We start from the raw sequence: 114,836 nt of genomic DNA on the forward strand, positions 1-114,836 counted from the left end.
ATTTATCCAGTAGCAAGTTGGCATCCCGGAATGTGGCATGCACAACTGGAAAAACTGTGCAAGGTGCCTGTGATACCTGGCAGACTTCCTCATCAAAGGTACCCACTGACTGATTGAGGGGGCCCACTATCAAGAAGCGAGGGTGGGGTGATGGGACAGATGAGAGCCGACCGTGACACATTACCAACAGTCCCAACCCCACTCCCCGTGACTCTCACCCTGTGAAACCCCTGTCATGACTTGACCAGGGTCACTCATCATTCCTCAGCTCTGGTGATTGCAGCAGCCATTTCATTCACACCTGCACACACACCAGACAGAAATATTTCAGATGGGGAAGATGTTAGATATAGATCTGGTACCAGACCAGATTCCAGGTATCGTTGAGATGTTTTCCTTCAATTTCCTTTTGGTTCCTTTCAACTCAACATGGGGTTGAGAACACCATTATTTTCAACTTGCCGTTAAGGATTTACCCTTTCAGAATCCCTGAAGGTTTTTTTCCCCTTTTGCTTTCAAGAGGCTAATTTGTAATGAAAACAAGATTAGCTACCTGCTTGGAATGTTTTTTTTTTCACTTCTCCACTCAGAGAAAAGAAAGGATTCTGGGTAATCCAAGATGGAGGACCGGAAAATATTTTGGCTGTAACAGCTGCTCCTTTTTTGAGGTATTTTAGGTGCTGGAGGTGATTTCCTCGAATTCCAGGAGCAGCAATTACTGTTTTATATGCTGTTGCATTGTTTTGGAACTTCGGAAAAAAAAAGTCAAAACAACAGCAATTTTAAAAGGGAGAAGAACAGACAAAGGAAGCACATGGTTAGGTCAGTGCAGGAGAGAGAGAAAGAAAGAAAGAAACTGACACGGCCTTTGCTGTTTGAATTCACATATCGCTGGACATCGGAGTGCGTCTGGGAAAATTAACAAACAGTGAAATTCACAACTGATCTTGGAGGAACCGTTGGGTGAAGTTCACAGCACAGAAGCAGATAAGTGTATTATTGTTTTAAGTGTGACCTACGGAAAGTCTGCAGTAGTGAGTAGACTAGGTTCTTTCTTGATTATATGTTTTTGGAGATATGTCTCTTGATTAAACTTAAAATATAAGCCATAACTATTAATTTAAACTGGGGCAGTGTTTGTAGATGAATAAGCAATATTATTTTCTGGGTCTGTAGATTGTAAAAAAGTAAAAATGGCCTTTAGTAGAGTGATATGCACTTCTTGTCAGATGTGGGAGTTTAAAGAGAGTTTAAGGGTTGCAGTGGATTATATCTGCCATAAATGATGTTGGTTCCAAATATTATCAGATCGAATGGATCAGTTGGAGAGACAGTTAGAAGCAATGAGGAATTTGCAACAGCAACAGTATGTGATGGATAGCAGTTACACGGAAGGGGGAAGTCTCAGATACAGTCACATAGATGGGTTAACTTCAGGAAAGTGAGGTAGGCAGCTAGTGCAGGAGTCTTTTGTGGATATACCCATTTCAAACAAGTATGCTGCTTTGGAAAATGTAGGGGTGATGGATTCGTAGGGGAACGTAGCACAAACAGCCAAGTTTCTGGTATTGAGACTGGCTCTAATGCAACGAGGGGCACGTTGGGTTCAAAGAGATCAATTGTGTTAGGGGATTCTCTAGTCTGAGGTATAGACAGACGTTTCTGTGGCCAGCAGCGAAAAAGCAGAATGGTGTGTTGCTTCCCTGGTGCCAGGATCAAGGATGTCTCAGAGGATGCAGAATGTTCTCATGGGGGAGAGGGGCCAGCAGGAGGTCATTGTCCACATTGGAACCAATGACATTGGAAAGGAAAAGGTTGAGAGTCTGAAGGGAGATTACAGAGAGTTAGGCAGGAATTTAAAAAGGAGGTCCTCAAGGGTAGTAATATCTGGATTACTTCCGGTGCTACGAGCTAGTGAGGGCAGGAATAGGAGGATAGAGCAGATGAATGCGTGGCTGAAGAGCTGGAGTATGGGAGAAGGCTTCATATTTTTTGGATATTTGGAATCTCTTCTGGGGTAGAAGTGCACCTAAATTAAGGGGACTGATATATTGGCAGGGAAATTTACTAGAGCTGCTTAGGAGGATTTAAACTAGTAAGGTTTGGGGGGGGGGGGGGGGGGGGGGTAAGGAAAGAGGTCAATCTGAGACTAATACAGTTAAGAACAGAAGCGAGTCAAACAGTCAGAGCAGGCAGGGACAAGGTAGGACTAATAAATTAAACTGCATTTATTTCAATGCAAGGTGCCGAACAGGGAAGGCAGATGAACTCAGGGCATGGTTAGGAACATGGGACTGGGATATCATAGCAATTATGGAAACATGGTTCAGGGATAGGCAGGACTGGCAGTTTAATGTTCCAGAATACAACTGCTATAGAAAGGATAGAAAGGGAGGCAAGAGAGGAGAGGGAATGGCATTTTTGATAAGGGATAGCATTACAGCTGTGCTGAGGGAGGATACTCTTGGAAATACATCCAGGGAAGTTATTTGGGTGGAGTTGAGAAATAAGAAAGGGATGATCATCTTATTGGGATTGTATTATAGACCTCCTAATAGTCAGAGGGAAATTGAGAAACAAATTTGTAAGGAGATCTCAGTTATCTGTAAGAATAGGGTGATTATGGTAGGGGATTTTAACTTTCCAAACACACTGGGATTGCCTTAGTGTTAAGGGTTTAGATGGAAAGGAATTTGTTAAGTGTGTACAAAAAAATTTTCTGATTCAGTATGTGGATGTACCTACTAGAGAGGATGCAAAACTTGACCTATTCTTGGGAAATAAGGCAGGGCAGGGGACTGAGGTGTCAGTGGGGGAGCACTTTGGGGCCAGCGATCATAATTCCATTAGATTTAAAATAGAGATGGAAAAGGATAGACCAGATCTAAAAGTTGAAGTTCTAAATTGGAGAAAGGCCAATTAGGCAAGAACTTTCAAAAGCTGATTGGGGGCAAATGTTTGCAGGTAAAGGGACAGCTGGAAATGGGAAGCCTTCAGAAACGAGATAACGAGAATGCAGAGAAAATATATTCCTGTCAGGGTGAAAGGGAAGGCTGGTAGGTATAGGGAATGCTGGGTGACTAAAGAAATTGAGGGTTTGGTTAAGAAAAAGAAGGAAGTATACGTAAGGTATAGACAGGATGAATCGAGTGAATCCTTAGAGTATAAAGGAAGTAGGAGTATACTGAAGAGGGAAATCAGGAGGGCAAAAAAGGGACATGAGATAGCTTTGGCAAACAGAATTAAGGAGAATTCAAAGGGTTTTTACAAATACATTAAGGACAAAAGGGTAACTAGGGAGAGAATAGGACTCCTCAAAGATCAGCAAGGCAGCCTCTGTGTGGAGCCACAGAAAATGGGGAAGATACTAAATGAGTATTTTGCATCAGTATTTACTGTGGAAAAAGATATGGAAGATATAGACTGCAGGGAAATAGATGGCGACATCTTGCAAAATGCACAAATTACAGAGGAGGAAGTGCTAGGTGTCTTGAAATGCATAAAGTTGGATAAATCTCCAGGACCTGATCAGGTGTACCCAAGAACTCTGTGGGAAACTAGAGAAGTGATTGCTGGGCCTCTTGCTGAGATATGTGTATCATCGATAGTCACAGGTGAAGTGCCAGAAGACTGGAGGTTGGCAAACGTGGTGCCACTGTTTAAGAAGGGTTAGAGGGACAAGCCAGGGAACTATAGACCAGTGAGCCTGACGTCGGTGGTGGGCAAGTTGTTGGAGGGAATCCTGAGGGACAGGATGTACATGTATTTGGAAAGGCAAAGACTGATTCGGGATAGTCAAAATGGCTTTGTGCATGGGAAATCATGTCTCACAAACTTGACTGAATTTTTTGAAGAAGTAACAAAGAGGATTGATAAGGACAGAGTGGTAGATGTAATCTATATGGACTTCAGTAAGGCGTTCGACAAGGTTCCTTATGGGAGACTGATTAGCAAGGTTAGATCTCATGGAATACAGGGAGAACTAGCCATTTGGATACAGAACTGGCTCAAAGGTAGAAGACAGTGGGTGGTGGTGGAGGGTTGTTTTTCAGACTGGAGGCCTGTGACCAGTGGAGTGCCACAAGGATCGGTGCAGGGTCCTCTACTTTTTGTCATTTACATAAATGATTTGGATGCGGGCATAAGAGGTACAGTTAGTAAGTTTGCTGATGACACCAAAATTGGAGGTGTAGTGGACAGCGAAGGGGGTTACCTCAGATTACAACAGGATCTTGATCAGATGAGCCATTGGGCTGAGAAGTGGCAGATGGAGTTTAATTTAGATAAATGTGAGGTGTTGCATTTTGGGAAAGCAAATCTTAGCAGGACGTATACACTGAATGGTAAGGTCCAAGGGAGTGCTGCTGAACAAAGAGACCTTGGAGTGCAGGTTCATCGCTCCTTGAAAGTGGAGTCGCAGGTAGTTAGGATAGTGAGGAAGGCGTTTGGTATGCTTTCTTTTATTGGTCAGAGTATTGAGTACAGGAGTTGGGAGGTCATGTTGCAGCTATACAGGACATTGGTTAGGCCACTGTTGGAATAGTGCGTGCAATTCTGGTCTCCTTCCTATCGGAAAGATGTTGTGCAACTTGAAAGGATTCAGAAAAGATTTACAAGGATGTTGCCAGGGTGGGAGGATTTGAGCTGTAGGGAGAGGCTGAACAGGCTGGGGCTGTTTTCCCTGGAGTGTCGGAGGCTGAGGGGTGACCTTATAGAAGTTTACAAAATTATGAGGGGCATGGATAGGATAAATAGACAAAGTCTTTTCCCTGGGGTGAGGATGTCCAGAACTAGGGGGTTTAGAGTGAGAGGGGAAAGATATAAAAGAGACCTAAAGGCCAACATTTTCTCACAGAGGGTGGTATGTGTATGGAATGAACTGCCAGAGGATGTGGTGGAGGCTGGTAGAACTGCAACATTTAAGAGGCATTTGGATGAGTTAATGAATAGGAAGGGTTTGGAGGGATATGGGCCGGGTGCAGGCAGGTGGGAGTAGATTGGGTTGGGATACCTGGTCGGCATTGATGGGTTGGACCGAATGGCCTGTTTCCATGCTGACATCTCTATGACTCTAAAGGGAGACAGAGAGATGCTTTCTGCATCGTGGGCTGGCTATTACTGCTGTATTGTCCAAACACAAAATAATAGCCATTTGCCCAGGAGCCAATCAAGAAATTTTCACTATGCTGAGTTCTCCTGAGTATGCACAACTAAATACTGGCAGAGAAGCCAATCAAATGTCTCGATCTGTGCAAATGTCCCCTGACATGCACCCATGGTGCTGAGGTGTTGTGGTGAAACGGTTAAAAATTATGTCCCAATACATGTGTGAATCTAACCGGAATGGAGGTGTTGCTTAGTCCCGTGTGAATCTTATTACACACCTCCCCGTGTGAATCTTCTTATCTGTATGTAACCAGAATGGAATGTGTTTTTTAGCCTTGCTCTGCTGTTCACATGAATGTTTATATCTGGAAAAGAGTATATCAGCTGGAAAAGTCTCCAGTTCGGTGAGTCTGCTCCGGGGTTACGTTTAACCGCCGAGCGTGGGTTGTTGGCAACCGCTCTACGAGAACTGACGGCTCCCAGTTCCGGTAACATGTAGAGTGAGTATAAGCCAGACCCGTTGTAAGTATGAGACCTGGTTGTGGCGACGCTGCGGGGAATAAAATGCTCATATTCTAGCAGACTCGCCTCTTGGTCGTTTGTTCTGTGTCAGACTACTCTCCTACGAACCTGACCTTGAGAATTTTTTAAAACATTTGGCGCTGCGAGCAGGGTCAATCGCAATCGAGGAGAGATTTTGATACAGAACAATGTTTTGGAAAAAGACTAAGAAACCAGAAGAACAAACTGTGGAGGTCCCGACCGTCCCGGGATGGCATGGATGTGGGCATGTACGTGGCAGTTTGTTTGAGAAATGGTGGGGGGCGACCGGAGGAACCCCAGGGTCGCTGCTGTCCACCCTTGAGAGGATCCCAGTCCTGCCGAAGAACCCCTTGCCTGGGGTACAGCGGAGGATGTGGGCATGTCCAAAAAGCTGAAGCGGAGTTAACAGAATTGAATGGGATTGAACTGAACTGAACTGAGTGGAACTGAAGTGAATCAAATTGAACGGAACAAAATGGAACTGAGCGGAGTTAACAGAATTGAATGGGATTGAACTGAACTGAACTGAGTGGAACTGAAGTGAATCAAATTGAACGGAACAAAATGGAACTGAGCTAAATTGAATTGAAATGGACGGAACTGAATTGAACACAATTGAATTGAACTGAACAGACCTGAACTGAGCTGAATTGAACTACACTGAATTGACTGAACTGAAATTAACTGAAACGAATTGAACTGAATTAAGCATAATGTAACACATGTATTGGGCCAAGCAGTGGAATGTGGTGTAAAATTATGTCCCAATACATGTGTGAATCATTATGTAACACATGTATTGGGCCAAGCAGTGGAATGTGGTGAAACGGTTAAAAATTATGTCCCAATACATGTGTGAATCTAACCGGAATGGAGGTGTTGCTTAGTCCCGTGTGAATCTTATTACACACCTCCCCGTGTGAATCTTCTTATCTGTATGTAACCAGAATGGAATGTGTTTTTTAGCCTTGCTCTGCTGTTCACATGAATGTTTATATCTGGAAAAGAGTATATCAGCTGGAAAAGTCTCCAGTTCGGTGAGTCTGCTCCGGGGTTACGTTTAACCGCCGAGCATGGGTTGTTGGCAACCGCTCTACGAGAACTGACGGCTCCCAGTTCCGGTAACATGTAGAGTGAGTATAAGCCAGACCCGTTGTAAGTATGAGACCTGGTTGTGGCGACGCTGCGGGGAATAAAATGCTCATATTCTAGCAGACTCGCCTCTTGGTCGTTTGTTCTGTGTCAGACTACTCTCCTACGAACCTGACCTTGAGAATTTTTTAAAACAGGTGTCTAGTAATCTTCTGCCCACTTGAATAAGGCAACATTCAATCAGCAAAGCTTGTGAAGAAACACAAATGTTTTTTATTGCAAAAATATATTTTATTCATAAAAAATTATCTTTCTGTACATACACAGGTATGAAAGCAGTTCTGTACAGTCTTTGCATTTATAGAAAAAGGATTGTAATTTGACATTTGTCTTCGGCATTTCCTACATGCACAGGCGCTATTTACATACATTTAAGGCAAAAAGAGGGTCAGATAACTGAACAAACTTTGTTGTATTTTGGCAGAAGGATCTTTCCCGCCAGCTACTCCAAGCTTTAGTGCATCCCTCAACATGTAGTCTTGCACCTTGGAATGTGCCAGTCTACAACACTCGGTGGAGGTCAACTCCTTGTTTTGGAAGACAAGCAAGTTCTGGGCAGACCAAAGAGTGTCTTTCACCAAGTTGATGGTCAGCCAAGTACAGTCATGCTTGTCTTGGTTCTGTCCTGGGGAACAGACTGTAGAACACAGAGTCCTGAGGCATGGAATTGCTTGGGACAAACCTTGACAAAAACCAATGCATCTCTCGAGACCTTTTTTGCATAGGGACATTTCAGAAGGAGATGTATGACACTCTCTCCACCATCAATGTCCCTGCCACTTCAAGGGCAAAGTGTAGTGGCACAGAGAGTCCGGGCGTACATGAAGGATCTCACAGGTAATGCCACTCTCATCACCAGCCAAGCTACGTCTTGATGCACAAATGATGAGATAATAAAACAACAATCTACCCCACTGAGCTCATTCATGATTCCTCAACTGGTGTTATTCAGACTGCAACAGATATGGTGATGACTGACGTGAACCTTATGTCAGATGCTGAGAAGATGCAAGTTCAAGCAAATGTGGGTGCCACGGTGGCTCAGTGGTTAGCACTGCTGCCTCACAGTAGCAGGGTCCTAGGATCGATTCCAGCCTTGGGCGACTGTCTGTGTGGAGTTTGCACATTCTCTCCATGCCTGCGTGGGTTTCCTCCGAGTACTCTGGTTTCCTTCCACAGTCCAAAGATGTGCAGGTCAGGTGAATTGACCATAGTGTTAGGTACATTAGTCAAAGGGAAATGGGACTGAGTGGGTTACTCTTTGGAGGGTCAGTGTGGACTTGTTGGGCCGAAGGGCCTGTTTCCACACTGTAGGGAATCTAAAATAAAAAAACATTTTATTCCTGTCACTTCCTAGGAAAAATGCTCAGTATCTGTGACAGACATCATGCCAAGCAAGAAATAATCCTCAAGGAGTATGACTGAAAAACAAATGTTGGTTTCACCAGAAATGCAATTACTGTAAGTCAACAAAAGTGTCCAACCTAATTCTCAGTTCAAGTAAAAAGTCTATAAATTTCAACACAGATTTACTGGCAAATTGTGAATAAACGTTGGCACACACAGGGAAGGTGATGGCCTAGTGGTATTATCACTGAGCTGTTAATCCAGAGACCAGGTAATGTACTGGGAATTTGGATTTGAATCCTGCCACAACAGTAGGTAGAATTTGAATGTAATGAAAATGTGGAGTTAAGAGTCTCATGATGACCATGAATCCATTGTTGATTGCTGGAAAAACCCAACTGGTTCACTCATGTCCTTGAGGGAAAGAAATCTGCTGTCCTTACCTGGTCTGGCTTACAAGTGACTCCAAGCCCACAGCAATCTGGTTGACTCTTAACTGCCCTCTGGGCAATTATGAATGGGAAATTAATGCTGACCTAGCCAATGATGCCCACATACCATAAATGAATAAAAAAAAGACAGATTGAAGAGGTGGTGTATATAATTTCATGGAAGTTCCCACTGAGATCAGGTATTTAGTTCAGAGATCCAAGATATTGCAAAAAAAAAGAAAGAACCTATTTGAACTGGACAGTTGTCCTCTGCAAAGGAAATCATGTGATTAAAAATCTTCTACATATTACTATGAAGCTTAAATAACTCCACAGAGGCGAGTATCCTGTCACCAAGTCACCCTTTACTTACGTGTGGAGAGTCCTTGACACTGATCCATCTCCATCAGAGCCAGCTCTCAGAGAGAGCTGGATGTCTGACACTCCTACTAATGTCTGCCAGCCAAGGCTCCACGATTGGACCAGAATAACAGCAACAATCAAGGAACTCATATTCTATGAGATCCACCTGGCCAACCTCGTTACAATCATTATAAGAGCAACTCTGTGTTTCAGCAAACACGATGTCCTGAGGCAGGGGATCAACTTTGGATTTTGAAGGAGTAAGACCTAACATTGAGATCCCTCTCATACACTCAGTAAGAATATACCAATGTAACTTGTACTAAGCTGCTATTATGAAATAAACTATACCTTGCATATGACAAAAGGCTCTTCTCATTCAACCAAACAGGCTCCGTTGATTCCTACCAGAAAACAGGATAGTGGCCGCAAATATATGGTGAACGAATATTAATCTTACAACATTTCCCTCCTCGGTAGTTCAGGGATCAGACACATCCCAAATTGGATCAGGCCCTCTCTCAGGCCATAAATAGAGCATGCAGGTGGCTCAAAGTAACTATGAACTGCAGACTCTCTACCTGCAGCTCTTTCCTGCCCCCTCCACCTGAATGGAAGCCAAGTCTGCACATTCACAAATGTTATTTATTATACCCGTTGCACCTGATGCAGTCTCCTTTACATTGGGGAGACTGGACACTTTCTCGCAGAGCGCTTTAGGGAACATCTCCGGGACACCCGCCCCAACCAACCCCACCGCCCCGTGGCCGAACATTTCAACTCCCCCTCCCACTTTGCCGAGGACATGCAGGTCCTGGGCCTCCTCCACTGCCACTCCCTCACCACCTGGAGGAAGAACGCCTCATTTTCCGTCTTGGAACACTTCAACCCAGGGCATCAATGTGGACTTCACCAGTTTCCTCATTTCCCCTCCGCCCAGTTCCCTTACCCCAGTTCCAACATAGCAACTCAGCACCATCCTCATGACCTGTCCTACCTGCCAATCTTCCTTCCCACCTATCCTCTCCACCCTCCTCTCCGATTTATTACCTCCAACCCTACCTCCATCCACCTATCTTCTTAGCTACCTTCTCCCCAGCACCCCCCCCCCCCCCTCGCATTTATCTCTTCACCCCAGAGACTCCCAGCCTCATTCCTGATGAAGGGCTTTTGCCCGAAACGTCGCTTTTCCTGTTCCTCGGATGCTGCCTGACCTGATGTGCTTTTCCAGCACCACTCTAATCTTGACTGGAAGCCAAGTCTGTTGGTCTGGTTTTCTTTAGGACAGATCCTATCAGAACAATAAGCCTTAATCTGCATTGTTAGACCACACAGCATCTGAAGAATTCCATGTTTCTGGACTGAAACCCTTTCCCATCACTTTTTTGGGTGCAGGATCAATGTTTTATTCCTTCAATGACAACATCACAGCTTGCACACTGACAACTCTCTCGACATGATTCCATTATCCTTTTGACAGCGCTCCGAAAGCTCGTATTTCCAAATAATGTTTGATTTTTAACTCTATTCAATAAGACAGGGTTAAATTTGGTGTCTGACAGTCTGCCAGAAATAACTATTTCTAGTTAGGCAATTTATCCTCACCTCCTATCTGAATCAGTGATATTACACTGGCAGCCCTCAATCCCCACCATTTTGCATAATATATACTACAGGGAAATCCTGCCTTCCAAAGGAATGTAATGCAAGCTCACACTGTAAAGTGGTACTCCTTCAGATACAACCTGAAGCTTCTTTGCTTTTTAAGTGGCTGGATATTAGGTACTTTTATGGCACGATTTGAAGAAGAGCAAAGATCACTTGTTGATTACTGGTCTCTGTTTCTTTTCTTTCTGCATCACCTTTCCCTTTGGCTCTGTAAAACTAATCCCTTTGTCATTCAATCTCTCCTCTCGCAGCTCCCTCGGTGGTCCTACGGTTATTGCAAAACACACGAGGAAACACAACTTTGCAATCAAACTCCTGACCATCGGCTTAACTTGTCAATGTGTACGTACTTCTGTTAAACTTGCAGATCGCTCAGGGTTTGTTGTCCCTTCGGTTCTGCAGGTGGCGCTGCGACTGAAATTCCGTGATTCGCGTTGTGTGGGACTTGTTGTCCCTGCAATGCTGCAGGTGGCGCTGTACGTGGAGTTCACAATGGGGGTTGTGCGGTGTTTAATGTCCCTCCACTGCTGTAGGTGGCAGTGTGTGTGGAGTTCACTCTGGGTGTTGTGCGGTGTTTAATGTCCCTCCGCTGCTGTAGGTGGCAGTGTGTGTGGAGTTCACACTGGGTGTTGTGCGGTGTTTTATGTCCCTCCGCTGCTGTAGGTGGCAGTGTGTGTGGAGTTCAATCTGGGTGTTGTGCGGTGTTTAATGTCCCTCCGCTGCTGTAGGTGGCAGTGTGTGTGGAGTTCACACTGGGTGTTGTGCGGTGTTTTATGTCCCTCCGCTGCTGTAGGTGGCAGTGTGTGTGGAGTTCAATCTGGGTGTTGTGCGGTGTTTAATGTCCCTCCGCTGCTGCAGGTGGCGGTTTGTATGGAGGTCTCACTGGGTGTTGTGCGGTGTGTAATGTCCCTCCACTGCTGCAGGTGGCAGTGTGTGTGGAGTTCACTCTGGGTGTTGTGCGGTGTGTAATGTCCCTCCACTGCTGCAGGTGGCAGTGTGCGTGGAGTCCACTCTCCGAGTTGTGCGGGGCTGCAGGGGACGCTGTGTAATGTTGTGTGTGTGGGAAGCTGACGATGAGGTGGAGTTTTCCCTTGGTGTTCATCTGACATGGGGGCCGGGCTCCGGCATTAACAGAAGAAGCAGTATATGCTCCTGACACGGAGTGTGTCTGTGGGGGTAAGTAACAGCTGTCTTTTAAGCCGGCGCGTGTGGGACTGTTATCAAGGCCCAGCTGTGAGGGTCCTCAGGGCTGCAGCCAGACCCCAGAGCCAGAGCTCCATCGCTGGCTGTACTGTTCCCCCTGAATGATACTGTCTGTTTGCTGACAAACCTTTACCGAAAAAAAACCCACTTTATGTTTTATGGGAAATAGATCACTGAGAGATCAGGACAGTTGATTCCGTTGAATATATCTAGCTGAAGATCAGTGAAACCTAACGCAGATAAAATACTACACCGATGAGCAAACAAGTTTTAGGATCTGTTCCCATTTGACCTGGTTCCAGACAGTAGATGGATTTCTGGATCTGAATTGATCCATCTCTCTCTCTCTCTCATATGCCAGACATAAAAAGCAATCTAATTGTGTATTGTGTGAAATGGTAGCTTTGTTATTGTTACAATGCAGTAGACTTGATCAGGCAATTCTTAATAGTGTTTGGCAAGTTTGGTTTTTGATTTGGATTGGATTGGCAGAGTCACTTACAGACACATTTTTGAAAATTAAATCATATGAAGTTGTGTAATGTCAGAAAGTTCACATTTTCCAGTGTTAGGTTTCACTTTATTGTTTGTGACCAACCCCCATTTCTTGGACTATTTGAGCATTACTTACTGAAATTCATATTCCAACAGTACTTAAAAATGACATGGGTAAACTCTCATGTGGTCAAATCCAGGTTTTTTAATATTCACTATTTCTTCCTGGGCCTAACAATACAGTCTGTTGGAAGGATTCTGGTACGGTTCTTAGTTTACATCAAAATAAACAAGACAAGTGCAATCTATCTGACTAATCATGGAATACAGGAAACACTATATGTCACAACAGGTGTTACGCTCCTATTCAGATATTCATTCAGCCCTCTTGAATTATGTAGCCCATCCTGCTGAGGTTTCTTACAGTGTTATACTGTAAGCCTACAGGAGATCTCCAATCTCTACCTTACTTCAGGCAGACACACTTGTCACAATAATGTACATGTGCTGAAATCACAAAATGAGCTGGAGTCAGGGGTAAGTCTGATTGGGCCACCACACTGGGAAAGTTCACTCAGTTTCTCTAAAGTTGCACTTTTAAGCCATTTAATCGTTGGGACATGATGCTCAAAGGTACAAATCTCAGTCACCTACAAGGACAAAAAAACTTGAATGCCCTATAGAATGACTAACTTTATGATGCAGTAATTTAGAATTGCTAATATATATTCGTGTTAACAGTCTATCATTGAAAAAAAAGATTCAACAGTAGAGTTATGACAAACTGAGAGAACCAGCATCATAATACCATTTTATCAGCAAATTGGCCAGGGTTCTTAGGCAGTGGAGGGCCAACATTTTGATCAATATCAAGTAATGGTGTGTTTCATTTCTCAAGAAGCCTCGTCATGAGCTTCCTTATTCTGACTCATGATCATGACTTAAGGCTTGTGATATGTGAATGACATACTTACTTTAGATCTTTCATCATGATCCGTTAATGTGCTGTACTCGAGTAGATTGGCCACAACCAAATGTGGCTGTCTCTACCCAAGCTGACCAGTATTATGAAAATATTGTTGAGACATTTTACAGCTTTGAGAAATAATATTTTTGAAAAATAATTTCCTGAAGTTGCAAAGCAATGAATCAATCTCAGCAGCTGCAAGAAGTTTGTACTAAGCTTCCTTTGTCAGTTGACTCTGGAGCGATTAAGCTAGCACCATATTGAAAGTGAACCAGCTGCATGCATGCAGATGTGACAGATCATTGAAGAAAACACTCCATTCTCTCTTGCTTCTCTAACCTTTCTTACACCCCGGCTCTCCAAAATTACTTGCAGAGATGTGTACATCATGGGCAGGTAGAATGCCGAGAGGTTGCACAACTTGTACTTTATATTCTTAATTTACACTTTCCAGTCCTGCTGTGTAAACGAATAAATGTAACAAAGTTTCCTCCAATTGATGGGATATTCTAAAAATAAGAATGGCGAAGACAATGCCATATTTTGATTGTTTGCAAAACATGCATTTGAACAAGAGAAATCTGTAATAAAACACTTATTAGTTTAGGAGCAACATTACCAATAATTGCATCTTACTGTCATGTCTTTTTTGTCTGTAATTTGTCAATTAGTGGGAGCTCCATAGGAATAATTAAATTGGATACAAAGAACGAGAAACAGTGAAGCAAAATAAATAAGGAATGAACTTACTGCTGATTTTGGGATTGATTTTGAATGTACAATAATATAAGAAAATAAGAAGTACAATAATATAAGAAATAAGAGGAGCAGGAGAAGACAATCTGCCTATCTGCCTGTTTGCTATTCAATATCGATTAGAACGACAATTAGAGGCAATAAGGAATTTACAAGAGCTGGGAGTGTGATGGATAGCAGTTATAGGAAGGGAGAAAAGCTGCCGATACAGTTAGGTTATTGGGTTACCTTCAGGAAAGGTAGGAGGGTAGTACAGGAGTCTTCTGTGTCTTTCTCCATTTCAAACAAGTATGTTGTTTTGGAAAATGTAGGGGGTGATGGACTTTCAGGGGAATGTAGCACAAACAATCAAATTTCTGGTATCAAGACAGGCTCTAATGTAATGAGGGGTACATCGGGTTGCAAACGATAGATTGTGATAGGGAACTGTCTAGTCCAAAGTACAGACAGACGTTTCTGTGGCCAGCAGCGAAAAATCAGAATGGTGTGTTTGCCTCCCTGGTGCCAGGATCAAGGATGTCTCAGAGAGGGTGCAAAATTTTCTCAAAGGGGAGAGGGACCAGCAGGACGTCATTGTACACATTGGAACCAACGACATAGGAAGGGAAATGGATGAGATTCTGAAGGGAGAATATAGAGAGTTAGGCAGGAATTTTAAAAAGGAGGTCCTCAAGGATTGTAATATCTGGATTACTCCCGGTGCTGTGAGCTAGTGAGAGTAGGAATAGGAGGGTAGAGCAGATGAATGCATGGCTGAAGAGCTGGTATATGGGAGAAGGCTTCACATTTTTGGATCATTGGAATCTCTTCTGGGGTAGAAGTGACCTGTACAAGAAGGACAGATTGTATCTGAATTGGAAGGGGACTAATATACTTGCAGGAAGATTTGCTAGAGCTGCTCAGGAGGATTTAAACTAGTAAGGAGAGGGGTGGGACGCAGCGATATACTGAGGAAAGAGATCAATCTGAGTCTGGTATAGTTGAGAAAAGAAAAGAGTCAAACAGTCAGGGCAGGCAGGAACAAAGCAGAGATCAAGGTAGGACTGATAAATTAAACTGCATTTATTTCAATGCAAGAGGCCTAACAGAGAAGGCATATGAAGTCAGGGCATGGTTAGGAACATGGCACTGCGATATCATAGCAATTACAGAACTATGGCTCAGGGATGGACAGGACGAGCAGTCTCATGTTCCGGGATACAAATGCTATAGGAAGGATAGAAAGGGAGGCTAGACATATGGGGAAGTGGTGTTTTTGATAAGGGATAGCATTACAGCTGTAATGAGGGAGGATATTCCCAGAATACATCCAGGGAAGTTATTTGGGTGGAACTGAGAAATAAGAAAGGGATGATCACCTTATTGGGATTGTATTATAGTCCAAGAACTCCCCACCTACGTTCGGGACACCACCCATGCCCTCCACCTGCTCCATGATTTTCGCTTCCCCGGTCCCCAACGCCTTATTTTCACCATGGACATCCAGTCCCTGTACACCTCCATCCCCCATCACGAAGGACTCAAAGCCCTCCGCTTCTTTCTTTCCCGCCGTACCGACCAGTACCCTTCCACAGACACCCTCCTTCGACTGACTGAACTGGTCCTCACCCTGAACAACTTCTCTTTCCAATCCTCCCACTTCCTCCAAACGAAAGGAGTAGCCATGGGCACCCGCATGGGCCCCAGCTATGCCTGCCTCTTCGTAGGATATGTGGAACAATCCATCTTCCGCAACTACACTGGCCCCACCCCCCACCTTTTCCTCCGCTACATCGATGACTGTATCGGCGCCGCCTCGTGCTCCCACGAGGAGGTTGAACAGTTCATCCACTTCACCAACACCTTCCACCCCGACCTCAAATTCACCTGGACAGTCTCAGATTCCTCCCTCCCCTTCCTCGACCTTTCTATTTCTATCTCAGGCGACCGAATCAACACGGACATCTACTAAAACCAACCGACTCCCACAGCTACCTGGACTACACCTCTTCCCATCCTGCCCCCTGTAAAAACGCCATCCCATTCTCCCAATTCCTTCGACTCCGCCGCATCTGCTCCCAGGAGGACCAGTTCCAAAAACGCACATCCCAGATGGCCTCCTTCTTCAAGGACCGCAATTTCCCCCCCGACGTGGTCAACGATGCCCTCCACCGCATCTCTTCCACTTCCCGATCCTCCGCCCTTGAACCCCGCCCCTCCAACCGCCACCAGGACAGAACCCCACTGGTCCTCACCTACCACCCCACTAACCTCCATGTACAGCGCATCATCCGCCGCCATTTCCGCCACCTCCAAACGGACCCCACCACCAAGGATATATTTCCCTCCCCTCCCCTATCAGCATTCCGTAAAGACCACTCCCTCCGTGACTCCCTCGTCAGATCCACACCCCCCACCAACTCAACCTCCACTCCCGGCACCTTCCCCTGCAACCACAGGAGGTGCAAGACTTGCGCCCACACCTCCCCCCTCACCTCCCTCCAAGGCCCCAAAGGAAACTTCCATATTCGCCACAGATTCACCTGTACCTCCACACATATCATCTATTGCATCCTTTGCACCCGATGTGGCCTCCTCTATATTGGGGAGACGGGCCGCCTATTTGCGGAGCGTTTCAGGGAACACCTCTGGGACACCCGGACCAACCAACCCAACCACCCTGTAGCTCAACATTTCAATTCCCCCTCCCACTCCACCAAGGATATGCAGGTCTTTGGACTCCTCCATCGTCAGACCACAGCGAAATGACAGTTGGAGGAAGAACGCCTCATCTTCCGGCTAGGAACCCTCCAACCACAAGGGATGAACTCAGATTTCACCAGTTTCCTCATTTCCCCTCCCCCCAGCCTGTCTCAGTCAAATCCATCAAATTCAGCACCGCCTTCCTAACCTGCAATCTTCTTCCCGACCTCTCCGCCCCCACCCCAGTCTGACCTATCACCCTCACCTTGACCTCTTTCCACCTATCACATTTCCGACGCCCCTCCCCCAAGTCCCTCCTCCCTATCTTTTATCTTAGTCTGCTGGACCAACTTTCCTCATTCCTGAAGAAGGGCTAATGCCCGAAACGTCGATTCTCCTGTTCCCTAGATGCTGCCTGACCTGCTGCGCTTTTCCAGCAACACATTTCCATCTCTTGTATTATAGTCCCCCTTATAGTCAGTGGGAAATTGAGAAGCAAATTTTTAAGGAGATTTCAGTTATCTGTAAGAATAATAGGGTGGTTATGGTAGGAAATTTTAACTTTTGAAAGATAGACTGGGACTGCCATAGTGTTAAGGGTTTAAATGGAGAGGAATTTGTTAAGCGTGCACAAGAAAGTTTTCTGATTCAGTATGTGCATATACTTATTAGAGAAGGTGCAAAACTTGACATACTCTTGGAAAATGAGGCAGGGCAGGTGACTGAGATGTTAGTGGGGAAGCACTTTGGGGCCAGCGACTGTAATTCTATTAGTTTTAAAATAATGATGGAAAAGGATAGACCAGATCGAACTGTTGAAGTTCTAAATTGGAGGAAGGCTAATTTTGACAGTATTACACAAGAACTTTCAAAAGCTGATTGGGGGCAGATATTCGCAGGTAAAGAGACGGCTGGAAAATGGGAAGCCTTCAGAAATGAGATAACAAGAGTCCAGAGACAGTATATTCCTTTTAGGGTGAAAGGTAAGTTTGGTAGGTATAGGGAATGCTGGATGACTGAAGAAATTGAGGGTTTGTTTAAGAAAAAGAAGAAAGCAATGTCAGGTATAGACAGAATAGATCGAGTGAATCCTTAGAGTATAAAGGCAGTAGGGGTATATGTAAGAGGTAAATCAGGACAGCAAAAAGGGGATATGCGATAGCTTTGGCAAATAGGGTTAAGGAGAATCCACAGGGTTTTTATAAATACACTAAGGACAAAAGGGTAACTAGGGAGAGAATAAGGCCCTTCAAAGATCAGCAAGGCGTGGAGCCACAGGAGATGGGGAAATACTAAATAAGTATTTTGCATCAGTGTTTACTGTGGAGAAGGACATGGAAGATATAGAATGTGGGGAAATAAATGGTGACATCTTGAAAAATGTCCATATGACAGAGGAGGAAGTGCTGGATGTCTTGAAACGCACAAAGATGGATAAATCCCTAGGACCTGATCAAGTGTAACCCAGAATTTTGTGGGAAGCTAGGGAAGTGATTGCTGGGCCCCTTGCTGAGACATTTGTATCATCGATAGTCACAGGTGTTTTAAAAAATTCTCAAGGTCAGGTTCGTAGGAGAGTAGTCTGACACAGAACAAACGACCAAGAGGCGAGTCTGCTAGAATATGGGCATTTTATTCCCCGCAGCGTCGCCACAACCAGGTCTCATAAAACGGGTCTGGCTTATACTCACTCTACATGTTACCGGAACTGGGAGCCGTCAGTTCTCGTAGAGCGGTTGCCAACAACCCACGCTCGGCGGTTAAACGTAACCCCGGAGCAGACTCACCGAACTGGAGACTTTTCCAGCTGATATACTCTTTTCCAGATATAAACATTCATGTGAACAGCAGAGCAAGACTAAAAAACACATTCCATTCTGGTTACATACAGATAAGAAGATTCACACGGGGAGGTGTGTAATAAGATTCACACGGGACTAAGCAACACCTCCATTCCGGTTAGATTCACACATGTATTGGGACATAATTTTTAACCGTTTCACCACATTCCACTGCTTGGAATTTTACACCACATTCCACTGCTTGGCCCAATACATGTGTTACATTATGCTTAATTCAGTTCAATTCGTTTCAGTTAATTTCAGTTCAGTCAATTCAGTGTAGTTCAATTCAGCTCAGTTCAGGTCTGTTCAGTTCAATTCAATTGTGTTCAATTCAGTTCCGTCCATTTCAATTCAATTTAGCTCAGTTCCATTTTGTTCCGTTCAATTTGATTCACTTCAGTTCCACTCAGTTCAGTTCAGTTCAATCCCATTCAATTCTGTTAACTCCGCTTCAGCTTTTTGGACATGCCCACATCCTCCGCTGTACCCCAGGCAAGGGGTTCTTCGGCAGGACTGGGATCCTCTCTCAAACAAACTGCCACGTACATGCCCACATCCATGCCATCCCGGGACGGTCGGGACCTCCACAGTTTGTTCTTCTGGTTTCTTAGTCTTTTTCCAAAACATTGTTCTGTATCAAAATCTCTCCTCAATTGCGATTGACCCTGCTCGACTACGCCAAATGTTTTAAAAAATTCTCAAGGTCAGGTTCGTAGGAGAGTAGTCTGACACAGAACAAACGACCAAGAGGCGAGTCTGCTAGAATATGGGCATTTTATTCCCCGCAGCGTCGCCACAACCAGGTCTCATAAAACGGGTCTGGCTTATACTCACTCTACATGTTACCGGAACTGGGAGCCGTCAGTTCTCGTAGAGCGGTTGCCAACAACCCACGCTCGGCGGTTAAACGTAACCCCGGAGCAGACTCACCGAACTGGAGACTTTTCCAGCTGATATACTCTTTTCCAGATATAAACATTCATGTGAACAGCAGAGCAAGGCTAAAAAACACATTCCATTCTGGTTACATACAGATAAGAAGATTCACACGGGGAGGTGTGTAATAAGATTCACACGGGACTAAGCAACACCTCCATTCCGGTTAGATTCACACATGTATTGGGACATAATTTTTAACCGTTTCACCACATTCCACTGCTTGGAATTTTACACCACAACAGGTGAGGTGCCAGAAGACTGGAGGTTTGCTAATGTGATACCATTATTTAAGAATGGTGGTAAGGACAAGCCAGGGAACTATAGACTGGTGAGCCTGATGTTGATGGTGGGCAAGTTGTTGGAGAGAATCCTGAGGGACAGGTTTTACACCTTTTTGGAAAGGCAAGGACTGATTAGAGACAGTCAACATGGCTTTTTGTGTGGGAAATCATGTCTCACGAACTTGATTGAGTTTTTTGAGAAAGTAACAAAAAGGATTGATGAGGGTAGAGCGGTGGGCATGATCTATATGAACTTCAGTAAGACGTTCAACAAGGTTCCCCATGGGAGACTGGTTGGCAAGGTTAGATCTCATGGAATACAGGGAGTACTAGCCATTTGGATACAGAGCTGGCTCAAAGGTAGAAGGCAGAGGGTGGTGGAGGGTTGCTTTTCAGACTGGAGGCCTGTGACCAGTGGTGTGCCACAAGGATCACTGCTGGGTCCACTACTGTTCATCATTTATATAAATGATTTGGATGTGAACAAAGGAGGTATAGTTAGTAAGTTTGCAGAGGATACTAAAATTGGAGGTGTGGTGGACAGGGAAGAAGGTTACTTCAGAGTACAATGGGATCTTGATCAGATGGGCCAATGGGCTGAGGAGTGGCAGATGGAGTTTAATTCAGATAAACGCAAGGTGGTACATTTTGGGAAAGCAAATCTTAATGATAAGGTCCTAGGGAGTGTTCCTGAACAAAGAGACCTTGGAGTGCAGGTTCATAGCTCCTTGAAAGTAGAGTTGCAAGTAGATAGGATAGTGAAGAAGGCGTTTGGTATGCTTTCCTTTATTGGTCAGAGCATTGAGTGTAGGAGTTGGGAGGTCATGTTGAGGCTGTGCAGAAGTTGGTTAGTCCACTTTTGGAATATTGCGTGCAATTCTGGTCTCCAATGTTGTGAAACCTGAAAGGGTTCCAAAAAGATTTACAAAGATGTTGCCAGGGTTGGAGGATTTGAGCTATAAGGAGGGGCTGAATAGACTGGGACTGTTTTCCCTGGAGCGTCAAAGGCTGAGGGCTGACCTCATTGAAGTTTATAAAATTGCGAGGGGCATGGATAGGATAAATAGACAATGTCTTTTCCCTAGGGTGGGGGAATCCAGAAGGAGAGGGCATAGGTTTAGGGTGAGAGGGGAAAGATATAAAAGGGACCTAAGGGGCAACTTTTTCACCAGACGGTAGTACATTTATGGAATGAGCTGCCAGAGGAAGTCGTAGTGGCTGGTACAATTACAACATTTAAAAGGTGTCTGGATGGGTGTATGGATAGGAACAGTTTAGAGGGATATGGACCAAGTGCTGGCAAATGGGACTAGATTAGGTTGGGATATCTAGTTGGCATGGATGAGTTGGACCAAGGGGTCTGTATCCGTGCTGTACATCTCTGTGATGCTATGACTCTCTGATTATAGGTGATCTTTAACCTCAACTCCAGTTTCTTGTCCACTCTCCGTGTTCCTTGATTCCCTAACAGACATTAATCTGTCTATCTAGCATTAAATAGACATGGTACTATGGGACCATGGTAGATATTCCCACTAGCATTAAATAGACACAGACATAGAAGTTGGAAGAAGATGTATGCTATTTTGTCCCTTGAGCCTGCCATCCTGCTATTCAGAAAATTATGGCTGATCTGTTTGCATTTGGGATTCCATATCCCTGTGCACCCCCAAATTACCTTTGAATCACTTACCTCACAAGACTAGAGTCATAGAGATGTACAGCATGGAAGCAGACCTCTTGGTCCACTTCGTCCATGCCGAGGATATACTTCTGTTTTGAAAACATTCAATGACGCTGTTTTCAACACCAGAGACCCAGGGAATGTTCTGGGTACCTGGATTTGAATCCCACCATGGGAGTTGGTGGAATTTGAATTCAGTGACAGGTGAAGGAGAGAAGGAACCGCTGGTGGAAAAGACAAAGAAACGAAATAAACCACGTCACCCTGTGGCTTGGGACCATGGTAGATATTCCCACTCTGCCGTGTATGCAAGGAGAACCATGTCCAAGTAAAAATACAGAGCTCCTAGGTCAGTGAGAAGATGTTGAAGGAAAATACCCCTTTTTCAATTACCAAGCTTGTTCGTTACCAAAAATGGTGGTAACCATGTCATCAAAATCGGCAAAATGCCACGCTATAACCACTCTGAAAAGATGTCCTTTACAAAAGGAGTAGCTATGATAACAAACCTTTCAGAGAGCACAAAAGGCACCTTCATGTATCCGTCACCCAGGGACTATATGCTTACTGCTTTCCATAGGTGCAAGTGTGTGATCTTTTTGAAGCAGTTTAATTGTGCCCTATTGCTTGTCACTGGTCCTCTGGCTCTCAACCATGCCCCACTGCAGGGAGTTCACTAGAAATTTGTCATTGCAACATCTATAAAGATTCAACTGTCAGGAGTAAAAATTTCCACACACCTGACTGACTCCTACTTCAAGAAGAAGCAGCTGCATAGACCCAAACACTAGGAGGGTGGCATTTTTAATACTGAGAAAGAGAAATGTCAATGAACGCAATAGTGGACGAAAGTCCAGAAGACAGAAATTCTGCCTATTATTAAGAAGACTGCACAACTCCATGGCTACCTCCATTCCATGTTCTATTTGTCTAAGTGCGTTTATCCACATAAAATAATCTTTTGAGCATGTTGTAAAGAGATACACTTATTAAAATTGGGCTTTCAGCAAATAAAATCTGGAATTAGGGTCTAATGATGACATGAAACAATTGTTGATTTTCAGAAAAACCTGTCTGGTTCACTAATATCCTTTTGGGATGGAAACTGACATCCTCATCAGGTCTGGCCTACATGTGACGCCAGACCCATAACAATACTCTTTTCACAATTATAGATGGAAATAAATACTGGCCTGGCCAGTGATGTCCACGAATGAATAAAAAAAAACTTGAGGCAGAGATTTCCAAAGTGCACAAACCTCTGAAAGAATAAAATTCTCCTCACCCTAGTTCTTAAAGAGGACCATTAGTCTTTCAGCAGTTCCATGTCTCTTCGTCAAGACTGACTTGGACCTTATGTAATTCAATTAAGTCATCCCTCACTCTTCTACACTCCAGTGAAAGTAGCAGTCTTTAAAACCTTTCCTCATAAGATAATCCATTTAGCAATCCACTATACCTCTTCTGAATTGCTTCCAATTCTTCCTTACATAAGGAGACCAAAACTGTACTCAGTGGACTGAAACACAAACAGAAATTGCTGGAAGACTGAACACATCTGGCAGCATCTATGGAGAGAAAACAGAGTTAACGTTTCAGATTCAGTGATCTTCCTTCAAAACTGAGCACAGTTTAACAATAGAGCATCATCAAGTCCCTGGGGCTGGGAATTATAATAAAATCACCATCCTTTGAGTGAAAAAAATCTCTTTATATCTCAGTTCCTCATCCTCAATCTGTGTCCCCTTTCCAATTTCCATAGTACAGGAAATAACCTTTCAGTGTCTTTGATTCTTGCCCTGTCGAATCTTTGAATGAGCTTTACACTCTTCTCACTTCTGAAAATATAGAGCTAGTTTACTCAAACTTCCACCATCAGAACAACCCTGTTACTCTGTCAATCAGTCTAACAAACTTTGCTGTGTTATCTCCAGCCTTCTCAGTCATACTTATGCGAAATGGTGTCTGTTACACATAGTTAATTAACTTTGGGTAGTACAATGGCTCAGTGGTTAGTGCTGCTGCTTGGCAATGCCAGGGATCTGGGTTTGATTCCACCTTGGGTGACTGTGTGGAGTTTGCATATTCTCCCCGTGTCCGCAAGGGTTTCCTCTGGGTGCTCCGGCTTCCTCTCATTGAAACCTGTAACCCATTTTAAAAGATTAAAAGTCTTAACAGCAACCTAGGTTTGTTCAATATATCGTATCAGTTGCATAACACACTATGATCTTGTGCTATAAGTTCTGTGTCTTATGATCCTGCCCCATGAGCTACCTGATGAAGGACCAGTGTTCCGAAAGCTAGTCCTTCCATATAAAGCTGTTGGACCATAACCTGGTGTTGTGTGATTTTGAACTTAGTCCATTGATGTGCAGTTTGGGTTGATTGGCCATGCTAAATTGCCCATTGTGTCCAGTGATGTGCAAAGCTAGTTGGATTAGCCATGAGAAATGTAAGGTTGGAGGAATAGGGGAGAAGGATGGGTCTGAGTGGGATGCTTTTTGGAGGGTTAATGTGGTCTCAATGGGCCGAATGGCCTGCTTCCATACTGGAGGGATTCTTTGATATGATTAAACAAAGAGAAAGAATGCTAGAGAAACTCTGGTTTGGCAGCATTTATGGCGAAAATAATGGTTAACATTTCAAGTCTGGTATGATGACTCTTAATCTGCTGAGTTTCACCAGCTCTCTGTTTGTTTCAGAGAGTTAGACCGAAGGGTCTGTTTCCATGCTGTACATCTCTTTGACTCTATGACTCCATATCTAGCATCTGCAGTATTTTGCTTTTATTTAACTAATTTAGTGCTCATTTCAATTTCTTCCAATTTTCACATTCAGAAAATAGGAATTTTATGAAGACTATAAATAAGATTTTGGGGGATTTTTAGTTGAGTGATAAGGACTATCCTGTGTGGTCCTTTAAAAATAAAGTTCAGTTTCCTTCAATTACTTCAAATTGGTTCTCATTGTTTAATATTTTGTTTTAGGAATTATAGGAACAGGAGTAGGTCATTGAGCCTGTCTTGCTATTCAATACAATATGGCTAGTCAAACACTTCAGTGCCTTTTACCCACTCCATTCCCGTAACTCTGCACGCCACTGGTAATCAGAAAGCTATCGATCTCTACCTTAAACATACTGAAGGACTGAGCTTCCATAATCCTCTGTGCTAGAGAATTCCAAAGATTTGCAACTCTGAGTTTAAAAATAATTCCTCATCTTGGACCAAATGGCATTCTCTTTATTTTTAAATTGTACCCTCTGTTAAGTATTCCTGATAGCTTGCTGTACCTGAATGTTAGCTTTCTGTGACTCATTGACAAGGACATCCTTTGTACAGATGTACTTTCCAACCTCTTACCATTTAAGAAGTACTCTGCATATCTGTTTCTCTGACCAAAGTGGATAACTCCCCTATTAATCTCTGCCTGAGCTTCTCATCTGTGATGTGACCAGTTCTCTATCTGTATAGCTGTCTTCCTTGTGGATGTATAATAGTGACTCCAGTTGCTGTTCAAGCTTTGAAACCTGGAGCTTAAGCTCATGTGTCTGGTGACACTTCCTGCAGATTTGTTTGTCTGGGGCGCATTGACTTCAAACGTACCGCAGGGTATGATCTCCACTTGGCTCTTCTGACCTGCCATCTTGCAAATCTTAAAAAAACTAATTGTTGCCTTTCAAGGAAGTACAGCCTTATTATGAAAATTCAACAAGCAATTTCTCCAAAAAACAGAAAAAGTCTACAAACTTAAAGACACAGTAAATACCCAACTTTTACTTTAAAGATGGGAGCTATTGACCAAACCTATTCTCCAATCAATTGATTTATCTGCATTTGTTAGGTCACGCCACCATTGATCTCAGTACAGGTAAACCTCTTGATCAATGCCTTATTTCCCCTGCTGCTCACATCTCGCTCTGGCGATCTGTCTCAGTCCCACTCCAGTGAAGTCTCCCTCACTCTGTGCAGCTTACTCAGGAGAAGGCCAATGAATGACAGTCCACTATAAGCAACTTGAACAGCAACTGGAGTCACTATTATACATCCACAAGGAAGACAGCTATACAGATAGAGAACTGGTCACATCACAGATGAGAAGCTCAGGCAGAGATCAATAGAAGTTATCCACTTTGGTCGGAGAAACAGATATGCAGAGTACTTCTTAAATGGTAAGAGGTTGGAAAGTACATCTGTACAAAGGATGTCCTTGTCAATGAGTCACTGAACCTTAGACTGCTCAGCCACACTAGTAGTAGATTTGAACTGTTACTCCTGGGAAAAATATATTGTTTATAAATAAAAACAAAACATTTATTATAAATTAAAATGCAGGCATACCTTGTGTTTGCTGCCGTACAGAATTACAGGGGACGAAAGAGTAAAGGTTCAAGATTGATGTCCTATTAGTTCCAAAGACCTGAGCAACTAAGTAACAGTTCAGCTGTTCAGTTGCAATTCCACAGGAAGAAGCCATTTGAACTTCTTGAGTTAACACCTTAGAGACATTTTCCGAGAATACAGATATTACCTGTTGACCTGTGGATGTTAGGGGAGCTTGATGCAAACAGGGGAAATACTTAATACTTGCTTGGTGAGCTTCAAAGTGATTATAAAATATGATTGAAATTGAAAAGTATATCCAATTCAGCTATTGTTCTAGAGCTAGCAGAAAGACAAAGCAAAAGTCAGCAAGATCTTGTTCTCCTCAAATAAAATAATGGTAAGGTTCATTTATTTTTAAATTGTATCCCCTGTTAAGTATTCCTAATAGTTTGCTGTGCCTGAATGTAACATTTTATTACAGTTAGTGTAGTGTATTCTTTATACCTTTATTCTAAGATGTAGGAGCTAAATTCTGTGTATCTAATTATCATTTGCTTCTGTGTACTTTTCTAATTGCAAGAAACAATAATCTGTTAATAAATCAATACAGTAACTACATTTTTAACTTTGTCATTTCTCAGGCAAGGAATTCTTTGAAGTCAAAGTACACAAATTTGTTTATTGCTGGACTTAGTGACTCAGATATTGAGTATGTAATGTGTGAGGGCTCATGAACTGTATGGTCTCTTCTGCTGTGAGTGACTAGTTACAGTTAACGTAGCCTGTTAATAAATTTGCACTATTTCCACAGATTGTAGTAACTGAATCCATTCGAAGGCAAAGAGAGAGAATGGGCAGATCTCCAAATAGTGTGATAGACTTTACTGATGTAAACTACTTCACAGGCTAAGTTATACTATAGAACTTTTATTAATTAGCTAAGAGGTTCAAGAAGTCCAACTTGTACAATTTGATTTGTGGAATGGAAAGATTGTTACTTCTTTGCACTGTTCAGTTGAACTTTTGAAAATGGAAGTCAACATTTGGGAGATTAGAGGACTCTTCCAGGGACTTTGGACCAGATTGCTAAATATTGTTGATACTGAAATTTGTCGTCAAAAGTTTTAGCAATGCCCTGAATGCACTCACCATCTTGCAATTGTACTGAATTCCAGCTTGAGCTATGGTGGGATTGCAGCTTATAACAGGAGTATGTGACTCACTGTCAAATGATTCTTATTCTCCAGGGAAACACACTGGGATGTTGGACTATATTGAATGTGCTATAGAAGTACAAGTTGTTTGGTACCTTTTCAAACATTTTCTAAAAATCAAAATCCATTGGTTCTCCTTCATCCATTCTGCTAATTAAAATTTCATAGCCTCACTCAGATTCATCAAGCATGATTTTCTTCTAATAAATCCATGTAGGCTGTAGCAGATTTATGATTTTATAAGTGCCTTCCTTATTCATAATAGCAACTAGTATTTTCCCTGTTACTTATGTCATACCAATTGATCTATAGTTCCCTATTTTCCATTTGTTCTTAGGCTTGCTACCTTTCCATCCATGGGTAGAAAGATATTGAGTATGTAAGGCAAACTCTAGGTATGTAATGTGTGAGGGTTCATGGTCTCTTTTACTGTGAGTGACGAGTCACAGGTAACTTAGCCTATTATAAAATTCGGTGAATGCTCAATGATCAAGACTACTGCATCCACTCTGTGTAGCCATTTCTTTCAAAATTGTAGGATAAAGACAATCAGAGATCCAGTTGATTTTAGTCCAATTAATTTCTTCAATACTTACTTTGTTCTAATATTAATTCTGTCAGTTCCTCATTCTCACCTGACCCTTGGTTCCCCATTTTTCTAGAATGTTGAAATGGAGTTTGACAGATCAACTTGAGGTTTCTGAGCTTGTAATTAGAGGACAGACAGAGGAGATTCAATGGCTCTATCATATTCGGATTTTTACTGTGAAGTTGCATGCAAAGTATATGCCTAATGTCTCTGTTCTTTCTTTATTTCCGTTCTGATTTCTCCTCCCTTTCCTTATAGGGGACACATGGTTACTTTTGCTGATCTGTACCTTTTTATATGTTTACACAGCTATCATAATTTTCTTTGTCTCTCACTAGTTTACTCACATTTGTTTCTTTTCTTTATCAATTTATTGCTGAATTCTGGAATTCTCTAAATCCTTAAGTTTATTATTTTTCTGATAATATTGCAAAGCTTTTCCTTATAATATTGCTATCTTAGGTTTTCGGCCACAGTTGAATCACTTTTTGACTGAAGGGATTTTATTCATTAATTGTATGTAAGTTCATTGTAAATACTAAATTATTTCTTTAACTGGACAAATGAGCTGAATTACAGAGGTGAGGTGAGAGTGACATTCCTGGACATTTGACTGAGTATGGCATTAAGGAGCCCTGGCAAAACTGGAATCAATGGGGGCAAATACTACGCTGGTTAGAGTTATATCTGGCACAAAGGAAGTGGTTGTGGTTGTAGATGGTCAGTCATTTCGGCTCCAGGACATCTCTGCAGGAGTCCCTTGGGGGTAGTGTCCTAGGCCCAACAACTTCAGCTGCTTTATCAATGACCTCCCTCTGTCATAAGATCAGAAGTGGGGATGTTCGCCGATGATTGTACAGTGTTCAACACCATTTGCGACTTCTCAGATACTGAAGCAGTCCATACTCAAATCCAACAAGATCTGGATAATATCCAGGCTTTGGGCTGACAAGTGGCAAGTAACATTGATGCCACACAAATGCCAGACAATGACCAGAGACACTTGAACCACCGCCCCTTAACATTCAGCGGTATTGCAATCACTGAATCCCCCACTGTCAACATCCTTGGGGTTACCATTGACCAGACATTCAACTAGACTTACCACATAAACACAGCGTCTACAAGAGCAGGTCAGAGACTAGGGATACTGCGGTGAGTAGCTCACCTCCTGACGCCCCAAAGTCTGTCCACCATCTACAAGGCACAAGTCAGGAGTTGGATGGAATACTCTAATTTGCCTTGATGGGTGCAGCTCCAACAACACTCAAGAAGCTTGACACCATCCAGGACAAAGCTACCTGCTTGACCAGCACCACATCTACAAATATTCAGTCCCTCCACCACTGGCGTTCAGTAGCAGCTGTGTGTACTATCTACAAGATGTATTGCAGAAATTCACCAAAGATCCTTCAACAGCACTTTCCAAACCCATGATCACTTCCATCTAGAAAGACAGGTGCAGCAGGTACTTGGGAACACCACCACCTGCAAGTTCCCCTCCAAGCCATTCACTGTCCTGACTTGGACATATACTGCAATTCCTTCACAGTCGTTGGCTCAAAATCCTGGAATTCCCTCCCTACTGGCATTGTGGATAAACACACAGCAAGTGGACTGCAATGATTCAAGAAGGCAGCTCACCACCACTTCTCAAGGGCAAATAGGGAATGGGCTATCAATGCTAGCCAGCCAGCGACACCCAAGCCCTGCAAATGTTTCCCAAGCTGTTGTAGCTGACCTGTCCTTTCTACCTACATTGTTTACACTTTTTCTGATTTAAACTTAGCCTGATTTAAACTTTTCTGATTTTTCTTAGCCTTAAACTTAATTAAATCTATCTCTGCCTTGATATTGTAATGAAAGATGAGAGAGATTTATATTAGACTTTTTTAATGGTTCAGATTCCAGAGTAATGGTATATGAGTGTTCTTCTGTGTTTATGAAGGGGTTTGAAATATAATTAGGTCAGACTTTATGGAACCATGACTCCTGGAGTGTTAAAGGAAGTTTGTTTGCAATGTGGGATTTTTTTGAACTGTGGGAGTTCGACTGGAGAGAGAAAATATTAAGACCTTGGCAGATGTGAGAATGAGCAAGTTCTAAAAGAAATAGTTCAAAACCTTTTGGGTCGTTCAGTGGGACCTGAGTGAGACCTCATGGCGGAGATGAATGGCATAGTGATATTGGACAAGGTCACCAGATACTTGGGCAATCAACATTCCCTTTAATTTCTTTTCTGCTGTGCAGACCTCTGAAGTCCTTATGTGACTGCAATTGGTGCATGGAACCTCCTGGCTTCTTAGGTGGAATGTTTCAAGTAATATTCTAGGAACCTGGGTTCAAATCCCACTGCAGTATATGATGTAATTTGAATGCAATGAAATCTGGAATTAAAATTCTAATGATGACTATGAAACTATTGTCAGTTATTGTAAAAACCCACCTGCAAAGCAGGTCAAAGGCTAGAAATCCTTCATTGAGTAATCATCCACAAGATACAAGTCAGGAGTATGATTGAATGTTCCCCACTTGTCTGGATGGGTGCAGCTTCAACAGTTGCAACTTGACACCATCCAGAACAAAACAACCCTCTTGATTGGCACCACCATCACAAACACTCATTCCTTCTATGACCATTGCTCAGTAGCAGCTTGTACATTTACAAGATACACAGCAGGAATTCATTAGAGCCGCTTCAACAGCGAATTCCAAACCCATAACCACTGCTATGTAGAACGGCAAGGGCATCAGATACACCATCATCTGCAAGCTCCTTTCCAAGCCAGTCGCTATTCTGACTTGAAAATATATCGTCATTCTTTCAATGTTATTAAAATGCTGGTTTTCCCTCCCTAACAGCATTGTAGAGGTACTGACGGCAAGTGGACTCCAGCCATTCAAGAAGACAGTTGATGTCCTCTTCTGCAGGGGAGTTAGGGATGGGCAATAAATGCTGGTTCTGCAAGCGACATCCGCATCCCAAGAAAGAATAAAAAATGTCTGATGCAAGTATAATCTCTCCTAGAAAAGGAGACTGTGCAGAGTAATTAATTAAATAAGGTACTTCAGTGAAAGGATGAGGTTTTGAAACTTTCATGCCAGGACTATTTAGTTAGATCTCTGCAGATTATGAAAAGACTAAGAAAGTCAAAATCTCTGATGTCACTTGCCAAAAGAAATAACCCACAGGACTGGAACTGAAAAGAAGCAGTTAAATTCTATAGATTTGATGGGGAAAAATGTCTCTGCTTAGAGTAACTGGAAAGTGATGATGTTGGGGAATATATGGGATTATGCTTTGCTCTGTGCTCTCAACCTGTTTTATATTGAGCAAGCTTATTTTGATTTTGCACAATAAACTTCTATTTTGTTGAATCTGTATAAAGATTAAATATGTTCATGATTACTGTACAGTGTTATGTCTGATACACACATCTCAATTTTCCAATATAGGCTTTAGCTGACCCAAAACTATTGTTGGGGTGCTTTGGACTACTTCCAATAGTGCTTTCTGGCACTTGTTTTCTCTCTCAATACCACCTCAAATTGATTCTATATTTTGTTTTACAAAGCTAAGATTATCTTTTATTATCAGGCTATCCTCATTGCTACTTCGCCAGTTTTACATATCCCTCCTTTTACAAAAACAAATTTGCAGCAATATTTAACAGGAGAAAATGAGGACTGCAGGTGCTGGACATCAGAGTCAAAAAGTGTGGTGCTGGAAAAGCACAGCCGATCAGGCAGCATCTGAGGACCAGGGGAGATGGCATTTCGACCATGAGCTTTTCAATCAGGAATGAGCCTTATGAAGAGCTCATGCCTGAAACCTTGATTCTCCTCCTCCTCAGATGCTGCTTGACTGGCTGTGCATTTCCAGCACCACACTTTTTAACTTGAATATTTAACTCTAATCAGCACTCATTCTAAAACCATGTCTCTGAAACAATGAACAGATTAAATCCTTTTACTTCTATCTGTGCTCTTGATCCTTTTATTTTGAGTGCTTCGTGCAATGTGTATGGTACTGTTAACTTAAATCTTTTTGTTTTCCCATGATGTCACCTTCATTGCTAGTACCCTGTTATTACCTTTGTTCAGCTTCTTGATCTATTGTTTATATTTAACAAAACCATAACTCTGCCCTGTAGCCTTGACATTTCTCTCAGCATTTTGAATTTGCCCTTCTTGAATGCTCCACTACCCCTTCATTGGTGCCATTCTAGTTTAAGTGGATCCATATCAATTGAACAGATTAATCTTTGCTCAGTTTAGCAGGATTTGAAAATCCTGTGAACCACATTAAACTGATTCTTTGCTAGTTTGCACACGGTTTAAGTAACATTTTAAAGACTATTACCTATGAGGTTTTTTGCTTTAATTTTGACCCTACTTCAGAGACCTATTTCTACTCACTGTCATTGCCTTCTGCTTGGGTCTTGAGAACTGAATCCTTCCTGTCTCTCTTCAAATACTTCATCCACGAGGAGATGTTCTTGGTCCTGAGACTGGACAGACTACGCAACCCTGAGAACTGTTCAATCATGGCAGAATACTGTATCTATTCCCTTGACCTTGCGGTGTCCTAGCGTAACACATTCCTTTTCACTCCATGTATGGCCTTCTTCACCACATGGCCATTCTGTCATCCATCCTTCAGATTTTTCCCTGATCTGTGCAGGTAGTAAGAATCTTATACCTATTGAATAAAGGCAACTGCTGAGGGTTCTCCAGCATTGTACCTGAGATTTCCCTATCAGCATGATTCTCAGTCACATTCTAACGTCAGCACTTGACCTCAGGGGAGTGACTGGCACCTGCATTGAAGTAATCAGGTAACTTTTTCCTTCCTTAATGCCATGCAGTGTCTGCACTATAGATATTCATATACCTGTTCATACATGTTATGACACACCCCTGGAACAGGTGTGACTGTCAAAGTACTGACTTACACTCCAGGGGACATTACTGAGATAGGTAATCAGCAATGTCATAATGAGGGTAATTTATTCTGTTGCAAAATTGATTTATTTGGACTTGTGATGTTTGTGATTAGATGCTTAGCTAATTTCACTGAACCAAATCCTTGTGATGTTTGTGATTAATCTAGTTTCTTAAAATCTTTATGAATGTCGACATTACACCTGTACGGAATGGAATGAGTCCATATTTTTATTAATTGACGATGTGAGCACCTTCCAGAACTGGAGTAGCTGGACCCATTTCTCTTGTTGAAGACTGGTGTCCAATCACTCTTTAAGGTGTTAATTCAAGCTACCATAACTTGTATTGATGGCTTGTACCCATTCTGTGCTTAGTGATGTGGTGGAGCTCATTAACCAGTACTAGAGAGGGCACAAGTGATCTGTGAATCGGGAATTGTTAGGCAGAAGGTGTGGGCTTGGCTGTAAGTTGGAGAAAGTTGCAGTTATTTTGAAACAAGGATTTCAAAATCCTCTTCCATCTTTGGGGTTTCCTTAAAGCTTATCTTGAGAGGTGAATAGAGTATGATAACCTCTTTAAGTATGCGTGGAATGTTATTTCTGAATTCATTTTTTGTGAAAAATTATTGCTGGGTAAGTGTGTTGGAAAAACCAGTGTAGTCGGATATTGTGTATACATTGGGCCTGAAAGATTTTAAGTCAAGTCCATTTGGTTGTTTGCCAAGGAAAGAGTCTTGTGTTTCTGTTAAATTCCTAATGTTTGCGGTAAATGTTTGGTCAAAGTGACCTGCGTTCATCGACCTTTATCAACTTTTTCCAGTCATGTACACTGTATTCAAAATAAATTATTATAATCCACTATGTCAACCTGGGCCTGCGACCAAGAGAACAACAAACTCCTCTTTTGCCTGAGGGATTAAATCCTTTATGAACTAATAGCCAGAGGTTGTGTTTTTAAATTCATTAGTTAAATACTGTTTAAGTTTACTTGAGCAGTCAGCTGTCATGAAGAGCTCCAGTGTTTGAGAAGAGAAAATACAACCTGTACAATATGCTTTTTGTTTGATGAAATGCTGTTAATTCTAGGTACGGAGCAGTATCTATCTTGAAATGCATGGTTGCACATGAAAAGGCATTGGCCAGTAAAGTAATATTTTTTAAAGGCATTTCCTTTTAATTAAAGAAAGTGCAGTCTTTTTTTTAATCTATACAAGCATTCCACGGTTTTGTTCTTTGACATATTAAAAGTATGTTACTTTAATCAATCTCAAAAAGATTAGGATAGGTACTGAAATAATTTGGAAGGAAAATGGGATGATTTATTAAAGTAGGATGAAGTGCAAAAGTAGGGAAGTTTTGCTGCAGCTATGCTAAGCATCAGTGAGATCAGAACTAGAGTATTGTGCATCATCAATCTCCTTACTTAAAAGGGATATACGTTCATTGGAAGTGGCAGACAGAAGATTCTTAGTACTATAGAATCCCTACATTGTGGAAGCAGGTCATTCCGCTCATTGAGTTCACACCAATCCTCTGAAGAGCATCCTATCCAGACCCACACCCTATCCTATCCCTGTAATCCTGTATTTACCGTGGCTAATTCACCTAGCCAGCACATCCCTGGATGCTACAGGCAATTTAGCATGGCACCTAACATAGAATCATAGAGTCATACAGCATGGAGACAGACTCTTTAGTCCAACAAGTCCATGCCGAATGTAATCCCAAACAAAACTAGTCCCATCTGCCTGCTCCAGGCCCACATCCCTCCAAACCTTTCCTATTCATGTACCTATCCAGATGTCTTTTAAACATTGTAATTGTATCCAAATCCACCACTTGCTCGGGAAGTTCATTCCACATGCAAACCATCCTCTGTGTAAAAATAATTTGCCCCTCATCTCTTTTTTTAAATGTCTCTCTCACCTTAAAAGTGTGCTCCCAAGTCTTGAAATCCCCCATCCTAAGGAAAAGACAACCCCTCATTATTTTATAAACTTCTTTCAGGTCACCTCTCAACCTCCTGCACTCCAGTGACAAAACTCCCAGCCTATCCAGCCTTTTGTTATAATTCAAACCTTGCACACCTGGCAACATCCTGGTAAGTCTCTTCTGAACCCTCTCCAGCTTAATAATATCCTTCCTATAAAAAGGCGACCAGAACTAGACACAGTATTCCAGAAAAGGCCTCACCAATGTCCTGTACAACCTCAACTTGACATCTCAAAGGATTGAGCAATGAAGGCAAGCATGCCAAACGCCTTTTTAACCACCCTGTCTATATGTGACGCAAATTTCGAAGAAGTATTTACTTGCGCCCTTTGCTCCCTCTGTTCTAAAACAATACCCAAGGTATTTGTTATACTTTAAAACATTTTTTTGTAACTTTAGGTGTAGTCACTTCATTACAGACACATAAACGTGTTTAGCTGTGATCTCATGAGTCTATAGAAAGCAATTTAGTGTGATAGCTTTTTGTATACAGAAATATATATACGTGAATGTCAATATTGTTTGAAAAAAAACAATTATTGCTAAATTATACCTGCTGTCTTGTGCCTGTTTAAATTTGATTGATTTGATTTATAATTGTCACATGTACCTCGATACAGTGAAAACGTTTTGCATGCAGTGCAAGCAGATCAGTACTGTTGAGTCGAGGAAATTAATGCTTTCCTTTTGTGTTTCAGTTTATGCTTAGTGCAGAAATAATAATTGCTGTGGACTATGATATATTGTACTAGTTCTACTTCTGTACAAGTCTATGTACCAGCACACTCGGGTGATTCTTGGGATGGAGGTATTGTTTTGAAAGGAGAGGTTAAGCACATTGAGTCTATAATCATTAGAGTACAGAAGAATGAGAGGTGATTTTATTGAAGCATGTGAGATTCTCAGGAGGCTTGACTAGGTAGATCCTGAGAGGATCTTCCCTCATGGGAAATCTAGAACTTCGGGTCACCATTGAAAAATGAGAAGATAGGGAGAAATTTCTTCTCTCAAGGTTGTTCATGTTAGGAATTCTTTTCTACAGAGAGTGGTAGAGGTAGGATCATTTAATACATTCAATATTTTCGTCTGCAAGGAAGTTCAACGTTGTGGGGAACAGACAGGATAGTGGAACTAAGGCTGCAATCAGATCAGCCATGATCTTATTAATAGGCTAAATAACATATGCCTGCTCCTAATCCTTATGATTTACCATTATTAATCAATAGCAACCATTACCTATTAGCAGGGCTTCAGGTTCTGACTGTGTCCAGTGAAGCAGGCTGTGAGGCTGTTAATAAATGCTTTGGGAAGTTACAGTAACTCTAATTAGAAAAAAAATTAAATATGATATTTGCCAAAGTTGTGACTCTGTACCAATTTAAGCCAACTTTGAATTGTCAAATCCTGTAAGTAATGTACAAATTCGACTAGAAAGTCTTTGGATAACTCTGCCAACATGGCATATGTTGAACGGCATGTTCCAAAATCATAAAAATGGAACAAATTAGAAGTGCTTTTGTTCAACCTTTAAAATTAGAGCTATCAGAGTTGCTGGTTCAGCTTCTTAAAGTGATTTATTGTGTTAATATACTGTTAGTACAAAATGTGTGGAATTCCACTCTGTGAGACCTAATAAAATAAGGCTAGTGGCTTCAACCTGCAGTTTATCCCTGTTGTGTTGTCAAGTCATGGAATCACAGCACAGAATCAGGTCCTTCAGTCCAATTATGCCGACCATAATCCCAAACTAAACTAGCACATCTACCTGTTCTTGCCCATATCCCTCAAAATATTTCTTAATCATGAACTTACTCAAATGTCTTTTAAATGTGTTGTAACTGTACCTGCATCCTCTGGAAGTTCATTCCAAACATCCACCACTCTGTGTTTTAATAAAAATTTCCCCCATAATCTTTTTTAAATCTTTATCCTCTCACCTTAAAAATATGCCCCAGTCTTGAAATCTAGGGAAAGGACACCTGCCTTTCATCTTATCTAAACCCCTCATGAGTTTATCAACCTGTATAAGATCATCCCTCAATCTCCTATGCTCCAGTGAAAAAGTCTCAGCCTCTCCTTTTTAACTTAAACCCTCTATTCCCAGCAACATCCTGGTAAATCTCTTCTGAACCCTCTCCAGCTTAATAATATCCTTCCAATAACACGGCACCTAGACTGGATACAATACTTCAGAAGAGGCCTCGCCAATATCCTGTGCAACCTCAATATAATGTCCCAACTCCTTATACTCGAGATGCCTAAGAAGGCAAGCATGCTTCTTAACCACTCTATCTATATGTGACACAAACTTCCAAGAACCCCTTGGTCTGTCTGTTCTAGAACATTACCCAAGGCCCTAATTTTTAATTGTATATGTCCTGTGCTTGTGTGTCTTACCAGAACGCAGTAGCTCACATTTATCCAAATTAAGCTCCCATCTGTCACTGTGCAGCCCATTGGCCCAATTGATCAAGATCTTCTTGTAATTTTAGATAATCTTCTTCACTATCCACTATAACTATCAACTTTAGCATCATTCGCAAACTTACTAACCATGCTATCCCTACTCTCCTCTAAATCATTTATATAAATAACAAAGCTGAAAAATGTGTTGCTGGAAAAGCGCAGCAGGTCAGGCAGCATCCAAGGAGCAGGAGAATCGACGTTTCGGGCATAAGCCCTTCTTCAGGAATGAGGAAGGTGTGCCAAGCAGGCTAAGATAAAAGGTAACCCCCAGAGAGGGGGTGGGGGCAGAGAGGTCGGGAAGAAGATTGCAGGTCAAGAAGGTGGTACTGAGTCCTAAGGTTGGGACTAAGATAAGCTGGGGGGAGGGGAAATGAGGAAGCTGGAGAAATCTGAATTCATCTCTTGTGGTTGGAGGGTTCCCAGGCAGAAGATGAGGCGCTCTTCCTCCAGGTGTCTTGTTGCCATGGTCTGGCGATGGAGGAGGCCAAGGACCTGCACGCCCTTGGTGGAGTGGGAGGGGGAGTTAAAGTGTTCAGCCACGGGGCGGTTGAGTCGGACTCAGCACCGCCTTCTTGACCTGCAATCATCTTCCCGACCTCTCCTCCCCCACCCCCTCTCCGGCCTATCACCCTCACCTTAACCTCCTTCCACCTATTGCATTCCCAACGCCCCTCCTCCCTACCTTTTATCTTAGCCTGCTTGGCACCCCTTCCTCATTCCTGAAGGAGGGCTTCTGCCCAAAACGTCGATTCTCCTGCTCCTTGGATGCTGCCTGACCTGCTGCGCTTTTCCAGCAACACATTTTTCATCTCTGATCTCCAGCATCTGCAGTCCTCACTTTCTTCTATATAAATAACAAACAAAAGTGGACCCAACACCGATCTCTGTGAAACACCACAGGTCACAGGCCTCAAGTCTAAAAAGCTACCCATCACTATCACTCCCTATCTCCTACCATTAAGCCAACTTTGTATCCAATTGGCAAGCTCTCCCAGAATCACATGTGATCTAATTTTACTAATTTGTCTACAGTATGGAATCTTGTCAAATGCTTTACTAAAGTCCAGATAAACAACTCTATCCTCATCAGTCTTCTTGGTTGCTTCCTCAAAAAACACAATCAAACTTGTGAGATACGATTTTCCTTACACAAAGCCCTGCTGATTATCCCTAATCATCTTTTGCCTCTCCAACTGCATATAAATCCTGTCTTTCAGAATCACCTCCAACAACTTACCCACAACCAAGGTCAGACTCTGTCTCCAGGCTACTCCTTACACCACTTCTTAAACAAAGGCACAACATTAGCCACTCTCCAGTCATCTGGCACCTTATCCGTAGTTATAGATGGTACAAATATTTCTGCAAGGGGCCCCGCAATTTCCTCCATGACTTCCCACAATGTCCTGGGATACGTTAGATCAGGTCTCAGAGATTTATCCACCTTTATATTTTCTACGACCGTCAGCACTTCCTCTTTTTTGTATTGTGAATTGTTTTCAAAACATCAATATTTATTTCCTTGAGTTCTTTAGTCTCTATTCCTTTCTCCACAATAAAAACTGACACCCTTCCCAACTACTTGTGGAATTCTGATGGTTTAGTGTTGTGAACACAGTGTTTGTAGTTCATGAATGTTGATTTTGGCTGCAGTAGGCATATTCATGCATTGGCCAAATCGATCAGTATTCTAGGATCATCATGAAGAGTAAGGATAGTCTCTAACTTTTCTTTATCTGTCTGTCAAATTTATACTTCTTGCGCACCCTCGTATGCAAAGAGCTCATGTGCATTTTTTTGATTATCAAGATTATCTGTTCATTTCCTCCACTGTAGCTCTGTTATTCCTTGCCCAATGTATCAACCAACTTCAAGGAATTTCCTTAAGCCTTTGTCTTTCTCCAGTTTCTCACCTGTTTTCCTTTGTCCTCTTTTCTGATGAGGGTGTTCAGTTGTGTAGCTGGAGTATTGTTCTGGACAATAGTAAGTGAGAAGAGATGTGGTGGAGGTTCAAACCCTGAAGGATCTGTACAAAATAGATAGAGGAAAACTATTCCAATGGCAGAAGCATCAAGAACCAGAATAAGTCACAGAAAAATGCCATTGGACTGAGTGCTGTGAGAATGATCGCTTAAGTCCAGAAATTTGAAAAGTCAGGGGATTTGTTGCCTAAAAGAGGGAGCCAGAGAGATTGAGACTGAAAGCTGAAGCAAAGGCGGATGATTTTGGTGTGCAGCTGGGTGACTGGTGAGTTTTAAATTTTACCTTCCAAACTAGGGAGGTATAGGTAATTTATTAAATTTATAGCATAACTAGTTGTACTTAACAATAAAATTACGAATAACTGGATGAAGGTTTGCTCGCTGAGCTGCAAGGTTCATTTTCAGACGTTTCATCATCATACTAGGTAACATCATCAGTGAGCTTCCAGATGAAGCACTGGTGGCATGGCCCACTTTCTATTTATGTATTTAGGTTTCCTTGGGTTGGTGACGTCATTTCCTGTGGTAATGTCATTTCCTGTTCTTTTTCTCAGGGGGTAGTAAATGGTATCCAAGTCAATTTGTTTGTTGTAAGAGTTCCAGTTAGAATGCAATGCTTCTAGGAATTCTCGTGCGTGTCTCTGTTTGGCTTGTTTGATGGATGTGTTGTCCCAGTCGAAGTGGTGTCCTTCCTCATCTGTATGTAAGGATACTATGAGGGTGGGTCATGTCTTTTTGTGGCTAGTTGATGTTCATGTATCCTGGTGGTTCGTTTTCTGCCTGTTTGTCCAATGTACTGTTTGTTACAGTTCTTGCAAGGTATTTTGTAAATGACATAAGTTTTGCTTGTGTCTGTATAGGGTCTTTCAAGTTCATTAGCTGCCGTTTTAGTGTGTTGGTAGGTTTGTGGGCTACCATGATGCCAAGAGGTCTGAGTAGTCTGGCCGTCATTTTTGAGATGGCTTTGATGTAGGGGAGAGTGGCTAGGGTTTTTGAACCTGTTTTGTCTGCTCTTTGGGATTTGTTGCTGAGAAATTGGTGGACTGTGTTCATTGGATACCCGTTCTTTTTGAATACACTATATGGTTGACTTTGTTCTACATAGTTCCTCTGTGCTGCAGTGTGTTGTGCCTCGTTGAAATAATGTTCTAATGCAGCTTTGTTTGTGAGTATTGGGATGATTGCTTCTGTAGTTCAGTATTTAGTTCGTATGTGTTTTTCTGTAGATGCAGGTTTGAAGTTCCCCATAGGCTGTTCGCTCTGCTATGGCATCTAGAAATGGCAGTTTTTGTTGTTTTCCTCCTCTTTAGTGAATTTTATGCCAATAAGGGTATTATTGAAGGTTTCCTCTAACTTGTTTTGTTTAGTGATGACAAAGGTGTCATCCACATAGCGGACTCAAAGTTTGGGTTGGATGGTTGGCAGAGCTGTCTGTTCATGTCTATGCATTACTGCCTCTGCTATGAAATCTGATATCTGAGATCCCATGTGTGTTCCATTGGTTTGTCTGTAGCTTTTGTTGTTGAAGGTGAAGTGGGTGGTAAGACATAGGTCCACGAGCTTGATGACATTGTCCTTGCTGATGAAGTTGGTGGCGTTTGGTGGATGTGTCTTTGGTTCTTCTAATAGTGTAGACAGTGTTTCCTTGGCCAGGTTAATGTTGATGGATGTGAACAGGGCTGTTATGTCAAAGGAGACCATTATTTCATCCTCTTCTATCTTGGTGTCCTTGATGGCCTTCAGGAATTCTTGGGTCGAGTGGATGGAGTGGCGTGAGTCTACTACCAAGTGTTTTAGTCTGTAGTGTAGCTCCTTGGCCAATCCATAATTTGGTGTTCCAGGTAGTGAGACTATGGCTCTGAGGGGGGCTCCTAGTTTGTGAATCTTGGGTAATCCAGAGAAGCACAGTGTGTTGGATCCATTTGGTTTCATTTTTTTGGAAGTCAGTCGTATTTATTTTTCCAGATTTCTGAAGTTTTTTGAGTAGGACAGTGATTCGGTTCTCTAGTTGTGGGGTCGGGTCTGTTGCCACTTATTGTTAAGTTTGGTATCTGCAAGTAGTGTGTTCGCTTTCTCAATGTAGTCTCTTTGACTTAAAATAACTGTCAAGTGTCCTTTGTCTGCAGGTAGGATAATAATGTTTTTCTCTTTTTTTTGTCTTTCTAGCACATCCCTTTCTTGTGCATAGAGTGTGTTTCCTTTCTTTTTCCTGCTTAATGTTGGTGCAAAACAGGCAGTAAACTAACCACCAGGATACATGAACATAAACTAGCCACAAAAAGACATAGAGTCATAGAGATGTACAGCATGGAAACGGACCCTTCGGTCCAACCCGTCCATGCTGACCAGATATCCCAACCCAATCTAGTCCCACCTGCCAGCACCCGGCCCATATCCCTCCAAATCTTTCCTATTCACATACCCATCCAAATGCCTTTTAAATGTTGTAATTGTACCAGCCTCCACTACTTCCTCTGGTAGCTCATTCTTGCACATACCACCCTCTGTGTGAAAAAGTTGCCCCTTAGGACCGTTTTATATCTTTCCCCTCTCATTCTAAAACTATGTCCTCTAATTTCTGGACTCCCCAGCCCCAAGGAAAAGAGTTCGTCTACTTATCCTATCCACATGGTCCACTCTCACTAGTATCCTTGCATACAGATGAGGAAGGACACCACTTCAACTGGGACAACACATCCATCCTAGGACAAGCCAAACAGAGACACGCACGAGAATTCCTAGAAGCATGGCATTCCAACCAGAACCCTATCAACAAACGCATTGACTTGGATTCCATTTACCATCCCCTGAGAAAAAGAACAGAAAATGACATTACCACAGGAAATGACATCACCAACCCAAGAAAACCTAAACACATAAGTAGAAAGCGGGCCATGCCACCAGTGCTTCATCTGGAGGCTCACTGATACTGTTACCTAGTATGGTGACGAAACATCTGAAAATGAACCTTCCAGCTGAGCAAGCAAACCTTCATCCAGAACCTCAATCTGAACTTCTCAAAACACGATTACAAATAACTGTTAAGTGGTATTCTAAGCTTAAAATCAAATTAGTTCAGTGCTATCTAACTAGAGATACCAGTACAGGTGATTTGTTGCAGCTGTAGTGCAAGGAAACTGATGAATACGAGTATATTCCACAGCCATTTTATCAACAGTAAGCCTGCAGCTTGAGGAACTTCAACTCAGTATTAACGAGCCTGAATAATCTTTAGACTCTGCAATGCGTCGGGTAGGGAGCAAATTATCTGGACACTCCATTCAAGAAGGCACTTTACCCCTTGGGCTAGGTATTTCAGATCTGATCTGAGTTCATGGATATGAGGGTGAGATAGTAAGATATGGAGTTGCAGAAGGTAGCAATGGAAGAGACTCACCCTTTGCAATTGTCCAGCAGAATTCAAACTACTTCCAGCTTTTGTATGGAAGAGCAGGGACTGCACTAAGGAAGAGTAAGCTGATCATAGCTCACTCTGCCCACCCCCATTCATTGAGATGGAGGGAGCAGAAAGGAATGTAGTAGTAGGGAACAGATATAGTTAAGGCAATCGTCACTTTTTCTTCTTCATCGGAGCTCACAAGTCCAGAAGGCTTTGTGCCTGCCTGTGACGAGGTAAAGGACATCTCAGGGTGGTGAGATCCTTGGAGAAGGAGTGGAACATTACAGTTGATGTGAACCATGTGGGTGCAAGCAAGGTAAGACTAAGCAAGAGGCTCTGCTGAGGGAGTCTGAGCAGCTAGGGATAAATTAAAAAGCAGAACCTTAAAAGTAACAATCTCTGAATTACTACTTGGGCCATGAATGAATTGGCCGAGGTTAAGTAAGAGTAAAAAGTTAAATATGTAGCTCAAAAATTATTCTGGGAAAAGTAGGTTTTGAGTCATGGGACGCTAGCTGGAGTAAAAGAGCTTTTACTTGAGCAACAATTGGGTTGGTAGATGAATCATAAATGAAACTTTTCAACCAGTTTTATTGTTCCTGTTACAAAACTGCAAAGTTCTGAATCAAAGCTTCCAATGACCTCCACTATAGTCTTGTATATTGGCGATTTCTTCCATGCTCTTCGAGTGCAGTTCTGTTCCAACTTTGCCTATTCAAGCATGTTATGGATCAGACCAGACTCCCCTCAAAAATTTCACGAAGGTAGCCGAGCCCTAATTTTTTCTTATTTTAAAGGCACGTGTGAAGTGGGTATTCCAGGTGTGATGCAGCTGGTCAAACCGCACGACTTTAAGCAAAACAAAATTTGTTTAAACGCTACAGTTGAAACACAAACAAAGGAAAATGGAATTTAGAGTAACTTAACTATTGGAAAAATTAATTGTTGCAATACAGTAACTATTACTAATTAACTGTTCCAATACAACAGCATCCCATAAACATAGTTAAAAATCACACAACACCATGTTGAACAACCACCTGATAAAGGAGCAGCACTCTGAAAGCTAGTGCTTCCAATTAAACCTGTTGGACTATAACCTGGTGTATTGTGATTTTTAACTTTGGACACCCTAGTCCAACACCGGCATCTCCAAATCACGATCCCATAAACACACCCCTTGGCAAAAAAGTAAATTGAAACACAGGTTCTTACATGCAGGAGGGAGCAACATCCAGAGAGAGATTTCAGAGAATGTCAGTGTAATTCTTTACTGAAGCTTGCAACTCTTCTGGGCTCGCACATCTTGTAATTGCTGCAGCTAAACAAAAAAACTAGAAAGCCTGAACTGGGAGAACTTCCATTGTTAAACTGTTTAAAAAAATACAAAGATCTCTTAAAACCTAGACTCTTTGGCACCTCTACCTTGCAAACCTCTCTCCAAAAAAAAAGTCAAAAATAACCTTTGTAAAGTGAGACCATTGTCACAAGCAACAAGTCTCTTCCTTCCCTGGGATGTTACCTCTGGAGTCACTTCAGGATTTATGTTTGGATTTGCTTATTCCTCCTCTCTGTGTTCCCTCATATTCCAAGTGTTTGGTCACCCCTTATAATATATCCTTGTTGTCTCGATACCCAGTTTTTTCTGATTGCACTTTATAAAATTTAGATCAGAGTGGTGCTGGAAAAGCACAGAAGGTCAGGCAGCATCCGAGGAGCAGGAAAATCGACATTTCGGGCAAAAGCCCTTCATCCATTCCTGATGAAGGGCTTTTGCCTGAAACGTCGATTTTCCGGCTCCTCGGATGCTGCCTGACCTGCTGTGCTTTTCCAGCACCACTCTGGTTTCCAGCATCTGCAGTCCTCACTTTTGCTTGCACTTTATAAAGTGCTTGCTGAGTAAATACTATTGAGGCCAAAATGTTCGAAAGAAATACAGAACTTTTTTGTACAGGAGATGAGTACATTCCAAAAGCAAAGTAGTGAATGCTGTATAAGCTCACTTCGAACATTTAAAGCCATGAGGAGAGGTCATTCTCTTACTGCTTGCAATTGCTTGACTGTTAATAGAGAACATAATGTAAATTGGTTCTCAAAATGAAAGTAAATTTCCTGCAGTGAAAATTCTGTCATGTACCTTAACATCTTCGCAGTTTATTCATGTCATTTGTTATTGATTGGCCATTCAAGCAATGAAATTAAAGGCTTGCATCATCATCTGCAAATCAGTAGAACATTTTTGTTGAGATGTTGAAACATTAAGCTGCTTTTATCTTGCCCTTGTGCTGCTGACTGCTGGTTTGCTTGTCTTGTGCAACCAGCAGAAAGTACACTGGGCAGATTTAAGATTGAGGATGTAAGTCTCTTTTTACTTTTAGACTGAAATTCACCACTGCTGCAAGTCTGCAGTTCTTCTGTAAATTGTATTGGCAACCATTTGACTCCCTGTAATATTGTCATGATGTAGTACCATGAAATCAACTTGCAAATATGCTATTTGAAAATGATGTGACACAGCTGGTTTGCACATACACAACACATTCTGTAGCTTGTTTACACAGAATGTCTCTACTCTGAGTAGATGAAGGGGAAGGCAACATACTTGCTTCCCTGAGACTTGGTTATTGTTATAAAAGAAGACATTATATGTCACGGAAGATTAAGAATCACAGTGACTGTAAATCTATTGCTTTGTTGGATGTTGTTTTATTGCCAAAGGGTATCAACCATGGATTACATATCAAAACAACTATTGTGAAGGAGAGCCTTATGGTTTTGAGTTTCAGTTGAATTTTCAATTAATATTAGTTCAGAAGAATTTTGTCAAAGTTAGATTCCTGCAGAATAGTTAGACTGTGCTCATGGCAAGGTTGACCGACCGATTATGTTTGATAATTATGATAGCTACAAATACACTATCCTCACCTTCAAGGACGTTCAGAGTACATTGCTAAAATCAGGTTAAAAAGTCCTGATTACATTACTTGGATCCCAGAAACAGTAAATCATGAGACAAGAGAGGTTGGGACCATGTATTGCAGCACGAATTTAACATATTTTCATGTGGCAATTTGATTATTTGGGAGGTAAAAACGTAAACTTGAAGAGGATAATTAGTTCAATTTAACTACTGATTATATAAGCTAAAAATATTACCACAGCACTATATTTTCTGTATTCCACTAGGGCTGTAGTGCATTAGCTTATGCTGTGTTGTGTTGAACATGTTTGTTGTAATTGTGCGAAATTTATTCTGTTTGTGTTGGTTAAATTAATGATTCTTAGGAACAATAATTTGTATTTATCTAGTCCCCATGATGTAGAAAAAGTGCTTCGGAGGTAGATGGACACATTGCTAATCGACTAGGAGGAAGTGAGGATTGCAGATTCTGGAGATCTGAGTCGAGAGTGTGGTGCTGGAAAAGCACAGCAGGTCAGGCAGCAGCCGAGGAGCAGGAGAATCAATGTTTCGGGGATTGGAGAAGGCCCAAGGGGATTGAGAGAAAAATGTGAGGGGGTGGGGGGGATGCGGCTGGGGCTGCGGGTGTTGTTGGGGAGGGGGGGGGGGAGAATGGTAGCTGAGATTGCGATAGGTAGATGAAGGTGGAGTGGAAAGGTGGGAAGGAAGATGGACAAGTAGGACAGGTCAAGAGGGCGGCGCAGAGTTGGAAGTTTGGATCTGGGATAAGGTGGTGTGGGGTGGAGGGGAAATGAGGAAACTAGTGAAATCCACATTGATCCCATGTGGTTGGAAGGTGCCAAGGTGAAAGATGAGGGGTTCTTCCTCCAGGGGTCAGGTGGTAAGGGTTTGGTGATGGAGGAGGCCCAGGACCTGCATATCCTTGGGGGAGTGGGAGACGGAGTTAATGCTTGACCACGGGGTGGTGGGGTTGTTTCATGCATGTATCCCGGAGATGTTCTTTGAAGTGTTGTGCAAGTAGGCATCCTGTCTCCCCAGTGTAGAGGAGATCACCTCGGGAGCAACGGATACAGTAAATGACTTGTGCAGAAGTGCAGGTAAATCTCTGACGGATGTGAAAGGCTTCTTTTGGACGGACGTAAGCAGGGAGGTGTGGGTGCAGGTTTTGCAATTCTTGCAATGGCAGAAGAAGGTGCTGGGAGGGGTGGGTGAACTGCTGGGGGGTGTGGACCTGACAAGAGAGTCGAGGAGGGAATAGTCTTTACGGAATGCGGATAGGAGTGGGGAGGGAAATATATCCCTGGTGGTGGCTGCTGTTTGTAGGTAACGGAAACTGCGGAGGGTGATGCGATGTATCCTGAGGTTGGTGCATAGAAGGTGAGGGCCAGGGTGATTCTGCCTTTGTTGTAGTTGGAGGGATGGGGTCGGAGGGTGGAGGTGCGAGAAGTGGACAAGATGCGCTGGAGGGCATCATCGACCACATGGGAGGGAAAAGTGCAGTTTTTGAAGAAGGAGGCCATCTGGTATGTTCTGTGATGGGATTGGTCCTCCTGGGAGCAGATGTGGCGGAGGCAGGGGGAAGGAGGAATAGTGTTTTTACAGGAGGTAGGATGGGAGGAGGTAGTTGTGGGAGTCAGTGGGTTTGTAGTAGATGTCAGTGTTGAGTCAGTCACCGTTATTGGAGATGGAGAGGTCTGGGAAAGGGGAGGGAGGTGTCTGAGGTGGTCCAGGTGAACTTAAGGTTGGGGTGGAACGTGTTGGTGAAGTTTATGAGCTGTTCAAACTCCTCGTGGGAGCATGAGGTGGCGCTGATACAATAATCAGTGTAGCAGAGGCAAAGGTGGGGAATAGTGCCGGTGTAGCTGTGGAAGCTGGACTGTTCCATGTACCTGAAGAGACAGGCATAGCTGGGGCCCATGCATGTGCCCATGGGCTACCCCTTTGGTCTGGAATAAGTGGGAGGATTCAAAGAAGAAATTATCAATGGTGAGGACCCGTTCAGCCCATGAATGAGAATGTCACTGGAAGGGTACTGGTGGGGACAACAGGAAAGAAAGAAACAGAAGGCTTGGAGGCCTTCGTTATGGCAGATAAATGTGTATAGGGACTGGATGTCCAAGGTGAAGGTGAGGCATTGGGGGCCAGAGAATCAAAATGGAAGAGATGGAGGATTTGGATGTTGTCCTGAATGTAGGTGGGGTGTTCTTGGACCTGGAATAGGACTGTATCAAGGTATGTGGAGATGAGTTCGGTGGGACAGGAGCAGGTCGAGATGATCAGTCAGCTGGGGCAGTCAGGTTTGTGAAGTTTGGGTAGGAGGTAGAATCTGGTGGTGTGGGGTTCCCTCACTATGAGGTTGGAGGCTGTGGGAGAGAGATCGCCTGAAATGATGAGGTTGTGCACTGTCTGGGAGATGATGGTTTGGTGAGGTCAAGACCCTGTCAAGCCTCCCTTAAGAATCTTCTATCTTTCGTGAGATCACCCCATTCCAAACTCCAGCATGTACACCTTTTGCACTGTTTTTGAAAAGTGGAGATTTAATTATCTCTCAAGTTGGATATATTGGATGCCTGTGGAATAAATCAAATGTAGTATTGAACCTAAAAGCGCACATAAAGGTAAAGAATTATTTTTAACCCTGTTAATAGTATTATATTGATGATCCCAGCACCTTCTGTTACTTGTGGAAGGATATTTGTTGCAATTTGATGTGACTGATTTGGCTTCCTTCCCTGCTTTAAATTGTCTCCTGAATGTCCTGGAGCACATTTAACTGTTTGATGAGCTCTTCTCATGCTCTTTTACATCTCCTGTGGTGACAGGATAACACCAAGATTGAAATGAAAATTTTAAGGCACTTATTCAGCATTAGTAACAATATTTGAAATACTTCTTGTATATTTTGTATCCAGGGCTTGTTTATCATGCAGGGTTGGGCTGAAAGTGTGAGTCACAAAGAGCAGAAACAACAATCCAAGAGGTTGACACTCTTGTGCAATGTACTCAGATGTGGAAGTTTACCATTAACCTTTGACAAGCTTAATCATTTGGTCTCTTGGGATATTTTTGTGCATGGTTAACCACTTTCAGCTCAATTATGTTCCTAACAAAAAACGATTATGTCCAAAAGTAAATTTCAACCTTGGGGTGCAGGTTCATAGTTCCTTGAAAGTGGAGTCACAGTAAACATCGTACATTTGCCTTGATTGGTCAGTGCATTGAGTATCGGGGATGGAAGGTTGGTTAGGCCTTTTTTGGAATCCTGGTCTCCCTAATATAGGAAGGTTTTTTTTTGAAACTTGAAAGGGTTCAGAAAAGATTTACAAAGATGTTGCCAGGGTTGGAGGATTTGAGCTATTGGGAGAGGCAGAATAGTCCAGGGCTATTTTGCCTGGAGTGTCAGAGACTGAGGGGTGACACCTTATTAGAGGTTTATAAAATCATGAGCGGCATGGATAGGATGAATGGCCAGGTCTTTGCCCAAGATTAGAGGAGTCTAAAAGTAGAGGGCATAGGTTTAAGGTGAGACGGGAAAGATTTAAAAGGGACCTAAGGGGCAGCTGGTGCGTGTACGGAATGAGTTGCCAGATATGAATAGGAAGAGCTTAGAAGGATCAGGACCAAATGCTGGCAAATGGGACTAGATTAATTTAGGATATCTGGTCAGCATGGATGCGTTGGACTGAGGGACTGTTTCCATGCTGTACAGCTCTATCATTCTATGGCTCTATGTAAAATGTTCATTGAAACTCAGTTGTGTATTGTTAACTCCATCTAGTATTTTTCTGTAATAGGAATGGTTTCACTAATTCCAATGAAACTTTGGACTTGGTTTAAAAACATTTCTGAATGTTAATGAATTTCTGTTTGGATTTTGCTTTGAGGAACATCTGAATTGGTGGGCTTGAAGCCTGCATCAAAATCCATACAAGAAAAAACTGACTTACAGACCCTTTATATTTACTTGTTTCTTGATCCAAAGAATGGTATCTACAGTTTTTTTTTGGTTTGTTATAGGGTTTTCTGACTTTGAGTGGTGTAGAATTTTGGGGCAGGAAATATCTTGCATTGAAATGCCCAAATAAAGTGAGTATACTTCATTCATAGAAATGTTCTCCAGTACAACAGTAAAATGTTTTATACAGGACCTGATATTGTGCCAAAACAAAAATATGTAGTTTCACCCAGTGATATGACTTTTTCTGTGTTTTTATTTTGCAGTTGAAATATGATGGGAAGCCAATTTAATATCAGGCGCTGGACCAGCAAACACGTGGCCAAGTGGCTAAAGGATGAAGGCTTCAGTGAATATGTTGATCTTCTTTGTAATAAGCACAGACTAGATGGTATTGCCTTGTTAACTTTAACTGAATATGATTTACGTTGCCCACCTTTAGAACTAAAAGTGTTGGGTGATATTAAAAGGCTTATGTTATCTATTCGGAAGCTACAAAAGCAGCACAAAGACATTTTGATAGAGATGGGCTATGCCAGCGATGAATGCCTTTCTGGCACTGTTGCACATGCTAGTAATTCATCACAAAGCAGAGACTGTCAGTGTAATGGTGTGGATCATTCCAGGGACACTAGTGTTTCTGGTGGAGACTTAAGGGTTGAACAATATCAGAATGGCAAATACTTCAAATATCAAACACGAAGACTTGACCCTGAGTTTTGGAAGACAGCTCTGAGTTCTGTTTATGTATTCATAGTCTTTGGGTTTACATCGATTGTCATGGTAGTAGTTCATGAACGTGTGCCTGACATGCAAACTTACCCACCCCTACCAGACATATTTCTGGATAGGTAAGTACTAAGATAACATGGTTTTATTTTCTATTTTGAAAGTATTTTGACTTTAGAGTTTAGAGACATTGGGGTGCAGCTGCTTTTTCAAACCTGTGAAACTATTTTTGTAACTCTAATATGTGTTGGTCTACTCTTCTGAACTGTCCAGGGCAGTTCTCTGGAGACACTGAGCAGTCTGGCAGCATCAGTGACAAAAGAGAGTTAACATTTCAGGTTTGCGGCCTTTCATGTTTCACTTTCCATAGATGCTGCCAAACCTGCTGAGTTTCCAACATAGAATCATAGAGGTGTATAGCATGGAAACAGACCCTTCGGTCAACTCGTCCACGCTGACCAGATATCCTAAACTAATCTAGTCCCATTTGCCAACACTTTGGTCCATATACCCATCCAGATGGCTTTTAAATGCGGTAATTGCACTAGCCTCCACCACATCCTTTGGCAGCTCATTCCATACACTTAGCATCTTCTGTGTGAAAGCGTTGCCCCTTAGGTCCCTTTTACATCTATCCCGTCTCACCTATGCCCTCCAATTCTGGACTCCCATACCCCAGGGAATAAACCTTGTCTATTTATCCTATCCATGCCCTTCATGATTTTATAAACCTCTATAAGATCACCCCTCAACCTCCGATGCTCCAGGGGAAACAGCCCCAGCTTATTCATCCTCTCCCTATAGCTCAAATCCTCCAACCCTGGCAACATCCTTCTAAATCATTTCTGAACCATTTCAAGTTTCACAATATCCTTCAGAAACCAGAATTACATGCAGTATTCCAAAAGTGGCCTAACCAATGTCCTGTACAGCCACAACATGACCTCCCAACGCTCTGACCAATAAAGGAAAGCATACCAAACACCTATTCACTATCCTATCTTCCTGCACTCTTAAGTTTTCTATGTTCAGCAACACTCCCCAGGACCTTACCATTAAGTGTATATGTCCTGGTCTGATTTGCTTTTCCAAAATACAGTACCTCACATTTATCTAAATTAAACTCTATCTGCCACTCCCCAGCCTCTTAGCCCATCTGATCAAGATCCCATTGTACTCTGAGGTAACCTTCTTCCGTGTCCACCACACCTCCAATTTTAGTATCCTCTGCAAACTTACTAACTATACCTCCTTTGTTCACATCCAAATCATTTATATAAATGATGAACAGTAGTGGACCCAGCAGTGATCCTTGTGGCACACCACTGGTCACAGGCCTCCAGTCTGAAAAGCAACCCTCCACCACCCTCTGCCTTCTACCTTTGAGCCAGCTCTGTATCCAAATGGCTAGTACTCCCTGTATTCCATGAGATCTAACCTTGCCAACCAGTCTCCCATGGGGAACCTTGTTGAACGTCTTACTGAAGTTCTAATTTTGGTGTCATCTGCCAACTTACTAACTTTATCTCCGATGTTCACATCCAAATCGTTTATGTAAATGACGAAAAGTAGTGGACCCGGCATTTATCCTTGTGATACACCACTGGTCACAGGCCTCCAGTCTGAAATAAAACCCTCCATCACCATCCGCTTTCTTCTACCTTTGAGCCAGTTCTGTATCCAAAAGGCTAGTTCTCCCTGTATTCCATGAGATCTAACCTTGCTAACCAGACTCCCATGAAGAACCTTGTCGAATGCCTCACTGAGTGGTAGATCACATCTACCACTCTGCCCTCATCAATCCTCTTTGTTACTTCTTCAAAAAACTCAACCAAGTTTGTGAGACCTGATTTCCCAAACACAAAGCTATGTTGACTATACCTAATCAGTGCTGAAAATGTGTTGCTGGAAAAGCGCAGCAGGTCAGGCAGCATCCAAGGAACAGGAGAATCGACGTTTCGGGCAGAAGCCCTTCTTCAGGAATGAGGAAAGTGTACCTAATCAGTCCTTGCCTTTCCAAATACATGTAAATCCTGTCCCTCAGGATTCCCTCCAGCACCTTGCCCACCACCAATGTCAGGCTCACTGGTCTATAATTCCTTGGCTTTTCCTTACTACCTTTCTTAAATAGTGGCACCACATTAGCCAATCTCCAGTCTTCTGGGACCTCACCTGTGATTATCAATGATACAAATATCTCAGCAAGGGGCCCAGCAATCATTTCTCTAGCTTCCCACAGAATTCTTCCCACCTGATCAGGCTCTGGGAATTTATCCACTTTTATGCGTTTCAGGACATCCAGCACCACCTCCTTTGTAATGTGTACATTTTTCAAGATGTCACCATCTATTTCCCCAAATTCTATATCTTTCACGTCCTTCTCCACGGTAAACACTGATGCAAAATAATTGTTTGGTATCTCCCCATCTCCTGCAGCTCCACACATGGGCTGCCTTGCTGATCTTAGAGGGGCACTATTTGCTCCCTAGTTACCCTTTTGTCCTTAATGTATTTATAAAAACCCTTTGGATTCTCCTTAACTCTCTTTGCCAAAGCTATCTCATGTCCTCTTTTTGCCCTCCTGATTTCCCTCTTATGTATACTCCTACTGCCTTTATACACTTCTAAGAATTCATTTGATCTCTACTGTCTATACCAGATATATTCTTGCTTCTTTGTCTTAACCAATACCTCAATTTCTCATCAACCTGATTAGTCATCCAGCTTTCCCTACACCTACCAGTGTTTCCTTTTACCCTAATAGGAATATACTGTCTCTGGACTCTCATTATCTCATTTTTGAAGTCTTCCCATTTTCCAGCTACCCCTTTACCTGTGAACATCTACCCCCAATCTTCTGCTTTTATTTCAGAGTTCTGACATCTGCAATACTGTGGGCAAACTTCTGTCAATTATCACTCCCAAAGCCTTTAATATTCTAATGCTCTTCAATATTTATGCTGTCTGCTTATAAAACACTTCCAATGCAAACAATTTCCACCATCATCTCCCTCATATTCATTTTAAAAAAAAATTATGGTTCCAAAAATACTTACAGGTTAATCACTAGACCTCCTCATACACAGACCAAAATCCATATACCACTAGTTCAGAATATAAATTCTAAAATAAGCAATAAAATGTACAAATTACATCATCTTGTATCACCTCCTATCTTCAATTATTATTTATCATTCAGGAGATGGAAATTTAATGAATGTCATAACTTTTTGCCAGTATTTACTCAGACAAAAATCATTATTTGAATATGCAGGCTTCAGTATTTTTTAAAAGTTTTGGATAAATTGTATTATTCCTCTTCAGCTCTGTTCATAATGGACAGAATTGTTTTGTAAGCCAAAAAGTGGTTCTCTGAATAATGCATACTGTGAACTTGTGTGAGACTTTCCAGGTAATTTCTCTTCCTTTTTTGATTACTGGTTGTCATGTTGCAACTGTACAGGATGTTGGTTAGGTCATTTTTGGAATTCTGCATTCAATTCTGGTCAGGCTTCTTTCATCTACTCTATAACACCTAACTTTTAAAAATTATAATTGAAAAAATTACAAATTAATGCTCACCAAATGAAGAGTTTTGAATTAAACTTGGTATTTATGATCTGTTGTTTAAAGACTAAAGTAATTACATTCCTGTAAGACATTTAATTGTTTTGAATCAACATTGTTTGTGACTAGGATACAACTTGCAGATGAATTGTGACAATGTCAAGGAAGACACTGAATTATGGCCATTATTCTTTCAATGCTTATTATATGGCTTGTGGGCTTTTGCATAATCTTCAACTATATTCACCACAATTTATTTACCATTGCTAACAGTGTTGATCAAATCATATCTGGAAGTAAAAGATCACAAGGCATTTTTCAAAGATGATCGGGGATTTGCTTCATGTCCTGACCAATAATTAACGACATCAGAAATAGTATTAGCTGGTCTGTTATGTTTGCAAACATTGTAAACAATACTTTATAAAAGAAATTAATTTGCAAACGGAAACCGTAACATCATGTTCATGTGGAGCATCCACCGAATTCTTCATCACTGCTATCACTTTTCTTTTTCTGTTTCACTGTCTGGTACAAGACTGTCTGAGTTCCTATGCTGATGTAATGTGTTTTTAGATATATTAGTATGGTTCTCCTAAATGCAATTTTTAAAATCTCTGAAACCATAAACAATCTGCTATTCAATAGTGTTATAAAATACCTTTTCAAAGGAAAACAGGGGATTTAATTATAGTTTGGAAATTTAAGCACTGTACACACTTAATTTCAGTAAAGTGCAAACAGATCGAGAGCGATAAGTGTTGCAATTTTGGATTTCTACTGTAATGTCAAGTTAAGCTGTTTCTACTTATGTAACTAGAAAGGGCACGGTGGTCAGGTCCACATGCTTAATTAGGTAAAAACAATGACCGCAGATGCTGGAAACCAGATTCTGGATCAATGGTGCTGGAAGAGCACAGCAGTTCAGGCAGCATCCGATGAGCTTCAGCAAAATCGACGTTTCGGGCAAAAGCCCTTCATCAGGAATAAAGGCAGAGAGCCTGAAGCGTGGAGAGATAAGCTAGGGGAGGGTGGGGGTGGGGAGAGAGTAGCATAGAGTACAATGGGTGAGTGGGGGAGGAGATGAAGGTGATAGGTCAGGGAGGAGAGGGTGGAGTGGATATGTGGAAAAGGAGCTAGGCAGGTCGGACAAGTCCGGACAAGTCAAGGGGACTGGAAGTTTATTCAAATATTTATTCCTGCCATCATCAGTGCTCAGTAGCAACATTGTGAACCGTCTACAAGATGCACTTTGGAAATTCACTAAGCCTCCGTAAACAGCAACGTCCAAACCTGTGAGCACTGTGATCTCTAAAGACAAGAGCACCAGATACATGGCAAGTTCCTCTCCAAGCCATTTATTACCCTGACTTTTCGTTCTCTGTATCTCTGGGTCAAGATCCTGGAGCTCCTTCCCTAACAGCACTGTGATATGCCTCCATCAAATGGACTGCTGCAGCTCAGGAAGGCAGCTCGCCACTATCTAAAGAGCAATGATCAGCCAGCCAGCAAAACCCACATCTCCACAGTGAATTAAAGTAGATTTTTCACTCTTGTCTATTTTGATTACCTATTTAGAATTGGCACAAAATTGATGGATATAATTAGTGACAAGTTCTGAATTTAATTTCATTTTTGGTTTTCCATTTTTAATCAAGCGGCACGGTGGCTTAGTGCTTAGCACTGCTGCTTCCCAGCGCCATGGACCTGGGTTCGATTCCAGCCTCGGGCGACTGTCTATGTGGAGTTTGCACATTCTCCCCATGTCTTTGTGGGTTTCCTCCGGGTGCTCCGGTTTCCTCCCACATTCTAAAGATGCGCAGGTTAGGTGAATTGGCCATGCTAAATTGCCCATAGTGTTCAGGGATGTGTCGGTTTGGTGCATTAGTCAGGGGTAAAAATATAGGATAGGGGAATGGGTCTGGGTGGGTTACTCTTCGGAGGGTCTGTGTGGACTTGTTGTGAGAATGTGTATATAGGGTATAAACAGGTAGGAAAAGAGTTAAGTTATAGAGTCCTAGAGATGTACAGCGTGGAAACAGACCCTTCAGTCCAACTCGTCCATGCCGACCAGATATCCCAGCCCAATCTAGTTCCACCTGCCAGCACCCGGCCATTTCTCACCAAACCCTTCCTATTCATATACCCATCCAAATGCCTCTTAACTATTGCAATTGTACCAGCCTCCACCACTCATTCCATATACGTACCACCCTCTGTCTAAAAATGTTGCCCCTTAGGTCTCTTTTATATCTTTTCCCTCTCACCCTAAACCTATGCCCTCTAGTTCTGGACTCCCCCACCCCAGGGAAAAGGCTTTGCCTATTTACCCAATCCATGCCCCTCATAATTTTGTAAACCTCTATAAGGTCAACTCTCAGCCTCCGATGCTCCAGGGAAAACAGCCCCAGCCTGTTCAGCCTCTCCCTACAGCTCAAATCCTCCAACCCTGGCAACATCCTTGTAAATCTTTTCTGAACCCTTTCAAGTTTCGCAACATCTTTCTGATAGGAAGGAGACCAGAATTGCACACAATATTCCAACAGTGGCTTAACCAATGTCATGTACAGCCGCAGCATGACCTCCCAATTCCTGTATTCAATACTCTGACCAATAAATGAAAGCATACCAAACGCCTTCTTCACTATCCTATCTACCTGCGACTCCACTTTCAAGGAACTATGAACCTGCAGTCCAAGGTCTCTTTGTTCAGCAACACACCCTAGGACCTTACCGTTAAGTGTATACGTCCTTCTAAGATTTGCTTTCCCAAAATGTAGCACCTCGCACTTATCTGAATTAAACTCCATCTGCAACTTCTCAGCCAATTGGCCCATCTGGTCAAGATCCTGTTGTAATCTGAGGTAACCCTCTTCGCTGTCCACAACACTTCCAATTTTGGTGTCATCTGCAAACTTACTAACTGTACCTCTTATGCTCGCATCCAAATCATTTATGTAAATGACAAAAAGTAGAGGACCCAGCACCAATCCTTGTGCCACTCCACTGGTCACAGGCCTCCAGTCTGAAAAACAGCCCTCCACTACCACCCTCGGTCTTCTACCTTTGAGCCAGTTCTGTATCCAAATGGCTAGTTCTCCCTGTATTCCATGAGATCTAACCTTGCTAATCGGTCTCCCATGGGGAATCTTGTCGAACGCCTTACTGAAGTCCATATAGATCACATCTATCGCTCTGTCCTCATCAATCCTCTTTGTTACTTCTTCAAAAAACTCAATCAAGTTTGAGAGACGTGATTTCCCACGCACAAAGCCATGTTGACTATCCCTAATCAGTCATTGCCTTTCCAAATACATGTACATCCTGTCCCTCAGGATTCCCTCCAACAACTTGCCCACCACCGACGTCAGGCTCACTTGTCTATAGTTTCCTGGCTTGTCCTTACCACCCTTCTTAAATAGTGGCACCACGTTTGGCAACCTCCAGTCTTCCGGCACCTCACCTGTGACTATCGATAATACAAATATCTCAGCAAGTTCTGAGTTTTGTGAAATAAGAGGTTCAGCTGAGCATGACTCAGATCAGATAAGAATTGGCAGTTAACAATGAGGTGATGGAGGCAAGGATAATGGGTTAACAAGGTGGGAAATCATTCATTATGTTGAGTTATTTAACAATATTAGAAGCATTCAGTACGTAAGGTCAGTTTAAAAAGGTGAAAAGCCTTCATTATGTGAAGCCAATTATTCATTGTGTAGCATTATATGGCTTAATCATTATTATTGACACTCACTGATTGTAACAGTCATCCAATCAATGTATGTTGCCTTATCTGGATGCTTTTCCCTGTGAAATCACTACATAATTCATTGAGAAACTGCTGCTTGAGAGAGAAGACTAAGAACTCATGTCTCTGTACACATGGGTGCTCGTTCTCTCTCCCTCCAGGGCCCAGATTAAAGATGAAGGAGGTAAAACTATACTGTGTCTCTGAGCATTTTGCTTCGACTGAGGGGGGAAACGGGACGACAGTTGGACCGAAGGGCCTGTTTTCACACTGTAGGCATTCAAGTTGCATCATCTGTAGATTTGGGAAACATTTGGGTCTGTTATTGAGCCAACCTCGTCCTAGGACAAAATAAAATTCTTTGTTTTATGCAGGCTTTGTTTGAATTCAATGCTGTTACTTGTGTGACAGAGAATATATTATTTGCTTGCAGTCTATTTCAGATTCATGCTACCTAGCATGGGTTATGGCGGACTCTTTCATTTGAATTGCCTGCTTCTGTGAATTTGCTTCAATGGTTTTTAAGACTTACTTATCTTGGGCATTCAAGCTTGCAAGCAAAAAGAGACTCGGTCATATTTTGGATTATAAGCAATATGAACTATGATTTATTTAAATATTATGGTTCCAAAAGTATTATTGGAAAGTATTGTAAAGGTAAGTGAAGGGTTTTGTGGGTACATTCTATAAAAAAAAATGTTGGGACAATGTATAGCAAAAATAAAATGTGAACACTGATTCTAATTTGAATGAAGAGCTCAGTCTTCAGCATTTGCAAGCATTCCCTCATTTTCACGAGAGAATTGGTTTCATACTGAAGAGATGAGAGGGAGACTGTTCATTTTTCACTTGCACAAATTCCAATGTGTTGCCTGTTGAAACTTTCTCTCTGACTTATTGATATTATCACTAAAATGACAAAACATTTCAGGTGTGAATGGAGGCAGGTTATCACTCAATATTATTAAAGTTTGACCAGAACAATCTTAGTTGACAGTGAGAGATATTTTCCATCGATCAGTGAATTTTGTTCAAAGTGCTAAGACTGAAACGTTAAATCCATCTGGGGGAACATCATCAGTGAACCAGTAAAGATGCAATGAAGCAGTCATTGCTTGAACTTTTCTTGACCGGCTGGATAGAAAATGACCAGATTTTATTTGACCATGAAGGTTACTTTTCACCTGTGATTCACAGTCTGCCTTTGATCTTACTGTGGTCACTAAACGTGCTATGTGGCCATTTCTCATATCTATAACCTACCCTCATCTGATAATTCTCCAAGTACTTAGTGATCCTCCAAACCTGCTCTGTTTTGCATCTGTGGCTGCTTTGACTCAACCTCAATGCTGTGTTCAACAATCCAGTCTTAAGCTTGGAAATATGTTTGCCTCTCATATTTTTTTGTAAGGCCCTCTGTAAAGGCCACTTCTTTCAGCTATTTTCCAGATGTCGTAATCAAGAGTGTTTTTTGGCTTAGTGTTGATTTTTCTCTGAGCATTCACCTCTTTTTGTGGTATAGTTGTCCCTGAAATGTCATGAGATTTTTTTTCCTCCCATGTTGGTATTATATAAATAAAAGTTGTTGATATACTCAACTGTAAAATTACTTGACCTTTGTTGATGATGATTTAATAGTTCATTCCATAAACAAAGCAGAGAATGGTGTGCCCCTCTCTCCAATAAATTCTCCAGTTACTGGGCATCTTCAGTTAATGTAGCAATAATGTTTTTCTTATGTAATTTTCTTGCTTTAGTTGGTAATAAATTTTGCTGTTGGTGGAATTTGTTTCTGCTTTCAAGGGGCTGCATTTTTAATACAAGTTATTTGAGAAAATATTTATTTTAATCTTTTGTCCTAATGCTATTTCCTAGATGGACACAAACTATTGACTGTTGTATATTAATCATGAGTCAGAAGCAAGATGAATTTGCTATATTTAGGAACAATGCATTAAAAATTCCAAATTTCTTTATAGAATTTGATCACCATTCTTAGCAGTTATGAACACAAGCAAATGAACAACATTTTTAAGGTAAATTTCAACTGGTTTTAGGCAGACCTTTACCTAAGATCCTGAAGTCAAGATAACAGCTTGCAATTATATAGTACCTTTTTGTTTGCTGAGCCCGATCACCTTCAGCTGCTTCATCAATGACCTTCTCTTCTTCATAAGGTCAGAAGCGACAATGTACAATTATCAGAGCATTGTTCAGCACTATTTATGACTCTTCATGTACTGAAGCAGTCTATGTAGAAACATAACAAGATTTGGAGAGTATCCTGGTTGGGCTGAATGATGGCGAGTAACATTTGCACCACACGTACCGGGCAATGACCATCTTCGCCAAGAAAGACTATTGTCCCTTGACATTCCCCCATTACCAACACTCTAGGGATTACCATTGACCAGAAGCTGAACAGGACTTGCACTCTGCGGACAAGAATAGGTCAGAGGCTAGGAATCCTATACCAAGTAACTCACATCCTGACTCCCCAAGGCTTGCCCAACATCGACAAATCAGGCGTGTGATGGAATTTACCCCACTTGTTTGGATGAGTGCAGCTTGGCACTATCCAGGAAAAAACAGCTTATTTGAACAGCACCATATTCAGTCCCTCCACCACCAGTAACCAGTAGCAGCAGTGTGTGCCATCTACAAAATATACTGTAGAGATTCATCAAGGCTTCTTAGACACCACCTTCCAAACCCACAAACATTGCCATCTAGAAAGGCAAGGGCAGCAGACATAGGAACACCACATGCAAGTTCCCCTCCAAGTTGCTTCACTTGAAATATATCATTGTTCCTTCAGTTTTACTGGGTCAAGATTCTGGAACCCCTTTCCTAGCAGCATTTTGGGTATACCTAAAATAAATGGACTGCAGCGGTTAAAGAAGACAGGTCACCACCACCTTTTCAAGGCAACTTGTGATGGGCAAAATATGCTCGCCTCGCCAGTGATGCACATATATCATGAATGAATAAAGTAAGGCGCTTCACAGGAGTGTATTCAGAAACATACTGACTGAGAGTCAAGGAGGAAATCTTTGGTGATGATGCAACTTTACCAAAGAAGTACTTTAAGTGCTATCTTAAGGTGAGAGAGTTAGTGAGTTTTGGGTTGTAATTCCAGAATGGAGGGACGAGACTTCTGATGGTATGGTCACCATTGGTGGATTGAAGGAAATGGTAAATGCACGAGAAACCAGAATTGGAAGGCCAGAGGAGTTTACAAAAATAGTGAGTGTAGGGGCTTTGGAAGAATTTGAAAATCTAAATGAAACGTTTAAGTGGAAACATTGCTGTACCTGGAACCAATGTAGGTCAGTCAGCAGAAGCCAGATTGCTGTTGAGTTGTACTGCAGATGAAAATGTCGATGTCACACAGAGCACATTTCAAAGTGTAACAATTTTACGATCTGTTCTTTAGTCTACTTTGAACACATCCAAGTTGAGGCTCTTTTTTTAAAGATTAGATTCCCTACAGTGTGGAAACAGGCTTGTTTAGAAACATGGCTCTTGTGAACCTTGTGTTTTGAGCTTGATGTTGCAATCATTTTATTTCTAAGATATTTTTCAAAGTTTATTTTACTGTTTGCCATTCTATCAAGTTTTTGTTTTAAAGTACTCATTTGTTCAGCTCTTACTGAGTAAGAAGCTCTGTTGAAATGTTTCAATTATATCTTGTTTGTTTACTTCAGACATCTGGGTTGTATGTTAAATAAGGGACAATTGATTTTGAAATTACAGCAAACAATTCATAGATTGAAACAGCCCCTTTTGAATTATGATGAACATGTTCATCTAATTGATGTAACTAACAGTCGATTATAACAACAATGTCTTGAGGTGCCCCAACTGTGTTCATAGCAAGAAAGGACTAGTATAGCCCTACAGTGTTACCACTTCTTATTTCATTCATCTCATTCAGCACTGATTTGAATTCAAACCTACATGCTTTATCTGATCTTCGTCACGAGTAAAAAAAAACCAGTGGTTGAAATTCCTGATTTTCTCTTCTGCTTCATTTGGCTTCTGCTGCAAATAATACTTCTGTTTAATTGAAGCAACTGTTTCTCTGACAAAATAGGGTTATGTTCTGAGCTTCTCTTGTCTTACATTTTTGTACTGATTACTGGTGAAAAATGGAGAAAGGTGGTGAATAACCCTTTATGTTGAATGGTCTTTAAACTTCTGAAATTTGTTTTTATTGAGACTGATCATGCCATGCAATTTATCAATTCCTAAAAATAAAAGAAAATACTTTCCTAAATTAAATATATTCCCAAATATACATTATTTTTATTTTGCTGTTTTTGTTGGCAGTGTCCCTAGAATACCCTGGGCATTCGCAATGGCTGAAGTCTGCGGTGTTGTGCTCTGCACCATTTGGTTGTTGCTTTTGCTGCTTCATAAGCATCGGTAAGTTTCAGGCTTCCTTATATTGGGTTTTGATTATTACAAGCATGTTTTTCAGCGAAAATGTTGAAATCTTGATTTTTACTGTGGATCTTCGGAGCTGGCTAAAGAAAAATCAGAGAAGTGGGAGAAAAGCATGTCAAAGAACTTCTCGTTCCATTCTGAAAGCATACCAATGCAGGTGATGAACTGTGAGGAATTGACCATGCAAATCTATGTTTAATTGTTTTTTGAGACTCAGGATGTTTAAGATACATCAATAATTCTTTCTGAAGCAATCCATTTTATTTGTTAAAAAGACAACAAAGCTATGTTCTGAAAAATTGAATCCTACACCCCTTTCCTGAAAATTGTTGCCAATTGCTAGTTTAGTGCAATGATCTTTCATGATTTTTACCTGCTCTGCAAAATTGGAGAAAAGAAACTTTTTCTCAGAAATTGCAATAGGATTGGTGAGCACTTTTTAAATTGCAAGTTACTGTCTGTAACCTTTCCAAGTTGCCCTTCTCAGCAGGTACTTTTTTTTTCAGTTTCATGGTCAGATTAGTTTCCTTCCAAAATATTCAACAATATGTCAATCTGTATTTTTTAAAATATTCTTTGCTACCAAACAATGAAGCATGAAATCACAACTGAAAGATTAGTATTTTGAAATAGTATTAAAATATGTAAAATAATTTCAACAATTAACTTTTGAAAGATACAATTTTAGAATGGACAGTAGTTAATACAGTATTTATATTATAGCTGTAATAGTTTAAAGCTAATCTTTTGCCTGAAAGAAAAACAAATTTGATCTTGTGATGTGGCAAAGACCAGCCAAATCAGGAAGGTCCCAATTTGATTCCCTATCATAAACTAAATAGGTTCAAGGCAGTTGAATGGCAGTTAGTAATTATTAGTATTAAATTATGAGGCATCCCATACTAATGTCTTTCCAGAGGCTTCACTTGGAGTGGCTTCAGTGTATGAACATGGAGTGAAAACATGTTGGGATTTATATTAGGCTTATAGTTCTATTGTTTCCACTCCCCATCTTATCACCCTCATCACTAGTAACTCCAACTATGTAGCTTGTATGTGAAGACTTTGCCTTTAAGCTCTCACATTTTAGAAGTTATTCATTTTTTGGGAGAGCGATTGAAGTAAAAAGGAGCAGCTTATAAGATAAGATGTTAAAACGTCAAGAGAAGTGCACGTGGTGTTTTAATTCATATGATGTCCTTCCAGGAATATAGCATAATGAGTTTTATGCCCCATATTTCGGTAGACATTATATGATGAACTGATGTGTTACTAAAGCTATTTGCATGCGTTCTCCCTGGGTAACTGATGCTTGGCTATCCCAGTTCTCTGCGCAACTGCTGACTTCTTTATCACCTGGATAACCCAAAGTTTCAAAACATCTCACCTGGAATGTTGAATTTCTAACTAAAAGCAGTCAATCTGATTTAATTCTGTGGGAGAAACATATGACTGAGTTGAGAATATACTGTGCGGGAAGTAACAGCCTAAGTTGGCTTACTCTGGAATAAATTGCATCATAATCATTCAGTTGGAACAAGAATGTGAACATTTTGAAAATGTATGGCTTTGCAATCAGCAACCATTACTGATACCATAATTAAACTAATGTTTCACTGAAACTTCTATTTGGCTGCAGAAATACTATAGAAACTTACTTAGTGTTACAGACATGCGAATTGGAAGCAGGAGTAGGCCATTCAGTCCCTTTAGTTTACTATGCTGTTGTACGATAATGGCTGATCTGATTGTAATATCAAGTTTACATTCCTGCCTATCCTTGATAACCTTTCACCCTCTTGCATAGCAAGAATTTAACAACCTCTGCCTTAAAAATGTTCAAGGATTCTTCTTCTACCACCTTTCCAAGGAGAAAGTTCCAAAGACTCGTAACCCTCAGAAAAAAAATACTCCCACTGTCTGTTTTAAATGGACAACTCCTTATCCTGATCGTGAGGCTGACCAGTAAAGGAAACTGAAGTAGGAATGCTTTTCAGTTGATTTTTGACAGGTTTATTGGAGCCACAGAGGGGATCTTTGCTCCCCATCTGTTCAGTGATAACATCAAAAGTGAAATAATTTACCCATCTCACTTTTATTCCCCAAAAGAAATCAACAATCAAAAGCAAAAATCCGATAGTTTTGAAAGAATTTGTTAAACTTCTTAGGTTTTCTAGTTCAGGGGAGAAAAAAATTAAATGCTCTGATATGAGCTATCCTGTTATGATTTCACACCTGCAGTTGGAGTGAGCTTGTGACCTTGCCTGTGCTGCAGTGCCAAATGAATGATGTATTCAAATAAGAATTTTCAAATTGGGAGGTATCATTTATATTCTCAAAGAGTATGCAGGGTCTTCATGGGTTGCAAACTAACTTACTCTTAGTTAATAGGATAGAGAGAGTCCACCACAGATGGGGACATAGCTTTAAAGAGAACATATTTTAATACTTTTTTTAAAAGTTAGGTGATGTTATTGATGCTGAGGATCTACTGTGATCAGTACTACCAGTAAAATTGGACAGGAACAATGCATAAAATCAATAGTATTCAGTGTTTTGGTAGCAGGTCAAGGGAAAGTGAGTCTCTTCTGAGAGGATTGGGAAATATAATTTGGAGATGCCGGTGTTGGACTGGGGTGTACAAAGTTAAAAATCACACAACACCAGGTTGTAGTCCAAGGTTTAATTGGAAGCACACTAGCTTTCGGAGCGACGCTCCTTCATCAGGTGATTGTGGATTTCATCAGGGAAATATAAATATGTTTTGAATGTAATGATAAAAATGAATATTAGTGAAGTTAGAATTGTGGACTGAACTGCATTGCTTATTAACTGTATTTTTGGCTGTTTTTCTTCATGACACTATAGGTCTATCTTATTTCGTCGCATGTGCAGCCTGATGGGAACAGTGTTCCTATTGCGTTGTGTTACTATGTTTGTTACCTCACTTTCTGTGCCTGGCCATCATCTGCAGTGTTCTGGAAAAGTAAGTTTGTCTAAACCATGCTGAGCAAACAATTAGTTGGACAATAAGATGGCTCATGGTTGTAATGTTAAAAATAAATTTATTGCAAGAGTTCTTCATGGTTAATTAAATAATTGACCTTTAATTTGCACAAGTTTAGTTTGAGATCATAAGTTAATAAAAGAAAAGTGACCACATCAAATTTCTACACCATTTCAGGTTCAAATACACAAACTTTGCCCTTTATAGTCAACTTTGCAGTGACAAAGATACAAAGCAACTTATTGTATCAGTAAATGGAACACTGTGAGAATTCACTTGAATTTTTTAAAGCATTGTATAGGGTCACCCGAGCCCAGACAGGCGCCGTCCATATCATAATAATACAAGCATTGTCTAAACTCCTGCAGTTTTGAAGAAGTTGTAAATCAACAACTAGATGTCTCAATAAAAACTGTGGAGTAGTTACTCAACAATGTATATTTTCTTTTTCAGTTGTATGGAGATGTATGGGCCAAGTTTCAACGGGCACTTGCAATTTGGAGTGGTTTTGGAATGACTCTAACAGGCGTGCATACTTGTGGAGACTACATGTTCAGTGGCCACACAGTTGTTATTACCATGCTTAACTTCTTTGTCACAGAATGTAGGTACAAAACACACTTGTCTGTCATTAGTACCATAATGGGGTATTGACCTTTATTAAGAAAAGGCAATGACTTGCCAGCAATGATGATGTTAATGCAGTGACTCAAACAAATGTGTTTGGTGAGTCAGATCTTGGAAACAAATATTTGAAGGGTTTCATTGTTTGAATGGATTTATTGTGAATCAGTAAATATCAAATGTTCCTATTTGAGTCTCATATTTAAAGAAGGCCTGATACAATTGTTGAATACCATTTCTTCTTTCTTGGGACGTGGGTGTCAGTGGAAAGGCAGCATTTGTTGTCCATCCCTAGTTTCTCTTGAACTGAGAAACTTATTGGGCCATTTCCAAGCATGGTCAAGGGTCCCCATATTGCTGCTGTTGTCTGAAGTCACATGTAGGTCAGGCATTTTAAGTAGCCTGTTTTTTTTTGTTTTGAAGGAAAAAGGTCTTCTGATGTCCAAACAAAAATATGATTGTGTGTAAATATGTTTATTAGATTAATTTCTTACTGTTAACTCCTAACAAACTATTTTTGTTGTCTGAGGTTCCAGATAAGTACAGTATGTACAAGAGAGGATTAAATACATTGATAGGGTGAGATGAAGTAGAAGTGGGTGGGGCTCAGTACGTAGGCCAGTTGAACTAGAATGATGTATTTCTGTATTATGACCTACATGTAATTTAGATTTTGCAGTAGTAAGATTATTTTGTTCCAACTTATTTATTGAACCATCCAGTTTCATTAAGGCATCTTTAATCCTTAAACTGCCAAACATCAAATACTCTTGATCACAAAGTGGATGAAAACCCATCAGCGAGTTCAACTCTGCACCCAATAATTAAGTTGATAGCACAGAATGTCAGGCGGGGTGTGTACTGCATACGTTTTAACGCCCAAATGTGACACTGCCCTGCAATTATATTTTGTGCGGTGCCAAACCCAGCAGTGAGACATTGAGAAATATGTGTCTCCCTGTGCCGCTGGTCTAAGACCAGGATTTGGTTCTAGTCTTTGCGTTGCAGAGTGGAAAGTGCAGTGATTGTGAGGTTGCAGTGTAAATGCATGAGCGCACGAACTAGTATTCCTGAATTTGTATAAGTCTTTCATGTCAAAAACTGACTGAAATCATCACGAAACCTAATGAAAGTACCGTGAATTAATTTCGGAAACTAGTCTTGTACTGCCGGAGCTCTGACACAAGAGCGCCCTCTGACGTAAACAAAAACCAGAATAACTGCTGAAGCTAGTCGCTGTCAGTTGTTCTTAAATTTGAGAAAGACGCCGACTCTTTTGCAGGGTTCTGTCCTGGTCTTTATGAAGCTAGTAATCTGAAGTGCAACAAAATGCTGAAGGCGCTCAACAGGTTAGTCAATTACTATGGAGAATAGAGAGGTTCCTGCAACAGATGCTTTAACAGTAAGCTTCCCCAAAGGTAAAATATTGTTTCGAATATTTGTTTCACACATAATCTGAATTTTCCGAGAGTCCCCCCCATTTATTGATGCAGATTATTTGCATTTGTATTTGCTCCCATATCTGTTAGTCATCATGCTGACATGGAATTATAGCACCTTTCCTTCAGTGTGGCTGGGTAAAAGTTCTGGAATTTGCACGCTTACAGCATTATTGGTGTACCTGTGCCAAATGAATGGCAGCAGTTCAAGAAAGCAACCCATCACCATCTTCTGAAGGACAGCTAGGCTTGCTGGCCTAGCCAGTGAAATCCATGTCCTATTTCTAAATAATAAAAAGTCCCAACTCCTGTTTGGATAGTGATCATTTGAGTATGGTTCCATGAGGATAAGTGCTAAAAATGTGTTGCTGGAAAAGCGCAGCAGGTCAGGCAGCATCCAAGGAGCATGAGCCCTTCTTCAGGAATGAGGAAAGTGTGCCAAGCAGGCTAAGCTAAAAGGTAGGGAGGAGGGACTTGGGGGAGGGGCGTTGGAAATGCGATAGGTGGAAGGAGGTCAAGGTGAGGGTGATAGGCCGGGGTGGGCGTGGAGAGGTCAGGGAGAAGATTGCAGGTTAGGAAGGTGGTGCTGAATTCGAGGGTTGGGACTGAGACAAGGTGGGGGGAGGGGAAATGAGGAAACTGGAGAAATCTGTGTTCATCCCTTGTGATTGGAGGGTTCCTAGGCGGAAGATGAGGTGCTCTTCCTCCAGCTGTCGTGTTGCTATGGTCTGGCGATGGAGGAGTCCAAGGGCTTGCATGTCCTTGGTGGAGTGGGGTTGAAGTGTTGAGCCACGGGGTGGTTGGGTTGGTTGGTTCGGGTGTCCCAGAGGTGTTCTCTGAAACGTTCCGCAAGTAGGCGGCCTGTCTCCCCAATATAGAGGAGGCCACATCGGGTGCAGCGGATGGAGTAAATGATATGTGTGGAGGTGCAGGTGAATTTGTGGCGGATATGGAAGGATCCCTTGGGGCCTTGGAGGGAAGTAAGGGGGGAGGTGTGGGCGCAAGTTTTGCATTTCTTGCGGTTGCAGGGGAAGGTGCCGGGAGTGGAGGCTGGGTTGGTGGAGGGTGTGGACCTGACGAGGGAGTCACTGAGGGAATGGTCTTTTCAGAACGCTGATAGGGGAGGGGAGGAAATATATCCCTGGTGGTGGGGTCCGTTTGGAGGTGGTGGAAATGACGACGGATGATACGATGTATATGGAGGTTGGTGGGGTGGTAGGTGAGGACCAGTGGGGTTCTGTCCTGGTGGCGATTGGAGGGGCGGGGCTCAAGGGTGGAGGAGCGGGAAGTGGAGGAGATGCGTTGGAGAGCATCGCCGACCACGTCTGGGGAGAAATTGCGGTCTTTGAAGAAGAAGAAGGCCACCTGGGTTGTTCGGTATTGGAACTGGTCCTCCTGGGAGCAGATGCAGTGGAGACGAAGGAATTGGGAATATGGGATGGCGTTTTTACAGGGGGTAGGGTGGGAGGAGGTGTAGTCTAGGTAGCTGTGGGAGTCAGTCGGTTTATAGTCAATGTCCGTGTTGATTCGGTCGCCCGAGATAGAAATGGAGAGGTCTAGGAAGGGGAGGGAGGAGTCTGAGACAGTCCAGGTAAATTTGAGGTCAGGGTGGAAGGTGTTGGTAAAGTGGATGAACTGTTCAACCTCCTCGTGGGAGCACGAGGCAGTGCCGATACAGTCATCGATGTAGCGGAGGAAAAGGTGGAAGATGGACTGTTCCACATATCCTACGAGGAGGCAGGCATAGCTGAGGCCCATGCGGGTGCCCATGGCTACTCCTTTGGTTTGGAGGAAGTGGGAGGATTGGAAAGAGAAGTTGTTCAGAGTGAGGACCAGTTCAGTCAGTCGAAGGAGGGTGTCAGTGGGAGGGTACTGGTTGGTATGGCGGGAAAGGAAGAAGCGGAGGGCTTTGAGTCTAGATTAGATTAGATTAGATTACTTACAGTGTGGAAACAGGCCCTTCGGCCCAACAAGTCCACACCGCCCCGCCGAAGCACAACCCACCCATACCCCTACATGTACCCCTTACCTAACACTATGGGCAATTTAGCATGGGCAATTTAGCATGGCCAATTCACCTGACCTGCACATCTTTGGACTGTGGGAGGAAACCGGAGCACCCGGAGGAAACCCATGCAGACACAGGGAGAACGTGCAAACTCCACACAGTCAGTCGCCTGAGGCGGGAATTGAACCCGGGTCTCTGGCGCTGTGAGGCAGCAGTGCTAACCACTGTGCCACCGTGCCGCCCACGAGTCCTTCGTGATGGGGGATGGAGGTGTACAGGGACTGGATGTCCATGGTGAAGATAAAGCGTTGGGGACCGGGGAAGCGAAAATCATGGAGGAGGTGGAGGGTGTGGGTGGCGTCCCGAACGTTGGTGGGGAGTTCTTGGACTAAGGGAGAAAGGACTGTGTCGAGGTATGCAGAGATGACACATTTTCAGCTCTGATCTCCAGCATCTGCAGTCCTCACTTTCTCCATGAGGATAAGTGCCTAGGTACCTCAGCCAACTACACATATTTCAGGTCTAAGCCTTGTTTGTGAGCTTCAATGTCTTAACATAGTGTCTTTAACACACTTCACACAAGATCACATCCTATATTTAAAAATATATATATATATATACCTTCAAAATTAATGCCTGTCTCACTAACCATTTGGAATGGTGGTTAATATCATGGTTGCTCATCCCCACAACAGTGAGGATCATCCCTTGTTCATTGAGTTTGTCTTCTGATCTACTGCATCGCTGATAGTCATTCCCCTCCAGATGGGACCTCAGCTGCTCATGGGGTGGTTCCTGCACCCTGTCTTCCCAGGCTTTCTGCCAGCCCAGCATAGCTGTATAATTTTTACCGATCTCAGTCTCTCCTATGAATCTTACCTTCTTACTGAACTGAGCCTGTAAGCCAATGGTTTCAGTTTAAAAGCTTTCGTATTTGACAAGTCCACAAACTTTGCACTAAAAGTAGATTCAAAGGCAAATAGGAAAATATTAAAGGTAATAGTTTCACTGTTACCTGTAAATAGTTGATTTATAAGTCTTGCACTTTTTTGGTATAAAACATTTTCCTGACATAGGCTGTTGTAAATATAAATGGACAGAAGCAAAGATTTTAAAATTAAGTTTGAGTTTGTTTTATCGAAAGAAAATAAAGAACTTCACCAATTTTCCTAACACTGCCCATAACACACAACCTCTGCACAGAGCTTTAACGTAATCACTTCACTGTCTAAGCTCTGTAAAATGCTTTGAAATATCTGGTAGTTGTGAAAAGCACTATATAAATGGAAATACTTTTTTCTCTTTCCTCAAATTATGCTGCAGAAACTGTTTCTGTGCCCATCCATTACTCTCTAGTATGGATGTTATCATGGACATGAGAAACTCCACATCTCTGTCAGATTTTGCAGACTTTCAGGGCATTCAGCCATTCATAACCTAGACACCAATCAGCATTTGACCAGCCTTGGCCTGAGCCACAGAAAATGTACAGGATAGAGATGAAGTGTTATAGAGTCATAGAGAAGAAGTGTTATAGAGTCATAGAGATGCACAGCATGGAAACAGACCCTTCGGTCCATGCCGACCAGATGTCCCAACCCAACCTAGTCCCACCTGCCAGCACCCGGCACATATCCCTCCAAACCCTTCCTATTCATATACCCATTCAAATGCCTTTTACATATTTCAATTGTACCAGCCTCCACCACATCCTCTGGCAGCTCATTCCATACACGTACCACTCTCTGTGAAAACGTTGCCCCATAGGTCTCTTTTATATCTTTCCCCTCTCACCCTAAACCTGTGACCTCTAGTTCTGGACTCCCACACCCCAGGGAAAAGACTTTGCCTATTTACCCTATCCATGCCCCTCATAATTTTGTAAACCTCTATAAGGTCACCCCTCAGCCTCCGACGCTCCAGGGAAAACAGCCCCAGCCTATTCAGCCTCTTCCCTATAGCTCAAATCCTCCAAACCTGGCAACATACTTGTAAATCTTTTCTGAACCCTTTCAAGTTTCACAACATCTTTCCGATAGGAAGGAGACCAGAATTGCACGCAATATTCCAACAATGGCCTAATCAATGTCCTGTACAGCTGCAACATGACCTCCCAACTCCTGTACTCTGACAAATAAATGAAAGCATACCAAACGCCGCCTTCACTATCCTATCTACCTGCGATTCCACTTTCAAGGAGCTATGAACCTGCACTCCAAGGTCTCTTTGTTCAGCAACACTCCCTAGGACCTTACCATTAAGTGTATACGTCCTGCTAAGATTTGCTTTCCCAAAATGCAGCACCTCGCATTTATCTGAATTAAACTCCATCTGCCACTTCTCAGCCCATTGGCCCATCTGGTCCAGATCCTGTTGTAATCTGAGGTAACCCTCTTCGCTATCCACGACACCTCCAATTTTGATGTTATCTGCAAACTTACTAACTGTACCTCTTATGCTCACATCCAAATCATTTATGTAAATGACAAAATGTAGAGGACCCAGCCCCGATCCTTGTGGCACTTCACTGGTCACCGGCCTCCAGTCTGAAAAACAACCCTCCACCACCACCGGCAGATGGAGTTTAATTCAGATAAATGCGAGGTGCTGCGTTTTGGGAAAGCAAATCTGTCTTCTACCTTTGAGCCAGTTCTGTATCCAAATGGCTAGTTCTCCCTGTATTTCATGAGATCTAACCTTGCTAATTAGTCTCCCGTGGGGTACCTTGTCAAATGCCTTACTGAAGTCCATATAGATCACATCTACCGCTCTGTCCTCATCAATCCTCTTTGTTACTACTTCAAAAAACTCAATTTCTCCGAATTGCAAAACCCCTTTAGCTTAATTGATCATTAAGGAACAAATTGATTTTAGTGGTTTCCATTTGAGTTGGATCTGTCCTTAACAAATTTGTTATCAGTAATAATTTACATACAAAGAATGTTCTGCATCTATAAACCAGAATAGCAACTTTTAGTTATAGTGTTAAAGACCATGCATTAACTCTTGAGACTATAAATTCAAATTAGGCTTTAACTTAAAACTGCAATTTATTTGTTCTTCATTGAATACATTTGGGTCTGCATATACTTGCAGGGATTTTTTCTTGCTTCTGTTGTGATAGTGTTCTACAAGAGTGATGGGTTAGTGACGATGTTTGATATTGGACTCAACTGGACACAAGAGACGTAGAACCTTGTTTTTGTAGAGTGACTAGAGAAAAGAAAAAGTTATGGGCAAACATAATCGAGGTGCTCAAAGCTATGGACCGGTTTGATGGAGTAGTTGAACATAAAGGGTCAATAACCAGAAAACACATATTTTAAAGTATCGACAAAAAATAACAGTGGATAAGTTGGAGTCATGGTAATTGAATATATGAAGGCAGAGGCAGACAAATGGTTTATTAACAAGACAAACAAAGTGGGTAAGCAGGAAAGTGAAGTTGAGGTGGAAAAGGCTTGATGGCTGAATGACTTACTCATGCTCTTATTTGCTGTGTTCGAATCTATGAAATAAACTCTTTTTATGGAGCAGATTCAATAACCACTTTCAAAAGGGAATTGAGCACATAGTTGAAAGGGAAAGATTTCCAGGGTAAGGAAGTGAGGCTAATTGGAAGGCTACTTCAAAGATACGGTACAAGCTAAATCTTTCTCTGCTGTTCTGAGAATCTAGGTAAAGATAATGGCAGCAGATCTTGGCTGTAATATGATTGCTCAAGATCAATCTTGCATCGGGGCCCATAATGGTATAGTGGTTAGCTGCTGCCTCTCAGCTCCAGGGGCACTGGTTCAATTCCAACCTTGGGTGACTTCTGTGTGGAGTCTGCACATTCTCCCCGTGTCTGCATGCATTTCCACATGGAGCTCCGGTTTTCTCCCATTGTCCAAATATATGCAGGTTAGGTGGATTGACTATGCTAAATTGTCTGTATTGACTAGGGATTTACAGGCTAGGTGGATTAGCTATGGTAAATATAGGATTACACGGATGGAATAGGGGGCTGAGTGTGATGCTCTTCAGGATGTTGGTGCAGACTCAAAGGGCCAAATGGTCTCTCTCTTCATTGTAGGGATTCTATGATTCTTTTTAATTCTATTCTTGTTTTCATTTTATGCTTGTGTTGGTAACTGGGCTGAAATAGAAATGTGAATATAATTCTTTATGTGTTCTTTTTCAAACTGTGAATTAGATACTCCAAGAAGCTGGAACTTCTTGCACACCTTGTCTTGGGTGTTGAACCTGTTCGGGATCTTCTTTATCCTTGCTGCACATGAACATTATTCAATTGATGTCTTCATCGCATTTTATATTACCACGAGACTCTTTTTGTATTACCACACACTAGCTAATACTCGAGCCTATCAGCAAAGCCGAAGAGCACGGATTTGGTTCCCAATGTTTTCATTCTTTGAATGTAATGTCAATGGCCCTGTACCAAATGAATATAGTTGGCCACTTTCTAGACCGAGATTGTTGAAAGCCCTAATTGGATAAGATGTAGTCCACACAAATGAGTTATCTTACATTTGTTGGGCAAAGACATTATTAATGGGGCAATAGTTGGTTTTACACCCAAGGTTACTCCAATGGCTTGTATTAAGCCAGGTGCGAACATGAAGGGGAAAGGAGACTTTGATACAAATTAATTGGTGGTTAGATTGATTCATGATTAGTCCACCAAATTGGAAATATACTTTTTATCCCCCCGCCCCCAAATAAATCAAAGTGTCTTAACTTGGGAATTCTTGCTCCATTTGTTGGCCTTATGCAATGTGTGCGTTTTGAACAGGCAAACATTTCACCCAGGAGCAACAGTGAACCTGATGGACCATGAAATATCCAGCCTTGGTTTTGGTAATGAAAATGCAGTGGAATCCTATAGAGTAGGGCTACAAAAAAAGAAAGTTGTGTTATCCTTTTTAAGTCAGTGAGACTCTGGGATTTTTCAGAGAGTTGACATCTGAGATGTTTGAAAGAATTTTTCATAGTGGCAAGTTTTTAAGAATATTTCCTTTAAGAAGAATCCACTTTTGGAGTTTTTTTCCTAATGTTTTATTTCAGGGAAATGTGCTTTCATACTTGCTAAAGGAAACACTACAAAAGCATAACAGAAACCTGAAAAAAAAGTATAAAAAGCCAATGAAAGCGTTTTCGTTATGTGGCAACGTCAGTATCCTCTTGAATACCACATGGGCATTTAACCAAAAATTACTCAAAGTATCTGTTCTTCAAGCAATAAAAAATTTTTTGTTCGATTCTGTCCCTTTGTGGGATACATCTGATATTAGTCTTAATCATATTTGTTTTAAGGCGTTTAGCTGTTAGTTATAGCTTCACACCATCTCTTTACAGAGCTGAAATCTTTACATGCACTGTTAACTGTGTAATGTAACTCCTGGAAATTGGTCCTCACAATGCATGTGTAGACAAAAACTCAAAGAACCACTTATAATCTGTTTACATAGGTACCTAGAATTTATTAGATTACACTATTTGCAATGAACAACTGTTTGAATGATTAAGATATAATTAGGCACAATTCTATAAAGTTAAGTAGTTAATTTTTAAATGGTATTTAGCATTGATACCAGTGAGTAGTGCAGAATTTATTTCTGGTCCGTAGAATTTCTTCTGTAATGTTGTGGGTATTGTCATGGTCTAATGGCCTGCCATGAGAGCCTTTTACATATTGACTTGATTTATTTTGCCTGGGTTTAAAACTTTTGTGGAGTCATACCTTAGTGGTTAAAAGACACCAGGCACACATTACTGATCTAAAAATAAGTGAATATATTTTGACACTTGCACAAAGAAATTAACATAGCATTACAATTTTAGTTTTCTTCAATTAGCTGTTATCAACGTATAATTGAAACAGACAGTTATAATGTATATCTTCAGCAGAATTCCACTGTATTTCAGTGCAAATAATTACCCTCTGATAATTATCAGAAAAAAACCTTTGGACAGCTATTGGGAGAGTTTACAGGTTTAGACATAAGTGGCTGACATTTTAAATATTTGTCAAGTTCTTTTTGTCACTTATAGATTTTTTTTTTAAGCACATGTATGTCTCTTGGTGCTGATCGTTATTTTGTTGGAAACTGTGTGGCATCAGCAATGCAAATGACCAGTTGAAACCTTTTATGGGAACTGCTCATCACTGGCTCTGCAGTTCCTTGAAGTGTTTTGTTCAATAGTTGGAAATCACAATTAGTTTGAAATATTCCAATTTATGTCTTGCAGTGAGTAATAACTAAAATCAATATTAGTTGACATTGAGGCAACACCTGCCAATATTAGGTTGTTATTTGAAGTGTTTTGCAGTTCTTTTGTTCAAATGTTCATTCTCCAAATTGTCACCAAGAATTTATCACTGCCTGTTTAAATATGGGTGTCTCACACAGTAATATGTTACCTTTATACTCAACAACATCAGCATGTACAGTTTTGGCTGCGTTTGTCCAGAGCATATGCCAGTTACCTAGGTATTAAACTGAAAAGTGAAGCATTTCACTGCATGTATGATTTCTTGTATACGTCTCCTGTATATGAAAAAAGTGACCTATAGCACTGAATCTGAATGAAGTGATTCTGCATTGCTCACAACTAGTTGTCAGTAATTAATTGTTTACATTCCATTCCTGTTAATTGATAGCTGTTTAATGATGCGAATTCAATTCTATTCAACTTTAATGTTATTCCCCTGAACTATATGTAACAAATCTTTATACCAGATCTACCAGAATTTTAGCTTTAAAATGATGAGATATATATGAATTAATGTTTTTTGCATGCACTGAAAACATTTTGGAAAAAATAATATTCTTGAAGACAACAGACGTAAAAAGACAAATTCTTAATAAATAGTTGTGTTATCACATGGCTAGACAAAAAATGTCTGTGTCATCTCCAAACCCTGTTAAATATTTTTGATATTGAATGTTATTTTCCTGGTCTTCCTGAATCAACAATTTCAGTTTCCAAGTAAAATTCAAAAATGAAGGTCTCTGTGGCTTTGCAAGGGATAAATCATATTTCTTCCCTGTATATTGCAAAATGGTAAGTAATATTTTGAAGTTCTTGACTGACATTGCAAAATTGACTGTTTCATGCACCCCTTTCTGCAGCTAATTTTTAAACTTGTTTTCAAAGCAGAGTTGCAGACAGTCTGATAATAACCATTTTTGGAAAGAATTGTTTCACTTTTATCCTATGTTGTTCCATTAAGTGCCTTTCACTCATTAACTATTTTTATCAAAAATTTCACATTGTCGTTGCCTTGTCACAACAGGCATGTCTGATGCAATGTTTAAGTAACAATCCCTATGTGAAATAGACATAAATTTTTGGTTTAATTGTGAAAGAATAAAGTGACCAGCCCCAGTTTCTCATGCATCGCCAAGTTCCAAATGGTTATGGGTAAAATTGGCTGTTTTATTTCCTTTAGTTCTATAATTATAAGCGTTAGAAACTTGCAATTGCTTGAAAAGCTGTGACAACTATTGCCAGGAAAGAGTTAGGTCAGGAAATGTTTGCAGGTAGTGGAATCCAGAGATAAGCTTATTTTTCACTCAATCCTGATTTATTCTTTTCTTGAATTATGTATTAGTGACTGATATTTATTGGGTAGAAGTCTTTATGCCCATTTTCTGCATGTAATGCAGGTAAATCTGTACACGAGGATATTGTGGCTGGGCACTGCAGCTCACAATTAACTCCACAATGCTACAAGAATCAAATTGAAATGCAGAACAGACTATTACACAGAATATCTGTTGCTTGTTGTCTTGCAGGAGAAAAGTGCTGAGAGGGTCAGTGACCTTTTAAAATCTGTTATAATGTTTTGTGCACATTCTTGGGGTTCCTTTGAACTTTGAAACGTTTGTGGTATTCACAAGTTTGTCGGGTTCTAATATTGTTACAATGATATTGCATGCATTATTTTTATCCAACCAAATATTTTTTCCTCCTGCCTTGTGTTATGTGCCATCTCCATTTCAAGATAATGAGCTACTAAACTGTTCCCAAGCCTTTCCCAATGATCTTACTGAGTTGGATCTTAGAGCTGCTAATGGCATGGGTGTATTCTGACTAATTCATTATGGTCATTCACCCAGTGGAAAGATTGATTGAGTGTGTGAATCTGTAGCAATACACCACATCAGCCATTTCCAAAGTTAAGGCAGCTTAATAAATTTTGTACCTTTAGGAGTGTGATGGGGGACCACATTGCCACAGGAACTTTCTTTCTCTAGTAATCTGAGCAACTAGAAAAGGCCAGAGTACGTTTTGTTGGAAAATAGTTTCATGGCATATTAACTTCTACCAGATAACACCTTGATGCCATTGCACACCAAAAGGTTGAGTCATAATAATTACCAAGGAAAACAGGAATCATTCGTGTCGATAAAATGGGAAAGTTTGAAAATTATATGAATTATTCTAAAATGATAAACATTATTTTCCAATCTTTATTACTTGGTTTTGGTGACTACTCGTGCTTTGTACCTTGGTACTTTCGGTACCTTTTCTCAACACACAAAACCCACACTCCGTAATCCTGAATGGGACATCATCTTGCGATGTTATTTTTGCATGAATTCATTGTAGAAATTGTTGATGCAACCTGGGAAAAAAGGGATAAATAAACCTAAGAGGATTGAAGCAAAGGAACTGTGCCAATACAACAACAAATATTTGTGCAAAACACAAGCTTATGTAGCACTTATTCTGAGTGAATCTGAACTTGGTGCTGCAAGGACATGGATAGTTATGTGAGGCAGAGTGGAAAGTTGGTCTTCCTGCATGCCCTAAAGTATCTTCATTATAAGATTATAAGTTTTTAAAAAAATAAGTATTCAATGTCAAAAATTCCAAAAAAAGTTCAATTTCGCTGGTCTTGGGTCTTGTGTATGATTGTGCAATACAGAAGTATTTTATGTGAACCAACGACAACATTATAAAAGAAACAAAATTTATCTGTACATTATTTGTCCCAAGCACCCAATTATTTTCATTTTTATAAACTATACAGGTATATATTTAAAATGAAACACTAAATGTAAAGTAACTTAATAGGCTGTTTTCATTTGAGTTTAATTGCTGTTCAGTATTAAATGTTATTTAACAAGTGTTCAGATCAGAGGTATGTAATGTTTACATTTACATTGTTTGTCCAACTAAAATTAATAAAGTGAACTAAATGAAACTAATGTTTTGCAGATTCCTGTGCATCAGCTCAGTGTGGTTTTAACTCTATAATGGTTCCTTTTCTTTCTGGCATTTAGTAAGAATTCCAGAATGTTTTTGAGTACAACTTTGAATAAATTTGTTCTCTACTTGATGATTATCAATATTTTTGTTTTATCTCTCTTCCATTCCTCTCACCTGTCATAACTAGGCTGAGAGTGCTTCCAATCCTCACAATTTGACTTCCCCAAGTTCCTTATGACAGCAGTGGCTTCTGATAAACTCCCTGATAACTTTTACTGAGTTAGACCCTCAGGACTGACCATGCCCCATTCCCTGGATTGTGGAGATACAGAATCCCAAATCCTGACTGCCTCAAGTAGCTGACTGACTATGTTCAAGCTCTTTGACTCAGATCAGACACTAGGCTTAACTAGATGTGACAGAACCTCCTGACTGATGACAATCCTCCCTTGATTTAGCTGAGGACTACTCCCCTTAGTCATATAGCGGAAGCACATCGTGTGAGTGGAACTTTGTAAAATGGTGCCATACAGTAATGTCCATTTCCTTAATTGCTCACTGAGGAACAACAGTGAGCTGGAGCTGCCAGGTACCATCTTTGACTTTGATTTTGGGACTTATTGCTGTTTAGTTTCTTTCTGGTGCATGGAAACTGCATATCAATGAGATTAGGTTAGATTACTTACAGTGTGGAAACAGGCCCTTCGGCCCAACCAGTCCACACCGACCCACCGAAGTGCAACCCACCCATACCCCTACATTTACCCCTTCACCTAACACTACTGGTAATTTAGCATGGCCAATTCACCTGACCTGCACATCTTTGGACTGTGGGAGGAAACCGGAGCACCTGGAGGAAACCCATGCAGACATGGGGAGAATGTGCAAACTCCACACAGTCAGTCGCCTGAGGTGGGATTTGAACCCGGGTCTCTGGTGCTGTGAGGCAGCAGTGCTAGCCACCGTGCCGCCCATATTAGATACAAATAACACATAAATACTTGCAAATCAGATTCTCACTGAACATTAGCAAGAGTCTCAGCTTGCCAATAAAAACTTTGTAGGGTGTGACATTTTTTTCCATTAAGTCCTAGAATCAAAGTCACAATTTTTTCCAACTGACTTGCTATTCCCTCACCATTCAGGGGTTGAGAAAATTCAACCCATTGTGTGCAAATTGGCTGTCATACATGGCTACATAAAAGGGTCCACACTTAAATCTATTTGCTTTGGAAGTGGTCCCATACAGAGCATTATTTTGGAGCTTTGATATTTTACTGGACAAATAATATTTACTATCTGTATATTCTGTCAAATTTACATAATGTAAGAGTATTTTTAATAGATATCAATAAAATAATAGCAAAAATGATGAGAATAGATAGCACAGTAAATAAGATTGAATTGTGAAAGATGTCTTGCAATACACATATTTCATTCTGAGATCTGTATGACATCTCAAATGATCCTTTCATCCTGCAACTGCATTAAATGCTTATGTATTGTCTATAGCCAGGTCAACAAACATTCAGGCAAAATTCCTGCATAATCATCTTTGATTTTGATTTTAATGATTCAGTACAGTGGAAGAGAAGGAAATAAGAAGCAATTCCTGCACTCTGGATCTCACTACCTCGTTTGATGTCCTGTCTCACAGGCCCTAAGATCTGTTGATTAAAAGTTGGCCTGATCAATCACTAGACCTGTGGCAGAAACTTGAATTTTGGGACAACTGACAAGTACATGGAGAAGTTTGAATACAATGAGAAAAAGTTTGAACTTAATATGTAGTTAGACAGAGAACCAATTTGGTACACAAAATATGGTAAGTAATTAACCATTTGAATTATTATCCAAAAACATCAGTTTGTTGCCTCATCACTATGCAATTTTGCATTTGTGCTTCCGACATTACAACCAGTGATTATACTTGAAGAAAGCTTCAATAGTATAGTGCTTTGAGGAGGCTCGGGGTCATGAAAATTGCTTTATAAATGTAAATTATTTTTTGACAATTCTCAGCAACAAATCTCTGGGTATCTTCAAGCAAGGTGACCTCTTTAGGTTGTTGCTCCCTTCCTTCACAATCTGGGCTATTACTTTAGCATAAGACCATCAAACAAGGGAGCAGAATTAGTCCATTTGGCCCAATGAGTCTTCTCTTCCTTTTGATCATTGCTGATATGTTTCCTAACTTCATTTTCCTGCCTTCTCCCTGTAACCCATGATTCATTTGCCAGTCAAGAACTTCTCTCCCTGTCTCAAATACACTCGGTTATTTATGGCAATGATTAACCACCTTCTAGCTGGAACAAATCCTCCTCATCTAAGTTCTAAAGGATTTTCTCTCCACTCTGAGGTCTATGCTCAGGTCCCAGTTTCTTCTACTAGTGGAGACTTCTCCATGTTCACTCTATTTTAGCCTCTCGGTAAGCGGTAGTTTCAATTAGATACCCCCCTCATCCTTCTAAACTCCACTGAGTACATACATAGGGTCCTCTCATTACATATAATAAGCCCTTCATCCCATGGATCATTATTATGAACCTCTGTAATCCCTCCAGCACCAGCTCATCCTTCCTTAAATAAAACTGCTCACAATATTTCCAAACATGGTCTGACCAGAACCGTATACTGCCTTAGCCGTGCATTTCAACTTTTAAATTCTAACCCTCTAAACATTGCATTTTGTCTTCTTAAGGATAACATTCAGGTTCAATTGTCAGTTAAGAGAATCCTGACATAAGACTCCCAAGTCCCTTGTGCTTCAGATTTCCAAAGTCTTTTCCCTACTAAGGAATAGGCTCTATTCTTCCTACCAAAAGTGCATAACTTCATACTTTACTACATTACATTTCATCTGCTACTACTTTGCCCACTCTTACCTGTCTGATTCCTTCTGCAGCTTCCCTGCTTTCTCAATACTATAGGCTCCTCCACTTATCTTTGTGTCATTTGCAAATTTAGCAGCAATGCTCTCAATTCCTTCGGCTAGATTGTTGATGTGGAAGATGAATAGTTGTCACAACACTGATGCCTGTGGAACTTCACTAGTCATCATCCTGAAAAGGACCCTTTTATCCCTACTATCTGTCTTCTGCCGCTTAGCTAATCCTCTATCAGTACTTTCCCCCTAACCATGGGTTCTTATCTTATTTAGCAGCCTCCTCAGTGGTGCCTCACCTGGAAATCCAAATAATATATCCATTGCCTTCTTTGTCTAATGTGCTCATTACAACCTCAAAGAATTCAGATATAGCATCTCTTTGTTTGAGTCATGCTGATTCAGCATGATTTACTATGGACTTGCAATTATTCTGTAACTTATCTTTAATAATGGACTCTGAAATCTTACTAACGATGTGGTCAAATTAAGTTCTCGCTTCCTATCTTCTTAAACAGGAGTGTTGCATTAGCTATTTTCCAGTCCTCTAGAACCCTCCCTGAATCGAGTAATTCCTGAAAGATGTCTCCACAATCTCCTGAGCTATCCGCTTCAGAACTCTGTGGTGTTAATCTATCTGGTCTGGGTGAGTTAACCACCTTCAGATGATGGCCAAGTCCTCCATACCCCGAAATTCATGTATGCACTTAAAGGGAAAGGAGCAATTGCTATGTTTTATTTTTGACATTGAGGTTGTTGATTTGGCTCATCCACCTACGGTACACGAAGACATGTTTTGTAACTTGACAGCCCCGCCCGCTAGTGAACAGTGCATAGATTCGGTTACTGTATTTTAAAGCTCTCCTTTACGCCGCCCTCAGCGGCTGTTTGACAATACGCAAACTAAGCCGCCCCATCCCTCTCTCTGGGTATTCCCTGCTACCCTTTGCAAGGTGCAGGTGCTGGAACAGTTCCCCGGCCACCCAAACCGGCGTTTTGACTACGCGCAGGCGCCGGCGTGGCCACACCGCCTCTCACGGCATTTTGGCAGTGCGCAGGCGCCAAACTGGTCCCGCCTCTCTACGCGACTCTTCGACAATACGCAGGCGCGGGAGGTTTCTCCCCCCCCTCCTCCCCAGGCGGCACTTTAACAGTGCGCAGACGCAAAAGCTTTTGCCCCACCCGCTTCCCAATGGGCACTTTGGCGACGCGCAGGCGCAGTCGCTCCAGCCCCACCTCCCGCACAGACTATTTGACAGTGCGCAGGCGCGGGCGCTGTCTCCTTCACTTCGCCCTTAAAGCTGCTGAGAGCTCTAGAGGCCGAGCAAAGAGCCAGGTAATACATGCCGCAAGCGTGAGTAAACCCCAGAGTGATCGTTGTTTCTGGGCAGACGAGTGCAGTCTCGATACCAAGGATCCTTTGGGAGGGCGGGAATGTTTTGGCGATCGGCACCTTAACCAGGCGGGGAGGAGTCCGGACTCCGGTTTAAAAACTCAAACGTATAAGATGGCGCCGGTGGCTGTATCTGGGCGCCTGGTCCGGGTTGTCAGGGCCAGGAATGGGGTGGACGGAACTGAGGTCTTTGCAGGCCGATATCCTGCTGCTACTGTTTGTAGGGCCCAGAGTAGTAGCAGCCGCCTCCCATTGAGTCAAGGTGATCGCTTTGACCTCAGCAGCATCCTAACTGGGCCTGACGATCAATGTCTGGGTATTTCATCCTTTGGATTTCATTTGCATTAAACCTTCTTCCCCACCCACACCACTCTCTCACCGAATTTGCATTGTCCTCAGTGTAATATTTAACTTTGCCACGTGCCGATTGTTCGCCTCGCTATCAAGCCTGGAAAATCCCAAGATTGAGGTATTTTTCCCTAAGGGGTTAATATTGTAATATTGCTGCATTGCAAGGTAGGATGACATGTGCGTTTGGGAGGCTGAATGTCATGCGTTTCTATTTGGTCACGCCTTTACGTCGATGATGTAGTGATGTCTGTCTTGCACAGTCCATTGGATTTGTCTCTGTTACATTAACAGTGTGCTAGTGACTTTCTTTACAAAAAAATGAACGTGCTGTTTCAGTTTCGTTATTAGGCAGTGGGGCTAGAGTAAATATTTAAGCTTTTTCGTTGAATTGGTAACATTTTTCACCCCAGTTGCCATTCTATTTAAAGCGAGCACCGGCACTAATATTAAAAACCAAAATATGGCCTGTGTTTTGGGATGTATTTGTGCCCTTCTTTGTGAAGGAGGAACTGTGGCTGTTGCAAATCAGAGACAAAAATAGAAATAGCTGGAAAAGCTCAGCAGGTCGGGTAGCATCTGGCAGAACTGAGGAAGGGTCACTCCACTGAAGCGTTAACTATTTCTCTCAGCAGATGCAGCCTGATCTGAGTTTTTCCAGCAATTTCTATTTTTGTCACCAATCCTAATGTATTTACTTGAGAATAAATTAGTCTAAAATTGCAAGTTCTACTTCCATTTCTAAAGATCAAGAACTTGTCAGCTTGCAGTACTTGTTTACAGGCTGCTGGAGATGACTATGTAGGTATGCCTTTGAGCATGTTCATGTCAGTCTTATCTGGTTATTTACGATGGCTGCATAATCTGTGTAGCTTTTATCTCAAATTTAGATACTGAATTCATATGAATTTTTTTTGCATGGATTGTGTATGTACATAGAGTCTAGGGGTTTGGAAATGGGGTAAATTAAATTTAAATTCATGTCCATATTTTGATTTAACTTGAATGTGTCTCATTCCCTTCACTGGGATTTATCTGCCATGGAATCAACCCAGCCCTTTCAGAAACATTTCCATTAGCCGTAGCCAAATTAATTCAATTTCACTTTGGTAAACATTTGATTTTTGAAGCAGCTGGTTTTGTTTCAAAATTGTAGATAATTTTTAAAATGTTAATTTAAAGGTTCTGAAATCACTTATAATAAAGAAATGCTGATCCTTTGGCAAATAACTTTGCCAACTAGGTTTTAATGAGTCCTTGGATAAAGCTTTAGCTACAAAAATCAGTTGTTGTGAAAGATGAATTATATTGACAGTTATTGCTGATCAAGTGACATTTTTAACTAGCAAACTATTGAGTTGAATGACCTGCTATAAGTGCTGTAAGTTAAGATTTCATTGTTTTTATGTATTTAATTGATACTTTTACATTTTATTTCAATGATTTCTAAATGTAAAACAAAAAGTAGCAACCCATTAAGTATGTAGTGTTATCAAAATTTAATACAAAAAAGGAAGAATTGAAGAGTACATGGACGAACTACAGTAATTGATAATTTCTATCAGACGCAAAAATAAAACTGGAAAGGTGGCCTGATTGAAATTAGAGAGAGTTTTAGATCTATGAAACAGTCTACGAAATGGTCAAGAAAAGCAACAGACCCGAGGATTTGGGAGCAAATTAGATTTCAGAAAAGGAGTGGATTTAAGAGGTGGAAATAGACTCTGAAACTAAGTTTGCAATGAACATAGAAACTAATTGTAAAATCTTCCACAGGTATGTGAAGGGAAAGAATTCCTGAAGACAAATGTAGGTATCTTGCAGTCAGAAATGAGCACTTTTAATATGGAGCAAAGATGGTAGACTAATAAAATGAATGTTTTAGTTCCTCCTTCACAAGGAAGGGCACAAATACATCCCAAAACACAGGCCATATTGAGATGGAAGAATTGAAGGAAATCCTTATTAGTAGGTCACAAAGGTTGGTGAAATTGATTGGAATAATGTCAATAAATATCCAGAGACTGGTAATCTACTTTCTAGAGTTTGGGAAATGGCCCTTGAAGTAGTAGATGCATTGGTTATTTTTCAAGATGTTATAGACTTTGGAACAGTTATGGATTGGAAGGTAGCCCAGCTCCTTATAAAAAGAACATACAGAGGAAACGGAATCGTAGACTGGTATGCCTGAGAGCAGTAATCGGGAAAATGCTAGAGTTCGTTATGAATAAAATTTGACAGCGGAAGACTTTGAAGGCAGTGACAGGATTGGACAAAGTCAGCATTGACTTACAAAAGGAAAATAAACTTGACTAATCCACTGTTGTAACTGTAGAGTTGATAAGGGGGAGCTCGTGGATGTCATTTACCTGGATGTTAAGGCTTTCGATTTAGTCCCATATAAAAGATTAGCATGTACAATTAAACCACCTGGGATTGGTGCTGGTGTGCTGACATGGATAGAAAGCTGGTTGGCATACAGGAACAAAGAAGAAATAAAAGGTTCTTTTTTGAGTGGCAGACAATGGTTAGTATGGTATGTTGCGGTCAGTGCTTGGACACTAGCTATTTGTAACATGTCAATACACTACAGGAACAAAATGTAATGTCTCCAAATTTGGAAGCGAAGCTGTTTGGGAGGGTGAGCTGAGAGGAATGTGCGTCAATATGATTTAGATAACTTGAGTGAGCAATCAGTAAGGTGTTCAAGTTTTCCCATGGGAGCCTAGTGCGCAAGGTTAGAGCTCATAGAATACAGGAAGAAGTAGCCATTTGGATAAAGAGCTGGCTCAAAGGTAGAAGACAGAGGGTGGTGGTGGAGGGTTGTTCTTCACACCGGAGGCCTGTGACCAGTGGAGTGCCACAAGGATTGGTGCTGGGTCCACTATTTTTGTCACTTGTATGAATGATTTGAATGTGAGCTTAAGAGGTATAGTTAGTAAGTTTGTCAATGACACCAAAATTGGAGACGTAGTGGACAGCAAAGAAGGATACCTCTGATTAAAATGGGATCTTGATCAGTTGGGCCAATGGGCTGAGGAGTGGCAGATGGAGTTTAATTTAGATAAATGCAAGGTGTTGCATTTTGGGAAAGCAAATCTTAGCAGAACTTGTACACTTAATGATCAGGTCCTAGGGAGTGTTGTTGAATAAAGAGACCTTGGTGTGCAGGTCCATAGCTCCTTGAAAGTAGAGTTGCAGGTAGCTCGGATAGTGAAGACGGTGTTTGTTATGCTCTCCTTTATCGGTCAGAGTATTGAGTACAGGAGTTGGGAGGTCATATTGCGGCTGTGCAGGACATTGGTTAGGCCACTTTTGGAATATTGCCTGCAATTCTGGTTTCCTTCCTTTCGGAAGGATGTTGTGAAACTTGAAAGGCTTCAGTAAAGATTTACATGGATGTTGCCAGGGTTGGAGGATATAGGGAGAGTTTGAATAGGCTGGGCTATTTTCAATTGGAGCGTTGGAGGCTGATGGGTAATCTTGTAGAAGTTTATGAAATCATGTGGGGCATGGATAGGATAAATCCCCTGGGGTGGGGAGTCTAGAACTAGAGGGCATAGGGTGAGAGGGCAAACATAGAAAAGAGACTTAAGGGGCAAATTTTTCAAGCAGAAGGTGGAGTGGGCTGCCAGATGAAGTGGTGAAGGCTTGTACAATTGCAACGTTTAAAAGGCATTTGGATGGGTATATGAAGAGGAAGGATTTGGAGAGGTATGAGCTGGGAGCTGTCAGGTAGGACTAGATTGGGCTGGGATACCTGGTTGGCATGGACGAGTTGGACCGAAGGGTCTGGTTCGGTGCTGTACATCTCTATGATTCTAAGTGCATGGCAGATAAAACATAATGTTGGTTAAATATAAGGTTATCCTCTTTGGTAGTAAAAACAGGAAGATTGATGATTATCTGAATTGTGATTGGAAAAGGGGGTCTGGGTGCAATACTACCTGATACTTTGTACACCAGTTGTTGAAAGTGAGCGTGCAGTTATAGCTGGTGACCTTCAAGTCAATAAGCTTTGAGTACAGGAGCAGGATGTCTTGCTGCAGTTGTACTGGGCCTTGGTGAGACCATATCTGGCATGTGACATGGTGTTTTGATCTTCTCGTGAGAGAGGGTGTTCTGGCCATAGAAGGTTTAGCTAAGATTTACCATAATGATTCATGGGATGGCAAGACTGACCTATGAAGAGACAGTAGATCAATTAAGATTATATTCACTGGAGTTAAGAAAAATGAGGTGGTATCTGTCTAATTCTAACAGGTTTAGACAGGTGAAATGCAGGAAGTATGCTCTGATAAGTAGGGAGTACAGAGTTAGTGATCATAGTCTAAGGATATGACATTTAGGATTCATTTTGAGGACAAATTTTGAGTGGTGAGTAATTGAAGCCGAAACATAAAGTAGTTCGATGTCACTCTTGAGGGGTGGGGTGGAGGGGGTGGGGGGATGGAATTAAAGGGTAGTTGGTGAAAACAGTGAAAGGGTGCTGAGTTGGGCGATTGTGTTGAATGGCTCCTTTTTGCATTTCCTGTGTTTGAATGGCTTGCATTTTAGTATTGCTCAAATGAAGCAATAAGTCACACTTTCCTCTATGAAAGAAGCATCTAAACTCTTGATTTTGATGTCATATAACAGACAGTGTCCTTAATCTTTGCATTCAAAAAATTCTATCTTCATATCATGCATCTTGCAAATACCATTGTGGCATAAGCCAAGTACAGGGTATTAGTTTTGAAAACAAATGTTATTGGTCTATATTACATTTGCTTGTGACAAAAAATATTTCCAGTTTATCCTCTGATTCTCTTTTTACTCATTAATAATGAGAAGGAATGGAAGCTGTGAGGCCAAAGTAGTTTGTTCTGAGTTGGTGGCGGGGATAGGGGTTGGGTAGAAAGATATGGTGCAACCAGCAAGAGTGTTGCTATTCTGAAGGATGTCATGTTGGCAGATAAATCCAAAATTTGGTACTCTGTCTAACTACTGTGATCAGGTTTTAAAAATTAGTTTCCACCAATGATGCCATAGCCACACCACAGTTAAATGATAACCCATGTAAGTACTTTTCAAATCTGTCATCCCTAAACTAGAAGACTACTAGCATTGCACAAAAGTGTGATCTTGTGCAATTTGACACCAAATGCAAAATAACAATACACTCATTTCAGCATGTGATGCTCTTGGCAATATTCTTTCTTTAGCTGCTTAGATTTGCCATCCGTGTTGAAGCTGCAATGATTTTAATCAATATCATCATAGATGTTGCCAGGGTTAAAGGGTTTGAACTATAGGGAGAGGCTGAATAGGCTGGGGCTGTTTTCCCTGGAGCATCAGAGGCTGTGGAGTGACCTTAGAGGTTTATAAAATCATGAGGGGCATGGATTATAGACAGGGTCTTTTCCCTGGGTTGGGAGTTCAGAACAAGAGCGCTTAGGTTTAGGGTGAGGGGGAAAGATTTAAGAGGGACCTAATGGGACAACATTTTCACTTGGAGGGTGGTGCATGTATGAAATGAGCTGCCAGAGGAGGGTGGTACAATTAAACATTTCAAAAGGCATCTGGATGGGTATACAAATAGGAAGGGTTTGGAGTGAAATGGGCCTCGATTAATTTACGATATCTGGTCCGTGGATGAGTTGGACCAAAAGGTCTGTTTCCATGCTGTAAATCTCTTGAGACTAACGTACGATAAATTTAAAGACTTACTGCTGTGTTTTCTCTTTCTATATTTTGCAAATGTAGCAAGTATCTTTAATTTTCTGTTACCTACTATGTTGTATTAGCTGAATCATTCTTGATGTGAGTTCATTGGGAAGCATAATGCAGGACAGTTGGGGGGGTGGGGGCAAATAACTGGGCAGTGCCAGCTTTGAGATTTAAAAGCTTGAGGTGTGTTTAGGACAACCGAGGAAAGTAAGTACATCTAATCTAGAGGAGAGGACGTGGTATTGATGTCTGGATAACAGGTGCAGAATGGTAAAATTGTAATTTCTTGTGAATTTAAGCTCCGATTAGCATAGACCACATAATTAAATTAGAGACAAACTAGGTTGTGTGGGGAGGAAAGAAGAAATAAAATGCTTATGGGACTAGTGCCAGAAAACTTGGCTATCAAGCGAAGCATTTACTTTATCCTGTCTGAGAAGATAGGATCTTTACTGGAAGCAAAATCTGGTACATCTTTCAGAAAATATTCTACTTTTGTTTGTCAGTGGTATCATTTATCACAATAGATTAGCTTGGTCAGTGTATCTTATTCTACATTCTTGCTTTTGCAGTGTTCGTGGCAACTGAACTCCAGGGAACCAGTTTCAAGACCATATTTGTTTTAAATATCTTGTCATTTTTTTTGACCTGGTTTACAAGTGAAGGCTTAGTGCATTGTTTAACTTTACCCTTATCACCACAGTCCTGCTAAATGTTGGAGGTTCCTTAATTTCAATCCTGGCATTGTCACCCATTCTCATCCCTTCTATTTATGGCCCTCATCTCCCAAGATGGTTTAACCTCTGTGTTCTCCCTCCTGTCGCCTGTGTCTGGGATTGCCTTGCTCCATTGCTGGGGTCATGCACAGCTGAAGGAAAGCATTATAGAATGACAGATTTCATGAAATATAACCAATCTTCCCTGTTTTAGATGTTTTTGATAAATGTCTGCAACTGAAAAAAAACTGAGGTGGGGATATAGGAATTGAAGAGGGGAGGAGGAAGAGAACACACACTTTCTAAGTCCTTTGTTATTTGCTGAAAGATGCACTTTGCTGAAATTTTTAATGTATTTCAAGATCATAAGCAGCCATGACTTCCAGTATGGAATTGACAAGTGTGTTCTTGCTGTGTAGTGAAGGGCAAGGATATTTATTTAAGATTGAATGAATGTATAGGGTATCTATTCATTGTCAGTAACCAGAATCAGTGCACTATTTGTGCATTGCTGCGTTTATTTCCATGTTCTGTTTTTAATTTCAGCTAGGTTGCTGAAATGAATTAAATTGCTTCACACTGTTGTGATCCTTGGAGTAGCCGGCTCAAGTGAGGAGAGCCGAAGTAGGCCATCTCCCCTTGCAATGTTTTTAAGTAGCATATGATTTACCTTATTTGGGGGAGGGATGGCTTTGAAGAACAGAATAGATGAGATTGCAGGGAACGTTATGTCCTTTTTCAGCAATATTTTCAAATAAAGCCAATGAGCATTGCAGAATAATATGGTGAAATATTTAGGGGTACCTGGTAAGCTTTCAATATTTAGCCTTTGACAGGCCAGGATCCCACTGCCTGCAACAACAAACTTGGATTGATAGAGAAATTAGAAACCATTGTGGGTTTTTTCAATTTTAAAGTAAATACTATTTAATTCTGACCTGGTGATTGAGGTTTGATCATCTATCTATCCTTTTTGTCCAGAAGTCTTGTAGGGGTGTATGCTGTTGGTTTTATATCAAGCATGTAAATGTTTTTGAAGCCTTGTGACTAGAGGGCTTATGATCCAATTGCTAATTGCCTTTAGGGCTGTATGACTGGATTACATATTTCAATGTTATTTGCCTAGTGATGAGACATAATAGAATTGCACTGTGTATAGCTTTATGCTACTGCTTAATGGTTGAAGGACAGCATTTTAGTGCATTGAGCTACTGGTAGATACCTGAGATTTCCTACAGAAAGTATCATTTGGTCAAAATTTAAATAGCTAACATTAGGCCACTTTATTTCACATCGAACTTAATTTCTTGCATTGCAGGGAATGTTGACAGTTTTCTTGCTGATACTCCTCATTGAACTTGAAAGGTTTATCACTTAATCCTAATGGATCTTTCTACTTTGCCCCAACTAGTTTCGGAGTTGGGTTTGACTTTCACGCCTTTTTAAAAATTTTTGTTGTGGGTGGTGCTGAGTTTTATTCACTGGATATGTAATATAGTGCTTATAAGCAGACAGTGTTTTCCTTGGATTAGAAATGTTTCAAATGTTAATGGAAACAATTTGGCCTTTTGTTTAGGTTTATCTAAACTAATCCCATGTAACTATCACTAATTTCCTCTAAATACTTAAACTGATTTAAGAGCTATTTTCAATGAACAAACCTAATGTTTAAAGTTCTTGTGTTGCCAATATTCGCTGCATTCCCAGTTGTAGAAGTTGTTTTCAAACTTCCTGTCATAGATAGGGTCTTGGGAATAGGACTAGGCCATTCAGCTATGTGAACTTGTTCTTTTAAATAGATGATTTGTGCCTCCCCTTTGTTTGCATTTGGCTTTTTTTTATATTAAAGGCTTCCTGATATTGATCTTTTGAATGGCCTTTCTCTGATTTTATTTTCCTTGTTCTGGGCGGTCATTGGAGAAAAATTCAATCATAAAAACCTCCATTAGATCACCCTTGAATCTTCTGTCTTAGAGAATAGATGCCTAATCTACGCACCCCTGTCTTTGTAGCGTAACCCTACAGATGTCTGTTGTGCCTTTCCTTTCCTTTTCAGGTTGTGCAGTTAAACAATTGGTGACTGCACATTGTCACCTAATGCAAAGCTTAGTTTCAGTTTTCAACTTTGGAGCAGTCTCATTACAGTCGTATGAAGTGAAGTAGTAGTTACAATCTGAGTAATTTCCTGGGGGAGTTCCTAAACAGGGCTGTTCAGATCAGTAATTATGTAGTTTGTTTTTGGGTGGTAAATCATTTGGCTTAAAACGGGAGTCTGAAAATCAGCTAAGTTGGCCACGTTTGTGAAGGGTGAAACAGTTGACATTTCAGATCAGTTACCTTTGCTGACAACTGGAAAAAGCTGAAGATGGAAAAGGGGGTTTTGAGGAAGTGTAAAGGGGAAGAGGGGTTGGAGAGGACAAATTTGAAGCCGTGTGACACTTCAGTCAACTTATTACATTTTTTCTCCTCAACAGGTAGAATGGCTGTACCTCCATCATATGCAGACCTTGGCAAGGCAGCCAGAGATATTTTCAACAAAGGCTATGGTATGGTATTTTTATATTTGGCATGTTTACAAAATATTAGCTTAATTTCTAGCTTTCTCCTTATTGCCATTTTTTATGGTGTTCAGTTAAAGCTACAGTGTCACTAGCTGATGTGAAATCTATCTCTGGCTTTTTGTTTGTAATTCATTTTTGTACCAGTTTCCACTTTTGTATTTTAGAAAGAAATTGGGTGCATTTTGTATTGTACAATTTCGGTGTCTGTCTCTCAGCCACTTTGGGTAAAACATTCCATAGTACTCATTTTTTCTCAACTTCCCAGATGTTCAGCAATTCTTGTATTTTGCTTTTACAAGTTGCTTGTTACAGTGAAAAAGCAGTCTAAGGTTATTTACCCTCTCAATCGTTTTGAATTTACTTTTACAATTCTGCACCCAAACTCCATATATTTCAAGCCTTTCCTCATAACTTGCTTCTTTGTTCTCTTATTGGTTAGGATCGATCTTATGTTTTTTGCTGGTTTTGACACTCATATGAAGAGTGGTTGGCTTCGAGTCAGAAGTGACTGACTTATTCACTGCTTTTGGCACAATGAAATTGACAAAGAACTATTCTATTAATAGTAGAATTAAGGTCTCAACTTTGCCATGTTTTGATCAGAACAAGAGTGAAGTTGTGGAACTTGATTAGTGTGGACTTTGTACTGCAAGATCAGTTTTCAATATGTTGGTCACATCCGGATGTTGACTTTGCGAATTTGTGATGAATTCTCACATACAAACATGAATGTTTATGGGGTTTTTTTTGTTGAGATGATAACTTCAACTTATTCTTTTTTTATTTTGCTTCCTTGTGCTAAATGTTTAAATATTTACAAGTGCAGTATTGCCCTGTATTGTAAGTGTAAGAAAGATGTTTTGTTAAAATTAGTACCTTTGCCTGAAGTGGTGAAACTAGAGAGTTAGAAATGACTCGCACATTACTGGACAAGTAAAGGCTGCACCAACTGGCAGACTACACACTTATCTACTAAATTATGTACGTCTGGAGTCAAATTTCAGTTAGATACCAGATTTCCACAGAAACTATTGTCTTCAGAATCTGCCTGGACCATGGCACTTAATTTACACTGCAGAATTATTGTCTGTATTCAGCAATGAAGATGAAGGGGGACAGCTGGTGATGCAATTGTGCATCCAGCATTAAAGTTTTTACTAGTCCATAGTCACTGACAAACCCAGACTAGCAGTTTTGACAACATAACAGTTGGTCACTCTCCACATGTATACCAGTGGAAAAGTGCTGTCTGCCAGCCAGCTAACGGCTGATTCATAGGCTTGTTTAGTTCCTCATATGCAATCAGCCTGCCATTTTACTGAAACCACACTTTTGGAATTTGTAACATGGCAGGAGTAACCACTGGTAAGTGGACAGACTGAGATCAGATTAAAAACATTGCTTATTGGACAATGTAATTCTGAGGCACCTGGAATTGATAATCAAGCCGGCATTTAATGTTGTATGTCTCAAAGCCGGTTATTTGAGCAGCATGACAATGATACAAGCTTTCAGTTTTGGACCATTCCAGATTTAAAGTTTGTTTTTTTTTACTTGAATCATTTATACTTGGTGTTAAAGCTGCTACCGCGAATTAAAATTAGCATTTACCTAATTTCTTCATAAATATTCTGGCTACAAGAGCAGATTAGAAGCTAGGAATCTTGCAGCAGTTAACTCTTTAAAGCACCAGACAGAGATGTTATGAACTATTCCCACTTGCCCAGATGGATGCAGCTCCAACACTTGACAAACTTATCACAGTCAGGACATAGCAACTGTCTTGGCACCATGTTATCAAATATTCACTCCCGCCTCCACCGATAAGCACAGTAACAGCAGTATGTACCATCTATAAAGACACTGCAGAAATTCATGAAAGCTGCTTCAGTAGCACTTTCTAAACCCATGACCACATACAGAGTCAAAGTGTGGCACTAGGAAAAACACAGTAGGTCAGGCATCATGAGGAGCAGGAGAGTTGACATTTTGGGCATAAATCCTCCAGGTCATGTGACTGCATACATCTGAAAGGACAAGTGCAGCAGAGATTTGCAACACCATTACCTGCAAATTCCCTGCCAAGCTTTTGACCATCCTGAGTATATCTCCATTCCTTCAGCATTGTTGGCTCAAAACCCTGGGACTCTTGTCTTAATGATGTTACTGTAAAGTTCAGAAGGCAGCTTGCTGCCACCTCCTTGATGGCAAATGTTGGTCTGGCCAGCAATGTCCACGTGCATAAATTATTTTTTAAAAGATTTATTATTTTAGAATAGAATCCCTACAGTGTGGAAGCAAGCTATTTGGCCCATTGAGTCAATGCTGACTCTCTGAGCATTCCATCCAGATCTACCCCCTACCCTAACTCTGCAACCCTGCATTTCCCATGGCTAACCCACCTAGCCTGCACATCCCTGGACAACATGGGGAAATTTAGCTTGGCCAATCCATCTAACTTGCACGTCTTTTTGGATTGTGGGAGGAAACCGGAGCACCTGGAGGAAACCCATGCAGATATGGAGAATGCGCACTCACCAGAGGCTGGAATCGAACCTGGGTGCCTGGCATTGTCAGGCACCAGTGCTACCCACGATACCACTGTGTAAAGAATTTGTTCATTTCAACTGATGACTGATCTGCTCTACAGAGTGCAGATGTACCTTAGAATTTCAGTGACCTTGGTGACGTGATTCTTCTATTTTCCAGGTTTTGGTTTGATAAAGCTTGAAGTGAAAACCAAATCACAAAGTGGAGTGGTAAGATCAGTTCATTTTTATTTGTACTCCATTTCGTATGTTTTCCATGCAGTTTTAATGGATCAATACTATTGATCCATACTGTGGATATTTTGCTGAACCACATCCGGAGGTGCAGTTCAGCAGCCTGTGCTTTGAATACCAAGGGATCTGGACAGAATGAGTAGTGAGAAACCAATCAATGAGCAATCACTTATTTTTAAAACAGTGACTCCTAGTTTCATATCTTCCCACAATAGGAAATGTCCTTTCCTTGTGGACCCTGTGAAGACCCCTCAGGATCTTGTACATTTCATTGAAGTTGTTTCTTACTCTTTTAAACACATTTCCTCAGAAGGCAAGCCACTCACCATCCTGACTTGGAACTATGTAATGGTTCCTTTGTAGCTAGGTTAAAATTTTTGACCTCCACTCAAAGCAGCAGTGCAGGTGCCCTCGCACCCCTTCAAGAAGGCAGCTCACTGCCACAACCACCTCGAGTGATTTAGGGATGGGCAGTAAATTCTAACCCAGGGAATAATGTCAACGTCCTTTGAACAAATACTTAAACCGTTTTGTAGGCTGGTTCGGGGCAATTGTGATGATATTAAAGTATGTATGTATTTGATGGTTATACTTTTAATACTTGATGTTTCTGTCTATTCCTCAATGTTGGAAGGAGGTATGCAGACTGAGATGCTTTAAATGACTACACTTTCAATCATGATGGATTCTTTGTCTAATCTAAATGATACCGTTTTCACCTGGTTGAAGCTGTTCAGAATCAGTGTTACAGTTGCAAAAAATGGCCATCATTGCCCAGTGCTGAAATTCTGCCTTCTTCCCATACCCTTGCACTTTATTTTTATCCACATTATTGTCCAGTGCCCTCTTGAATATCTCAATTGAATATACCTCCACTATAGTTCCAGATAATGCATTCCATACCCTAATTGTTCAGAGTGAGAGTTGTTTTTTTTTCTAGCTTTGTTTGCAAATTCTTTCACATCTGTGCTGTTGCTCTTATTCCTTTTAAGGCACTATTCCTGTCTACTATTTAGCTTGTTCACGACTTTGAAAACCTTTTATCAGATCTCCCTTTTAGCTGCCTTTGTTCAAAGAGAATAGTCCCCACCTCCAGTCTATCTTCATAACTGAAGTTCCTCATCCTTGGGATCATTCATAAAAAACTGCTTCTGCATACTCTCCAATGCAGTTCACATCTTCCTTGATAATCTAGCACCCATAATTGTACAGATATCTTGTGCATGTTCAATATCACATCCTTGCTCTTGTATTCTATACCCCTATTAATAAAACTGTCACCTTAAGCAATCTGTGCACATATACCGAGGTCCCTCTGGTCTGTGCATGCCCCCTGTTTATCTTGCCTTGAATCCATAGTTTTTAGGAATTGCTTGGACCTTGCCATACTCCATAAATCAAGATTCTTGCAGTTTGCAACCACTTCTTTCTTCATTGATGTCCCTCCATTTCATAGAAATCCGTAGTTTTATGTCACCAAATAAGGCCATTCAGGCTTAGTATGTCTCCCAAACTCACCACCTCCACCCCCTCAAAGGTGGCGCGGGACAGGCAGTAAATGCTTTCCTAGCCAGTTATGCCCACATTCCACAGGTGAATTTTTTTAAAAAGCTGAGTCCAGTCATCATACTTCCACCTCAGCCTATCAATATAATGAGTCTAAAATACTAGAAAAGAGATGGAATTTTTGAAAGTTATGCTTTGCAATATTGAATTGAATGGGATTTTTGGGGCTGTGATAGAATTTACTCCAAATAGTACTTACCTATTGAAATATTGAGTAAGACGTATGGCACCTTCTGGAACTGGTTTTGGCCTTGTAGTTACTGTAATCTCAGGTTGTTTTTCTCCATCACACTTTACACCCTGTCTCCCAAAGTTGGTGACACACATGCTTCCAGTTGCCGTGTATGCCATCCATTTTTGAAGTAGTGACATATTGTAGATGTCATTGGACTGGGCAGGCTTTGGGAGCCCTGTCATCCAATCACCTGAAGGTACCATCTGATTGACATGCTCCTGAAGCTCTCCAAGTTAAGATTGGTGAACAAAGCTAAGATAAGGGCCTTCCCAATTTGTTTTTCCAAACTGCTTTGGAATGTTAGACATGTTGAGGTGTTGCATTGAATAAAAGTCAGTATTTGTCCCCAGGGCAATTATTTTATTGCATAGCCAGATGTGAATTTATAACAAAAATAACTGGCTCTGTACCTAATAGCTATAACATTATATCTATCTATAATCTGCAAAACCTTATTAAATTGGTCTGTTTAAAGGTGACTAGATCACTATTTACGTTGACCGGTAAATACAATGCATTTGCAAGAAGACTAATTTTCTCTCTCACTCTTTCACTTCTCAACTAAATTGGCAGGAATTTACAACTTCGGGTTCATCCAACACTGAAAGTGGTAAAGTATCTGGAAGCTTGGAAACAAAGTATAAATGGTCTGAATATGGCCTCACGTTTACAGAGAAGTGGAACACTGACAACACTTTGGGCACAGAGATCGCAATTGAAGACCAGGTAACAACTTGAGCGAACAATCGAAATCTAGTGTTGACTTTTTAGTTTATGCTGGTTTGTGGTGGAAACAGATGAGGAAAGCAAGGTTGTGAAAATATCTTGTGCCAATGTGCAAATCAGCATTATGGCTCTTCTCGGTGTCAGTGTTCGATTGTCCCAAGTTAAAAATTGTACAACAATCTGCCTTTAGTTTCTTTTAAAGCAACTTTTATGTTAAATGAGAACAAGAATTTGATGTGGTTACCTTAACTCTGAAAGGAATAGCATCTTTAGTATAGAATAATGTATTGAAACACCATTATCTTTTTCCTTTTACTAGCTTGCCAAAGGTCTGAAGTTGACATTTGACACCACCTTTTCACCTAACACTGGGTAACTATAGTAACTAAATACGGGACAGTTTTTTTACTGAGTTGTCTTGTGTATTCGATACTAAATTGTTCCAATTTTCTGTCTTCAGCAAGAAGAGTGGCAGAGTAAAGACTGCCTACAAGCGTGAATATATCAACCTGGGCTGTGATGTAGATTTTGACTTTGCAGGCCCTGCGATTCACGCGTCAGCTGTTGCTGGTTATGAAGGATGGCTTGCTGGTTATCAAATGTCCTTTGACACAGCCAAGTCAAAGCTGACCCAGAACAATTTTGCAGTCGGCTACAAAACTGGTGATTTCCAGTTGCACACTAATGTGTAAGTTCTGCTTTTCCTATGACTCTTAAGCTCACAACCTCTCACTTATTAAGTTGGTTTATTTTCCCTTATATAGCACTAATGCTAGTATTATAGTAATCAATAGACTTCGGCTGTGTAACAGATACACTTCTAATGCAGGTCATTCTGCGAAAATGCATGTTTTGTAAATGTGAATTTGCTGTCGTACGTTTGATGAATTGGGGATACTCTGGAAAGTGCAAACTTTTAAGACTTGGCTGTAACTCAATTACATTGCCAACACTCAGCGCTGTTTCTAAAGTGTGATTTTTTTTTTTTTTTTTTTGTTTGTTTTGTTGCTCTATAATGTGGGGTTGCACAAGAACACAATCATCACATTTTAGAAGAACTACCTGTCGTTGAGAATTTTTATTTCACTGGTTTGGATCAGGCTGTTGTCTTGAGGCACCCAAACCAAACGTTTATTTTAATTTTGTGGTTTAAATCTGTGCAGTAATGACGGTGCTGAATTTGGAGGTTCCATTTACCAGAAGGTGAGCGATAACCTGGATACTGCTGTAAATCTTGCCTGGACTGCAGGTAACAACAGTACTCGCTTTGGCATTGCTGCAAAGTACCAGCTTGACTCTACTGCTTCCATTTCTGTAAGTATGATTTTTCTTTGTTCTGTTCTGTTTCTACGTGTTTAATTTTTCTTTTTGTTTCCTTGTTACTGATGTCTACAAATGTGTTTCAGGCAAAAGTCAATAACTCCAGCCTAATCGGAATAGGTTACAGCCAGATTCTTAGGCCAGGTACGTTTCTGTTTGTTTCCTTATTTAAACACTTTGATAGTTAATTCAAATATGAACTGGTGTAGAATTTCTTTTGACGCTGATTGAAATCTTATATTTTCTACAAGACTCAGAGTATAGGTTCTCTTTAGGTTGTGATATTGTGCTCCCCAGTTTATATTTCCCATCCCAATGGGACTATTGATCTGACATTAGGCAGAAGCAGAGCTGGGAAATCTGACTCCTTGCAAGACTTGTGTAAAAGTTAGTGTTTCTAGTTTGTGGAATTAAACTTCGCAATCTAAACATTTGAGTTTGGCTGATAGCAGTAAAATTGTTGCCTACAGCTTTGTTGTACATGCAGTGTCCCTGAATCAGCTAAGGCTTTACTACAATAGAATGCTACTTTTTCAGAAATCTGGGTTCTGAATATCACTGGATCTTTCAAATTGAAAAGGAAACATTGCCACAGTTACTGTGCCACAGTTGTATCTGGTTGTGATTAAATGAGACTACTAAACAGCAAAAGACTTATTCCAGATGCTGTAGTTCCATGTTTCCAACTGTTGATATCTACTATAACTTATGAATTTAGATTTGTTTTGTATATTTAATTTTGATTTCATTTTGTCATATGTATTTTGTAACAAAATACAGTGAAAAGTGTTTAGTGTTGTTACTCTGGCACAGTGTTAAAACACAAAAAGCCAAAAGAGAATAAAGGCAGAAAAATGAAGAAATACAGAACAAGTGTTCAACTTTATAGTCTGGTAACCAGACTGGTTTCTGGGATGGCAGGACTGACATATGAAGGACTGGATTAGCTGAGCTTGTACTCACTGGAATTTTAGAAGAATGAGGGGGAGAATCTCAAAGACATATCAAATGCTGATGGGACCAAACAGGCTGGATGGGAGAAGAATGTTCCTGACGTTGGGGGAAGCCCAGAACTAGGGGTCACAGTCTAAGAACAAGGGGTAAGCCATTTAGGACTAAAATGATGAATTTGTTCACTAGACCTGTGAACCTGTGGAATTCTCTACAACAGGAAGTTGTTGGGCCAGTTTGTTAGATATATTAAAAAGGGAGCTGGACTTGGCCCTTGCAGCTAAAGGGATCAAGGTGTGTGGAGAGAAAGCAGGAATAGGCTACTGAAATTGCATGATCAACCGTGGTCGTATTGAATAGTGGTGTAGGCTTGAAGGCCTGCACCTATTTTCCATGTTTCTATGTCTTTAAGTGCTCTGCCACAGGCCTGGAGGCCAGGCAAGAGTCCCTGTCGCTGTGCTGTTGGACAAAAGTAAAACGAGTTGGTCACTGCCTCATTTTGAATTTGCCCTTTAAAATAGAAAAAGATTGGAGAAGGGCTCAAAACCAGATTATTACTATGTTTTCAAGTGCTTCACTGGCCTGATCAAAATTTAACTGCTTTCAGATTTTGTATTAATTGTCAATTTTAAAACCATTTAAGACCCTGTTCTAAATCTGTCACTGATTTTACTCTGGTTGCTGCTTAAAATTCTACTGGTGATTTGATTTTTGCTAAAATTACATGTTAATATATAGGAAATCCTGTATAACCTTTTTTGTAACCACATGGTTTAATCACCCTGCAGGTATAAAACTCACTCTGTGTACCCTAATTGATGGAAAGAGCATCAATTCTGGCGGTCACAAACTTGGCCTGGGTCTTGAATTGGAAGCTTAAAATGTGCACCTTTTTATCTTCAACAACAAAGGGATTTCGGAAGAAAGCAGCATTTGGCCATTACGTTTAATTCCAACTTGACCAGTGGGCTTTTCTGGAAAGGAAGTTTCAAATCAACCACGTACCTGTATTTTTAGTACTTTAAAACTGTAATTGTTTTTTTGAGTGCAATTGGTTATCTAGGTGATACAGAAGTCATATGTCACTCATTTATACATAAATTAAAAATGTATTTAACTGTTGTTACAGCAGTCCTAATAATGGAATAGGCCTTTACAAAACTCAAGCCGTGACTGCATGTTTCCCGGTTTAATGTCTATTTTGAGACGTTGTGCTGTGTCAGTTCGCCAAAAGTTTGGATAAATTGAAATTATCCAAGTTGCAATTAAATTTTATGGAATCTGTGTATAGCAAAAAAACTCAACTATTTTCGTTATCCCAAACCCATCAACTTAATGCTGAATAAAAATCTCAATTACAGTGTGTTGTTTTATCCCTTTCCTCTTTTTGATATGTTGAATTTGGTACCATCATGCAGGCTTCTCCTAGAAAGGAGCAATGGTTAGCTGGTGAACTTCATGGTGGCTGTAAAAGATGGCCAGCATTTGTGGACTTGGGTTTTTTTTTCCTTTTTTGCTTTTGCTTACCTGAGTGCATGTCACACTTACACACAGACTGCCTTGCATCTCTATTGTTTCTAGGGGACTGGTGCAAGATTATATTGTCTGACTAGAATGGGCACTACAAATGCAGCAATATCTTGCTTTTATGTAGAAAAGCATTTCCAGATGCTTCAGGATTTATCAGGAATTGAGGCATGTTAAGAAATAACTAGGAATCTGGGAGAGGTTTTTAAATGACTTGATAACTCTGGACTGAAAGTTCTGTGTGTATGGCTGACTACTGAAGACTGTTTCACCAATAGTGTGGGAGAGGTACACTTAGGAGAAAGTGAGGACTGCAGATGCTGGAGATCAGATCTGAAAAATGTGTTGCTGCGTTTTTCCAACAACACATTTTTCAGCAGTACACTTAGGCCAGGGTCAGAAAACTGAAGTGATAAATGTGCAGATAACCTTATTTAACATGCATCATTTGTGTCTTCTAATCTGTACTGGCTTTAAGTTTAAGAGGAGAAACTGGTCAAATTAGTTTTAGCATTCTGGTGTCAGACATCTTTCTTGGTGTGTTAACTCTGTGCATAGAACATTACAGCACAGTACAGGCCCTTCGGCCCTCTATGTTGCACCGCCCTGTCATACTAATCTGAAGCCCATCCCTCTACACTATTCCATGTACGTGCAAACTTTAAATGAAGGTTTAACTGAATTTTATCACTTCACTAAGTTGAGGAAATTGGATTGTCTTCAAAACTTAATTGCATAACTTAAAATTATGTCCAGGCATTGAGTCTTATGATAACTCATTATGACTGCTATACTTAGGTGGATGAGTTTTACAAAGTCACGTTTTTAAAAAAAATTGTTGGGTTCAAGGTTCTCGATCAGTGGGATAAGGTTCTATAACAATGATTAGTGGTTAAGCTGAGTCGTCATGAAATAGAAAAGATATGGCAATCTCAAATGAAAACTATTACTTGCCTGGTATTGATTTTAGTTTTTTAATCCTAATTTGACATTTTGTTCCATTTATGATCCCATCATTTAAGGGAGGTGGTAACTTTATTTTGAAATAGGCAGTAGGTAATAGACATTGCGTTCAGGTGCTCAGTTTTACAACTGTTGTAATGCACTAATTATTTATCTTTTTTGAGGTTGTAGTGTAGCTACACCCTTTACCTTAAGTAACTTAGCAATGGTAATAAATTGGTGAATGTTTTCAGAGCTGAAAAATCAGTTATTTAGAATTTGTAGTTTAAAATTTGTTGAATAGGGTGCCTTGCTAGTGTGATGTAGTGTTCAGTGACAAACCAATCAAAACCGTGACATGTTTCATTATCTGTCATTTGATACAGTAAGTTTTGTTCTTGGGTTAATTTCTAAAAGTCATACAATTCACGTGCTCCTTCAACTTCATTTCTCCACTTTCATACATGTCAGCAGTGATTCCAATCCTAACATTTTGGTAGATAAAAGTAGTCCTCCTTCTATCATTTTTCTCTTTTTAAATGTGTTCCTTACTTCCTTTTTTGTCTATCCCATCTCATCTTGGATTCCAAGCAGGTGGGTAAAATGAATGCATCCCCTTGTGTGAAGCAACTAGACAACCAGGGGTTATTTAAAAAAAATTCCAGGCTATTTAAATTTTGTAAATTTACATTTTGGTATTCTGAAGATCTAATTTGGCTGCATTTTGGTAGTCTTTAATGCTAGTCAGAAACTTCAAAAGAATTGTGCTTGTCTTGATTCACCTGCAGCAGAAAATGCAAATCTTATCAGTATCAAGATTTTGACTCCAGATAAATGGCCCTAAAATCAGATTTAATTGTTCCATCTCAATCTCTGAATTGAAATTGAATAATAAAACCAGAAAGGATCATTTAAATTTAGTTTAAACTGTTACTTGCACAAATTGATTGTGGTGTTTATATTTTAATGGAAATATATTTAAATCCCCACAATGTTTATGAATGTGGAATTGGGATGATGGTGCAAAATAGCAATTATTTCATATCACTTTGTGATTCTGAGTATTTTGAAAACTTGTAATCATTTTGATGCAATGTGTGACAGCAAGGGAGAGCAATACTGAGGAAGAGCCTAAAACCTGTCTTTTCATTTCAGCATGGACTATTTTAATGTTAGATACTTCTAATTATGTGACTGCCTTGTGCTTCCAGAATATTTCTTGTTTTTAGATGTTTATCCCCCTTTATGAATTACCTGACCTTCCTAGTACTAAAGGGACTCCTATTGAGAGATCTCAAAGCTAAACTTTATTCTCTCACTTAGAAGTACTCTTAAATGATGAAGTAAGTCTAGCCCTAGACTTAGATGGGAGTTGTTGATGTGAAGTGCCATTTTAAAAGTTGAAGCTGTTGGATCACTGTGCCCCACAGGAGCAACCTAGCAAAGCATCACTGGGTGGTGTGATATCTGCAGGAATCCACAGACTTGTTTGATTTGAACTTTCAGCTGAAATGGATGAATGTAATAAGCCTGAAGTATGCATATAATGCTATGTGCTTAATGTGCAAGATAACATGGTTTTGGATTTCTGTGGAACAAACATGCCAATAAAGTTATGAAATCTATTGCACTGCATCTTGTCAAGTGTGTTAGATAGTATATTAGGGCTTTATTCCAGTAAGATAAATACACTTGAAGGAGTTAAAGTTTAAGCAGAATAATTAAAGTTTGAACACCTTTTGCATGCTTCTATCTGAATTTTAATTATACTAAAAAACATGCACAGTTCACATTTTCATAAAACTAATTACCTCTGCATTTGCTTTGATGTGCACCTCAGCAAAATTTAATGGTGCCAGGATGGGTTTTATTCTTCAGCAGTACTGTGAAGTCTGGGATCTGAAAGTTTTGGTTTAATGTGTCGTCTGAAAGATCAGGATTTTTTTCTTGAAGTTTAGGTATCAGGAATGATAGAAATCCAGTTTTTCAATGAATATTCAGTGTTATTGTGAAGTGAAAAATAAAATCCCAAACTAAATTTCATATTTTGAAATTTCAGCAAGACTTAACTGGTCAGATCAGGCAACGTGCTGCTGAATGTCACTCATGTGTAATTGACTCACCAGATGGTGGATCTTGGAAATTCAGTAGTAGATATCACTTGTGCACTCATTTTTCACGACGTTGCTTGCTATCTACAATCTTCAGCTGATTAAATTAGTGCTCCTCTGTTGAACACCCTGTACAAGTGTTGCAGTTGGCATGTGACAGGTGCTGATGGAACCAACAAAAGAATGTGATGTTGTCTTGAACCTCACCCTGACGTGCATCTGTCTGTGATCATGTTGGATGTGACTGAGTCTTTGTGGAGAAGCAGCCCTGTCTTCACAATGGCACTCTTGATTGTATTGTGTGGGACTATCACCATGATACAAGGGGTAGATTTGTGGTGGATCTAAAAGGTGATCACTGCATATGCATGGGGTCCTGTTGATTATTGACAATGAAATTGTTCTGCTGCAAGCTTAACATGACCAACACATAACCTCACTATCATTGCTGTCAAGCTGGGAGACTGATGTACCTAACCATCTGCCCTTGACATGTAATTGCTTTACCATGGTTGAGTTTCTTGCTGCCACTGTCTTGGTCTACCATTGACCAGCAACTTAACTGCCATACAAGTAGCTACGTGAAAAGGCTAATGGCTGAGAATTCTGTGGTAAGTCATCTGATATCCCTTAGGTCTGTCTACAAGGCACAAGTCTGTATTATGGCCACACAAAACCCTGCCTTGGACCTTCTATCATCTGCTCCTTTTAGGTGATATTTCTGTCTGTGTTTCGGTCCTTCTTTTGTCCACCTCTCTGTGATGTTGGCTGACTTGGAAATATATTTCCAAGTGTTCATTGTTTCTGGGTCAAAACATTGGAACTTCCTAATAACACTATTGATGTGCCTTAACCAGATGGATTCCTCTGGTTTAAATAAGCAGCTCACAACCACCAACAATTAGGGGGACTGGTAACAAATGCTGACCTTGCCAATGCTCCCATTCCATGAACAAATAAAAGGCAAATAAATTAATATTACTTGGCAAAGCACCAGTAAAGCTAGCTCCCTCAGCAGTTTGACATTGACTGACGGTCTATTTAAATAAAGTGTTTGGTTTGTTTTGTTTTCTTGAGGCTTATGGACCTGTTACACTCTAGTTCTGAACTAGATACTGCAACTCCATTCAGAGCTTCCCCTTGCTGACACAAATCACTAAATCTTGGGTTCACAGGCACTGAAAGCAATCTAGCTTTGTGTAACAATTACAGTTTTGTGATACATTTAATTATGGCTAATCATTTTCTGTATCCAATTCTTTCATCAATTATGTTAACTTTTGCCCCTATATGAATATATACTTTTGTTACATAGGTGGTTCAAGGTCAGAAGAATAGAACATAGCAGATTATAGTGCTGTACAGGCCCTTTTGACCCTCTATTGTACTGACCTGTAAAAATCAATCTGAAAATCCATCTAACCTACACTATTCCATTATCATCCATATATTTATCCAATGACCTTTTAAAGTTGGTGAGCCTACTATTGTTGCAGGCAACACTTCCATACTCTTAGTACTGAGTAAAGAACCTACCTCTGACATCTGTCCTATAACTATGTCCTGTCATGCTAGCCATCACCATCTGAGGAGAAAGGCTCTCACTGTCCACCCTATCTAATCCTCTGATTATCTCTAAGTCACCTCTTAGCCTTCACTTAAATGAAAATAGCCTCAAATCCCTCAGCCTTTCGAAGGGCAGAATGGCCTACTCCTGCACCTATTGTTTATTGTCTCCTTCCAAAGTGAATCACCTCACACTTTTCCACATTAAACTCTATTTGCCACCTCTCATTCCAGCTGTGCAGCTGATCTATGTCCCTCTGTAATCTGCAACCTTCCACACTGTCTACAACTCCACAAGTGTAATCCACAAATTTACTAACCCTCTCCCTAGTATCCTCACATACGGATGAGGAAGGATACCACTTCGACTGGGACAACACATCCATTCTAGGACAAGCCAAACAGAGACACGCACGAGAATTCCTAGAAGCATAGCATTCCAACCAGAACTCTATCAACAAACACATCGAGTTAGACCCATTTATCACCCCCTACAAAAAGGAACAGGAAGTGACTTCACCACAGGAAAGAGATCGGAGAGGCACTAAATGAATATTTTTTCATCAGTATTCACACAGGAAAAGGCGATATTGTTGCGAATACTGAGATACAGGCTTTTAGACTAGTCAGGATTGAGGTTCATAAGGAGGAGGTGTTGGCAATTCTGGAGAGTGTGAAAATAGAGAATTTCCCTGGACCAGATGGGATTTATCCTATGATTCTCTGGGAATCTAGGGAGGAGATTGCAGAGCCTTTGGCTTTAATCTATATGTTATTATTGAATAGTGCCAGAAGACTGGGGGATAGCAAATGTCCCCTTGTTCAAGAAGGGGAGTAGAGACACCCCTGGCAATTATAGACCAATGAGCCTTACTTCGGCTGTGGGTAAAGCGTTGGAAAGGATTATAACAGATAGGATTCATAATCATTCTGAAAGGAATAATTTGTTTAGGGATAGTTAACACGGTTTTATAAAGGGTAGGTCGTGCCTCACAAACCTTACTGAGTTCTTTGAGAAGGTGATGTAACAGGTGGATGAGGGTAAAGCGGTTGGTGTGGTTTATATGGATTTCAGTAAAACATTTGGATAAGATTCCCCACGGTAGGCTGTTGTAGAAAATATGGAGGAATGGCAGTGAGGGCGATTTAGCAGTTTGGATCAAAAATTGGCTAGCTGAAAGAAGACATAGGGTGGTGGTTGATGGGGAATGTTCATCCTAGATTTTGGTTACTAGTGGTGTACCACAAGGATCAGTTTTGGGGCCACTGCTGTTTGTCATTTTTATGACCTGGATGAGGGCGTTAGTAAATTGAATGTAGGTTTGCTCGCTAAGCTGCAAGGTTCATTTCCAGTCGTTTCATTACCTTACTAGGTAACATCTTCAGTGAGCCTGAGGTGAAGCAATGCTGAAAATTTCTGCTTTATATATGTTGGGGTTTCATTGGGTTGGTGATGTCATTTCCTGTGGTGATGCCAGAGGTGTCTCTACTCCCCTTCTTGAACAAGGGGACAACATTTGCAATCCCCATCTTCTGGCACTATTCCTGTAGACAATGACAACATATAGATCAAAGCCAAAGGCTCTGCAATCTGCTCCCTAGTTTCCCAGAGAATCATAGGATAAATCCCATCTGGTCCAGAGAAATTCTCTATTTTCACACTCTCCAGAATTGCTAACACCTCCTTAGCCTGTATCTCAGTAGTCTCCTCAACAACATTACCTTTTTCCTGTGTGAATACTGACGAAAAATATTCATTTAGTGCCTCTCCTATCTCTTTGGACGTCACGCACAACTTCCCAATACTGTCCTTTACAGACCCTACTCTTACTCTAATCATTCTTTTATTCTTGACATACCTATAGAAAGCCTTAGGGCTTTCCTTGATCCCCTCCTGGCACCTCTTAGCTCTCTCTTTAGTCTTTCCTGGCTAACTTGTAACAAGCGCCTGAACTGAGCCTTCGTGTCTCATCTTTATATAAGCCTCCTTCTTCCTATTGACAGGAGATCTAACTTCTTTAGTAAACTACAGTTCCCTCGCTTGACCACTTCCTCCCTGCCTGACAGGTACATACTTATCAGGAATGCGCAGTAACTATTGCTTGAATAAGCTCCACATTTCAACTGTGCCCATCCCCTGCAGTTTCCTTCCCCATCCTATGCATTCTAAATCTTGCCTAATCGCATCATGATTTACTTTCCCCCAGCTATAACTTTTGTCCTGCAGTATATACATATCCGTTTCCATCACTAACCAAATTGTGGTCACCATCACCAAAGTGCTCATCTATCTCCAAATCTAACACCTAGCCTGGTTCATTACCCAGTACCAAATCCAATGTGGTCTCGCCTGTTGTTGGCCTGTCTACATACTGTGTCAGGAAACCCTCCTGCACACATAGGACAAAAACCGACCCATCTAATATACTCAAACTATAGCATTTCCAGTCAATATTTGGAAAGTTAAGGTCCCCCATAACAATTACCCTATTACTTTCGCTCCTATCCAGAATCATCTTTGCAATCCTTCCCTCTCCATCTGTGGAATGTTTCGGAGGCCTGTAGAAAACTCCAAACAGGGTAACCTCTCCTTTCCTATGTCTAACCTCAGTCCAAGCCACCTCAGTAGACGAGTCCTCAACAAAAGTTCTTTCTGCCACTAATACTGTCCTTGACTAACAATGTCACACCTCCCCCTCTCTTACCACTTTTCTGTTCTTACTGAAACATCTAAACCCTGGAACCTGCAACAACCATTCCGATCGCTGCTTTATCCATGTCTCTGAAAAGACCACAACATCGAAGTCCCAACACTGAGACTAAGTGGAAGGTACAGACCAAGCAGAGTGGAGGTGGAACAAAGTGAAAGCAGTCTTGAAGAGACGGCCGCTCAGTCTTTCCAGATGATAGTTTCATATTGTGTGGGAGAACAATTGTTAGTAAATCAGTGAATGAGACTTTGCACCTGGATATAGCTGGATGAATTTCATCAGTTGGCATAGATGAGCCTTGAGGCTGTTTGAAGTTAATGAAATTTTACTGCAGCAAGTGAAATGAGTGGCAGTGGGAAGTCCATGGGGCTTAATGTGTGTGAGGATGCTCGTTAAAGCATTCTGAATGAATTATAATTTCTGACAGTTGGGGTAACACCTCAAGGAGATAAACCGTGTTATGGACAAGATCTGCCTGCAAGCTATTGTAAGGAGATAGCCTAGACCCTAACTTTTATACTTATTTAAAGGCAAGTATAAGGTATTGTGTTCCATATGTGATTTGATGGGTCCACCATTAGGCTTTAATCAAAGCACACTTTATTCTTACGACACAGTTAAAATGCAAAAAAAAGGCATAATTTTAACTCTATTGAAACACTTAACAAGGTAATGTATTATGTAACCACAGCTGCATAACTGTTTCATTATAGGCAGCATCCCACACACACACCCTTTGGCAAACAGTTTTGATTCTCATCTGTGGTCTCTCTCTTGACCAGAAGAAAGAAACAATCTGCCCTTTTGATTTCAAAGAGGAAGCCTTGCAGTCTAAGACTTCAGTGTACCAGCTGGGAACTCATGCTTTCAGCTCAGCAGTCAGCAGAAACCTTCTCAACTGACTGAAAGCAAAACTAAAAGCCTTCCTGGGTCTGAGTTAACCCTGACCTCGCCCACTCATAATTCTTCAAAAAGCTGTTTACCAACTGCCTGTCTCAAGGAGATATTTCCGCTAACTGTGGCAACCCCCTCTGCAAGACAAACAACACAGAACACATCTCTCTTAAAAGCACAGTACTGTCACAACAGATAAATCAAGGTTTTGGAATCATTGAGACAAACATGGGCAATGTTAGCTGATATGAAGAGATTGTAATGAATCCAATATGGGTAATGAAGCAGAACAAACAGGAGGTTTGAAAACACCTCCCATTATCTGTTAAAGGTGACAGCTGGGAAAATTGATGGATACATAGCTGGATGAAAAGAGCTGGTAGTAGGAGTCACAGGAATGGTTTCGTTGTTTGGGGCCTCCAGAGGGTAGGTAAACAGGCAGCTGACCTTGTAATTGATATGGGAGGTCAGGAGATCGAACTGTTTGGTTGGAGGCAGGCATTACTTTATTGGAGGACAGAGAAGTGTCAATGATAGAGGAATCCAAGAGAATGATTCGATGCAATGAGCCATAATTTCAATGACACAAAGTCCTGTTTGGGAGCGTGATCAGTGTAATCTCAATACCATTGATGAACAGGAAGCCAAGTTGTAGGGAATCGAATGAGAAGGGAAGGTTTGGAGCAAAACTGTAATTATGTTACAGGTGAGAAAATAATCACTAGGGATTGGATAATAATTAAAGAAAATGCATGAAACCAAGAAAACAGATGTTAAACAATTGCATCCATTGCATGAAATGCACTCATGCTTGTTGTGTATATTTTGTCTTTCTTTTGCAATTTGTTCTTTTGTCCATCTTGGAGTGCCCACTGTGCTCTTATTGAATGGTCAGGCCAAGTCAATGAGACTCAGATTACTATAGGTACGATGATCCTGATGGTAGAGATGACGCTGGGGAGCTCTGCAGGCTTCTTAGATGCTGAAGGTCATATGAGGTCCAGAATATTGTGATGCAGTGCATTAGTAGTGACTGCTGCATACTTCACTTTGAGAAGCAGTTCTGTCACTCAAGGTTGTTGGCGGGCATAATGGAAATATTTCTGCCACAGTCGCTCAAGTCTGAGGTTCAAAGTAGACAAACAGGAGGCTGGAAGAACACAGCAAGCCAGGCAGCATCAGGAGGTGGAGAAGTCAATGTATTGGGTATTAACCCTTCCTCAGGACAGATGTTTAGTCTCTAACCATGTCTGATGTTCAAATGTCTTTAGTTACAATAGGCCTGTGGAGCTGCAGCTCTTACCTCTGTGCAAGACAGTGCAATTAATCTTGGATTTTTCTAGTAAAGAGCTGTGTGACGATGCTGCTCCTTTAACAAGGTTGTGTTGTCCTTGTTTTTTTTAAGTGTTGCATGAAGCAGAGTTGCTGAAATGTCTGTTTTGATCTACTTGAAGAAGCTTTTAAGTTAAAAACAAACACTTTTGTACAATGAAAATGGAGCAGCCAGTTCTTCCAGATCAGCTTTTCTCTAGTTTAGTTTGGTTTGAGCAGCCTGGCTGTTCAGAGCAAGCAGTCAGTTAGTTTTGAGGCTGCTGGTCAGAGAAACAGTTACATGGAAGAAGGTGTTCCATGCTGAATCTCTCTGCCATTTCTCTCTCTGGCATCACTCCTGTAAAACCATGTGTTTGACTTTGCTTTCTTTGCCAAGGGGTGCTTATGAGTATTGTTGCAGGAATTTGGAACAACATCATTAAGTTGGGATAATCTGCTGGGTTTTTAGGATAGGTTAAGTTATTCTATATTTGGTTCTCTTTTGTTTGCGTTTCATTTGGTAATCTTGCAAATAAATTCTGTTTTGTTTGAAACTAAGTAGTTGGGTCAGCTGCATCACTCCTGGAATATCCGCCATACACCTACTTGAAACAAATAGCAAATTTCGGGTCCAGGCTACTTTATTGAAAAGTTTTGAGGTGGTCTGGCCTAGTCCATAACAGCTGGCACAGACATGAACAATCAAATGAGCTATTCTTTGCTGCAGTATACCTGGTTCTTTGATCTATAAGTAAGTGCATAATAAAATCTCTCTGGAAATGTACCAGTCGACTAAAAGCTGTATTACTGGATTTTTTTTTTACATTTAGTGCAACAATGGCTTTTCTTGCAGTCAATTGATTTAGTTTTAAGAAGGAAATCATTCTTATATGAATTAGTTGCTCTCTATATTTTTACATCCATGAGATCCTCTATTAGTGAGAATCCCAGTGCTCGCTGTCACTTCAGACCGCTCCTCAGTGGTGAGTTGCAATAGTTCTACGTGAGAGTTGCCTTTCCAGCAGCTCAGAAGGGCATTAAACGGAGTCTCAAGGTTTGGTGCATTATAAGGTAATGCATTTAACCGTTTTACATAAAACATCATCTAACACACATGACTGGATTTCCAACTGGAACAACTAAACATAACAGGAATTACTATACAGTACGTTTCGAATTTAGGAATCTGTAAAGGACCAACTAAATATCAATAAACTTAAAAAAAGAGTAGTAAATGAATTAAAATCTACTCACTGCAGAACTTGAGCACAAAAGTCTCTGCTGATTCTGAGGAAGCGCTGGACAATTGGAGGCACCTATCATCGTTAAACCTAGGACCCATTTGGTAGCTTGGTGCATATGAAAATAATCCCAAGGCACTATTGTGAAGAACAGAGGAGTTATCACACAATCAATATCACAAGAATAGATTCACCGGCACATTACTTTTCGTGGAAGTTTGCTTACTCAAAATTGGCTACTGACCTTCTGATGTTAAAACAGCAACTACATTTCAAAAGACTGAAATGTTTTGAAACATCATGAAACGTGTATAATATATAAATAAAGTATAGAAATGCAAATTCTTTTCTTTTCAGTAGTTCATTAATGTCCTTTAGGGAAGGAAACCTGCCAACTTTAATAAAAACTAAAAGCCAAAATAGGCCCTTCAAGTCTGCTTCACCATTCAGTAAGATCATAGCTGATCACTTTATGTTCCAAATTTCACATCCCATTTATCCCTGATAATCTTTGATTCCCGTGTCTAACCTACCTACTTCAACCTTAAAATAATTAATGATCCTGCTTCCACTGAGGTAGAGTTTCAAAGTCATACAACACTCTAGGAGAAATTTCCCATTATCTCTGTCCTAAAAAGGCATCACATAATTTTAAAACAGTGCCTTATAGTTCTGGATTTGCTCACAAGAGTAAACATGCTTTCCATGTCTGCCTTGTCAAGACTATTCAGGATCTTATAGACTTCAAGCAAATCACGCTTTGCTCTTCTGGTGTTCGAGTGGAAACAAGACCAATCTTCTTCCCTCTTAAGACGACCTGATCATTCCTTTATCAATCGAATAAACCTCCTCTGAACCACCTTCAATGCATTTGCATCTTCTTTAAATAAGGAGACCAAAACTATACACCATACTTGAACTGTGATTTTAACCAATGCCCTGTGTAACTGAAGCATAACATCTTTACTTTTATAAAAATTGGAAGGACTGCGAATGCTATAATTCAGAAACAAAAGTAGAAATTTCTGGAAAAGCTCACCATCTGTCCTGCCAGACCTACTGAGCTTTTCTGTTTTAGATCCTTACTTTTATGCTTAATTTTTCTTGTCACAAATGCTAGCATCCCATTAGCCTTCCTGATTATGTGCTGTACCTGCACATTAACCTTTTGTGACTCATGAACTCGACCATTTAGGTTCTTCTGGGTCACCTGGCTATCTGGATTACTACAATACCCCTATCACCTCTCCTCCTGTGAATGAATAAAAATAAACAGTGTAATCACAGACCTGGGATAAGATTCATGTATTTAACTGGATTCTTAAGAGGGTTATCCTTATGAGGCCATTACCTCAAAGTTACCGAGTTGTATGGATTGCCATGTATGATTATGAGTTCGGAATTCAAATGTGAATAGACAGTCATCTGATTCATTGTCCCCTGATCCATTTATTAGAAGCAAGACTAATGTGAAGATATAGATAGCAAGAAGTTACAATGTTACACAAAGTATATGAATGGATGGAAATTTACATTGTTTGACAATCTTGGCCTTGGGAGCTTCTCATATTCATAAATAAAACAAGGGTTTTGACATGTTGTTGGCATAGAATACCCTTGCCATCAACAATGGGTCACTATTACTTAGCCCAATTAGCTATTTGTTGCTGGCCACATCTCCCTCTATACACACCCACTAGTTCCAGCTCATCTGGAGGAACCTTCCCCACAACTTGAACAAGCAGCACTATTTACAGAAGTTACAAGCGTCAGGTTACTTGATTTTTAAATATTTAGACATCATTTCCACAGTCCTTGGTTTTGAAAACGGGATTAATTTCAGTCCACAATCAAAAATACAGGGAGTCCTGAAATTATAAACATCCCACTTATGTGGGATGTAGTTACAAACAGAATCTCATACCAGGGCACAATTTTAAAGACCTGACATATGAACATTTCTTGTATTTATGAAATGCTCCTTTTCGTTGTCCTGCACTGTATTCTGACTTGCAGACAAATAAACTTGTGAACAGACTCCAGGAACCTGGAACTGCATGTGCAGAAGAATAAAAAAAAACTGTCTTTATGACTGAAGGAAATCTGTCATCCTTACCTGATGTGGTCTGTACGTGACTCTGGTCCCATAACAATGTGAAGACTCTTAACCTCCCTCTTAAATGTTCAAGAGTAATTAGGAATGGGCAACAAATGCTGGTCTTGCTAGCAAGACGTGCATCCCATTGAACAAAGAAAAAATTGTTTTTCAAACTTCTGCTTACTTTGACATGAAAGCTGTTGAATATGTGGATTTCTTTAGTTTGGACACCCCATGTGAACCATTTCTCTGCTTGCTTCATATTAACATGGGTAGAACCTTGCACCTAACCTCAAATCTCTCGAGGAGAATCTGCCAGATCAGGCTCCATGAAATCTTTCATTTCAACATTAACCTGGGAAGTCTGGATGTGAGAGAACCCAACAGCCAAGCTTCCCTATAACTATATAAGAAATATGAATTGAGCTACGTGTGCCAATCTTTCAAGCTCAAGTTTAGATTAGTTTAGATTAGAATGCCTACAGTGTGGAAACAGGCCCTTTGGCCCAACAAGTCCACACCAACCCTCCAAAGAGTAACCCACCCAGACCCATTTCCCTCCAACTAATGCACCTAACACTATGGACAAATAGCATGGTCAATTCACCTAACCTACATATCTTTGGACTGTGGGAAGAAACCGGAGCACACAGAGGAAACTCACGCAAACACAGGGAGAATGTGCAAACTCCACACAGTCACTTGAGACTGGAATCGAACTTGTTGAATCATTTCGAGTATGGTCTAATGATAGTTGCTTTAATCTCAACTGGAGAACTTCCTCAATTATTGGAGATTGTCTGGAGATAACAAGAGGTCATCAGCTCGAAACATTAATTCTTATTTCTTCTCCAGAGATGCTGCCAGATCAGGCTCCATGAAACCTTTCATTTCAACATTAACCTGGGAAGTCTGGGTGTGAGAGAACCCAACAGCCAGGCTTCCCTATAACTATATAAGAAATATGAATTGAGCTACATGTGCCAATCTTTCAAGCTCAATTTTAGATTAGATTAGATTCCCTACAGTGTGAAAACAGGCTCTTTGGCCCAACAAGTCCACACCAACCTTCCGAGAATGATGAGTAATTCCCATAATTTGTATGTTTTTTTAAAATTTCTGACTCCCAGCAGGTACAGTGCATTTCCTTTCATTCTTTCACTTGAGGTTTTTTTCTGGACCAAAAGCTTTTCAAATAAG

At 40.9% G+C, this 114,836-nt stretch overlaps 2 protein-coding genes and 1 pseudogene across 3 annotated transcripts; all 3 read left to right on the forward strand.

The window, feature by feature from the left end:
• The first annotated feature begins 11,651 nt into the window (after window positions 1–11,651).
• samd8b (sterile alpha motif domain containing 8b) lies at window positions 11,652–78,038 on the forward strand. 2 transcript variants are annotated; one of them, XM_043678894.2, is made up of 7 exons: window positions 11,701–11,786; window positions 49,313–49,381; window positions 49,517–50,101; window positions 61,627–61,722; window positions 64,612–64,729; window positions 65,204–65,354; window positions 73,017–78,038. In XM_043678894.2, exons 3-7 carry the CDS (start codon window positions 49,524–49,526, stop codon window positions 73,319–73,321), a joined length of 1,248 nt encoding a protein of 415 aa, XP_043534829.1. In that variant the 5' UTR covers window positions 11,701–11,786; window positions 49,313–49,381; window positions 49,517–49,523; the 3' UTR covers window positions 73,322–78,038. The 2 variants fall into 2 exon arrangements, with proteins under 2 accessions (XP_043534828.1, XP_043534829.1); XM_043678893.2 differs by lacking the exon at window positions 49,313–49,381 and having other exon boundaries at window positions 11,652–11,786.
• On the forward strand, window positions 21,569–22,426 carry LOC122545219 (large ribosomal subunit protein eL6 pseudogene; annotated as a pseudogene).
• Window positions 78,039–82,186: 4,148 nt separating the features above from the next.
• On the forward strand, window positions 82,187–100,598 carry LOC122541844 (non-selective voltage-gated ion channel VDAC2). Its single transcript, XM_043678890.2, has 9 exons — window positions 82,187–82,263; window positions 91,568–91,639; window positions 94,364–94,413; window positions 96,812–96,964; window positions 97,284–97,336; window positions 97,425–97,652; window positions 98,128–98,278; window positions 98,371–98,428; window positions 100,024–100,598. The coding sequence occupies exons 2-9, from the start codon at window positions 91,573–91,575 to the stop codon at window positions 100,113–100,115; spliced, it is 852 nt and encodes a 283-aa protein (XP_043534825.1). The 5' UTR covers window positions 82,187–82,263; window positions 91,568–91,572; the 3' UTR covers window positions 100,116–100,598.
• The last annotated feature ends 14,238 nt before the right edge of the window (window positions 100,599–114,836 follow it).

Source organism: Chiloscyllium plagiosum, unplaced genomic scaffold, assembly GCF_037043375.1.
Source record: "Chiloscyllium plagiosum isolate Xiang-an unplaced genomic scaffold, Cpla_swu_hap1 HiC_scaffold_43, whole genome shotgun sequence".
NCBI lineage: Eukaryota > Metazoa > Chordata > Chondrichthyes > Orectolobiformes > Hemiscylliidae > Chiloscyllium > Chiloscyllium plagiosum.

Coding starts and splice junctions, on each gene's coding strand:
- samd8b (XM_043678893.2), top strand. CDS start 49,524: ATGATGGGAAGCCAATTTAATATCAGGCGCTGGACCAGCAAACACGTG. Junction 61,723..64,611: donor TTGCTGCTTCATAAGCATCG/GTAAGTTTCAGG, acceptor ATGACACTATAG/GTCTATCTTATTTCGTCGCA. Junction 65,355..73,016: donor TAACTTCTTTGTCACAGAAT/GTAGGTACAAAA, acceptor ACTGTGAATTAG/ATACTCCAAGAAGCTGGAAC.
- LOC122541844 (XM_043678890.2), top strand. CDS start 91,573: ATGGCTGTACCTCCATCATATGCAGACCTTGGCAAGGCAGCCAGAGAT. Junction 94,414..96,811: donor CCAAATCACAAAGTGGAGTG/GTAAGATCAGTT, acceptor CTAAATTGGCAG/GAATTTACAACTTCGGGTTC. Junction 98,429..100,023: donor CAGCCAGATTCTTAGGCCAG/GTACGTTTCTGT, acceptor ATCACCCTGCAG/GTATAAAACTCACTCTGTGT.